This window comes from Hypanus sabinus, chromosome 8, assembly GCF_030144855.1.
Source record: "Hypanus sabinus isolate sHypSab1 chromosome 8, sHypSab1.hap1, whole genome shotgun sequence".
NCBI classification, from domain to species: domain Eukaryota; kingdom Metazoa; phylum Chordata; class Chondrichthyes; order Myliobatiformes; family Dasyatidae; genus Hypanus; species Hypanus sabinus.
This window is the reverse complement of record NC_082713.1, coordinates 55,918,411-56,062,589: the sequence shown is the minus strand read 5'-3', so window position 1 is coordinate 56,062,589 and position 144,179 is coordinate 55,918,411. Positions and strand designations below refer to the sequence as shown.

General features: G+C 41.3%; 2 protein-coding genes and 1 long non-coding RNA gene across 6 annotated transcripts; 2 read left to right on the top strand and 1 right to left on the bottom strand.

Moving 5' to 3' along the window:
- Window positions 1–26,488: 26,488 nt before the first annotated feature.
- Window positions 26,489–38,326, top strand: LOC132398166 (uncharacterized). Its single transcript, XR_009513561.1, has 2 exons — window positions 26,489–26,660; window positions 34,125–38,326. It is a non-coding gene; the product is annotated as an uncharacterized LOC132398166 (long non-coding RNA).
- A 47,025-nt stretch (window positions 38,327–85,351) lies between these two features.
- On the bottom strand, window positions 85,352–122,096 carry tmlhe (trimethyllysine hydroxylase, epsilon). 3 transcript variants are annotated; one of them, XM_059977230.1, is made up of 9 exons: window positions 121,689–122,096; window positions 119,992–120,075; window positions 117,742–117,931; window positions 115,023–115,199; window positions 114,577–114,853; window positions 105,075–105,194; window positions 94,927–95,163; window positions 92,604–92,742; window positions 85,352–86,534 (listed from the first exon to the last, which is right to left on the bottom strand). In XM_059977230.1, exons 3-9 carry the CDS (start codon window positions 117,923–117,925, stop codon window positions 86,403–86,405), a joined length of 1,266 nt encoding a protein of 421 aa, XP_059833213.1. In that variant the 5' UTR covers window positions 117,926–117,931; window positions 119,992–120,075; window positions 121,689–122,096; the 3' UTR covers window positions 85,352–86,402. The 3 variants fall into 3 exon arrangements, with proteins under 3 accessions (XP_059833213.1, XP_059833212.1, XP_059833211.1); XM_059977229.1 differs by lacking the exon at window positions 119,992–120,075 and having other exon boundaries at window positions 117,742–117,928; window positions 121,689–122,095; XM_059977228.1 differs by lacking the exon at window positions 119,992–120,075 and having other exon boundaries at window positions 121,689–122,094.
- A 5,751-nt stretch (window positions 122,097–127,847) lies between these two features.
- On the top strand, window positions 127,848–143,615 carry rraga (Ras-related GTP binding A). Of its 2 annotated transcripts, none has more exons than XM_059977226.1 (9): window positions 127,848–128,004; window positions 129,580–129,679; window positions 129,995–130,061; window positions 135,645–135,867; window positions 136,496–136,591; window positions 137,588–137,710; window positions 139,147–139,238; window positions 140,125–140,240; window positions 142,671–143,615. In XM_059977226.1, the coding sequence occupies exons 1-9, from the start codon at window positions 127,978–127,980 to the stop codon at window positions 142,766–142,768; spliced, it is 942 nt and encodes a 313-aa protein (XP_059833209.1). In that variant the 5' UTR covers window positions 127,848–127,977; the 3' UTR covers window positions 142,769–143,615. The 2 variants fall into 2 exon arrangements, with proteins under 2 accessions (XP_059833209.1, XP_059833210.1); XM_059977227.1 differs by having other exon boundaries at window positions 127,936–128,072.
- Window positions 143,616–144,179: the final 564 nt, after the last annotated feature.

Here is a 144,179-nt window from a genome sequence, read left to right as displayed (position 1 = left end):
TCTTCTTTGTTACTGTTGGGAAAGGGTTTCCTTTTGTTAACTAGCAGGAATGCTAATTTACTGATAACGAGAATGGTATTCCTTTGTAAACCAAATGGGGATTAATGTTCTTTCTTCTGAGTCTGTAAGCTTTTGTTGACGGGCTTTTGGGCAGATTGGCGCGAGGGGGTCGAGAGAGAGGACGCAATGCTCTAAGCTGGGCGAGGATCGGACCCCAAAGGGGGGTCCGAGGCCGGGAGATTCTCCGAGGGGGGGGGATGAAGCTAGATGTGCTTGGTTGACCACTCGGAGGGTCCTGAGCTGTTTGGAGAGTCGAGGAGTTCGGAGGGTCCTGAGCTGCGAGTCGAGGAGTTCGGAGGGGATCGAATGGTGGCCAGAAGACTTCAGTAATTGAGCTCCAACGGTTGTGCACGAAGTGGTTTGGACTTTGATAAGTTTGGCGCCTTTTCTTTAATTTTCTCTTCATATATACTGTATCGTTATTAATCACTTAGTTATAGTAACCTTTATAAATTGTACTCATTTAATCGCATATGGTGTACTGTCTGTTTTTGGGCGAGGCGGGGACATCACACAGCATCCACACCAGCTGATTACCCAGTTTGGTGGGGCCGAAGGCAGCTCCTCCTAGACAAGTACGAGCTGAGCGAGCCTGAGGCGACCCAGGGAGTTACATTCAAAAACATCCACATTCAAAAACTCTGCCACAAAGAGTGCCACAAAGAATGAATGACAGTTAAATGTTAGAACTGCAAAGCCTCCCCCCAACTCCCCCTCCCATGCATAAGCAGCAGCAAAGCAATGACCCCCCACCAGCAAACAAGTATCTACACCCCCCACCGAGCACTCAAGCATGCAGAAAAACATCTATAAAGACACAAGATTGCAGTACACCAAAGACTACTCATTCACCAGGTATTCGACATACCACAGGCTCTTTCTCTCATAAGGGAAAAAGAGTGAAAGGGGAGATGAAACAAAGCAACTCGCTGATTTACTGTGTTAAAAGGCCTTTGCCTCACCTTTTCTGAGCTCTGTGCCCAAAGAACTCGGGTGTCTGGGCACACAGCCAGCAGCCAGCTCATCGTTCATCTCCCATGATGCATCGGGTGGCTGCACTGGCCCTGAATCCACCCGCCTCCAGAGTCACGTAAAGCCAGCACCCTGATAGCGTGATAGTCTTCCAGGCCACATCCTTGGCATATTGAAAAGCGGCTGGTCATGAGGCCCTGAGAGCGGGTCCCATTTCCACAAATAACCAAAGTCAGCGTGTAACTCAAGGTCTTCAAGAGAACCTTCAAAAGGAAAAACAAGAGACATCAAAGATAGAAATAAGGCTATTTCTGAAGATGCAGGCAAAGGAATCATCGTAAGGCACCATTGTCCTCCTAAGCTCCAAACTGCGAACGATATTCCAGAGACAAAGTGATACAAAACTGACTCATGACTGCATCATCTAACTCATCATGATCTTGCACATGAGGACAAGAAAATGGAGAGTGTTGTGCAAACAGTTCAGCACATCATGGAAACCAGCCTCCCCGGTACAATCAGATGAACTCATGACTTCACAATCTAACTCATTACCATCTTGCACCTAACCGCAAGAAAATGCAGAGTGTTCTGGATACAGCTTAACACATCACAAAATCAGCCTCCGTTCCCTGGACTCTGTCTACAATTGTCACTGCATCAGTAGAGCAGATTCATTTCATTCACTATCAAGGTCTGTTTGCAGCATATAACTCTGAGATTCGTCTTCCCCAGATAGCAAGAAGAAAATAAAGTCACGCAACAGCAACAAGAGCAACAACTCCCCCCGACACGGAGAAAAACAGTGTGAGTTGCAAGAACGTCAAACACCAACATCACCCACACAAAAAAATGTATGAATCGCACCAAATTAAATTGCAACCAGAACAAACAGGTAAAGAGCGCAGAGTCAAAAAGACGTAATTTCAAAAAGAAAGGAGTCCAGTCCAGTTCATAAATCACAGAACTTCGGTAACATCCTCCAACGGCCCCGAGAGTGGAGACCATTTGAACGCAGTGGCGGAGCAGCGAGCGAGATAGGCTATCACACACACATACACACCCATCTTATCAGATAGCAGCTGCTGACAGGTGGCCACACACACATACCTTTTCTGGCAGAGACCCATCACAGCATGGCGAGGGGCAAGTAGTCAGTGCTGAACATTCACATTCCTTCTGCATTCGCTTCAATGTTTTAAGCTTCCTCAGTACTTTAATTGGTGATTATTGGATGCTTTAATCAGCAAAATTGAGTTGATCATGGGTTCGGGCCCCATCTCTAAGCTTTACATTGAGGTCTGTGCTTGTCTCCTGGAATTTTCTTGGAGACAGCGGAGCACTAGATCACTCAGTTGATCTCCAAACTGTAATTCGTAAGCCCTAACAGTTCCAGAAACACATTTGAGATAAGACATACAAAAAGTGGAATAAATAGTTTTGTGAACTATCTGAAGATAGCGCCTGAGGAGCCATTGTTCACTAGCATCATCTTGTTCTTACGCCAGCATAATCAAAGACCCTTCCCATCGCCAGGTATAGATGGCATACCTGTGGAAATTTACCGAGCACTTTAGGATATTCTTGGACCAGTATCGTTAGAAACATTAAATTATGCTATTGGAAATGGTGCTTTCCATAGAGATCTAAACACAGCCCTGATCACAGTTATACCTAAGCCCAGTAAGGACCCCTTGGAGTGTGCCAATCAGTGTCCATTCTCCTTGATAAATGCCGACCTCAAGATATTTTCCAAAGTCTTAGCCGGTAGACTCGAGACAATAGTTGGGAAAATAATTAGCCCAGATCAAACAGGTTTTATCAGGGGATGTCTCGCCTCTGATAATATTTGCCAGCTTTTACACATACCGAGTGCAACACATAAAATCCCGCCTTCCTGTGGCCTGCTATTTCTAGATGCTGAGAAAGCGTTTGATCACCTTGAATGGCCGTATCTTTGGAGAGTTCTAAAAGAATTTAAGTTCGGCGATAAATTTATCAATATGATTCAAACACTGTATGCTAATCCTTCAGCCTGGCTGTGTGTGGGAGGAGGTTTCTCAAAGTAATTTGACATAGGACAGGGCACACGACAAGGGGACCCTTTGTCCCCTTTAATTTTTACTGTATCTATTGAACCAACTGCTTGCACAGTTAATTAGAAACTCTCCTCAGATCGCCCCTATTACAATAGGTACAACATCACATTTGATATCACTTTACACAGACGACACATTAGTTTATATGGCAAATGTTCAACAAACTGTTGAGATTTGCCCTATGTTTTAAGAACATTGGAACAATATGGATTTCTTTCAGGATACAAAGTTAATCTGTCAAAATCAGCACTGAAGCTGATTAATACAGATAAAAGTCAGGTGTCTCTCCCTCCCCAGATTAATGTTACAAATGAGGTCCTCTACTTGGATATTAAAGTTAATAATACTTCCCTATCATCTGTGGTTAAAACAAATTACTCTTTAATTTTGAAAAAAATAGAAGATATTAATAGATGGAGACATCTGCCAGCATCAGTCCCAGCCTGTATACCGGTCATTGAAATGAACATCTTACCCCGCATTCATCTTATCAGCTCAGTGATCCCACTTGCAACTCGAGTAGGATATTGGCAAAAGCTGGACTCCTTACTACGATGCTGTATTTGGAATGGTAAACGACCCAATATAAAGTGATCAGCTCTACAATTCAAAAAGTCAGATGGGGGATTAGCATGTCCAAATTTTAAACTGTATCACTAGGCATTCGTATTAAAAAGTCTTAGCTATTGGATGGAGGAGGATAAAGTTTCATCATGGAAAAGTATAGAACAAGAGCTAGTAGCACCAATAAGGTTGAAGGACTTTCTTGTTACAGGTATGTCTACCAAAAAATGTGATTTGTATTACGGTCCAATTTTAACCCATATGCCACAAGTGTTTAGAGCAGCAGAAAAATTCCCAAAGTTTAAAAGCAAATCACCTCCGTTATGGAACAATAATCATTTTCTATCTGGGGGGAAACCATTCACTAACAGAACTTGGGATGATAAAGGTATTACTACTCTTCAAGATATTAATGGGGCAAGTATTATCTTTAGCTTTCAAGAACTAGTATCTCAATATATTGTTGGTAAACACTCTTTTTTCTTCCACTTTAGAGTAAGATCAGCTTGTAAAGCCTACGGGGTTCCCTGGGGGTCAGATTTAAAGGACCATCACATTTTAAGTTGGATACAGAGTGCTCCAAGACAGGCAGTGCCATATATCTATGATAAATTAAACTCACAGAAATATATGCTCACATCAGGAATGAAAGCCTGTGTATAGGGATATATCTGAATTGGGACAAGACTTATACTGGGATGCAATTTGGGATAACGCTGTTGGTGCTTCGAAAAACCCAAATCATCGGTATATACAATTGAAATTTTGTCATTGAGCATATCTAACACCAAGAATTAGACATCAAATGGGACTGGTCCCTGACTCATTTTGCCCCCAGGAAACCATTGGCTCTTTTATACATGTTGTAAGGGAACATCCAGGGGATTTTGGTTTGTGGGGGAAGGTTATCAGTATTCTTACAGAACTAACGGGGGTACAATTACCAATGGACCCCGCTGTACATCTTCTAAATGATGACTCCCACCTTTCCATTACAGAAAAAACACGCAAAGTCTGGCTGGCAGGCCTGACTGCAGCTAAGAAGATCGTAGTCCAGTGTTGGAAACCTCCCCATGATATTTCAAGTAGTCACTGGCTTCGGACCTTTTTGGGCATTTCTTACCTGGAATTATCATCAGCAAGAGTAAATGATGCACGACCAAAGACAATCTTAATGTGGACAAATTTGATATCTAACATAACAGATCTTCTGTTAAAATAGGAATGCTCTAGCTGTGTATGCACTACTATTCAGTTGGTTGGTGGAGGGAAGAGGGATGGGGGGGGGAGAGAGAGGGGGGAGCGGTGGAGAGGGGGGTGGGGATGAGGGTTGGGGAATGGTTGGGTTAAACAGTCAAAATGTAATTGGCAACTGGTTGTATTGAATGTAATTTGTTGGTGTTGCAATAATAATTAGTGATAAAAAAAGACCCTCCCACATTCTTTCTTAACCCCTCTCATATCTGGCTCAAGGAGAGCTTCTACCCAGTCTTTCCTTGATAATAAGACAGATACAGTTGAGACAATTAAGAAACTTTTCAAAGTTCAAAGTAGGTTTATTATCAAAGTACACGTTTGTACATATACAGTGTGTCACCAGATGCAACTCTAAGATTAATTTTGTTGAGGGCACACTCAATAAATCCAATAAACATAATTGAATCAATGACAGACTGCCCCAACAGGACAATCAGCCTGTGTGGAAAAGGCAATAAAGCACAAAAACAGACAGCAAGGAAAAACCTAATAATTATAATAAATAAATAAATAAACAATACGTTTCAGGGACTTGTGATAAAGTGACCTTGAAAGTGAGGCCATAGGTTGTGGGAACAGTTCAATGATAGGCAAGTGAAGTTGAATGGCTATCCCCGCTGGTTCAAGAGCCTGATGATTGAGGGGTATTAATTGTTCCTGAACCTGGTGGTGTGAACTGTGAAGCTCCTGTACCTTCTTCCTGATGGCAGTGGCAAGAAGAGAGCAAGACCTGGGTGGTCTTATGTAGGCACATGGATGAGAGGAAAATTGAGGGTTATGTAGGAGGGAAGAGTTAGATAGATCTTAGAGTAGATTATAGGGTTGGCATAATATCATGGTCTGAATGGCCTGTACAGCACTATGATGTTCATTGTCTATTGAAATGTCTTCTAGTATGATAAGATGGACTCTTAGCCTCACAGTCTACCTTGTTATGATATTGCACCATACTCTTTTCCTGCACTGCACTTTCTCTGTTATTATTACACTTTATTCTGTACACTATTATTGTTTTACCTTGTACCTCAATACATTGTGTAATAATGAATTAATCTGTATGAATATCATGCAAGACAAGCTTTTAACTATATCTCAGCACATGGGGCAATAATAAACCAACATCAGTTCCAATACCAAATACTGAAAGTAAAGAAAGAAGACTGAAGCTTGGTCACATGTGCTCACTGGGGGGAGGAGAGACATCAATTTTAATTTCAACATGATTATTTTGGGGCCAATGCTTCCTGTGAGCACCCCCTGTCTTTCCCCTGACGCAATGCCAAAACTGGAGAACCTTGTATTACTGGATACACAAGAGACAGGAGATTGGTGTTATAGTGTCATACAGGAGACAAACAGGCCCTTCTGCCCAATTGGTCCATGCCAAACAAGATGTCCATCTAAGGTATTCCAGATGCCTGCATTCGTCCCATGTCCGTCTAAACCTTTCCCATCCATGTTCTTGTCCAAGTGTCTTTCAAATGTAGTGGTACCCATCTCTAGCACTTCCTCTGACATCTCATTCAATATAAGCACCTTCCTCCCATGTGAAGAGCTGAACTCATGGCTTTATAATCCTCTGTAAGGTCACCTCCCTCAGCTTCCTATACAAGTGAAAGATCTGTAGTAGCCTATCCATCCTTTCCTGTAATCCAATCATCCAGTCCCAGTCCTTGTAACATCCTTGTAACTTGAGTTTAATGACCTCTTCCTATAACAGGATGACCAGAACTGTGCACAATACTCCAAACGTGGTTTCATCAATATTTTCACAAGGTTTTATTTACTTATTTTTATTTAGTGATACAGTGCAGTAATAGTCTGCCTAATCACACCCAAGCGACCAATTATCTTACTAATCCTTGGGTCTTTTAGAATCTGGAAGGAAACTTCTGCAGTCACAATGAGAAACACAACTTCCTGAGAGATAGTGGTGGAATTGAACCTGCTTTGTTGGCACTGTAATACTGTTATGCTAATTGCTAGGCTACAATGTTGTAACATGGCGTCCTGACTCCTGCCTTCAATATCCTGTCTGATGAAGGCCAGCATTCTTCACCACCTGATCTAACCCATGTTGCGACTTCAAGGAACTATGTACCTGCATCCCTTAATCTCTCTGTTCTACAGCACTCTCCACTGTCCTATCATTTAGTGTAGAAGTCCTGCCCTAGCTCGTCTTACCAAAATGCATCAATAAATTAAACTTTACATGCCACTCCTTGGCATGGGAAGTCCATTTGATCCAGATCCCATTGTCATCTTAGATAAACTTCTTCACCATATCCACAATTTTAGTATCAACTGCAAATGTGCTAACCATGCCATCTACATTCTCCTCCAAACTGATGAATGAAAGTGGACAGCACTGAGGCTCGTGGTACACCATTTGTCAGAAGTCACTCATCTGAAGAACAACTGTCTGCCTCCCCTTCTTTCCAACCTCCAAGCCAATTTTGCACACTAATTGACTAGAACATTGAACGGAACAGCACAATACAGGCCTTCCAACTCATGATGTTATGCTAACCTTTTCACCTACTCAAAGATCAATCTAATCCTTTCCAAATTTTAAATGTCCCTCATGTGTCTGCTTTTACTACCAGCCCTGGCGGGGAGTTCCATGTATTCATCACATGCTGTGTAAAACATCCTACCTTGGACTGCATTTTAAAAGTACTTCCCCTTGTATTAGCCATTGCTAACTCAGAAAAAAGGCATTGGCTGTCCACTCTATGCCTGTTACCATCTTCTACATCTCTATCAAGTCTCCTTTCATTCTGCTTTGCTCAAAGACAAATGCCCTAGCCCATTCAATTTTTCCTCATAAAATATGCTCTTTAATCCAGGCATCATCAAGGTAAACCTTCTCTGCACACTTTCTAGAACTTCCACATCTATCATAATCCCGTCTGGCTATCCCCCATCTCCCTCCTACCTCCTTGATGGTGCCTTAATTCCCATTGTCTGATCCCCATTTGCTGCTAGTTTAATCAATTACAACACACCTGGTTCCCATATAGGATAAGAACTCTGTCAGCGCAGTCATGGGTTGCCAGTTCGTTACTCGATTCTAGTGTGTGTAAACCACGTTTCCTGATCCCTTAGGACTGTTGGTTCTAAGCTCCGTTCTATTCCCTGCATATTCTAATTAAACCTTGTCTCCGAGTCAAGATTCCCCTGGTTACATGTTCCACGTTCATGACTGTGCTAGCGCCTCTTGACCCTGCCTCTATGCCTGTGTCCTGCACTTGGGTTTGTCTCCAGTCACTCCCTTGCAACAACGTCCCCTTCTAATGAGGTGACTAGATCTGAACAGAATACTCTTAAGTGGTGACTATCAGAGTTTTGTAGAGTTGCAACATTACCTCATGGCTCTTGAACTCAATCCATTGACTAAATGGACTCTAGAGCAAAAAACACGAAGCTGCTGGAGGAACTCAATGGTATCTGGCGAGCATTGTGGAACTGAGAACCAAGAGGTGCAGGTCAATAGTTCCTTGAATGGAAACATGGGTAGATATTTGGCATGCTGGCCTTCATTGATCAAAATATTGAGTACAGGAGTTGAGATGTCATATTACAGCTGTAGAAGATGTTGGTAGGACCACATTTGGAGCACTGCGTATGGTTCTGGGCATCTCACTATAGGGAGGATGCACTTGAAAAAGTGCAGTCTTGGACTGCTAGTTGTTGACACAACTTACACACTTCACTGCGTGTTTCCATGTTTCGATGTAAATGTGACAAATAAAGCTAATCTTTTCTATAGATAATTGGGGTCTTTTTTCCCACAGTGGAAATATCAAATATCAGAGGGCATGGCTTTAAGGTGAGGTGTCTTAGCGGAGATGTGCAAAGGAAGTTTTTTGTTACACAAGAAGTGGTAGGTTCAGGAACATGCTGTTGCCAGTGGAGGTGCTGGAAACCAATGATGGGAACATTTCACAGGTAATAGACAGACAGAGGTACAGGTAGGGAACAGAATACGGGCAGGTCTATTCCCTGCCGGTTATTTAGGTTAGCATCATGGTCAGCACAGATGTGATGGACCAAAGGGCCTGTTCTTATGCATCGTCTATCTCTGCAGCCATCTCACATGTACCATGGAAAGCATTACCAACTAGTATGGAGGTGCCAGGATGGGATAAAGCTGCAGAAGGTTGTAAACTCCATGAGGCACTAGCCTCCTAACCATTAGTAGCATCTTCGAAAGGTGGCATCGGTCATTAAGGACCTCCATCACTCAGGACATACCTTCATCTCATTGCTACAATCAGGGAAGAGGTAAAGGACCCTAAAGATCCACCTTCAATTGTTTACGAACAGCTTTTCCTCCTCCTCCATCAGATATAAGAATGGTCCATGAATACTGCCTCACTATTTTGCTCTCTTTTAGCCCTATTCATTTTTTTTCTTTTCACAACATATGTCAGTGATAATAAGCTTGACTCTTATTCTGATTTTGAGTGTATTTCATTCATGGTACTTGTCTGGTTCAATTTCCTACACTGTCACTGTGCGGCATGTGAAATAGCGTCATGTGGTGTGATGTTGCATGACTTTGTGGGCTGAAGGGCCTGGTCCTGTGCTTTGACATTCCCTTGTGACATGGAACAAAATCACATGACATACAACAGAGGTGTGTTGCTACAAGACATTTAGGCTTGTTGGGTATGTGACCAGTTACACAACAGTACTATAAATAAAAACACTGAGACTGCTGCTAAGTTAACAGGAGTATTTACTTACGGAACCCGAACTGAACACATATATACAGATCAATACGCACCTAATAGCGTATGCTCAATAACGTGTTACTACGACATAACATAGTCCCATATTATACAGTAGGCTATATGGTACAAGGCTCAAGGGAGTATCCACTCCACACAGCTGAGGCTACCATACCACAAAGTATAGGAGGGAATGAAGTAGAGGTGAGACAACAACTGTTTATTCCCCTCCATAGATTGAATGCAGAGCAACACACAAGATGTTGGAGAAACTCAGCAGGTCAGGAAACATTAATGAAGTCTAGATTTTCAGGTCGAGGTTCTCCATTGATGTTGCCTGACCCACTAAATTCCTCCAGCTTTTTATATGTAGGGTTGCTCAAGATTTCCAGCATCTGCAGAACCTCTTGTGTTTGTTATTTTAACCTAACATGGACCTGAGAGAGACAGACACAGTCTAATTCCCACAGTCTTTAAACATGTTTCTTTCTCCACAAAATGCTGGAGGAAATCAGCAGGCTAGGCAGTACCAATGGAAGAAGTAAATAGTCGACGTTTTCAGGCCAATACCCTTCATCAGGTTTACTGTTTACTTCTTGCATAGGTGCTGCCTGGCCTATGACCAGCAATTTGTGTGCATTACCTTGAGTTCCAGCATTTGCAGATTTTCTCTTGGATGTTGCTTTCTAACTGGTAAATCGTTTGTGGGACTGACAGCTGATTGAGTCCGTTTCAACTGGAAGTTCTCTCCATTCATGTTTCTGACATTTATTGGGAAAAATAGGAGACAAACCCATTCCACACCCTCTGGAAGAGTGGTTCTCAATGTGGGCCACATGGCCCCAGGGGCCATGACAGAGTTTGTAGAGGCCAGAAGGAAAAATAAACAGAAACAAGCCACAGGAATTTCTGAACAGGCCATGATAAGCTTACTGTTACTAAGATATTTAATTAAAAATAAATGAATATATGTAATTTAATTGGAACCCTGAATGAAATGAATTGGAAAACATGCCAATTCCATCTAACAAACTGACAGAACTTGCCAGGTTTTCCATATCAAAACCCTCATCAGAAAGAGGTTATTCTGGAAAGTCTAATATAGCCTGAGTCATAGTAATCTAATTAAAACAGCTGAGTATCGGGTACAAACTGAAGACTGGGCAGGGCTGTCTGCAGTCACACCAGTCAGTATGTAGTAGAAAGCTGGTTCTGTTGGCTGCCACTGACCCCTGTGTATTATAATACTTATCAAACGTAACGTGAAGGCTGCAGTCACTGTGGTGGGTTCATCTGCCAGAAACGGCTAAACTGTAGAGATGAGAATGCTTGAAATTTACCATTGCATCCCTGTCTATTACTACAACTTTGGTTAAATCCCTGATAGTATCACATTTTGAAAGGAAGGTCAATTATTTTTTCTTGGTGTGTATACACTCTTTATTGCTACATTGAATTTCATATGTAACAGCATTTTAAATCACATTTGTGCCATGTATCTAAGAACTGCCTAAGAAGCCAGTTTTATTTTTACATGTAGATTCAATACTGATACTTTCTCACATGAGATTATACAAGTGAGGAAATGCTTTTTGCCTGAAAGTTTAAGACAGATACCGAAGATGAAACTATCTTTGAAGAAGCCAAGAGCTATTTCTTGAAAAACAATATTCCATTGGAAAATATTATGGCTTGTGTAACTGGTGGTGCAGCTTTGATGCGAGCAAGAAACAGAGGATTCATTGCTATTTAGAAAATGCTGCACCTCGTGATTTTTGCAGACACAGTCATTCACCATCAGCATTTGGTTGCAAAAATATAGTGAGGAGATTTGGATGACCCTCTTATTGGTTGACATAAGTGAGACATAAGCCTTTTAAGTGAGAAGCAGCTCGGAGAACAAATTGTCGCTGCAGAGTCTGACATATTTTACAGTCAGATACATTTAAAAAGCTTATTAAACTAACAGTTACAAGGAGAAACTGCAGTCTCATATCATGCAAGGATGCTATTATTACCGCTTTCTTTCGAAAACTCAAACTTTTCAACAGCAGTATCATGTGTTGTCAGTTTATGCAATTTCCTTCACTGCCACTCTTAGGATAGAATTGCAAGATAATGATCTGATTGTATATCTCGATCATTTGAAACAACTGCACAATGATATAGAATTTTGGTTCAGAGATCTGCTGGAGATGCATATTCCATTTTGGGGTGAATATGAATGATATTGACACCAGATTGCATGAATGTCTTATTGAGCTGCAGAGTGATATAACAGCTCAAAAAAATTCAAACGCAGCAAGCAAAATTTCTGGATAAATAGTGAGAGCATCCTGACTGGCTGCATCACTGCCTGGTATGGGAATTGTACTTCCCTCAATCGCAGGATCCTGCAGAGAGTGGTGCGGACAGCCCAGCGCATCTGTAGTGGTGAACTTCCCATGATTCAGAACCTTTACAAAGACAGGTGTGTAAGAAGGGCCCGTAGGATCACTGGGGACCCAAGTCATCCCAACCACAATCTATTCCAGCTACCACCAAACAGGAAGCGGTACCGTGACGTAAAAGCCAGGACAGCTTCTTCCCCCAGGCCATCAGATTGATGAACTCACGCTGACTGAGTGTACTCTATATTACATTGTTCTATTTATTATAAATTACTATGATTGCACATTGCACACTTAGATGGAGATGTGACGTTAAGATGTTTACTTCTCATGCATGTGAAGGATGTAAGAAATAAAGTCAATTCAGTTCAATTCAGGTTCACAATAAGTTTACAAAGCTCTGGGAGAAAGCAAAGTTGTTTTTGATTGAACATCTCAGCTCTTATCTGGTTGAATGTGGTTTTAGTCAAGCTCTTTGTTATGTTTTTAACTTCAAAACATCAAAGTAATTCAAAGGAAGACACATGAATTTGAGCGGAGATGATTCCCATTGTCTGCTTCCTTTGAGCTTCTATAAGGTGCATGGGTGGACTTGGGGGTCACGTTCAGAGAAGATGATAAATGAAGTGGCAATTCCCTGGCACACTCGGCAAAGAATACAGGTCCAGCCACTCTCTCTTATTCATACTGGTGTCTTCCTTCTTGAGTTTGGTGAGGTCATTGATCCAGGGCCAGGTCTCCTTGGCGTCTGTGGCCACCTGGTCCAGGTCCTTCTTCCTGTCTTTAAAGATAATGGTGAAGTAGAAGTCAGTAGACATCTCTGTAGTGTACTACTGTATGCATTCTGACTAGTGACCTGGCCTCAACTCCCAGATATCGCTGTTGGGACTGTGGAGGGCTGGAGGGTGTGTAGGAGTAAAACCACTGCAGAGATCAGAACAAGAGGTTCAGGTTCAGATTCATAAACTCAAGAGATTCCACTGATGCTGGAAATCCAGAATGATAGACACAAAAGGTTATTATTTTTATTTAGAAACACAGTGCGGAACAGGCCCCTCCAACCCATCGAGCTGCACCGCCCAGCACACACACCTATTCAACACTAGCCTAATTACAGGACTATTACAATTAACCTACTCACCAGTATGTCCTTGGACCGTGGGACCACCCAGAGGAAATCCATGGAGTTACAGGAAGAACATACAAACACCTTCCAGGCAGCTCCTGATTTGAACTCTCAACTCAGATGCCCTGAGCAGCAATAGCATCACGCTAACTGCTACGCTACTGTGGCACCACAAAATGCTGGAGGGACTCAGTTGGTCAGGCAACATCTAAGCACCTATGAAGAGAAATGAAGCAGCAAGGCTTCAGGCCAAGCCCCTTTTTCAGGACAAGTCCCAATGAAGGTTCTCGGCATGAAGTATCAGCGCTTTAATCTCACCACGCAGAGCTGCCTCATCTGTAGACTCAGATCCATGTGCAACAAACGTACAGTATAATAAAAGACCGCTCTCACCACAAACATGCAACGTGTCACCCACTACCATCAAGGTAAGAAAAAGCACAAGGACAGCTTCCATCCCAATGACACAGTTCTGGTGACCTCATTATAGAAAGGAGGTGGAAGTTTTGGAGAAGGTGCAGAAGGTATTTACCAAAATGCTGCCTGGACTGTAGGGATTGTCTTAAAAAGATAGGCTTTCCGAGTTAAGGTTTTTCTCTTGGAGCAAGAAGGATGAGAGGTGATTCGATAGATGTGTCCAAGATGATAAGGGGCATAGAGTGTTTCTTGCCAGAGACATTTTTCCCAGGATGGAAATGGCTAATATGAGGGGGCATTATTTTAAGCAGATTGGAGGGAATATGGAGAGAATGTCAGAGGTAAGTTCTTTACACAGAGAATGGCGGGTGAGTGCATGGAGCCATTTAAGAAACTCCTAGACCAGTACATGAATGACGGAAACATCATGGTCTATGTGGGAAGGAAGGGTTATATTGATCTTACAGTTGGTTAAGCACAACAAAGTGGCTGTAGTGTGCTACAATGTTCTATATTATTGGACTCTTGAATGGAGCTTGTATCATAGAGATGAAGCCTTGATCACACAATCTAACTTGTCGTGACCCTGCACCTTATTGCACCTTCTCTGTATCCATATTCTATATTTTGTTATTGCTTTTCTGTTTGTACTACCTCAATATAATAATGTTTTCAAATGATCAAGTTCAAGTATTAGTTTATTGTCAATCATTTGTATACATGTATTTGGCTAAATGAAACAATGTTCCTCTAGGATCAAGCAGCAAACCACAGTACCAACTATAGTAAGAAATAAATAAATAGTGCAAAACAGAACAAAAATATTCAAATAATTTTTAGAGGTTTTCTAATTTGATGACAGGAGGTGGGCGTGGAAGCAGTTCCTAAAATGTTTACTGTGTGTCTTCAGGCTCCTGCGTTTCCTCCCTAATGGTAGTAATGAGAAGAGGTCATGTCCTGGGTGATGGTGGCCCTTAATACTCAATGCCACCTTTTTGTGGCATAACATTTTGAAAATGTCCTTGATGTTTGAGAGGCTATTGTCAATGATGGAGCTGGCTGAATTTTAAAGTTTCTGCAGTTTTTTCCAATCCTCTTCAGTGTCCATAGCAAGATGGTGATGCAACCAGTTAGAATGTTCTCCATAATACCATAAGAAATAGGAGGAGAATTAGGCCATTTGCACATTAAATCTGCTCCACATTTAAAATGTTAAAGAATTGGGAGGCTGGAGAAATCAATTAGCAGGCATGCTGGTAAGATGTGAAGGGGTTCTTATGGAGCACAAATTGTAGCACGGATCAATGGGCTGAATGGACAGCTTCAATGCTATAACTTCCATGACACGTTATTGAACGCACTGAGAAAATATTCAACTCTTTATCAGGACCCTCACCATTTAGAAATAAATAATTTAATTTTCTCAAGCCTTCACATCACTGCAGATAGTTTAAGTATCTCATCCCTTCCAGCAAATCTGAGCTGTTAATTTCTTCCGAAGTGACCTATCCTGAGCCCAGCATATAGATACAATCATAAGGAAAGCAGACCAGTGAATTTTCTTTCTTAGGAGTTTCAGGAGGTTTGGCTTGTTAACAAACGGTCTTCTACAGATGTACTACTGAAAATGTCCTGACTCGTGCCATCTTGGTCTAGTATGGTAATCTGAATGCGCAGGAATGTAAGAGGTTGCACAGAGTAGTGGACTCTGCTGAAGACACCATAAGCACATCCCTCCCTGCTATCGGTAGTATCTACAGGAGGCGCTGCCTCAGGAAGGCAAATTCCATCAACCCCATCATCTTCTTACTGCTCCCATTGTTCAGGAAGTACAAAGGCTTGAAGTTCCTCACCACCAAGTTCACAAACAGTTACTTCCCTTCCACCATTCGGTTTTTGAACAAATCGGCACAAACCTATGCTATACTGTAACAATACAATGGCCACTTTGGTAACTTTGCACAAAAAATTACTTTATTTTGTTCAAAATGTTCTTTCTTGTAAGAATTGTGCATAAGTTCTGTTTGATTTATGCTCTTCTAAATGTTATTTATCTGATGTGATATGGCCATGAAGCTGCTGCAAGTTTTCCATTGCATCTGCACATCACATGACTTTGACTTTGACATAAGGCAGCACTCAAAATTCCCTCACTTTCTCTTGAGAGAGCATAAGGCCCTCAGACATAGGAGCAGAATTTGGCCATTCAACCCATCTGCTCTGCTCCACCATTCAATCACAGCTGATTTATTTTCTCTTTTAACCCCATTCTCCTATATTCTACCAGTAACCGTTGACACCCTGACTAATCAAGAACCTAGCAACCTGCGCTTTAAATATAACCAATGACTTGGTCTCCACAGTTGTCTAAGGCAATGAATGTCACAGATTCAGCACTCTCTGGCTAAATAAATTCTTCCTCATCACTGTTCTTGTCGTGTATGTGTTTGTTTACACAACAATATTATAAATAAAAACGCTGGAAATGGGAGCTAAGTTTCTTGGTTCGTTACTGGCAGAATCCGAACTCGGCACATGCATACAGATCAATAAGCGCCTAAAAGCACATGCTCAATACGCGCCTAATAGTGCATGCAACAACGTGTTACTAAAGCATAAAGTAGTCCCTTATTTTAATGTAGCCTATACGTTACAGTTCTAAATGGCTGAATTCTCTGGTCCTAGACTCCCCAATATAGGAAACATACTCTCCATATCCACTCTCTTTACCCTTTCAATATTCAAAATGTTTCAATGAGATCCTCACTCACTTTCCTGCACTCCAGTGAGTACAGGTCCAGAGCCATCAAACACTCCTCATATGTTAAAATTTTCATTCCTGACATCATTCTCGTGCTCCTCTGGACCTTCTGCAAAGCCAGCAACTCCTTTATAAGCGAAGGGCCCCGAAGCTTCTCACAATACTCCGTGTGGTCTGACCAATGCCTTAAGTAGTCTCAGAACAAGAGGAACAGATACTCAGCAGATTAATAAGGGAGAGGATTGGTGCACAGATCAGGCATTTAGAAATATTCTATTCATCTCAAAGGATTATGTGACAATTCTGGTGAACGCTGATGCTCTGTGGCAAACAGATCAAGGTCTCAAGACAAATTGGAGATACCATGTTTATCAAAGCTGTTTTGTTATAATAAAAGATTGACTTGCAATTTTGGAACACCATTGACTCACATGCATAGTTCTGTTTTGACTATTTTCACATCATTTCCTCTCCCACATTCTAGTTAAGGTGCTGACTCCATTGTCTCATCATAGGAAGGATGTGGAGGCTATAGAGAGAATGCAGAGGAGAATTACAAGGATACTGCCTGGGCTGGAATGCATATCATATGAGGACAAGTTGAGCAAGCTGAGGTTTTCTCTTGGGGGCAATGTAGGATGAGAAGAGGCTTGATAAAGGTGTACAAGAAGATGAGGCATAGATTGAGTGGATAGCCAGAGACTTTTCTCAGAGCAGAGGTGGCTAATACAAGGGTGCATAATTCTAAGGTGATTGGAGTAAAGCATAGGGTGGATGTCCGAGGTAGGGTTTTTAACAAGGAATGGTGACTGCATGGAATGCGATGCCTGGAGTGGTAGAGGTAAATATTAATGGTCTTGGTTTATTCCTCTGCCTGACCTGCTGAAATCCTCCAGTATTTTGTGTCAGATTCACTTAACTTCCCCCCGGTTCTGCCTATCAGTCACCCACTAAGGGCAATTTACAGTGGTCAATTAACCTATAGGTCTTTAAAGTCACCAATATAATCAGGGAATCCTCCCACCCTGGTTATTCAATCTTCTCCCCATGCCTGTCAGGCAGAAGATATACGTAACAGCTCAAGAATACAAGTTCAGACCCAAGGAGAGCTTCTGTCCCACTGTTACAAGACTCCAGAAAAGACCTCACATGCAATAAAGACATACTTTTGATTTCACAATCCATATGACTTAATTTGATGCAAAACAATGGATTTCACACTATATCTCAATGTATGTGTGACAGATATACCCAGATACTATTTTATTGTGTACCTCCAGTATATGTTTGTTGTCTTCTGCTACTGCAACACTTTAAGATTCAACATGTGGTGCTTTCAGAGATTGTCTTCTGCACACCAGCATTATAACGTTTGGTTATTTGAGTTACTGCTCCCTTCTTGTCGGCTTGAACCATTCTGTCCAATCACTTCTGACCTCTCCCATGAAGAAGGCATTTTCTCTCACTGGATACTCGGTGCCCACATACCTGGGTTCCATACACAACCTGATGCAGCCACACACAAAACTGGTCATCAAGGTGAGGGTGACATTTTTGCCCCCATTGTCCAGGGACTTGTGCATGGTGGCCTGTTTGACCCGCTCTATCTTGGATTCCCAGACAAATCTCAAGACGTCTTGGGTGATTTCCAAGCTGCAGGAGTGGGGTACGGGCCACACCTGCACCAAGTACAGCAGCCCTGAGAGCACCTCACACCTGATGACCAGATTCTTGCCCGTTATCAGAAGGGAGCGCCCTCCCCACAGTCCCAGTTTCTGTTTCACCTTGGCAGTCCACTCCTGCCAGTTCTTGTTGCATGCCTCGGCCCCTCTGAACCAGATCCCCAACACCTTCACCTGATCAGACCTGATGGTGAAGGGGACACTGGAAAGGTTGGGCTAGTTCCCGAGTACCACTATGTGCCCAGGTTCTACCTGTCACCCTGGCTATGAAGGATAGGTCTGGCCCCACTCCTGCACAATGCCCCAGTCAGCCGGTCATTGCCGCCATACCTATCCTTCATAGAAAAGTTCTTCCAGGTCAACGCCTTTGACCACAGGGCCATCAGGCAGTGGTCGGCATATAATATCCTGCAGACACTGCGGGAGAAGGACGTGATGGACTCAGTGGGGTGCTTCTCTGAGCAGACCAAACAGTTCATCTGGCAAAATGCCTTATCGCCAGACCTCACCAACAGGCACCAAGACCTCGCTTGGCTGGTGGTGAGAGGGGCCCTCCCAGTCAGATCCCTCCTGTAGGCCCGGGACGTTGTCTCCACACCCAACCGCCCACGGGAGGACTGCAGTGAGGAGGAGTCAGTGACCCACCCCTTTGTACACTGTGGGTTCGCGGAGAAGGTGTGGAGGAGGATGGAAGGGCTAGTGTCATGCTTCATCTCCAGCAGAGGACTGTTCCCGGGGACAGACACGGAGACCAGCATCCGGTGCTGCTGGCAGATCATCAACTCAGTGAAAGACGCTCTTTGGTCGGCCCGAAACTTGATGGTCTACCAGCCCATGGAGATGTCCGTGAGGGAATGCTGCCGACTGGCACATTCTCGGCTGCAGGAGTACGTGCTGAGGGACGCACTCAAACTCGGTGCAGCCACCGCAAGAGCCCGATGGGGAAGGACCCAGTTTAGAGTTCTTGTCCCGCGGGAGTGGGAGGGGTCGGGTGATGGGGAGTTTACCCCTCAACAATGGTGTTTAAAGATGAACCAACATAGTGCCACGCAAGTGGCTGAAAGTGTGGAAATGTACAGAATGTAGAGGAAGTGCCTGTGAAGGATTGGAAGTCATTGAATGGTTCATTGTAAATAATTTTATTTTTGAATAAAGTATATCCCGTTTTAAAAATAAATTTCTCTCGCTGGATATTTTTTGTTACTCACATCATTCTCTGTGAACTCTGGAAACTGTTGAGCATGAAAATCCAGGAGATTGGCAGTTTCCATGATACAAAACCCACATCAGTTAATGATCATTAACTAATCAGTTAATGAGCAGGTTTATGTATGGAGTACCTAATAACGTGGCCATTGAGTGTACATTCTGTATTCTGTCATTGTTTTTCTCTTGGACTACTCCAATGTACTTATGTTTTTAAATAACCCATACGGCTGTCAAATTCAAAGTCATGCGTATTGTCATATATGAAGTACAAGTGTATGCAGGAGCAGTGAAAAACTTACAGTACATGTTAAATTTCTGCTTTAAGATCACACTACTGAAGTTGGGCAATAGCTTACTGGTAATTTGAAAGGCAAGAAATATGACTAAATACTTTATTAATAAGACTTCTTCTCCAGTAAATTGTGGTAAACTATCACCACAAACAATGAAGAGACGAACACAAGGGACGAGCCAGGTGTGTGCGATGCGAAGTTAGAGCATGCCATGGTCAAGGAGAAGTGAGGTCGAGTTGATGATGGAGTTAGAGTGAGTGAATTGGAGAGGAGTTGAAGCAGAGGAGCACATCGAGAGTGAGATGGGATCGATCTAAGCGCCAAGCCAATTTGGAACCATCGGGAATAGCCTTGCGCTGACCGATGAGGTCTAGTCCCAAAGCATTTTACTGCAGCTGAGCCCAGGTCCTAGAGAATGGCAAATCCAATGTTTGGGTGATTTAAAGGCCAGATAGACGGAAAAGGCAGGGTGTTGAGACAGGAGGCAAGGATTGGGCCAATTCCACCCACTCTTCGGCAGCGTTCACTCCTCTCTCTGCAGAACTGAGGCTATAAGACTGCTCCAGCAGCTACACACTTCATATCTGCAAGCTTCACGCCATTTGCCTCGCTGTGTGATGAAATGATACTAAGGCTATGAACCTACTGTTTCTTGCTTTTATTGTTGTGATTTCTGTTCTTCTCCCCTCTCTTTCTCTGCTGTTTTTGTTTTAAATGGGTTCTTTCAGGTTTCTTGCCTTGTGACTTCCTGTAAGCAGATGAATCTCAAGATTGTATAATTTATACATTCTTTGTTAATAAATCTACTTTGAGTCCTTTGAAACATAGCATCAGATAAGCAGCATTCACAAGAAAATGAAATTATAATCGATGTATTCAAGAACATAATTAGAACAAAAATAATCTCCATTTTAATGCCAATAGATCAATGCAAAACAAAGTTTTTCACTGTGTCTTGTCATGTGTGACAATAATAAACCAATAAGTGGGAGGAAACTAAGGTTCCCAGGATAAACATACATGATGACAATAAACATGCAAACTCCACACGGTTAGCATCGAAGGTCAGGGGCATCATGGTCATGTAGTGGTTAATGCAGAGATACTACAGCTCAGGGCATTGGTGATTGGAATTCAATTCTGATGCCATCCAAAAGGAGTTTGTATGTTCCTCCCATGTGCACATGGCTATCCTCCAGATGTTCTGGTTTCCACCCACAGTCCTATGATATACCAGTTAGGTAAATTGACCTGTGATTAGGCTAGTGTTAAATACATGGGTTGTTTGGCAGCATGGCTCATTGTCCAGAAAGGCCAGTTCCATGTTGAAGCTCTAAATAAAATATAGATAGAATGCAGGTCAGTGGTGCCTTGAGGCAACATCTCTACTGGCTTCAGCATGGTACCTGGAATCAAGGACACTATTGGTGCCATGGGCAAACATTTTTGTGAATTGTCGTTACACAGGTTCTCTTGCATACTATCTCTTCAAGACTTGCAACACTCACAGATTTGGTTTCTGGCCGACTTTCTGACCTTCTGCATGGCTTTGATATCTTCATCTTCAATGAAACTTTGTGAGGAAAACTAATAGGATACATCAGTTAGAAAGATGGGGGAATAAAGTCAAGAGTGGGGGAGGGGTTGTTATGAAATGGAAGAGGAAGGAGTCAGGACGCTGGAGCAGGGATCCAATTGCAGACCCAGTACTGTGCACGCAGTGATATTAATTGAGTAACAAATCCCAAGGTGCAAACAAAGTCAGTGTCAAAGTTCAGGCAGAGATCAAAACATCCAGAGAAATCTAAAAACCAGAATTGAGAAACAGGCAGTCTATATTCAGACAGACAGATAGACAGACTTCATTAATCCCGAGGGAAATTGGGTTTCGTTACAGTCACACCAACCAAGAATAGTGTAGAAATATAGCAATATAAAACCATAAATAATTGAATAAGTGGAAATAAGTCCAGGACCAGCCTATTGGCTCAGGGTGTCTGACACTCCACAGACCACAGGCAGGAATGACTTCCTATGACACTCAGTGTTGCATCTCAGTGGAATGAGTCTCTGGCTGAATGTACTCCTGTGCCTAACCAGTACATTATGGAGTGGATGGGAGTCATTGTCCAAGATGGCATGCAACTTGGACAGCATCCTCTTTTCAGACTCCACCGTCAGAGAGTCCAGTTCCACCCCCACAATATCACTGGCCTTGAATGAGTTTGTTGATTCTGTTGGTGTCAGCTACCCTCAGCCTGCTGCCCCAGCACACAACAGCCAACATGATAGCACTGGCCACCACAACCTCAGAGAACATCCTCAGCATCATCCAGCAGATTTTAAAGGACCTCAGTCTCCTCAGGAAGTAGAGACGGCTCTGACCCTTCTTGTAGACAGCCTCAGTGTTCTCAGACAAACAGAGTACAGATACGAATGCTGGAAAGACTCAGGAGAATTTAATGGTACAATCTGGCAACAAACAGGTGAAAGCACAGGACTGGAATACACTGAGCAATAAACAGAGAGGCAGATGATAGGTGGAGCACAGTGAGACACAGGTGGCAGCAATACAGGTAGTAATGAGAAACAGATGAGAGACAGAGTACTCAGTGATACAGGAGTAGAGCAGAGCTGCCAGAGTAGAGCAGGAGCGGGGACAGGATCAGGTACACATGGCAATACAAAACCACAAGCTGACAGCTGGGAGAAACACACAAAAACAGAGTTCAACTGGAGGTACTGACAGAAGGGGGGGGCAAGCACGTGGAGAGTGAGTGACTACTGACGTAGGAGTTAGCGGTTGGGAAATGGAAGGCAGGGGAGAGCAGTGGAGGTCAGGGCAAGGGTGTTAATGGGCAGAGGAGGGCAAGTAATTGGAATGAAAGAAGCAGAACACTAGGGCATCATACTGGTCCTTCAGTCCTCAATCTTGTGCTAATTATTTAATCTGTTTTAAGATCAATCTATCTCATCCCTCCTGTATAGCACTCCATTTTTCTATCAGCCACATTCCTACATAGGAGTTTCTTTAATGTGCTTCATGTACCTGACCTCTACCACCAGTCTGAGTGTTCCATGCACCCATCACCCTCGGTGTAAAAATCTTTCTTATTTCTTATACCCCACCCCCATACCTTCCTTTTCACACCTTATAACTACCGTTCAAAAAGGGTAAGACAAGGGTACATGAGTTAATCCTCATAATGGGATCAGAAGTGGGGAGAGTGAGCAACTTCAAGTTCCTGGGTATCATTATCTCTGAAAATCTAACCTGATCCTAACATATTGATGCAGCTATAAAGAAAGCAAAACAGTAGCTATATTTTATTAGGAGTTTGAGGAAATTTGGTTTGTCACTTAAAACACTTGAAAACCTCTATGGATGTACCGTGGAGAGCATTCTGACTGGCTGCATCACTGTCTGGTATTGGGACTTGGGGGGAGGTGCTAATTCACAGGATTGATGTAAGCTGCAGAGAGTTGTAAAATTGGTCAGCTCCATCATGGATACTAGCCTCCTTAGCATCCAAGGAGTAGTAGCTCAGAAAGGCGGTGTCCATTACGAAGGACCCCATCACCCAGGACATGCCCTGTTCTCATTACTACCATCAGGAAGCAGGTACAGAACCTGTTAAAACACAAATTGTGGTTGTTGATTAAAATATTTGATACAATTGACCAAAATAAAAACTTCAGCAACTAACACAGATTGGGGAGTGTGAGGTCACAGACATGAACGAAATTCACAAGAGGGCCACAAGTAGAGAAAGGTTGACAACCACAGCCTTATGGACATGTCAGGAAACGTGACTTGAAGGGGAGGTGAGTCCCATGTGCCTGTTGCCTTTGACCTCCTACATGGTATCGGGGTGGACTTCGGGGCCTCTGTCAGAAATGACAATGGATGATGTGGCATCCTTGGTCTCTGATTCAACTCTCCGTATGCTCCACAGATGATACTGGTCCAGCCACTATCTCTTGGTCATGCTGGGGTCTCTCTTGAGTTTGGTGAGACCGTGAACCCAGTGCCAAGCCAAATTACCATCAGTGGCCTCCAGGTCCAGGATCTTCCTCCATTAAAAACTATGGTGAAGCAGTGGTTGGTGGGCATCTCCATGGCATTCTGCTGCACACCCTCCAATTGGTAAACTGCCTCAAAGCTTGGATGTCGTAAATCAAGACTGCAGGGGGCTGTGGCTGGTGGGAGGGAGTAAGAGAGTAGAGATCAGAACAAGAGATTCAGATTCATAAACTCAAGACATTCTGCTGCTCCTGGAAATCCAGAGGAAAGTATTTTTTATTTTATAAATACAGCGTGGAACATGTCAACAAGGCACACTGCCCAGCAACCCATGTATTTAACACTAGCCTAATCACAGGGCAATTTACAATAATCAATGAACCTATTCACCAGTACGTCTTTGGACTGTGGGAGGTGGGAGGGAATCGGAGCACCCAGAGGAAACCCAAGCAGTAACAGAGAGAAGGTACAGACTGCTGACCAGTGGTGCTAGAACTGAAGTCCATACTCTGATGTCCCAAGCTGCAATAGCATCATGTTAACCACTTCGCTACCATGGCATCCTATAATTCTGGAGGGACTCAGCAGGTGAGGCGGCATTTATGGAGAGGAATAAAGAGTCAACATTTTAAGCCAAGACTCTTCATGGTGATGAGTTCTGAAATCTCAACTCTTTATTCTCTCCATACAGTGCTGCCTGACCTGCAGATTCAGACTTATGCATCAGATGTACATCAAAACATGCAGTTTAATCAAAGACCTCTTTCACTCCAAACATGCACTCTTCTCCTCTTTCCCATCAAGATTTTAAAAAAACCTGAAACGTCGACCATCTTTTCCATAGATGCTGCCTGGCCTGCTGAGTTCCTCCAGCATCTGAGCATCTGCTGAGTTCCTCCTGCTTTAATGAAAGACCTCACCAAACTAGGACAATCTCTTTGAAAGTATGAACAACCAGTCTCAAGGACAGCTTCTCTCCCACTGTTGTAATACAACTGAACAAATCCCTCGTCCAAGAGGATGGACACAACCTCACAGTCTACCTCGTCATGGCCTTGCAACTTACTGTCTGTCTGCACTGTGCTTTTAACAGTTAACACATTATTCTACATTCTGTTATTGCTTCTGCTCTGTGCTACCTCAACATACTGAATGTGATGAAATTATCTACATGGATGCAATGTAAAACAAAGATTTATCAGTTCATCTTGGCACATGTGACAATAATAAACCAATTACAGTTACTGATCTGTCTCTAGGTCTCGTCATTATGCAGAGACAACTTGTGTCGTCTTTGGATTGCCAGAGCCATTGTGCCCACATAGAACTAGACAGAAAGTCAGGACTTTGAGCTCCCACTCCTGGGAATTTCAGTTGTGCTAAAGGCTGCATTCTCTCACGTGATAGGGAGAGGAGGGGTGGATGATGGATGGGAATGGAGAAAAAGACCAGATGACTGGGCCAGCGACTACTGTGATACAGTGCAGGTTAAAGGACAGTCCTTCACTTTGTTACTGGCTAGGGCATTGCAAATGCATAGCATTCAGTGCAATTGCTTTGCAGTGCCAATGATTGCTCTCGGGTGCTTGATTCCCAAGGATTTTGTATGACTGTGTGGGTTTCTTCCAAGTGCTCTATGTCGGAAATTGATACACAGCATTGCACTTCCATGAATATTTCAATGTACATGTGATAAATAAATTTAATAAGACTATAAGATACAGCAGCAGATTTTGCATTTGTCCCATTGAATCTGCTTGCCATTTCATCATGGCTGATCCATTTCCCTCTTAGCCCCAATCTCCTGCCTTCTCATCATATCCCTTCATGCCCTGACTAATGAAGAGTATATCACCCTAAATATATGTAAAGTCTTGGCCTCCACAGGCACCTGTGGCAATGAATTCCACGGATTCACCACTCTCTAATTTTTAAAAGGATGGCCTGGATTATTTAAGAGCATAAGATATAGGTGCAAAATTAGGTGATTATGCCTGTCAACTCTGCTTCGCCATTTTATCATGGCTGATCTATTTTCCTCTCAGCCACAATGCCCTGCCTTCTCCCTGTATCCTAGTATTGAACAGCTTATCAAATGAAAAGGATTTGATTGCTCTGGGCCTGTATTCTCTAGATTGCATAAGAATGAAAGGAGATCTAATTGAAACCTATCGAATGTTGAAAGGCCTTGATAGAGTTGATTTGGAGAGGACACAGAGTGAATTTTAAAAGCTTTCTCAATCCTCTAACTTCTGGCTAACTTTTGCTCTATTATATGCCATCTTTTTGGCTTTTGTGTTGGCTTTGAATTCTCTTGTTAGCCATGGTTGTGTCATCTTACTATTAAAATACATTTTCATCTTTGGGATGTATATATCCTGTGCCTGCTGGTCTGCCGTCATTCCTGCTTGTGTTCTTTCCAATGAATTTTGGCTAACTCTTCTCTCTTGCCTCTGTAACACTGGTACATCTGACACTTTCTCTGGGAGGTAAAGAGAGACAAAGAGGGCGAGAAAGTGAGATGGCAAAAAAGATGAATTCAGCATCACTCAGGAACAGGCAAGTCAGTGTCAGTATCAAGTGAGAGTCCTTTCTCGTTACTAATACTTGCCTAATCTCACAGAAGTGAAAAGGACACTCGAAAGAAAACCCAGTGACCACTTTACCAGTCACGCCTGTCCATGTGCTCATTATTACAAATATCAGCCAATCATACGATGGCAATGCAATTCAGAAAATCATGCAGACATGATAGAGGTTTAGTTGTTGATGTCGTGTATTTAATATTTCAGTAATATTTGGTCAATATTATAAATATATTGTTAGATTAAGTATTATTGTTGGTTTAACAGCAGGTTAGAAGTGAGGTTACGTGCATTGTGACGTCATGACGCCAGCACGTGACGCGTCCGCGCGCCTGGGCGGTTGGAAGGCGGTTTTTTCCCTCGCGGTTCGGTCGAGTCTCAACGGCGACCGGGTCGACGCTGCGGTGGAATGGAAAAGGGGATGTGAGGAGTGGAAAACAACTAGAAAATGTTAATAATTACAGAGAACTACGTTCCACTCCAAGGTAGGTGATAAAGGAGTTTAAAACAATTAAATTTAACCGAGGGACTGAGGTGAATGCATTGAGTTCAGGGGAAAATATTGTTCAAACGTGATAGCGGGGACATCAATTAAAGAAAACTTGTAAAGGAACTAAAGAAAAATATTAAAGGAGGTTTGGCATTTAAGGTAGATTGAAAGCAGTGAGGAATGGAGATACGCGATGTTAATATTTCAGGGTTCATTTTTACCACAAAACGTAATACCTATAATTGAACATGAGCTTTAGTTTCAGAGCCCTTGTTCCACCACCATTTAGGTGTTATAAATTTCAGAAATATAGGCGTGTGGGGGTTGTAAAGGAAGGCAGAGATATGGTAGATGTGGAGGAGAACATTTGTATGAGCAGTGTAGTCAAGGTGAAGGTAACATGTCTTTGTGGTGGGACTCAAACGGTGTCCGATGGGCAGGGCCGGATTAACCTGTTAGTAGGCCGGCTGGTGGTGGCGTGGCATCAGCGCCGGACTTCGGAGCGAAGGCTCCCAAGTTCGAATCCAGCCGGCTCCGAACACCTGGGCTCCGTCAGGTTTCAGATGCCCTAGATTTCAGATTTTTCTTCGGCAGTTTAACGGGGGCACGACTGCGCAAGCGCGTGTAAGTCGGACCGTGAGGCAGCAGGAGTATTTAAAGAGAACAGTAGACGGAGCGGGCGATGGAGTAGAGGGAGACAGAGTAGGAAGGCTTTGTCTCCAGAGGCTGAGGACGAGCTTCACTCCAAGTGAGGTAAGGCTGGGTAAGTTCCTTTAAAAGGAGAAAGTTTCAAAAGTTGAGGCAAGTATTGGATAGGTCATGGCAGCTGAGATCGGCCCTGTGGTTTGTTCATCCTGCTGCATGTGGGAAATCAGACACTTCCAGTGTCCCTGATGACTATGTGTGCAGGAAGTGTGTCCAACTGCAGCTTCTGGCAGACCGCATTGAGTGTCTGGAGCTGCGATTGGATTCATACTGGAGCATCCGCGATGCTGGGAAAGTCGTGAATAGCACGTTCAGGAGTTGGCCACACCGCAGGTAAAGGCTACACAGGCAGAAAGGGAAGGGGTGGCCACTAGACAATGTAGCAGGAGGCAGGTAGTGCAGGAGTCCCCTGGGTCAACTCCCTCCCAAACAGATAAACTGTTTTGGATACTGTTGGGGGGGAGATGTCTCATCAGGGGAAGGCAGCAGCAGCCGAGTTCATTGCACCATGGGTGGCTCTGTGGCACAGGAGGGAAGGGAAAGGAGTGGGAGAGCTATAGTGATAGGGGATTCGATTGTAAGGGGAATAGATAGGCGTTTCTGCAGCTGCAAACAAGACTCCAGGATGGTATGTTGCCTCCCTGGTCCAAGGGTCAAGGACGTATCTGAGCGGCTGCAGGACCTTCTGGAATGGGAGGGTGAACAGCCAGTGGTCGTGGTGCACATTGGTACCAACGATATAGGTAAAAAACGGGATGAGGTCCTACAAGGTGAATTTAGGGAGTTGGGAGATAAACTAAAAAGTAGGACCACAAAGGTAATAATCTCTGGATTACTACCAGTGCCACGTGCTAGTCAGAGTAGAAATAGGAGGATATTTCAGATGAATACGTGGCTTGAAAAATGGTGCAAGGGGGAGGGATTCAAATTTCTGGGGCATTGGAACCAGTTCTGGGGGAGTTGGGACCGATATAAACAGGACGGTCTGGACCTGGGCTGGACTGGAACCAATGTCCTAGGGGGAGCGTTTGCTACTGCTGTTCAGGAGGATTTAAACTAATATGGCAGGGGGATGAGAACAAGTGCAGGGAGACAGGGGGTGTAAAATGAGGGTAGAAGCAAAAAGTGGTAAAGTGAAAAGTGGCAGGCAGGCAAATCCAGGGCAAAAAGCAAAAAGGGCCACTTTTCAACATAATTGTATAAAGGCTAAGAGTGTTGTAAAAACAAGCCTGAAGGCTTTATGTGTCAATGCGAGGAGCATTCGTAACAAGGTGGACAAATTGAATGTGCAGTTAGTTACTAATGAATATGATATTGTTGGGATCACAGACGTGGCTCCAGGGTGACCAAGGATGGGAGCTCAACATCCAGGGATATTCAGTATTCAGGAGGGATAGACAGGAAAGAAAAGGAGGTGGGGTAGCATTGCTGGTTAGAGAGGAGATTAACACAATAGAAAGGAAGGACATTAGCCTGGAGGATGTGGACTTGATATAGGTAGAGCTGCATAACACTAAGGGGCAGAAAACGGTAGTGGGAGTTGTGTACAGGCCGCCTAACAGTAGTAGTGAGGTTGGGGATGGCATTAAACAGGAAATTAGAAATGTGTGCAATAAAGGAACAGTAGTTCTAATGGGTGACTTCAATCTACAAATAGATTGGATGAACCAAATTGGTAAGGGCACTGAGGAAGAGGATTTCTTGGAATGTATGCGGGATGGTTTTCTGAACCAACATGTCGAGGAACCAACTAGAGAGCAGGCCTTTCTAGATTGGGTATTGAGCAATGAGAAAGGGTTAGTTAGCAAACTTGTCGTGCGAGGCCCCTTGGGTAAGAGTGACCATAATATGGTGGAATTCTTCATTAAGATGGAGAGTGACATAGTTAATTCAGAAACAAAGGTTCTGAACTTAAAGAAAGGTAACTTTGAAGGTATGAGATGTGAATTAGCTAAGATAGACTGGCAAATGATACTTAAAGGGTTGACGGTGGATATGTAATGGGAAGCATTTAAAGATCGCATGGATGAACTACAATTGTTCATCCCAGTTTGGCAAAAGAATAAACCAGGGAAGGTAGTGCACCCATGGCTGACAAGGGAAATTAGGGATAGTATCAAGTCCAAAGAAGAAACATATAAATTAGCAAAAAAAAACGGCACACCTGAGGACTGGGAGAAATTCAGAGACCAGCAGAGGAGGACAAAGGGCTTAATTAGGAAAGGGAAAAAAAGATTATGAGAGAAAGCTGGCTGGGAACATAAAAACTGACTGTAAAAGCTTTTATAGATACGTGAAAAGAAAAAGATTGGCCAAGACAAATGTAAGTCCATTACAGTCAGAAATGGGTGAATTGATCATGGGGAACAAGGACATGGCAGACCAGTTGAATAACTACTTTGGTTCTGTCTTCACTAAGGAGGACATAAATAATCTTCTGGAAATAGGGGACCGAGGGTCTAGTGAGATGGTGGAACTGAGGGAAATGTATGTTAGTAGGGAAGTGGTGTTAGGTAAATTGAAGGGATTAAAGACAGATAAATCCCCAGGGTCAGATGGTCTGCATCCCAGAGTGCTTAAGGATGTAGCCCAAGAAATAGTGGATGCATTAGTGATCACTTTTCAAAACTCCTTAGATTCTGGATTTGTTCCTGAGGATTGGAGGATGGCTAATGTAATCCCACTTTTTAAAAAAGGAGGAAGAGAAAAACTGGGGAATTATAGACCGGTGAGTCTGACATCAGTGGTGGGGAAAATGCTAGAGTCGGTTATCAAAGATGTGATAACAGCACATTTGGAAAGAGGTGAAATCATCGGACAAAGTCAGCATGGATTTGTGAAAGGAAAATCATGTCTGACGAATCTTATAGAATTTTTTGAAGATGTAACTAGTAGAGTGGATAGGGGAGAGGCAGTAGATGTGGTATATTTAGATTTTCAAAAGGCTTTTGACAAGGTCCCACACAGGAGATTAGTGTGCAAACTTAAAGCACACGGTATTGGGGGTATGGTATTGATGTGGATAGAGAATTGGTTGGCAGACAGGAAGCAAAGAGTGAGAGTAAACGGGACCTTTTCAGAATGGCAGGCAGTGACTAGTGGGGTACCGCAAGGCTCAGTGCTGGCACCCCAGTTGTTTACAATATATATTAATGATTTAGATGAGGAAATTAAATGCAGCATCTCTAAGTTTGCAGATGACACGAAGCTGGTATTAGGCGGTATTAGCTGTAAGGATGATGCTAAGAGGATGCAGGGTGACTTGTATAGGTTAGGTGAGTGGGCAAATTCATGGCAGATGCAATTTAATGTGGATAAATGTGAAGTTATCCACTTTGGTTGCAAGAACAGGAAAACAGATTATTTGAACGGTGGCTGATTAGGGAAAGGGGAGGTGCAACGAGACCTGGGTGTCATTGTACACCAGTCATTGAAGGTGGGCATGCAGGTACAGCAGGTGGTGAAAAAGGCAAATGATCATGTTGGCATTCATAGCAAAAGGATTTGAGTACAGGAACAGGGAGGTTCTACTGCAGTTGTACAAGGCCTTGGTGAGACCGCAACTAGAGTATTATGTACAGTTTTGGTCCCCTAATCTGATGAAAATCATTCTTGCCATAGAGGGAGTACAAAGAAGGTTTACCAGATTGATTCCTGGGATGGCAGGACTTTCATATGAAGAAAGACTGGGTCGACTAGGCTTATACTCACTGGAATTTAGAAGATTGAGGGGGATCTTATTGAAACGTATAAAATTTAAAAGGGATTGGACAAGCTAAATGCAGGAAGATTGTTTCCGATGTTGGGGAAGTCCAGAATGAGGGGTCACAGTTTAAGGATAAAGGGGAAGCCTTTTAGGACCGAGATGAGGAAAAACTGATTCACCAGAGAGTGGTGAATCTGTGGAATTCTCTGCCACAGGAAACAGTTGAGGCCGGTTCATTGGCTATATTTAAGAGGAAGTTAGATGTGGCTAAAGGGATCAGGGGGTATGGAGAGAAAGCAGGTACAGGGTTCTGAGTTGGATGATCAGCCATGATCATACTGAATGGCGGTGCAGGCTTGAAGGGCCGAATGGCCTACTCCTGACCCTATTTTCTGTTTCTGTGTTTAGACACACCGTATGCTGAGCAATCACCAAAAAGATCGGCCTGACGACTCCACCAGGAGTTAAGGGCAGCTTGATTCTGAGAACAAACTGAAACTGACAGCTCTAGCACGAAGAAATCCCAGCAACACACACAAAATTCTGGTGGAACGCAGCATCTATAGGAAGAAGTACAGTTGGCGTTTTGGGCCAAGACCCTTCCTAACTGAAAGAAAAGATAGAGATTTGAGGGGGTTGCCTTTAGCATCATTATAATCTAATGGGAATATCTAACTAATTCCAGTCGCAGTTTGTCGTGTTTACATGATACCACATGAAAGAAGGAAGCCAGCCATGTGTTTGGAAGAGAAATCAGCAGCCAGCGATGTCCTGTTTTGTTGCTCCAAGTGAATTCCGGCATTAGTGTCATTAGGAACACACAAAATGCCTGAGGAACTTAGCTGGTCAGGCAGCATCAATAGAAAGGAATGAAGAGTCGTCATTTCAAAGAAGAGATAGTAAAAGATTTGAAAGTGGGAGGGGAAGGGGAAATGCGAAATGATAGGAGAAGACCGGAGGGGGTGGGGTGAAGCTGAGAGCTGGAAACGTGATTAGCAAAAGGGATACAGAGTTGGAGAAGGGAAAGGATCATGGGACGGGAGTCCTAGGGAGAAAGAAAGGGGGAGGGGAGCACCAGGGGGAGATGGAGAACAGGCAGAATGATTGTGAGAGGGGCAGGCAGAGAAAAGAAAAGGGGGGGAAATAGATAAATAAGGGATGAGGTAAGAAGGGGAGAGGGGCATTAACGGAAGTAGAGAAATCAATCAGGTTGGAGGCTACCCAGATGGAAAATAAGGTGGTGTTCCTCCAACCTGAGTGTGGCTTCATCTTGACAGTAGAGGAGGCCATGGATAGACATAAATCAGAATGGGAATGGGACGTGGAATTAAAATGTGTGGCCAATGGGAGATCCTGCTTTCTCTGGCGGACCGAGCGTAGGTGTTCAGCAAAACGGTCACTTCGTGCATTAAGGTTAAACTGTGGGTCGATAAGGACACCATCAGTGGTGGCAATGGAAGGGGAGTTGGGAGAGACACCTCTGGAACTAAGAAGAACACAGCTTGTGTTAACATATTGTGTGAACCTGTAAAGGCATGGAGAAAATCATCCAACTAAACAGCTTTTGGATCCATGGTGGGGAAAAAGAAAAAGGAAATCACAAATTTTATATGGAGTATTGAAGGAAAGCAGAAAGGACAGGAATTAGTAATAAGGCAGTGAGTTCTACAGTGCGTTTTCCTGGGGTGACTCCATGGCTGTGTGAAGCACCAGAGGTAGCTATTATAAGACAGGAAAATGGAGAACTGACTTCAAATCAAGATATAGTTGAATATTGTGTTATTGTGATTACTTTTTTGTGGGGTGTATGTCTGTCTAGGGAGGCGTTGAACCTTTGAAGGGGCTTGTTGTGTCCATTTTGGGGCAGCTCACTCACCTTTGCTCCCTACTGGACACTCAGCTCTCGCCTGTGGCGCCAAGTAGCTGTTTGCATGTGACAGCGGCCACACCCCGGTACACCGCTTCAACAGGCAGACTAGACCAGTTGAGGGTAACCGGCATCCTCATACCCTGGTGAGATGGGGACATTTCTGTTCTAGAATGCGAAGTCAGCTCCGGTGGACTGGATGGATGAGATCTACAGTGTGATCCAGCAGCTAGGAAATTGATACTGCAATGCTCCATGGAGAGCGAAGGGCCTGACAAGGCATGGAAGTCTACTGCATCCCAGTTTGTAGTGCCTGTTCATACCACTGGACCCGGACCTCTGAGGTCAAGGAAGTGTAGCTGCACCATTGCAATGGTTTTTCTGCTTTAAAAAACTCTCCCGTAGAGGTTTTCTGTCATCGTTGGACACAATGGACAGCCATCACAGATATTTACAAATATACACAGATGCTTCAAAAATGGAAATGATGGAGTATGAGTAGGATTCATGTTGCCTGATTTTAACATTAAAAACTGGATGAGGATAAATGTTGATTTCTCAGTGTATACACGTGAAATGACAACTTTAGCAGTGGGTGGAGGACGTGAGATTGATGAGAGTTGTAAATATTATTCAAGCAGAAGAAACAGTCCAAATGATTTACTGTCAGAGGCACAACTGAACTTTATGTATTTATTTAAACTTAAAATGATGGGAATCTACATGTTTTATGTGGATTTTATTTTGGAGAGAATGACCAAGTGGATAAGTTAGCAAAGGAGGCAATTCGATGAGCAGAATTGGCATTCAAATAAATTATAGTAAAGGAGAAATGAAAAACATTAGAAGTGGAGAAAACAATGGGATGAAGAGAGGACTGGAAGATATCTTTATAATACCCAAAAAGAAGTGCATTATTTTTAATGAAGTACACAGTAATGGGAGGTGTGGATATTGTAATCAACAGAAAATAGTTGAGCATGTAATGGTGAGTAGTCCCAAGATTTAGTTGACAGACTATGGCTGCTTTTAAAGTTATCACGGAAAGAAATACAATTCAAAATTAAGAATATTGTGCAGAAAGGATCACATGTTTACTGTTTAAAATATTTTCAAAGATTTAAAGCAGTTTTAATATTAAAGATTATAAATTATACAATTTGAAATCTGTCTTCTTACAGGCAGCCACAAAGCAAGAAACCCGAATAACCCAATTAAAAATAGACCAAAAACCACTGCTCAGAGAAAGAGAAGACGAAAATACACATTGTGCGAACAGAAGCAAGCCAACCGTACCCTGAACTAGACTGAGTCCCATATCCGCTCCCAGAGCAGCTGTAGTAGGCCTAAGCCTCAAGTCTCCAGTACATCATGCAACGGGGTTGGAAACACACAGCAGCTGGATCAGTTCACAGCCTTGGCGCTGTGGAAGAAGGAATAAATATTCGCAGAACGAACAAAATCAGCCCGACCTTCGCCTCCCTACCCGACAATTAGGCTTCCAAGTCTATCTGAGCAGAAGTTTAAGTTGTCCAAGCACCGGGTAGTGCCATGTTCTAGGGCCTAGATCCTGGTGCCCTAATACGCTTGAGCACCCCAGCCTGAAGCCATTCTTGATCTCACCAAATCAGCTTGGTGCTTGGAGTGACCCAGCCTCGCACCTGGGTTAGGTGGATGGACAGTGAAACTCTTCTACATCAACTCCTTTTCAAGTTGCTCACTCCATCTCCAACAGTGACATGAACTCAGTCAACAACCCTAGCTCGGACATGTTGCATCTTGCAATGCCACAGCACGGTTCATTCCCCAAACCAGCCTTGCTTCCCGCCTGTCTCCTCACTGGCTGTGGCAGTAGGTTACAACAATTTTCTTCAGAAAAGATGTTAGAGTAATGTTTTTAGTTTGCAGATCTTGCCTTACGATCTACTAGTATGCTGTCATATGTCTTCGGTAGCATACGTTCATTGACCACTTTATTAGCAATTGTGCTTATACCTATAATCTCAAACTCCCTTATGCACCATACTGATCTATTTATACTACCATTTTCACCTTCATCTGCTTCATAAAAATTGGGATTCTGGCCTTCTGTGTTCTTAGTGAGATCAAAGGACTCCTTGTTCCAGTTTCCTGTTTTCACTGCCCTATGTTCAGGAAGTGTCAATATTGCTGGATGTGCATGTTCGCCCAAGCGTGTAATGCGCAAGGCACATGAAGGAGGTGATATTCAGGCACCATTTTCCTAATTCAGGAAACCCTTGTATTACCTCTGCATCACACTTGTCCATTTCTCTGCCTGCCTCTGCTTCCTTTCTGAGTTCCTTGTGGCTATCCCCTTTTGTGTTCTTTCCTATCCTTTGTTGCTTCCACCCCTGCCCCATGACCTCTCCACCATGAACTTTCTTTGCTTAATCCCGAGCATCTCGCCAACCAATTCCATTCTCCTATTCAGCAGTGCCTTAGTCCGCAAGCCCTTTCTGGTGAACTTCAGGTAGGCCCACCAGCTGAAGATGATGGTAGCCTACTAGTCAACAGTCCGAGGGCCACCAGTGCAGTGAGTAGGCGGGGTTCCATTGGTCCAATGTGAGGCTGCCTGCCTGTTCTGAGAGGACATGGCCACAGCTGTAAATGATACTCCAGAGTCAAGGTAATACGATATTGCCCTCTGGCAGAGAAGGGCTCAGATCTGGGGATTGAGCTGTTTCTGGGTCAGCTTCTATCTTGCAGATATCAGACCCTTGAATAGTTCCGCAGTATAATTAGATGGTCTCATTACTTCAGAACTTGCCTCATTATGATCTTGCACGTGACTACAAGAAAATGTAGAGTGTTAATGAGGACAGCTTACAACATCACAGAAAATCAGCCTCCCTCTCATGGAGTCTGTCTACAATTGTCACAGCCTCAGTTTAGCAGCCATCATAATCAAATCCTCCCCCCCCCCCCCCCCGTGACCTCTCCACCACAAACTTTCTTTGCTTAATCCCTAGCATCTCACCAACCAATTTCATTCTCCTATTCAGCAGCGCCTTTCTCTCATGTTTCTCTTCATTCAGCTTTTACTCATCTCTAGCACTATCTCCCGTGCTTCCAGTTTTCAGCCACTGGGTTTAGGTTTGGTCCAGCCTCTGGAAGGAAATGTCAGACAGCCATCTCAAGGCTGGGCCATCCAAATGCCAGATCAAGGTTTTACTTTCCTGTTCCTTTATCACCTGGTTCCATATTCCCAACTTATGAAATTTGGCTCCCAGGCTCCAGATCCAGATTCCTTGCCCCTAGCATTGAGTAACTTCCCTCAGATCCAGTGTAGCTTCATCAGGTGCAGGTTCCCTACTTCCTGATCTGATTCCCTTTGCCCTGGGTCCAATCTGTAGATTCACCACCCTCATTTTCTCCATCATGTAGTCCAAAGCATGCCATCCAGATTCCTTGCTTGTAGCATTGAGCAACTTCCTTCAGATCCAGTGTAGCTTCATCAGGTGCAGGTTCCCTACTTCCTGATCTGATTCCCTTTGCCCTGGGTCCAATCTATAGATTCACCACCCTCATTTTCTCCATCATGTAGTCCAAAGCATGCCATCCAGATTCCTTGCTCATAGCATTGAGCAACTTCCCTCAGATCCAGTGTAGCTTCATCAGGTGCAGGTTCCCTACTTCCTGATCTGATTCTCTTTGCCCTGGGTCCAATCTGTAGATTCACCACCCTCATTTTCTCCATCATGTAGTCCAAAGCATGCAGTCCAAATTCCTTGCTCATAGCATTGAGCAACTTCCCTCAGATCCAGTGTAGCTTCATCAGGTGCAGGTTCCCTACTCACTGATCTGATTCCCTTTGCCCTGGATCCAATCTGTAGATTCACCACCCTCATTTTCTCCATCATGTAGTCCAAAGCATGCAGTCCAAATTCCTTGCTCATAGCATTGAGCAACTTCCCTCAGATCCAGTGTAGCTTCATCAGGTGCAGGTTCCCTACTTCTTGATCTGATTCTCTTTGCCCTGGGTCCAATCTGTAGATTCACCACCCTCATTTTCTCCATCATGTAGTCCAAAGCATGCAGTCCAAATTCCTTGCTCATAGCATTGAGCAACTTCCCTCAGATCCAGTGTAGCTTCATCAGGTGCAGGTTCCCTACTTCCTGATCTGATTCTCTTTGCCCTGGGTCCAATCTGTAGATTCACCACCCTCATTTTCTCCATCATGTAGTCCAAAGCATGCAGTCCAAATTCCTTGCTCATAGCATTGAGCAACTTCCCTCAGATCCAGTGTAGCTTCATCAGGTGCAGGTTCCCTACTTCCTGATCTGATTCCCTTTGCCCTGGGTCCAATCTATAGATTCACCACTGTCATTCTCCACCATGTAGTCCAAAGCATGCAGTCCAGTCACCCAGCTTTGCTCAATCAGTTTGGGCTGTGATCTGCAATCTTCTAGCTGGGCCATACCGATTTTGGGCTTGGTCGCCTTAGTCAGCCAGCCCTTTCTGGTAAACTTCAGGTAGGCCCACCAGCTGAAGATGATGGTAGCCTACCAGTCAACAGTCCGAGGCCCACCAGTGTAGTGAGTAGGCGGGGTTCCATTGGTCTAATGTGAGGCTGCCTGCCTGTTCTGAGAGAACATGGCCACAGCTGTAAATGATACACCGGAGACAAGGTAATACGATATTGCCCTCTGGCAGAGAAGGGCTCAGATCTGAGGAGTGGGCTGTTTCTGGGTCAGCTTCTATCTTGCAGATATTGGACCCTTGAACAGTTCCGCAATATAATTAGAATGTCTCAACTTCAGAACTTGCCTCATTATGATCTTGCACATGACTACAAGAAAATGTAGTGTTATGAGGACAGCTTACAACATCACAGGGAATCAGCCTCCCTCTCATGGAGTCTATCTACAATTGTCACAGCCTCAGTTTAGCAGCCATCATAATCAAATGCACCCCCCATCCCACCACCCCCCGGCCTCCACTTTTTTCCTGGTCCCCTCCCCCATCGGGTACAATATAGCAAAACCTGAAAGCATTACCACCAGGCTCAAGTACAGTTTATCCCATTTTTCTTTGGCAATAGGACAGATACACAAGGGAGAATTAAATTCTTTGAAGTAAATTTATAATCAATGTATATATACTGTATGTCACCTTAAGGAACCCTGATTAATTTTTTTGTTGGCCTACTCAATAAATCCAGTAACTATTATTGAATCAATGAAGGTCTGCACCAACAGGGTGGACAGGAAACTGCAAAATACAAAAGGGAAGAAAAAGGAGAAATAATTACAAGTACTGAGAATATAAGATGTTGTGTCCTTGAAAATGCATTCATAGTGATGTACTGTACTGTACTGCTGAAGAACAATAAATTGCATGAAGTAGGTCAGTGGAAATTAACCTTATTCTGAGTACATTTCATCTGTTTTTTATGCTTCCATCTTCCTATGCAGTTGCTGTGTTGACATGTAAAAGGGTGTTGTGATGTTGCATGACATTGGGGTCCAAAGGGTCTCTTCCTGTGCAGTTCTGTTCTTTAACATTCCTCTGTGATGTATGACGGGTGGTTTGCTCCATGATAATTGGCTGCATGGGAGGTAACACTCAGCACTGTTGAGGTTACCTAACGAGTACAAGAGGGGGTGAAGTAGGGGTGAGACATGATTGATGAGGGTTTTGGTCCAAAAACCAACTGTTTACACCTCTCTGTAGACTGAATACAGAGAAATACATAAAGTATTGGAGGAACTCAGCAGGTCAGAAAACAGCTATAGTCTGGGTGTTTTGGACGTATACTCTCCATAAATGCTGCATGGTCCTCTGAATTCTTCTGGCATTTTGTATGTTGTTTTGCTCAAGATTTTCAGCATCTGTAGAATTTCTTATGTTTATTATTTTAACCTGACTCGACCCTGAGAGGGACAGATACAATGCATTCCCCCAATCTTTCAACATGCTGATTTTTAACTGGTAAATGGTTGGTGGGATTGACAGCTGATTGGTTTTGTTTCAACTAAGTTCCATCCATTCATTTTTCTGACAATAATTTGGAAAAGATAAGAGATAAACCCAGTCCACACCCTCTAGAGGAGTGGTTCTCAACGTGGGCCATGATAACTTTTCTATTTCTAAAATATATCAAAAAATATGAATGAGTACATGTGATTTAATTGGAATCCTGAATGAAATGAATGGAAAAAATATGCTGATTCCAACTCAAAAGCTGTCAGAACTTGCCAGGTTTTCCATATCAAAACCCTCATCAGAAAGGGGTTACCGTGGAAAGCCAAGCATAGCCTGTGTTATAGTAATCTAATTAGAACCATTGAGCATCAGGTACAAACGGAAGATTGGGCAGGGTTGTCTGCAGCAATGCCAGTCAGTAGGTAGGAGAAAGCTAGTTGTATTGTCTGCCACTGATAGCTGTGTATTACAATACTTATAAAACATATCACGAAGGTGCAGTTACTGCAGTTTGTCATCTGACAAACAGCAAAACTGCAGAGATGAGAACATGTGAAGTCTACCATTGCATCACTGTCCACAACAACTTCCATAGTTAGGAAAATGAATTCAGTTTTCTTGTCAAGTACATGTTCTTTATCGTCCCATAGAATTTGCATATGTAATAGTATTTGGAATCAGATTTGTGACGTATCTACAAACTGACTAAAAAGCCAGTTTTATTTTTACATGTGTATTCAATACTGATATTTTTTACGTGAAATTTTAACAGGAAATGGTTTTTGCCCAAAAGCCTAAGACATAACAAAGTTATGTTTGAAGAAGTGAAAAGCTATTTCTTGGAAAACAGTATTTCTCCGGAGAATATAATGGCTTGTGCACAACTGCCTGGACTGAAAATAGATTGAGCGAACAAGTGTTTTTCTGTTTGGAGTGAAGGAGGATGAGAGGTTATTTAATAAATGTGTAGAAGTAGGTAGGCTTAGGTATAAAGTTTATAGCCAGAGACCTTTTGGCAGGGTGGAAATGACTACTATGACAGGAGACATTACTTCAAAATGATTGGAAGAAGATGCAGGGGGGAATGTTAAGAGGTGCGTGAGTGATGGATGTGTGCATGGAACACTCTGGTGGAAAAGGCAGGTACATTAGAGGGACTAAGAAACATAGACACATGGATGAGGGATTATATTGATCTTAGAATTGGTTAAAAAATCTGCACAACAAAGTGCCTATACTGTTCTGTAATGTTCTATACTATATATAGGACTCCTGAATGGAGCTTGTATCACGGAGATGAAGGCTTGATCACACTATCTAACTTGTTGTGACCCTGCACCTTATTTTCTACTGTCACTATACTTTGTTAACATATTCTACATTGCTTTCCCTTTGTACTACCCTGATATAAGTATGTTTTCAAATGATCGTTTTAATTTATTGTCATTCAACTATACACATGTATAGAGCTAACCAATTCAACATTCCTCTGAGACCGAGGTGCAAACCACAGTTCAAGTTACAAGATAAAAATAAGTAAACAAAGTAAAAATATTGAAGCAGTGTTCTTGAGTTCTTGAAATGTTTAGAAATGAAATGGTGAAGCTATTCCTAAAAAGTTGAGTGTGTGTCTTCAGCCTCCTGCACCTCCTTCCTGATGGTAGGAATGAGAAAAGGGCATGTCTTGGGTAATGGGGGTCCTTAATAATGGATGCCATCCTTTTGAGGCATTGCGTTTTGAAGATGGCCTCTATACTGGGGAGGTTGATTTCCATGATGAAAATGGCTCCATTTACAACAGAGAACTGATTTCTGATTCTGTGCAGTGGCCCTACCTAATGAGGTGGTGATGCAACCAGTTAGAATACTCTCCATAACACCGTAAGACATAGGAGGAGAATTAGGCCATTTGCTATTGAGGTTGCTCCACAAGACCATAACATATAGGAAAAGAATTAAGCAATTTGGCCCATCAACTCTACTCCACCATTTCATCATAGAACTGTTTGATCGAAGGAAGGGTACTTACACTAACTTGAGCAAAAACTTTACTTCTGGATGACGAGAACTGACTTGCAGATTGGAAGTACAGAGGTGGAGGATCTCTATTTTAAAACATTTGATTACAAAGAGTATAGTCTCTATAATATTGAAAATGATATTAATCAGGACAATCATTTTTACCACAGCATGTATCAACAGTGCAATTACTACACTGAATAGCAGTTCAAAAGAAATGTGAATATGGATGGAACTATATCAATAATACATTTTAATAGTAGAAGCCTCTGGATCTTTTAAAAATCCAGGATTGTTTGAATCAATATCATAAGAAGTTTAATAGCTGTTTCTGAGACCTGGCTAAAGGAGCAAATTGCCATGGTTGAGATTGAAGGGTATGATTTATTTTTAATTAATAGGCTTACTAAAAGGGGAGGGGGTTGCACTATATATCAAATCATCTTACAAAAGTGAAAATGTTGAAAAAAGTGTCTTTTGCTTTAGACAAGATTATGGAATGTGTAACTGTAGAAATTAAAGTTGAGAAATCAACAAATGTAATTATAAGCTGTATATATAGAACCCCAGGATCCAACATAGATACATTTAAAGATAAGTTGATTGGGTTTTATGATAACATTAACAATAAGAAGGATGTTTTGTCTGTGGGGATTTTAATATTGACTTGTTAAATCCTCATGGACATACACAAATAACAAATTTTATCAATACAATGTTTTGCATGAGTTTATATCCTTCAATCACACAACCAAGCAGGATAACTGTAAATAATGCTACACTCATCGATAACATAATTACTGATGGGAAAATAACAGGTTTACTCATAAATGATGTTAGCAATCACCTGTCTATTTTTGTAGCTTTTGAGAGCTGCATCATGATTAATAATGAAATTAAAACTAGTAGGTTAATTCAACCTATAACAGAAGGTACCATTAAATTTCTTAGGGAGGACTTAATTAAACAAGATTGGAATACAGTTTATGTAGATGAAGCCTATGAAGCATTTGTTTCTGTAATAACTAATTTGTGTGATAAATTCTGCCCTCTAGTTAAAAAAGTTGACGAGAAGTATATTGATAAGCCTTGGTTAACAAAGGGAATACAAAATGCTTTTTAAAAGAAAAATGTATTATATAAGAAATTCTTAAAACATAGAAAAAAGGAAGCTGAAATCAAGTAAGATATATAAAAATATTAACAAGTATTATGAGATCTAGTAAAAGGAGTTATAGTAAATTATTGGAGAATAATAGTAATGATTACAATACCTGGTGAGTTTTAAATGAAATTATTAAAAAGGATAAAAGAAAAATAATTTAACCATATTACTTTAATTCAAATAATGATATGGTAATAAAGGTTACTAATTTAGTTGCAGATAGGTTTAATGCTTTCTTTGTTAATGTGGGAACCAAATTAGCTAAATCAATTACTGAACCCAGCAATAAGGATGGAATAAATAGTAATATTATCAATATAAACACTTACACTATGTTTATTAGAGCAACTGATGAAAAAGAAATAATTGATATTAAATCAAAGAGCAAGAAATTTACAGATTGGAATGGATATGATATGTATTTAATTAAAAATATCATTGCGTTGTGAAACCACTGACTCATCTGTAATCAGTCTTTGCTGGAAAATTTCCCAATAAAATGAAAATAGCCAAGGTCATTCCATTATACAAAGCTGGAGTTAACCATGTATTTTCAAACTATAGACCAGTTTCTTTGCTCTCACAGTTTTCCAAAATATTGGAAAAAAAATATTTGTATGGTTAAATGATTTTATAACAAAACATAATATACTCTGTGAACAGCAATATGGTTTCAGTAAAAAAAACACTAAAATAACATTAATAGGTTTTGTAGAAGAAATATCAAATGCTTTAGAAAAAAATTAATACACAGTGGGAATATTCCTTGATCTAAAAAAAGCTCTTGATATCATTGACCATAAACTATTAACAAAATTAGAAAGGTATGGTATTAGAGGGGTGGCACATGACTGGTTAAATAGTTATTTGGAAGACGGGTATCAATATGTACATATAAACAACTCTAATTCAAAACTTTTGAGGGTAAATTGTGTAGTTCCACAAGGTTCAGTGTTTGGTCCATTGCTGTTCATTTTGTATATAAACAATATATGTATGGTTTCTTAGACATTAAAATGTATATTATTTGCTGATGATACAACTATATTTTGTAGTGGGGAACATCTGAAACAACTTTTGGAAACTGGAGAAAGAACTAAAAATTATAAAGAAATGGTTTGATACTAACAAATTATCACTAGATCTAAATAAAACAAACAATTTTTAGGAGTGGTAATAGATAACAAATTAAGCTGGAAATCACAAATTATGTCAAAGCAAAAATGTCAAAATCTATTGCAATATTGTACAAAACGCAAGATTTCTTAAATCAGGAATCTTTGTATACATTATACTGTTCACTTATAGACTTATACATGACTTACTGTGTAGAGGTATGGGGAAATACATACAAAACAAATACAAACTCGATTTTTCTACTCCAAAAGAAAGCCATATGAATTGTAAATAAGTCAAGTCATTATGAGCCAACCAATCCACTGTTACTCAATTCAACACTTCAAAATTCAGAGATTTTGTAGATTTTTAAATACTACAAATTACGTATAAAGTAAAAAATGGACAGTTACCATGAAGTATCCAAAGATTGTTTAAAATGAGAGAAAGTCAACATGATTTGGTAGGAACATGTATATTTCAAAAACAAAGGGTAAGAACAAATGTAAAAAATCATTGTATTTCAGTCAGGGGTGAATCTATAGAACAGTTGTGAGAATTTAAAAACATGCCACTCTTGTTTAAAAAATTATTTAAAAATAATTTAATGAACAAATATAAATGATTTAAAATGAATGGGAGTAATGTAAATAAATGATACTTGGAATTGGATTTTGTGTTAAAAGATTATGAAATTGTTTGTTTTGATGTGATGATTGATGCCAAATATGTTTTTGTATAAGTAAGAGGGGTAGATGTAATAAACTAGCTTCAGCCTACACTCTTTCAGTCTGTTTTAAAGATTTTTATTATTTAATTTTGTTGTATGAAATCATCGTTGAAAATTATGCTTTTTGTTATATTTGTACTGATCAAAATAAATTTCATTCATTCATCTATTCAAATTTCACCATGGCTGATCCATTTCCCTCTCAGCCCCAAACTCCTGCCTCTACCCATATACCTCATCCCCTGATCAATCAAGAATCTATCAGCCTCTGCCCAATATATACCTAAAGACTTGGCCTCCACAGGCACTTATGGCAATGAATTCCACAGATTCGCCACTCTCTGGCTAAATAAATTCTCCCTTATCTCTATTCTAAAAAGATGCCCCTCTATTCTGAGGCTTTGTCCTCTGGTCCTAGGCTCTCCCATCATAGGGAACATCTACTCTATTTACCCTTTCAATGTTTGATAGATTTCAAAGAGATTGTCACTCATTTTTCTGAATTCCAATGAGTGCAGATTCAGAGCCATCAAAAACTGTTAACCCTTTCATTCCTGAGATCATGTTCCTCTGGGCCCTCTGCAATGCCAGCAACTCCTTTATTAGATAGGAGCCCCAAAGCTGCTCACAATACTCCCAAGTGTGGTCTGATCAATGCCTTATGTAGTGTCAGAACAAGAGGAGTAGATACTCAAATTAATAAAGGGAGAGGGTTGGTGCACAGTCAGGCATTTAGAAATGCATCTCAAAGAATTAGGTGACAATTCTGGTGAATTCCAATGCCCTGGGGCAACCAGATCAAAGACTCAAGACAAGTTATAAATATGTTTATCAAAGCTGCTTTAATCGGTTTGGATAAAGGACCGGTTTGTAATTTGGAACACCACCGACTCACATCCATAGTTCTGAGTTTGATTATTCTCAACTAATTTTCTCTCCCACCTCCTGGTTAAGCTGCTGACTCCACTGCCTCATCGTGGGAAGGATGTGGAGGCTATGGAGAGGGTGGAGATGAGAATTACAAGGATGCTGCCTGGACTAGAGCACATAACTTATGAAAGCAGGTTAAGCAAGCTGAGAATTTTCACTTTGGAGTGATGTAGCATGAAAAGAAACTTGATAAAGGTGTACAAGAGGATAAGAGCCATAGATTGAGTGGATAGCCAGGGATTTTTTCCCAAGACAGTAACGGCTACAGGCAGGTTTATGTACAGTATACCTAATAAAGTGGCCACTGCGTGTACTTTTTGTATTCTGTCACTACTTTTCCCTTGTACTACAATGTACTTATGTTTTTGAATAATCCATATGGCTGTTAAATTCAAAGTCATTTATTGTCTTATATGAAGAACAAATATGTACTGGAGCAGTGAAAAACTTACTTGTTGGGGCATCACAGGCTTATAGCATCGGATAAGCATCGTTCACAAGAAAATAAAATATACAATATATTCAAGAAAGCATAATTGATACAAAAACTATGTTCATAGCGTAAATAGATCAATGCAAAAGTAAAATTTTCACTATCTTGTCATGTGACAATCATAAACCAATATTAATAAGTGGGGAAAACTGAAGCTCCCAGGATAAATATATATAATGACAGTGAGCATGCAAACTCCACACACAGCATCAAAGGTCAGGGGGTGTGTCAGGGTAGCATTATGGTTAGTCCAAAGATACTACAGCTCAAGACATCGGTAACTGGAGTTAAATTCTGACACTATCTGTAAGGAATTTGTATGTTTTTCCCATCTGTACGTGGGTATCCTCCAGATGTCATGGCTTCCACCCACAGTCCTATGATATACCAGTTAGGTAAATTGACCTGTGATTAGGCTAGTGTTAAATACATGGGTTGTTTGGCAGCATAGCTTATTGTCCAGAAAGGCCAGTTCCATGTTGAAGCTCTAAATAAAATATAGATAGAATGCAGGTCCATGGTGCCTTGAGGCAACATCTCTACTGGCTTCAGCATGGTGCCATACCAGGAATCAAGTAATTCAACGACTGGTGTCTGAGAAATGCGCTGTCCATTATCAAGGACCTGCAGCACCCCAGGGCTTGCCCTTTTCTCACTTACCATCAGGAAGGAGGTACAGAAGCCTGAAGGCACAAACTCTGATCCAGGAACAGTTTCTTCCCCTCTGCCATCCGATTCCTAAACTGGCATTGGACCCATGAATACCACCTCACTTTTTTAATATATTATTTGTTTTTTGCATGATTTTAATCTATTCAATGTACACATACTGTAATTGATTTACTTATTAAGTATTATTTTGTTGTTTTTCTCTTCTATATTATGTATTGCATTGAACTGCTGCTGCTAAGTTAACAAATTTCATGACACATGCTGGTGATAATAAACCTGATTCTGATTCTAAACACTGATATTGTTGATACCCTGGACAAACACTTTTGTAAATTTTTGTTATGCAGGTTCTCTCGCCTAACATCTCTCCAACACTTACAGATTTGATTTCTGGCTGATTTTAGGAATCATGCCATGCTGTCTGGCAATCATCCTGGAGTTTGTAAAAGCAGGACTTCATCCATGAGATAGCTTTGATCTTCTGCTTGGCTTTGATATCTTCATCCTCAATGAAACCTTGTGAGGAAAACTAATAGGATGCATCGGTTAGAAAGATGGCAGAAGGGAAGTGGAGAGTGGGAGGAAGTATTTTGTGAATTAGAAGAGGAAGGGAGGGATAGGACAGGCAAGTGAGAAACTGGTGAGACCATAATACAAAGGAGCAGAAGTCGGCCATTCGGCCCATCGAGTCTGCTCTGCCATTTCATTATGAGCTGATCCAATCTCCCCTTTAGTCCCATTCCCCCACCTTCTCACCATAACCTTTGATGCCCTGACTACTCAGATACCTATCAATCTCTGCCTTAAATACACCCAATGACTTGGTTGAGGTAAGAGTAAATGGGAGATGGAAGGCAGGGGAGAGCAGAGGAGGGTAGGGTGTTAATGAGCAGGGGAGAACATGGAATTGTAATGAGTGAGATAGAAAACTAGACCACAATATTGTGCCAATCTTTTAACTTACTCTATGATCAATCTAACCCTTCTAAATAGCACTCCATTTTTCTATATGGGAGTTTCTTAAATGTACATAGTATATCTGACTCTACAACCATCCCTGATATGTGTGTTCCACTCACCCAACACACTCACTTTCTTACCACTTATATCTCCTGTATACTTTCCTCCATACACTTTAAAATTATTGCCCTAGTATTCATCTTTTCCACCCTGGGGAAAAGGTCTGGCTATCCACATAATCTATGCCTGCTATGGTCTCGTACATCTCTGTCAAATCACCTTTCATTCTCCTTTACTTCAAAGAGAAAAGCCCTAGCTTGCTGAACTTATCCTCATAAGACCATGTGAGGACAGGTTGAAGTAGGTCAAATACTTCAGATGGCAGAATATTGTATTAATGAAAAGACTCTTGGCAGTGTGGTGGATCAGATGGATCTTGAGATCTGAGTCCATAGGACACTCGAAAGCTGCTCTGCAAGTTGACTGTTGTGCTTAAGAAGGCAAACAGTGCATTGACCTTCATCAAACATGGGATTGAGTTCAAGAACTGAGAGGTAATGTTACAGCTATATAGGACCCTGGTCAGACCCCACTTGGACTACTGTGCTCAGTTCTAGTCACCTCACTACAGGAAGGATGTGGAAGCTATATAAAGGGTGCAGAGGAGATTTACAAGGATGTTGCGTGGATTGGGGAGCATGCCTTATGAGAATAGGTTGAGTGAACTCGGCCTTTTCTCATTGGAGTGACGGAGGATGAGAGGTGACCTGATAGAGTTGTATAAGATGATGAGAGGCATTGATCATGTGGATAGTCACAGGCTTCTTCCCAGGGCTGAAATGGCTAACAGAAGAGGGCACAGTTTTAAGCTGCTTGGACAGGTACATGGAGCTTTAAAAAAAAGAGGGCTATGAGTAACCCTAGGTAATTTCTAAAGTACATGTACAGCACAGCATTGTGGGCTGAAGGGCCTGTATTGGGCTGTAGGTTTTCTATGTTTCTTTTTTTTTCTTTTTACAATATTTTTATTCAGAAGTAAAAAAAGATTTCCAGAGTGCAACACATAGATACATCTCAACATAACTTGTGTACATTCATATATTGTAATAAAATTGATCAAAATGTTATAGCATAATACATAAAGGTATACCGCTCTGTAATCAAAAATTTAAAGATAAGTCATACATCATAAAAGACATTTTTTATATAAAAAAAGTCAACACCCTACCAACTACCAAAGAAAAAAGCTGATGGATAACAATGGATAATTAGAAAAAAAACATATTCACTTAAGAAGAGAAGATAAAAATATACATAAAAGTCTGTGCACTGTTAAACTTTATAAATTGGAAAAGTAATTTAGGAAAGGTCCCCAAATATTATAAAAAGATTGTTTCAAATTTAAGACTGAGTAGCGGATCTTTTCTAAATTTAAATAAGACATAATATCACGTAGCCATTGAAGATGTGTAGGAGGGGTAGACTCCTTCCATTTAAGCAAGATTGCCCTTCTTGCTAAAAGAGAGGTAAAAACTAAAGCCTGTAGGTTAGGAGTATTTAAAGTTATATCTTCATTTGCAATAATACCAAACAAGGCAGTAAGGGGATTTGAGTCAAATTGGACCCTAAAAAGTTCAGAGAAGGTATGAAATACTTCTCGCCAAAACTTTTCAATTGTAGGGCAAAACCAAAACATATGAATTAAAGAGGCATCAGCAGAGTTGCACTTATTACAAAGTGGAGAAACATTTGGGTAAAAACTGGAGAGCTTCTGTTTAGAAATGTAAGCTCTATGAACCACTTTAAATAGTAGAAGATAATGATGAACACAGAAAGATGATTTATTAACCCGTTTAAGAATTTTATTCCATCTATCATCAGAAATCTGACAATTTAGGTCATCCTCCCAAGCTTTTTTATTTTATCTAAAAAGTCTTGTCTAGAATCAATTAACAAGTTATAGATACTGGTAATAGAACTGTTAACAAAAGGTTTTAAATTTAAAAGATCGTCCAGTAAATTTTTATCAGGACCTATAGGAAAAGTAGCTAATTGGAAATGTAGAAAATCTTTAATTTGAAGGTATCTGTAAAAATGTGTTTTTGGGAGTGCAAATTTATTTGACAATTAGTCAAATGAAGCAAGAGATCCTGAGATAAACAGGTCCCAAAAACACTTAATACCTAGTTCATCCCAATCTTTAAAGACTTTGTCAGTCATGGAAGGGATAAAAACAATAATTAAGGAGAATGGGAGATGATAATGAAAAATTCGCTAAACCAAAAATTGAGACCAGATCCTTAAAGTTTGCTTAACTATTATGTTATCTGTTGTTTTATTTGCTGAAAAAGAGTATGATCCAAGAAGAGCGACAATAGAGGAATTTTTTACAGAATTAACTTCTAAGGAGACCCATGATGGGCAATCTTTATGATAAATATAGGACCAGAAAGTAATATTCCTTATATTGGCAGCCCAATAGTAAAACCTAAAATCGCTTTGGGCTAGTCCACCCATCTGTTTATTTCCTTGTAAGTAAACTTTACTTAAACGAGCTTGTTTATTATTCCAAATATAAGAGGTTAAAATTGAATCTAAAGAATCAAAGTATGTCTTAGGAATAAAAATAGGTAAGGCCTGAAAAAGGTATAAAAATTTAGGAAGAATCTTCATTTTAATCGAATTAATTCGGCCAATTAGGGATAAAGAAAGAGGGGACCATTTAGAAAGCGTCTTTTTCACATAATTCAATAAGGGGTTTAAGTTTTCTTTGAATAAATTCTTGAAGTTTTAGTAATTGTTACACCTAAATATGTAAATTGACTTGTAACAACTTTGAATGGAAACTTGGCATTTGATGACAATAGGTCATTTAAAGGAAATAGCTCACTTTTATGTAGGTTCAGCTTATATCCTGAAAAAGAACTAAAGTGGGAGATTAAAGAAAGAACCAAAGGTAAAGAAGTTTAAGTGTTAGAGATAAAAAGTAAAATATCATCAGCGTATAATGAAATTTTATGAGACATACCTTCCCTTAGTATACCAGAAATGTCCTTAGCTTCTCGAAGTGCTATTGCTAAGGGTTCTATAGCTAAAGCAAAAAGTAAAGGACTAAGAGGACATCCTTGTCTAGTTCCCCGCTGTAATTTAAAGAGCTTAGAAATTTGGGAGTTAGTAATAACCTGAGCGGTAGGAGACAAGTAGATTAATTTAACCCAACAAATAAAATTAGGCCCAAAATTAAACTTTTCTAAGGTCTTAAAAAGATAATTCCACTCAATCCTATCAAAGGCTTTTTCTGCATCTAAAGATAATATACACTCTGATATTTTTTGGATGGTGAATATATCACATTCAATAACTGACATATATTAAAATGTGAGTAACGATTTTTAATAAATCCTGTCTGGTCATGTGATATAATAGATGGTAGAATATTTTCAAGTCTTCGAGCTAAGATTTTGGCTAAAATTTTTGCATCAACATTTAATAAAGAAATCGATTTGTATGAAGGACATTCAGCTGGATTTTTTTTAAAGAGAAATAAAAGCTTCATAAAAAGATTGAGGGAGTTTACCTGATTTAAAGGACTCTGATAAAACAGAGGATAAATAAGGTGTAAGTAACGTAGTGAAAGTTTTATAAAACTCCCCAGGAAAGCCATCAGGTCCTGTTTAATTGTTTAAACAATTAAACAATTATTTAATTGTTTAAATAATTAAACAAGTCTAGGCAGCATTGTTTTTTCATAGAAAAGAACAGCACTGAAATGAGCCCTTTAGCCCATCTAGTCTGTGCCAAACCATTTCAACTGTCTACTCCCGTTGACCTGCACCCGGACCATAGCCCTCTATTTCCCTACCATCCATGTACTTATCCAAACTTCTCTTAAATTCTGAAATCAAGCTTGCATGCACCACTTGTGCTGGCAGCTTGTTCTACACTCTCACGGCCCTCTGAGTGAAGACATTTTCCGTCAGGTTCCCCTTAAACTTTTCACCTTTCACCCTTAACCCATGATCTCTGGTTATGGTACCACAGAACATCAGTGGGAAAAGCATGCATTTATCCTATATATACTCCTCATGATTTTGCATTCCTCTATCAAATCTTCTCTTAATGCTCTATGTTCCAAGGAATAAACCTGTTCAATCTTTCCTTATAGGTACTCCTATAAGGTACTCCTGACCCAGCAAAATCCTTGTAAATTTTCTCTGTACTCTTTCAACATTATTTATATCTTTCCTGTAGGTAGATGACCAAAACTGCACACAATATTCTAAATTCAGCCTCACCAATGTCTAGACAGCTTCAATATAACATCCCAACTCCTGTCCTGAATATTTCGATTTATGAAGGCCAATGTGCCAAAAGCTTTCTTTATGGCACTATCTACCTGTGACACCACTTCCAATGAATTAGGAACCTGTATTTCTAGATTCCTGTGTTTTACCACATAACTCAGTGCCTTACCGGGTCACTGTGTAAGATCTATCCTGGCTGGTCCTACTGAAGTACAACACCACACACTTTTCTGCCCATTTTACTAGCTGGTTCAGATCCTGTTGAAAGGCATGACAGCCTTCCCCAATCTTGGTGTCATCTGCAAATTTGCTGATCCAGTTAACCACATTTTCACCAGATTGTTCATATAGATAACAAACAACAGCAGACCCAGGACTGATCCCTGTACCACACCAGCAGTCATAGGGCTCCATCAACTACTACTCTCTAGCTTCTCCCGTAAAGTCAATGCCTACTCCAATTCACTAACTCATCATAAATGCTGAGTGTCTGATCCTTCTTGAACAACCTCCCATGCAGCAGCTTGTCGAATGGTTTGTGGAAGTCCATGTAGGCAACATCCACAGCCTTGTGTTCAATCACTTTCCTTGAAAACTATAAGATTGGTCTGACATGAGCTACCATCACAAAGCCATGCTGATGATTCTTAATCAGTCCATGTCTATCCAAGTACTTATATATCTGGCCCCTTGGAATACCTTCCAATAACGTTCCCATTACTGGTGTCAGGCTTACCAGCGTATAATGTCCTGGTTTATTTTTAGAGCCCTTCTTAGACAGTGGAACAACATTAGCTATCCTTGCTCCGTCTAGCACATCACCTGTTGCTAAGGATGATTTAAATATCTCTGCAAGGGCCCTGAAAATTACTGCACTTGCCTCCCACAGGGTATGAGGGGACACCTTCTCAGACTCTGTGAATTTATCCACCTTAATTTGCCTCTGGTCAGCCAACACCTTCTCCTCTGTAATCTGTATAGGGTCTATGAAATTGATATGAATTTGCCTCACTTCTATAGACTCTGTGTACATCTCCAAACTACCGCAAGTTGCTGCATTTTCTATTTAATGTGCAAACCTGAGTGAGCTACATCTTCTCAGGCTTCTGACCTATGATTTGGTGCTGCTTAAAGCATGGTGAATCTTCTTCTCACAATAGCTATGAGAGAGGAGGACCAACAACAGTTGTGTGAACATTGGAAGCTTTCAATTGACCTTGATGTAGGTTAGAAGGTTAGCACAACATTATAGACTGGATCAGCAAATTTGTGTGCTGTACCATGCTGTAATGTTCTATGTAAGAGTACAGAGGAGGCTCACAATAATGATTCTGGAAATGGAAGTTTAGATGTATGAGGAGACGTATGGCTCAGACAGCCAGACAGACAGACATACTTTATTGATCCCGAGGGAAATTGGGTTTCATTACAGTCACACCAACCAAGAATAGTGTAGAAATATAGCAATATAAAACCATAAATAATTAAATAATAATAAGTAAATGATGCCAAGTGGAAATAAATTTAGGACCAGCCTATTGGCTCAGAGTGTCTGACACTCCGAGCGAGGAGTTGTAAAGTTTGATGGCCACAGGTAGGAATGACTTCCTATGATGTTCAGTGTTGCATCTCAGTGGAATGAGTCTCTGGCTGAATGTACTCCTGTGCCTAACCAATACATTATGGAGTGGATGGGAGACATTGTCCAAGATGGCATGCAACTTTGACAGCATCTTCTTTTCAGACACCACCGTCAGAGAGTCCAGTTTCACCCCCACAATATCAACGGCTTTACGAATGAGTTTGTTGATTCTGTTGGTGTCTGCTATCCTCAGCCTGCTGCCTCAGGGCCTGAACTCGCTGGAGTTTCAAAGAATGAGGGGAATCTCATTAAAACTTAGCAAATATTGAAAGGCCTAGAGAGTATGGTTGTGGAGAGGATATTTCCTACAGTGGGAGACTCTAGGACCTGAGGGCACAGCCTCAGAATAGTGATATTCATAAAGAACAGACATGAGAAGGAATTTATTTCGCCAGATGGTAATGAATCTGAAATTCATATCCAGAGGCAGCTGTGGAGGCCAAGTCATTGGGTGTATTTTAAGCGGTTTGCTAGGTTACTGATTAGTGAGCTTGATGGGCTGAATGGCCTAACTATGCTTCAATGTCATGGTTTTATATTCTATGAAGGGTAAGGAGGAACTAGGAGTGAAAGGTGGCATGAAAAGGCACAGGGTAGGGATGAGAGGGGCAGAAATTGATATAGTTGTAGCAGGGTAAAAGCAGCAGAGGTGAGGGCAGGAAACTGAAATAATCTCATCATATTCAACTTAATCACACAATGACTGCTTTCAACATGTGCAAAGATGAGCTACTGGAGGAGCTTTGCAGGTCAGGTAGAATCTATCCAGCTGAGTGGTCTCGACCTGAAATTTCAGTGATTCATTTCCCTCCATGGATGCTGCCTGACTTGCTGAGTACCTTTGGTTCCATTTGTCTTCTCACTCCACATCCTAGCATCTGCTGTCCCTTTTGTCTCTGTTTAGCCGAAGACCACAGTGTATCACAGGATAACTTGTGAGGCAGGTTGCACAAGATCAATGTGATCAACAGCAGGACACAGAGCTTCCTAGCCTCGTTCTCAGGTGACACCGGGGAAATCAAGTATGAAGTGCATGAGCAGGTCAAAGCCAAGGTCACAGAATGGAGAGAGAAAGGAAAGGCCTGTAGTATAATGGGCTGAATGCCATTGTCCACATGGTAGCAATCAGTTCCCTAATGCCCGATTCTCACACTCAAATGTGAGCAAGCACCCAGATACCTGGCACCAATATCTCAGTGCTGGAACACAAGGTCCTTTTGGCTCTTCTGAGACCTCGAAGGTCCTGGTCCAGACACATAGATGCCATGGCTAACAAATCCCACCAACATTTCTCCTCCTTTAGGATGCTAAAGAATTTCAGCAAGACCCTTTTGAGCCTCACCAGTTTTTCTCAATGCGTCATACTGGAAGCATCCTATCCAGATGTACAATGAAAGTGGCTATGGAAACTGCTGTGCCCGTTTACTGCACTGAGCTGTGAGCTGTGGACACACTGAAATCCATCCATGGTTTCTGTCTACACTTCTCACTGGCTTTGTAGAGCAGCAAGCACAATGAAAGACCCCATCAATGCAGGACGATCTCTTTGAAAGTATGAACAACCAGTCTCAAGGACAGTTTCTCTCCCACTGTTGTAATACAACTGAACAAATCCCTCGTCCAAGAGGATGGACACAACCTCGTCATGGCCTTGCAACTTACTGTCTGTCTGCACTGTGCTTTTAACAGTTAACACATTATTCTACATTCTGTTATTGCTTCTGCTCTGTGCTACCTCAACATACTGAATGTGATGAAATTATCTACATGGATGCAATGTAAAACAAAGATTTATCAGTTCATCTTGGCACATGTGACAATAATAAACCAATTACAGTTACTGATCTGTCTCTAGGTCTCGTCATTATGCAGAGACAACTTGTGTCGTCTTTGGATTGCCAGAGCCATTGTGCCCACATAGAACGAGACAGAAAGTCAGGACTTTGAGCTCCCACTCCTGGGAATTTCAGTTGTGCTAAAGGCTGCATTCTCTCACGTGATGGGGAGAGGAGGGGTGGATGATGGATGGGAATGGAGAAAATAACTGGGACAGCAACTACTGTGATACAGTGCAGGTTAAAGGATAGTTCTTTGCAGTGATCAGTGCAAATGTTTCGCAGGGGCAATGATTGTAATTGGGCCAGAAACAAGAGAAAATCTGCAGATGTTGGAAATCCAAGCAACACACACAAATCACTGGAGGAACTCAGAAGGTCAGGTAGCATCTATGGAAAAGAGTAAACAGTCAACGTTTCGGGCCAAGACCCTTCAGCAGAATGGGGTGACACAATTTTCCAGTCTTCCAGAACCATTCCAGAATCTAATGATTCTTAAAAGATCATTACTAATACCTCCAGGATTTCTTCAGCCAACTCTTTCAGAACCCTGGGGTGTACACCATCTGATCAAGGAGACTTACTTGAGACCTTTCAGTTTCCCCAAGAACATTCTCCCTAGTAATGCCAACTTCACATACTTCTGAGCCCTGACAGCTCTGGAACTTCCACCAAATTGCTAGTGTCTTCCATAGTGAAAGGTGTTGCAAAGTACTTATTCAGTTCATCCGCCATTTCCTTGTCCCCCATCACAACTTAAGCACCTTTTTCAAGTGATCCGATTACAACCCTCGCCTTTTTCATTTCATGTGTATAAAGAACACGTTTCGAATAAACACACAGTGACCACCGTACTGTATTAGCTACACCTGTACACTTGCTCGTTAATGCGAACATCTAATCTTCCAATAGCGTGGCAGTAGCACAATTATTAAACAAAATGTAGACAGGATAGAGAGGTTCAGTTGTTGATGTTGTGCATTTAATATATAAGTAATATTTGTGTCATATTATAAATATATTGTTAGATTAAGTATTATTGTTGGTTTAACAGCAGGTTAGAAGTGAGGTTACGTGCATTGTGACGTCATGACGCCAGCACGTGACGCGTGCGCGCGCCTGGGCGGTTGGAAGGCGGTTTTTTCCCTCGCGGTTCGGTCGAGTCTCAACGGCGACCGGCGACTGGCTGCGGTGGAATGGAAAAGGGGATGTGAGGAGTGGAAAACAACTAGAAAATGTTAATAATTACAGAGAACTACGTTCCACTCCAAGGCAGCCGATAAAGGAAGTTTAAAATAAAATTTAAATTTAATCAAGAGGTTGAGGTAAATGGCACTGAATTCAATAGCACTGACAACAAACCTAAAGAAGGTAATAGAAGTATGGCAAAGGTTCTGTGTAATGGAGCACCGTTAGCTGTTTGTAAAAATCCGGAAGAAAGTAGAAAGAGTGTGAGGGAAAAATGTTCAGAGGTGATACGGGGAACACCAGTTAAAGAAAACATAGAACTAAAGAAGTGTATTGAAGGAGGATTGGAGACTGCGATAAAAAGATTGAAACTGAGGATTTAGAAAAGGTTGATAGCACATCTGTTATGTTAATACTTCAGGATTAAAGTTTACCAGAAACTATAACAATTAGATTCATGAGCTTTAGTTTCAGAGCCCTTGTTCCACCACCATTTAGGTGTTATAAATGTCAGAAATATAGGCGTGTGGGGGTTGTAAAGGAAGGCAGAGATATGGTAGATGTGGAGGAGAACATTTGTATGAGCAGTGTAGACATGGTGAAGGTAACATGTCTTTGTGGTGGGACTCAAACGGTGTCCGATGGGGGATGTGAAATTAGGGAAAAAAAGCAATGGAAACCCGACAAATGAGTATAATATCATATGTGGAAATGGTTAGGGTAGTAAACAGTGAGAGAAGGAAATGATTCAGATGCAAGTGCAGAACAAGATCGGTGAAGTAATTCAACATTGGTGATTAGTACAAATCCATTAGGTTAATTTAGTTAATGGTAGAGGGGTGGTTGTGCAATATAGAGAGTTTAAGAAGGATCAGTACATAGAAACTGAAGTATGGAGAATGGAAGTACAATTAAAATCTATAATCCTTTTAAAAATTAGAACTAGGTTTGCTAGAGCAAATTGGTACAGAGGGAAATAATGTGGTCTGAGGATTTTAATGCACACACCGTGTGGGGAGCAATGTGAAGCAGTGATTAAAGAGAAGAGGAAAATCTGGTACGTTCAAACGATGGAAGTGGGATAAGAGTGCATTTCAATGCAGGTAGTGAATCAGCATGTGATTTAACATTAATGGACCTTTTTCAGGAAAGTGTTTTGAAAGAAACAATAGGCAGTGATCAATGTCCTCTATTATGTAGAATCATAATAGAAACAGTGATAGATCAGGAGAGAATGCTAGAACATGGGCTATTTGAAAAGGCTGATTGGAGAAAATTTAAAGAAATAATTAGAAATTGCTGAATATTAAAATCAATCAGGATGTGAATTTTTTATGTGACAATACTGTAGAAGGGACAATGACAGCAGTAGCATTACGTATACTAGGGAAATGGAACAGAGCTAAAATGAAAATGGTAGTACCATATTGGACAAAAAGATGTGGGGTAGCAATAAGACATCATTATAGAGATTTAGTATGTTAGCAAGGATACATAATTTTCAAAAATTAATTGAGTATAAAAATCCAAGCAATAGTAAGGGAAACAAAAAAGAAAGATGAAGTAGGAATATTGGAGTAAATTTTCCGACTGCAGAAATAGAAACACCTATTGAAGGAGTCTGGAAGATGATAAGAATGAATGGGATCACCAGGGAAATTGGGATACCCAATGTTAAGCAATGGGGAGAGAGCTGCAGTATTGAATGTAAAGAAAGTAGAAATGCTAGTACATCCTTTTGTTAAAATACAGTTATGACAAATGAGTTGAAGGAAAAAGACGAGAAGAAACATTATTAGTGTACTTGGAAGCATTAGAGATGGATGGAAATTTTGAGGGTACGTTAAATGTGATGTTCACCATGACAAAATTGAATTGTGTTCCTGGAAAGGCAAAGAAAATATCCCCTAGGAAACATTGCGTATGTTATCTAATTTGAGTGAGAAAGGGAAGGTAGTTACTTAATGATATATGGGGAAAAGGAAATGTTCCTAAACCCTGAGAAGAAGCAATCATAGTTCCAATGCTCAAACCAAGAAAAAATCTTAATCCAGCAAGTTGTTGACCAATAGAATTAAGCTCACATTTATAGAAGACCCTGGAAAAATGAGTAATAAGAGATTGACATATCACATTGTAACAAGATCGGGTATTTTTAAATATTAGAGTTGGTCTAGGAGAGGAAGATGAGCCGTGGATCCAGTTTTATGTCAAGAACATTAGGTGAGGAGGGCTCAGTTGAACAGAAAAAGCATAGCAGTCTTTTATTTTGATTTGGGAACAGCATATAATGTGATGTGGTAGGAAGGATTCATCATTATGTAAATTGGGAATTAGAGGTCTCATGCTAATCAGATATTTTTAAAAAAAATGGCAGATCTATCATGGTGCAAGTAGGAAAATCTGTCAAGTAAAGAATTTGTAGAAAATGGAAGTCCTCAGGTAGGCATTGTTAATCTTATTATTTGCTATAATGATAAAATATATTTTCTAATATAAATGGTATCACTATTTGTGGATGATGGAGTTATGTGAAAAAGGGACAGAAATGACTAAGTTACAATACTGAAACTTCAGGAGACAATAGTTAAGGTGGAAGATTGGACATTAAAATGGAAATCCAGATTTTCAGCAGAGAAATCTGAAATAATGTTCTCACTAGGAAGAGGATAGAAAAACTAAAACTTTATGGTATAGAATTAGAATATGTGGATACCTTTACATTTTTACGAATTTGTTTTGATAAAAGACACATAATCAACACACATTAAGGAAATAATAACCAAAAGTAAGAAAGTGCAAAATGTTTTTATGTGTTTAATAGGAAAGGAGCTGATAGGAAATCCTTGAAAGGATAATATATTAATAAGATCAATACTGGACTATGGAAGTATGGTATATGGACCAACAGCATTACACAGCATGGTTTAAAAATTGGATATAATTCAAAATCGTGCATTAAGGTTAAACTGTGGGGCAAGAAGGACAGCACCAGTGGTGGCAATGCAGGTGGAGTTGGGAGAGACACCTCTGGAACTAAGAAGAACACAGCTTGTGTTAACATATTGTGTGAACCTGTAAAGGCATGGAGAAAATCATCCAACCAAACAGCTTTTGGATCCATAATGGGGAAAAAGGAAATCAGAAGTTTTACATGGAGTATTGAAGGAAAGCAGAAAGGACAGGAATTAGTAATAAGGCAGTGAGTTCTACAGTGCGTTTTCCTGGGGTGACTCCATGGCTGTGTGAAGCACCAGAGGAAGCTGTTAACGTGAGAGGAAAATAGAAGTGATTGTAAATAAAGATGTCGTTGAATGTTATGTTAATAATAATTATTTCTATTTGGGGTGTATGGGGTGTCCAGGGAGGGGTAGCACCTCTGGTGAAGGGGCTTGTCGTGTCCATTTTGGGGCAGCTCACTCACCTTTGGTCCCCACTGGACACTCAGCTCTCACCTGTGGCTCCAAGTAGCTGTTTGCATGTGACAGCGGCCACACCCCGGTACACCGCTTCGACAGGCGGACCAAACCAGGTGAGGGTAACCGGTGGCCTCATACCCCGGTGACATTCCACTGGCCTAGCATGTGAAGTTATCCCCAGTGAACTGGATGGATGAGATCTACAGTGTGATCCAACAGCTGGGAAAGCGATACTGCAATGCTCCATGGAGAGCGAAGGGCCTGACAAGGCATGGAAGACGTCATGGTTGTCCACTACAACCAAGGGAGACTGCTCTCTGTGTCTGCTCATACTGCTGGACCTGGACTTCTGAGGACAAGAGTGGAACAGCTTTTCCATTTTTAAAAGCTCTCCCATAGAGGTTTCCTTTCATCTGACATGAAGGACAGCCACCATGGATATTTACAAATATACACAGAAGCTTCAAAAATGGTAATAGTAATTTAAGGGTAGGATTCGTAGTGCCTGATTTTTACAATAAAATCTGGGTGAGGATAAATGATTTCTCAGTGTATACATGTGAAATGACAACTGTACTATTTGCTTAGCAATGGGTGGAGGAAGTGAAACCAGTGAGAGTTTCAAGCACATGAATCAGCAGTGTAAAAAATTTACATACAGGAGCAAGACCAGACATTATATGTGAGATAATACAAACCTTATTTAGACTTAAAATGAAGGGAATCTATATTTTATGTGGATTCCAGCATATTTTTGGTATTAGAGGGAATGAGCAAGTGGATGTTAGCAAAAGAAGCAACTCGATGAGCAGTATGGACATTCAGAGAAATTACTCTAAAGGGGAAATGAAAAATGTTATCAAAAGGGGAGAAAACAATGGGATAAAGAGAGAACTGGAAGACATCTTTATAATATCTAGAAAGAGGTGGGATCGGATGGCAAATCCAATGCCAACACGATTGTCAGGATGGTATACATGTCAGATACAGGGCTGGCGGTGGGCTATTCAACCTCCGGCATCTACAGGCTGTTACAAAGATAAAGGAGACTGTCGTCAGAGACCTCTTATTCGCTGATGATTGCACCCTCAATGCCAACACAGAGCAGAAGATTCAGTGAGAAACGGACTGCCTCTCACGAACCTGTGACAACTTTGGACTTACAATCAGCACCAAAAAGACTGAAGTTATGTACCAGCCCGCACCCGGAAAGCCCTACCAGGAACCACACATCACAGTAAAGGGACAGAAGCTACTGGCAGTCGACAGCTTTACTTATCTGGGCAGTACTCTATCACGAGCGGTGAACATAGATGCAGAGATCAGCAACAGAATTGCCAAAGCCAGTGCCGCCTTTGGGAGACTCCGTGAGAACGTATGGGAGCGGAGAGGACTCAGCCTTATCACCAAGCTGAAGGTCCACTGAGCAGTGGTTCTCACCGCCCTCCTCTGTGCCAGCGAGACATGGACTGTCTATAGCAGACACACTAAACAGCTCAACCACTTCCACTTGAGCTGCCTCTGCAGACTTCTCCACGTACGATGGCAGGACAAAGTCCCAGACACGGAGGTCCTGGAGCGGGCTAGCACCCACAGTGTCTACACCCTCCTACAGAAAGCCCAAGCCAGATTGGCTGGCCATGTTGTCAGGATGTCTGACAGTCGACTACCAAAACAGCTGCTGTATGGAGAGCTGAGCCAGGGCAAGCGCTCAGTTGGAGGGCCGAAGAATCATTTCAAAGACTGCCTCAAAGTGTTCCTCAAAGACCTCAACATCCAGTAGCTGGGAATTGCTTGCTCTGGACCGCCCAACCTGGTGGAGCAGGACCACTAAAGGAGCGTGTGCAGCAGAAATCAGACGCACCGCAGAGGCTCAGAGGAAACGTGCTTTATATAAAAGAGGTAATAGTAATATAAATATATATAAAGAGGAAAGGCTTGAGCTACTTCCACTTCCACTGCAGCACCTGCCCTCATGTGTCCCACATGTGGGCGAGCTTTCAGGGCCTGGATTAGCCTCACCAGTCACCTCCGGACCCACAGTCATAAACCCTCCACCTGACAGAAGTCGTGGTCATCTTCGACTCTGAAGGACTAACAACAACAATAATCTAGAAAGAAGTGGATGGTCAAGGAATGCGGGAAAAAATTATGAGGAGGTGATAATATTGACATTTATTGGAAACACAGGGTTAAATAGTACATTATTTTTAATGAAGAAACACAATAATTAAAGCAGTGGGTATACAATCACCAAGAGGTGGTTGAGTGTGTGATGGTGAGATTCCCAGGAACTGATTGACAAAGGACAGCTGATTTTAAAGTTATCACAGAATAAAATACAATTTAAAATGAACAATATTGTGCCGAAAGGATCACAGGTTTGCTGCTTTAAATGTATTCAAAGTGCATTTATTCAAGAATATATAAATTATACACTTTGACATTTGTCAGTTCTAAGGCAGTCACAAAGCAAGAAACTGGAATAACTCAATCAAAAATGGACCAAAAACCACTGTACGGAGAAAGAGAAAAAAAATACACATCATGCAAACAACAGAAGCAAGCCAATAGCATCCCAAACTGGATTGAATCCCTTATCCGCTGCTGGAGCAGCTGAAGTAGGCGCAAGTCTCAGTCCCCAGTACATCATGATAGAGGGGCAGAAATGCACAGCCACCAGATCTGTTCACAGCCTTGGCATTGTGGAGGAAAGTGTAAACATTTGTAGAAGAGCGAGCGAAATTGGCTTGACCCTAGCCTCCATACCCAACACTTCCAGTCTATCTGTGCTGAGTTTTTACTTGTGCAAGCACTGAGTAGTGCAATGTTCTAGGGCCTGGATCCTGACACCCTAATAGACTTGGGCCGCCCAGCCTGAAGCCATTCTCGATCTTCTCCCTGATGACAGTAATGGGAAGAGGGCAAGTCCTGGATGGTGAGGGTCCTTAATGATGGATGTTGTCTTGAGGCATCAATTTTTGAAGATGTCCTTGATGGCAGGAAGCTGGTACCTATGATGGAGCTGGCTGAGTCTATAACCCTCTGCAGTTTCTTTTGATTCTGTGTTTGAGATATGGACTGAATGTCTGATGGTCTAATTAGGACTGCGATATGAGGCAAGCACATGTAATTAGGGATAGCCAGGTGGGCACCATGGTTGGCATAGACTCATTAGGCTGAACGGCCTGTATCCATGCTCTATCAGTCTGGGACTGGGACTCACCAAACTGGCTTAGTGCTTGGAGCAATCTAACTTGGCACGTGGGTTAGGTGGACAGTTATCAAAACTCTTCTGCATCAACTCCTCTCCAAGTTGCTCTCTTCATCTCCAACAGTGATACGAACTCAGTCTATGACCCCAGCTTGGATACGTTGCACCTCACAATGCCGCAGAACAGCTCATCTCCCGAACCAGCCTCACCATGGCCAGCCTCCCCTGTCTGCGGCAATAGTTTGCTTCAAAAAAAAAAGATAGATATGATGTTTTAAGAATCATCTCTTGATAAACAATCCACCAGTAAGCTGTCGCACATCTTTGGTAGCGTACACTCATTGGGCACTTTATTGGGTACAGGAAGACACTGAGTATTCTGTATAAAATATTTGATATAGAAATTGTGACTATACATATAATCTTTCAAGCTCTCGTCACACTATACAGATCTATTTGTACTACCATTTTCACCTTCATCTGCTCCATAAGAATTGGGAATCTGGCCTTCTGGTTCTTAGTGAGATCTAAGGATTCCTTTTTCCAATTTCTTGATTTCACTGCCTTGTACTTGGGCACCAGTTTCCTAACTCTGGAAACCCTTATGCCACCTCTACATCCTGCTCGTCCACATCTCTGCCTGCCTTTGCTGGCTTTTTGAGCTCCTTGTGGCTGTTCTCTTTTGTTTTGACCTTCCCCCTCCTTGGTTGCTTTCTCCCCACCACCACTCAGCCTGCTGACCTCTCTGTCATGGATCTCCTTCACTGAATTCCTGGCCTCTCACCCACCAATTCCATTCCCCTATTCAGCGATGCCTTTCTCTCACCCATCTGTACATTTCTGGTGTCACTTGACCCACCCCCATCATTCAGCCAGCTCCTGCTGATCACTGACCATTACTTTGTCCTCACTGCTGTTTTTCCACACTTTCATCCCCAGGATTCCAGTTTTCATCTACTGGGTTCATATTTGGTCCAGCCTCCTCTGGAAGGAAATGCCTGGCAGGTGGCTCAGAGAGCCAGTTCTTGGCCTCTTGCACACCAATTCCATTCTCCTGTTCATCTACACCTTTCTCTCACCCATCTACACATTTTCACTGTCACTGATCCAAATCTGAGCGTTCCTTTGAACTCACTTCTGTTTTTTGTGCTCTCATTCCCATGATCGCAATTTTTGTCTACTGGGTTCATCTTTGGGCCAGCCACCTTTGGAAGAAAATGTCTGTCATTTCGTCCTTTCATTTTCATTCATCTGCCAGCTCCTGAGGCTTGATTCCCCACTCCTTACCTCCAGCTTCTGCTTCCATATTCCCAGCCTTTAAATTCTGGCTCCCAGTCTCCAGATCCAGATTCCCCGTCTCTAGCTCTGAGTAATTTGCCTTCAGATCCAGTCTACCCTCACCAGATGCAGGCTCCTACTTCCTGATCTGATTCCCTCTCCCCTGGATCCAGGCTTTCTACTTCCACCTCCACCGTTGTTTTCTTGTGCCTGCTATCTGGTCTCCCAGCTTTGCTCACCCAGTTTTGGGTTGTGATCTGCAATCTTCTAGTTAGGCCATACCAGTTCTGGGCTTGGTCGCCTCAGTCTGTAAGCCCTTTCTGGTGAACCTCTGGTGGGCCCAGCAGCTGAAAGCGATGGCAGCCCTATCCGTCAACATTCCGAGGACTACCAGTGCGGTGAGTAGGCTGAGTTTCATCAAATAGATATGAGGCTGCCTGCCTGTTCCGAGGGAATATAGTCATAACTGCAAATGGTACTGCAGAGACAAGGCAATACAATATTATCCTCTGGCAGAGAAGGGCACAGATCTGAGGATTGGGCTGTGTCAGGGACAGCTTCTATCTTGCAGTTATTAGACCCTTGGGCAGTCCCACAGTATAATTAGATGGTCTCATGACTTCAGAACTTGCCTCATTACAATCTTACACGTGACTACAAGAAAATGTAGTGTATTCTGGATACAGCTTAGCACATCACAGAAATCCACCTCTCTTCCATGGACTCTTTCTACAATTGTCACTGCCTCAGTAAAGCAGCCAGCATAATCAAAGGCTTCCCTCACACCCCCGTCCCCACATTCTTTATGGTCCCTTCTCCAATCTGGCTCATTATACTAAAACCCAGAAGAATTGCCACCAGGTTCAAATACAGCTTCTACCCTGAATTTCCTTGACAATGGGACAGATACAGCAGGGAGAATTAATAAATTCTTCAAAGTAAATTTATTATCAAAGTACACATATGATGCCATATACAACTCCGTGATTGATTTTCTCGCAGGCATACTCAAATCCAATAACCATAATAGAATCAATGAAAGCCAGCACCAACAGAGCAGACAACAAACTGCTAATACAAAAAGGAAGAAATAATTATTATAATAAGTAAATGCTGAGAATATAAGATATGGTGTCCTTGAAAATGTGTCCATGGTGATGACTATACTGCTGCTGAAGAACAATAAATTTCATGAAGTAGGTCAGTGAAAATTAACCTGATTCTGATTATATTTCATCCATGGGTCTTGTCTCCAGTTCCTAATGCAGTTGTTGTGTTGACATGTAAGGTGGCATCATGTGATGTTGCATGACGTTGTGGGCCAAAGGGCCTGTTCCTGTGCTGATCTGTCTGACCTTCCCCTGTGACGTACAATAGGTGGTTTGCTCCATGACATTTGGGCTCATAGATGGTCACTCAGCACTATTCAAGCTGCATAACTATGGAGTACAGGAGGGAGTAAAGAATGGATGAGACATAATTGATGAAGAGTTTCAGTCTGAAAAGCAACTGTTTATCCCCCTCAGACTGAATACAGAGCAACACATAAAATGTTGGAGGAACTCAGCAGGACAGGAAGTTTCTATGGAGTCTGGCCATTTTGGGCATGTACTCCCCATATATGCTGTCTGATCCTCCAATTTCGCTAGGATTTTGTATGTTGTGTTGCTCAAGATCTTCAGCATCTGCAGAATCTCTTGTTTATTATTTTAGCCTTGCTTGGGCCTCAGAGAGACAGACAGAATCCGGTGCCCCAGTCTTTAAATATGTTGCTTTTTAACTGGTAGATGGTTAGTGGGATTAAAATGCTGATTGGGTCTGTTTTAACTGGACTTGAGCTTAAGTTGCCTCCATTCATATTTCCGACATTGGGGAAAGGTAGGAGACAAATCCACTCCACACCCTCTAGAAGAGTGGTTCTCAATGTGGGCCATAAGCATTTGTAGAGGCCAGAAGTGGGGAAAAAACAACAAACAAGGCCACAGGAATTTCTGATATAAACAAAAAAAATGAATATATGTAATTTAGTTGGAACCTTGAATGAAATGAATAGGAAAATATACTAATTCTAACTCAAATGCTGCTAGAACTTGCTAGGTTTTGCATATTAAAACTCTCATCAGAAAGGGGTTACAGTGGAAAGTCTAGTATATAGCCCATGTCATAGTAATCTAATTAAAACAGCTGAGCATTGGGTACAAACTGAAGATTGGGCTGGGTTGTCTGCAGCAACAGCAGTCAGTATGCAGTAGAAAGCTGGTTCTGTTCACTGCTGCTGACAGCTGTGTATTACAATACGTGTAAACCATGATATGAATGCTGCAGTGACTGCAGTGGGGTCATCTGCCTGAAATGGCTAAACTGTAGAGACGAGAACACGTGAAGTCAACCATTACAGCACTGTCTAGTATGACTTCTATAGTTAGGAAAATCAATTCACTTTTCTTGAATTCGCAAATATAATAGTGTTTTAAATCGCATTTGTAACATGTATCTAAGAACTGCCCAAAACGCCAGTTTTATTTTTACATGTATATTCAATGCTGATATTTTATCAAGTGATATTTTACTAGTGAGGAAATAATTTTTGCCCGAAAGCCCAAGACAAATAACCAAAATGACAACTATGAAAAAGTGAAGAGCTATTTCTTGGAAAACAATATTCCACCAGAGAATATGATGACTTGTGCAACTGGTGGTGCTGCTTTGATGGTGGGAAGATGCAGAAGATTCATCACTCATTTTAAAATTGCTTTGCCTGATGTTTGTTACAGACACTGTCATCCACCATTGCAACCTTGCTGCAGTAATAACTGCCGTCAACTTCAAATCAAATGCACTTTAAGATCCTCTTTTTCAACAACTTTATGTAAAAGAACTAAGAAATTTCAAATGGCTACATGCATGCAGAAGTGCAATAGTTATCAAATGGTAATTGTATTTGTTACTTTGTATCATAATATCTTAGCATTTTTAAGTGAAATTCAGAAGTGGGCTACAAGCAGAGAAAGGTTGATAACCACAGCCTTATGGCCCTTTGTCAGGAAACATGACTTGGAGAGGAGGTGATTCCCATGTGCCTGTTGCCTTAAACCTCCTATATGGGATAGGGGCAGCGGTCTGAGACGAATGGTTAATGAGGACGCTTGGTCTCAGGCTCAACCCTCTGGCCTACTCCACAAGCAATAGTTGCTCAGCCACCCTCTCTTATTCGTGCTGGAGTCTCCTGAGTTTGGTGAGACCGTATATTTAGTGCCAGGCCTTCTTGGCATAAGTAGCCACCAGTTCCAGGATCTTCCTGCCATTAAAAACTATGGTGAAGCAGTGGTTGGTGGGCATCTCCATGGCATTCTGCTGCACACCCTCCAATTGGTAAACTGCCTCAAAGCTTGGATGTCGTAAATCAAGACTGCAGGGGGCTGTGGTTGGGAGGAGGGAGTAAAACAGCAGCTGAGATCAGAACAAGAGTTTCAGATTTATAAATGGATGAGATTCTGCTGTTGCTGGAAAATCCAAGTAACACACAAAATGTTATTTACTTATTTATAAAGGCAATGCAGAATGAGCCACACTGCCCAACAACCCACCTATTTAACATTAGCCTAATCACAGGGCAATTTACAATGATCAATGAACCTATTCATCAGTATGACTGTGGGAGGAAACCGGTGCACCCGGAGGAAAACCAAGCAGTAACAGGAAGAATGTACAAACTTCCCGAGGACAACCAGATCAAAGACTCAGACAAGTTGTAAATACTATGTTTGTCAAAGCTGATTAATAAAATAAAGGATTAGCTTGCAATTTCAAAACACTACCGGCTCAGATCTATAATTCTCCTGTGTTTGCCTATTTGCACCTAATCTCTCCCACTTACTGGTCAAGGTGCTGACTCCATTGTCTCATATAGGAAGGATGTGGAAGCTATCGAGGGGCACAGAGGAGATTTATGCTGCCTAGACTAGACTAGAGGATTTATGAGGATATGTTGAGTGGGCTCGGGTTTTGCTCTTTGGAACGAAGGAGGATGAGAGGAGTCTTATTAGAGATGTACAGGATGATAAGAGTTATAGATCAAGTGGATAGCCGGAGATTTTTTCCCAAGATGGAAATGGATAATATAAGTGAATAATTTTAAGGCAATAGGAGGAAAGTATAAGGTGAATTTTAGAGGTAGTATTTTGTTCAGATAGAGCAGTGAGTGCATGAAACACACTGCCAGGAGTGCAGTAGAGGCAGATTAACTGGGGACATTTAAGAGATCTCTCCCACCATTTGCCTCTAAGCTTCTTACTTCTTCCCCTTCCCACATCCATCCACCTTCCCCTTCATCTGGTTTACTTATCACCTGTCAGCCCGTACACCCCCTCTACCTTATTCTGTCTTTTGACCCCTTGCCATCCAGATGAAGGAACTTGACCTGAAACTTCAACTATTTATTCCTCTCCATAGGCATTCTCTGACTTGCTGAGTTCATCCAGTGTAACTCTTCTCTTCACAGTTTCATTTCAACTTCTCCCCATATTTTACCCCTCACCTATCCACTAAGGGCAATTTGCAGTGGCCAGCTAACTTATAGGCCTTTAAAGCCAATAACATAATCAGGGAATCCACCACCTCAGTTATTCTCTTTTACCCACTCCTGTCAGGCAGAAGATACAGCAGCTCAAGAATACAAGAACAGACCCAAGGACAACTTCTGTCCCATTGTTATAAGACTCCTGAAATGACCTCTCATGCAATAAAGACATACCTTTGATCTCACAATCCATCTGTCTTGATCTGACGCACAATGATGGAATTCACCGTATGTACCTCCAGTACCCTAATAAAATGGCTACTGAGAATATGTTTGTGGTCTTCTATTACTGCAGTTGATCCACTTAAAGATCCAACCTGTTGTATATTCAGAGATGCTCTTCTGCCGCCACTATTGTAACCTGTAGGGTTTTTTTGTTACTGTCACTTTTTTGACAGCTTGAAATAGTCTTCCATTCTCCTCTGACCACTCATTAACTGCTGTTCACTGGATGTTTTTTGTTTCACACAGCATTCTCTAAGCTTGAGAGACTGATGTGTGTTAAAATCCCCAGAGATCAGCAGTTTCTGAGATACTCAAACCACTCTATCTGCAACAATAAGAGTGCGAAAGGTTTAAAAAGAAGGCAGCCATATCCAGCGGGCAGCAGACTGAGAGACATTAGAGTGGTAGGGCTTTGGCTCAACAGGCTTAGGTGGTAACGAGGTGAGGTAGGAAGTATGTGTGCGAGGTCAGTTTTCTGTGTGCAGTGCCAGATGTGGGGTGTCCTGGAGTCTCCTAGCCTCCTGGACGGCCATATCTGCATCAGGTGTGTTGAGCTGCAGCTCCTAAGGGACCGTGTTAGAGAACTGGAAATGCAGCTCTTCGCCTGGTCAGGGAGAGCAAGGAGGTGACAGAGAGGAGTTACAGGCAGGTGGTCACACCAGGGCCACAGGAGACGGACAAGTGGGTCACAGTCAGGAGGGGAAAGGGGAAGAGTCAGATACTAGAGAATACCCCTGTGGCTGTACCCCTTGACAATAAGTACTGTTTGACTACTGTTGGGGGGGGGGGCGGAGACAGCCTACCTGGGAGAAGTGGCAGTGGCTACTCCTCTGGCCCTGTGGCTCAGAAGGGTAGGGAAAGGAAGAGGAAGGCAGTAGTGATGGGGGACACTATAGTTAGGGGGTCAGACAGGTGATTCTGTGGATGCAGGAAAGAAACTCGGATGGTAGTTTGCCTCCCAGGTGCCAGGGTCCAGGATGTTTCTGATTGTGTCCACGATATCCTGCAGTGGGAGGGAGAACAGCCAGAGGTTGTGGTACATATTGGTACCAATGACATATGTAGGAAAAGGGAAAAGGTTTTGAAAAAAGACTACAGGGAGTTAAGAAGGAAGTTAAGAAGCAGGACTGCAAAGGTAGTAATATCGAGATTACTGCCTGTGCCATGCGGCAGTGAGAGTGGGAGTAGAATGAGGTGGAGGATACATGTGTGGCTGAGGGATTGGAGCAGGGGACAGGGATTCAGATTTCTAGATCATTAGGACCTCTTTTGGGGCAGGCGTGACCTGTACAAAAAGGATGGGTTGCACTTGAATCCCAGGGGGACCAATATCCTGGCAGGGAGGTTTGCTCAGCCTACTGGGGAGAGTTTAAACTAGAATTTTTGAAGGATGGGAACCGAACTGAAGGGACTGTGGAAGTGGAGGTTAGCTCATAAATAGAGAAAGCTTGTAGACAGTGCGAGAGGGAGGATAGGCAGGTGATGGAGAAGGGACATGCTTAGACCAAAGGCTTGAGATATGTCTCTTTTAATGCAAGGAATGTTGTAAACAAAGTGGATGAGCTTAGAATGTGCATGAGTACTTGGAGATGTGATGTGGTGGCCATTACAGTGACTTGGATGGCTCAGGGACAGGATTAGTTACTTAAAGTGCCAGGTTTTAGATGTTTCAGAAAGGACAGAGAGGGAGGCAAAAGAGGTGGGGGCATGGCACTGTTGATCAAAGATCATGTCACAGCTGTAGAAAAGGTGGACTCCATGGGGGGATTGTCTACGGAGTGTCTGTAGGTGGAGGTTAGGAACAGGAAGGGGTCAGTAACTTTACTGGATGTTTTTTATAGGCTGCCCAATAGTAGTAGGGATATTGAGGAGCAGATAGGGAAACAGATCCAAGAAAGGTGTAATAATAACAGTTGTCGTGATGGGAGATTTTAATTTCCCAAATATAGATTGGCACCTCCCTAGAGTGAGGGGTTTAGATGGGGTGGAGTTTGTTAGGTGCGTTCAGGAAGGTTTCTTGACACAATATGTAGATAAACCTACAAGAGGAGAGGCTGTACTTGATTTGGTATTGGGAAATGAACCTGGTCAGGTGTCATCTCTCAGTGGGAGAGCATTTTGGAGATAGTGATAATAATTCTTTCTCCTTTACAATAGCATTGGAGAACGGTAGGAACAGACAAGTTATAAAAGTGTTTAATTGGAGTAAGGGGAATTATGAGGCTATCAGGAAGGAAATTGGAGGCTTAAATTGGAAACGTTCTCAGGCATAAATACGGAAGAAATGTGGCAAATATTCAGGGGATATTTGTGTGGAGTTCTGCATAGGTACATTCCAGTGAGATGGGGAAGTTATGATAAGAGTACAGGAACTGTGGTGTACAAAGGCTGTAATAAATCTAGTTCAGAAGAGAAGAAGCATTTTTCCATTTCAACAAAATGCTTCTGCTCCTAATCCAATACAATGGTTTTCTCAGGTGATGTTGTGTCTTAGTTTGGAGAAAATCAGAAGTTGAACTTTTGATCCTCGATTTGATTTTGAGAAAAGGTGGGGTTCATTCGCCCGCTACTATCATCTGATTTGACTTAATTAATATGGTTTCCTTCCAATTTTTCTTTAACTAGATTTGAGTTGGCAGATTGATGTTTTTTTTTGGAAGCTTATATGATGTATATCTCCGAGGTTGTGCTCCCAATGTTTTTTTTTCTTTGTTTTTTCAGTTAGTAGGGGTTCTTTTTTCCTTCTTTTCTTTCAAAAAAATATTCTTAACACTTTATTTTTCTTACTATTATTGATATATTGCTTAGCTTTATTAATTAGTTATTTGCTAATTTAATTCTTTATTGTATATAATGACATTGACTAAATGTATCTTTTTTGTTAATCTTCAATAATAATGAAAAAAGATTTAAAAATGAAAATGAAGAAGAAAAGCTTACAAAAGGTTCAGTGAGCTAGCTAATGTTAGAGATCTAGAAGATTATAAGGCTACTAGGAAGGAGCTTAAGAAGGAAATTAGGAGAGCCAGAAGGGGCCATGAGAAGGCCTTGGTGGACAGAATTAAGGAAAACCCCAAGGCATTCTACAAATATATGAAGAGCAAGAGGATAAGGCGAGAAAGAATAGGACCTATCAAGTGTGACAGTGGGAAAGTGTGTATGGAACTGGAGGAGATAGCAGAAGTACTTAATGAATACTTTACTTCAGTATTCACTATGGAAAAGGATCTTAGTGATTGTTGTGATGACTTGCAGCAGACTGAAAAGCTTGAGCATGTAGATATTAAGAAAGAGGATGTGCTGGAGTTTTGGAGAGCATCAAGTTGGATAAGTCTCCGGGATTGGACGAAATGTACCCCAGGCTACTGTGGGAGGTGAGGGAGGAGATTGTTGAGCCTCTGGCGATGATCTTTGCATCATCAATGGGGATGGGAGGGGTTCTGGAGGATTGGAGGGTTGCGGATGTTGTTGCTTTGTTCAAGAAAGGGAGTAGAGATAGCCCAGGAAATTATAGACCAGTGAGTCTTACCTCAGTGGTTGGTAAGTTGATGACGAAGATTCTGAGAAGCAGGATTTATGAACATTTGGAGAGGGATGATATGATTAGGAGTAGTCAGAATGGCTTTGTCAAAGCCAGGTCGTGCCTTATGAACCTGATTGAACTTTTTGAGGATGTGACTAAACACATTATGAAGGAAGAGCAGAAGCTGTAGTGTATATGGATTTCAGCAAGGCATTTGATAAGGTACCTCATGCAAGGCTTATTGAGAAAGTAAGGGGGCATGGGATCCAAGGGGACATTGCTTTATCAATCCAGAACTAGCTTGCCCGCAGAAGGCAAAGAGTGGTTGTAGACGGGTCATATTCTGCATGGAAGTTGGTCACCAGTGGTGTGCCTCGGGGATCTGTTCTGGGACCCTTACTCTTCATGATTTTTATAAATGACCTGGATGAGGAAGTGGAGGGATGGTTTAGTAAGTTTGCTGATGACAATAAGGTTGGACGTGTTGTGGATAGTGTGGAGGGCTGTCAGAAGTTATAGCGGGACTTTGAGAGAATGCAAAACGGGCTGAGAAGTGGCAGATGGAGTTCAACCCAGATAAGTGTGAAGTGGTTCATTTTGGTAGGTCAAATATGATGGCAGAATATAGTATTAATGGTAAGACTCTTGGCACTTTGGAGGATCAGAGGGATCTTGGGGTCCAAGTCCATCAGACACTCAAAGCTGCTGCGCAGGTTGACTCTGGTTAAGAAGGCATATGGTGCATTGGCCTTCATCAATGGTGGTATTGAATTTAGGAGTCGAGAGGTAATGTTGCAGCTATATAGGACCATGGTCAGACCCCACTTGGAGTATTGTGCTCAGTTCAGGTTGCCTCACTACAGGAAGGATATGGAAGCCATAGAAAGGGTGCAGAGGAGATTTACAAGAATGTTGCCTGGGTTGGGGAGCAGGCCTTATGAGAATAGGTTGAGTGAACTTGGCCTTTTCTCCTTGGAGTGAAGGAGGTTGAGAGGTGACCTGATAGAGGTGTACAAGATGATAAGAGGCATTGATCATGTGGATAGTCAGGCTTTTTCCCAGGGCTGAAATGGTTGCCACAAGAGGACACAGGTTTAAGGTGCTGGGGAGTAGGTACAGAGGAAATATCAGGGGTAAGTTTTTTTACTCAGAGAATGGTGAGTGTGTGGAGTGGGCTGCCTGCAACGATGATGGAGGCAGATACAATAGGGTCTTTTAAGAGACTCTTAGATAGGTACATGGAGCTTAGTAAAATAGCAGACTATTGGCTAGCCTAGTAATTTCTGAGGTAGGGTCATGTTCCACACAACTTAGTGGGCCGACTGGCCTGTATTGTGCTGTAGGTTTTGTATGTTTCTATTCCATGGTCAAAGTCACTTAGATCACATTTCAATAGTTCCATTTAATGTGCATGCAATATACATCCTGAAATTCTTGTTCTTCACAGACATTTATGAAAACCGAAGAGTACCCCAAAGAATGAGTGACAGTTAAAACATTAGAACCCTAAAGCCCCCATACTCCCCCTCCCACTCACAAGCAGCGGCAAAGCAATGGCTCTGCACCCACTTCCACTAAATGTCATCAGCACCTTCCACCCACCAACATACAATAGCAAAGCCCCCAATATAGACCATGATCAGCAATACAACAAAAACTAATCGTTCACACAATTCGACATGCCACAGGCTCTTTCTCCCAAACAAAGGGAAAAAATGTGTGATCTTTCACAGTGAGAGGGGAGAGATAACAAAACAATGCGCCGATTCACAGTGTTAAAATTCTGTCTTGCCACTGCCCCCACCCCACAAGTTCTCCATGCAGAGAATCAGCAACAATCTCTCACACAGCAATGAGAGAGAGAGAGAGCAGGATTTTCCGAGTGCAGAGCTGCCAACAGCTGACTGTTCCTGATGTCTCCTTCCCTCCCATGATGCTTCAGTATGTGGCACTGGTTTAGAATCAGCCCATCCACAGGGTCACAAAACCTCTGAACCCGAAGGCATGCTTGTCTTCTAAGCCTTGGCCTTGGGATATAAAAACTGACTGACCATGAGCTGCTGGGAGTGGGTCCCACCACTGCAAAGAACTGAAGTTCAACTGCAACTCCAGGTGAGGGCCTTCAACAGAACTCTGTCCACCTGAAAAGGAAAAGGAGAGACAGCAAAGCTAGAAATTAAGCTATTTTTGTAGATGAACATGAAAGAGTCACAATTTAGCACCATTGTAACTCCACCTCTCAACACTGATGTTTGGTCTCAACAGCAGCTGAACTTCTTGACCATGTCTGCATGCTGTTATGCATTGGGTTTCTGCCTCATGCTTGGCTATCAGTCATTTGCTTAACTATTTATTTATTTATTGAGATACAATGTGGAATAGGCCCTTCAAGCCCCATTGCTCAGCAATCCCCCAATTAACCTACCAACTGGTATGTGTGTATATTATACATTCTGTTATTGTTTTTCCTTTGTACTACCTCAACTAACCTAATCCCTTCTGCGTACTGCCCATATCTCTCCATTTTCTGCACATGCATCTACCTACCAAAGAGCCTTTTAGAACACCTCTATTATACAGTAATTGCTGTCCCTGATGTTCCGTTCTGGTAGCCCCACGCTCTCTATGTAAAGGAATGGCCTCTTCTCATCTTAAATGCATGCTCTCTAGTCCATTGTCCAGATTTCTGGAGCATCCGTTGATCATCAAATCAACTAAATTTGTCCCAGAGGTTCCAGCCATTGGTTTTCTGCCATGATCCCTGCTAGTGTTCCCTTCTAATCAACTTTGACCAGTTCCTCTCTCATGACTTTAAAATTATAAGAAACTCCTTTTTACCCGGCATCTCTAGAAACTCGTCTAGTTAGCCCTCTAACTAGTCAATGGACAGTGGTGAGAAAACCACCTTACTCAAACTCTCTATATCTAGGGTCAATATGACTTGAGTCCCACCAGACCGGAAAGCCGGGATGTTTTGACCACCCGCACCCCAATCTGAGTGAATACTGTGTAAATACTGACCCCATGCAATTAACCGTCAGCAAGAAATAACAGATCATACACTGCATGCAATTATAAAGAAAACATATTTACAAATTTCAGCTTTATTGAACAGTTAACAGGAAAAAGAAAACAAATAATAAAAAACGGCCCTTTACAGTTAACCCAGTCCAAAGGTGCATACAAGTTGGAGCTCATCTTCAAGTTGTCTTGAATTCACACACTGGACCCATGGTCTGTGTGAAAGCACACACCACCCTCTGAATGCCGTTTGAAATCCACCTTGAACAAACTGGCTCCCCCCATGGGTCCTTCCTCCTTGAAGCTATTCATCTGCACAAAGCAACAAGGACAGCATCCTCAGCCATCTTCACACCTGTCTTCCTCAGCTCCCAACCCACATCAGAGTCTTTCACAAAAACCTCTCTGCCCAGCGTTCTCTAGTACCTTCTCTCAATTCCACCATCCTGATTGGTTGACACAAGTTCAATCAATTGGTTGAACAACATAGCTCCTTAGCTTTAGCTCAAACACAAACATGCTAAAAACAGAACAGACAGAACTGCTAAAATGAAATATCTACAGCAGGGGTTGGTAACCTTTTTGCCTCTGTGGGCCAGATTGCATATTAATGAGCAGACTGTGGGCCAGATAAATGCCATAAAAAACTTGAAATATGGAAATTATCAATTTAAATACATCTAGTTACGTTTGGCCTCAAATTAATGAATAACGCATGCTAGAAAATCATTTGTGCTTAAGGTTGCCTACCCCGGATCTACAGTATAGTGGTAAAAATCTTAACCAGGATGAATAAAATATAAAATATATTATTTATACTTTGAATAATGTATCCTATTTAGAGCTGGTGATAAGGTTTTATTTTTCATATATTTAACATAATAAGTTAACCTATTAAAACATAAATATCAGGGTCTGTTAGAGTAAAAAATGATCTAGTGCTTTCCTGGTGATATGATGAATAAACTCATCTTGGGACTCCAGCTGGGTACTGGTATCGATTTTAACCCCTATTTTGATGACAAATTCTGCCACCTTCATCAGGGATGATGCCTAGACATACCTAGTTTGGTGGTACACTTAGACCTTGCTTAACGCTGAGGTGGGAGATGTGGAGTTCCTCGGAGATGAGGCGCTATGTAAATGAGCGCTATGTGGGGTCATTATAACAATACGTAAATGGACATGTGTGCCTGATAAAAACAATCAAATCCAAGATATATGATATTTTATGTATACACAGTAATTTGTGGAGTAACAAACTTGCAAATAGGCCTAACCTGTACATCAGTGAAGCAGCAACACAAATTTTTACATTGCTGCAACACATTGCAGCAGCAGCAGAGGGAAGCGGCTGGTGGTTACATCTTAGAGGAGGGACCAGACTGTGGATCCTCCTCTTTTGGTTTCTTCTTCAAATAAGTGTCGAAATTTGACTGCCTTTTCTTAAGTTTCCTCTCATGAAGCAGTTCTTGGTAGCAGGAAATCATGTCGAGAACACCTCTCTTTGCCTTATTGCTTTGCTCTCAGTCAGGGGTAGTCCATGATTTGTGCGAACATGATGATGCTAGTGCTTAGGAATCTTGTGCTGAGGTTGTGTGCTGTTCAGTGTCCTCGGATTCACCCAGGATGCATTGCTCCACCAATTCTCAAAGCTCTTAGTTATTAAGGCTCTCACCATGAGAATGCAGTAACTCTTCAACATCACCATCATTAACATCCTCTAATCCTGCTTCATTGTGGACAGTTCAACAATGTTTTAGATGATTGGTTCTGCCTGATCTCCTAGGATGTCATTACATGCTTCTGGCAATAGCTTCTTCCACACTCCATTCATGCAGTTTGATGTTACATCATCCCCTGCTGCTTTGATATTTACAGCTTTGATAATGTTGTAGTGTTTTTCCAAAACAGCCTCATGGATTGTTTGTCTTGAGGCTTTTGTTTCCTGTACAAGTTGCTTGAATGGCGATGAAGATAATGGGCTTTAAAATTTGATATTACTCCTTGATCCATTGGTTGGAGTAATGTAGAGGTGTTGGATGGAAGATAAACCACTTCTATAGGAATGCAGTTCTGAAGTGTGTCAAGATTCTTAGGGTGGTCTGGGGCATTATCAAGTACCAAGAGTGCTTTAGGTTCAAGGTCATGCTCCTCACAATACTGCTTCACTGCTGGACAAAAATGTGAAAGAAACCAATTTTGGAAAACATCACCCAAGCTTTAGTGTTTGATTTCCAAATCACTGGTAGATTTGACTTTAAAATGCCTTTCATTGCTAATGGTGTTTCAGAATGAAACATAATCATAGGCTTTAACTTAAAGTTGCCTTTAGCATTGTCTCCTAGCAAGAGAGTAAGCCGGTCCTTTCCAGCATGTTTCTCTTCTCAGGGGATGAAAACACAAGAAGAGCTTCTTTTCCAAAACAGGCTAGTTTCATCTGCATTGAAGTCAAGCTTGGGAGGATAATTGTCCTTTTCAATTACGACCTTCAGTGTTGCAGGAAAATCCCGGGCTGTCTTGCTGTCTATTAGCTGCTTCACCTGAGATACATATGCTATAGAGGTTATTTCGCTGTTTAAATCTATCAAACCAACCTCTGCTTCCTGGGAATGTTACCGACGTATCTTCTTCTTCTTGAATATGATTGCAGCTGTTTCTTGCCTTTTCCATTATTATCAACTGGCTTAGGGACATGTTTTGTTGTGTTTGGTCAACCACCCATATTTGTAATCTATTTTTTCAAGCAAATGGCTCCTTGAACGAGTCACCTTCATTGATGATAACTTTGAGGTCATCGTTGCAGCATTTTTCTTGTCTGCTTTTTTAATAATTGTTTTTTAATAATAGTCAATTTCAAAAGAGGCACCAACATCAACCAGCTTCCATATGCCATATAACTTGCAGTTTCACAAACATGCTAATACTTTTCCTAGACATCTTAAATGTACTACGCGCACTGGAAGTTGTAGGCTGTCTTCCAGACATTATGGGTGAAAAAAATGGAATAAATGGGCAAAGGAGCAAGAACGTTTACACACACGGGGAAGGCAGAGTGTGAGCGAATGCGTGATTGGCTGTGAGTGGCTCAGAGCATATGTAAAGCACTCTCATTGGCTGATTGAATGTTTATTTGGTGGCTGCTCTTGAGAAGTTTTAAGAGCTGTGTAGAATTAATTTTTTGTCATTTTTTAAAAATTGCAATTAATAATTAAATAACCACTTTGTAATGAATTAGCACTATGCAGGATCTGGGGGTGGGTGTGTATGTGTGTGTGTGTGTGTATATATATATATATTTTTATATATACACACACACACACACACACACACAAACTCTGTCGTCCATCCCTCCTGATTGGTTAGTCCTCTTCCAATCAGGTTTCTGCTGTCTCACCTTGGTTACAGTCAAATTTTAGTTCTTACTTAGAGTGAGACCGGCATCTTTGTTAAAGTTCTTTTCCTCTAGTTTTATTTCAATGACTTTCTTCACCAGGTGGTCCCAAAACCCATTGGTGTGGCAAAGTGGTTTCCTGCCTTCAAAGTCAATCCTATGGCCATTACGAATACAGTGCTCTGCTACCACCAATTTCTCTTTTAGAGTAATTAGTACAGTTGACCAAAATAATTTTAGCAACTATCAGAAACTATGGAGAGTGGGGCCACAGAAGTAAATACAAGTCATAAGATGGCCACAAGCAGAAAAAGATTGACAGCCATTGATGTAGACCAATTGATTATGGCATCATCTGATATGCTGTTGTTTATTTCCTCAATTACTAATTTTTAAATGACCTTCAAGTGAATAATACACACTTCACTTGCAACATTTTTTTTCTAATTTACTTACAAAAATAGCATTAATTTCAGGGAGAAATGATTCCTTGATTCCACTAAATTGCTGAGTTATTACAATGTAAGTTTTGCTGGAAGTGTTTGCTTGTGAGACGCTCATCAATCTCATGGATGTGACTGGACCAAAGACTGCTGCCAGACTAGAATCTTCATTCACGTAAACAGTATTTGACCCTTACAGGTTGCTGGCAGGTTTCCCTGTGTGTTATGTATTGAACATAATGTGAGATGACTTACAAGCAAAATAAACAGCTGCACACTTGTTCCTCACCTCTCCATCTCTCTTATGTGCTATTCCCAGCCACCCTGCTTCCCAGTACCAGTGAGGTTAGTCCAGTGAGGGGAGTAGTACATGTTACAGTGGAGATTAATAAACAGGGAAAAAAATTCCAGTGTGCATTGTTGAAAGTAATTATCCAGCTCTTCTGGGCTGCTCATGGTTGGAGAAGCTCAAACTCAACTGACATGAAGTGCTCTTGATTGGTGGGAGCACTGGTCATCAAGATGTGTTTAGGAAATCTCTAGAAGTACTCAATGGAGAACTGAGCAGTATGAAAAGGATCACTGTTAAGCCCAACCCAGCACCCAACTGCTTGAAGGCAAGACCTGTCCCATATGCTCTCAAATCAAAGGAAAGGCTGAACTGCTAACACTGGCCCATAGTAAGGAATTGGAACCAGTCTGTAAATGAATGGGCAACTTCAGTGGTTGCTGTGCTAATCAGCAATGGGTCTTTAGGGCTTTGTGTAACTATTAACTCTGTTCTTATGGCTGAACCTTAGCCTCTTTCCGTCATTGAGAACCTTTTTGCAGGATTAGCCAGAGGACAGACATTTTGCATGATTGACTTGTGTCAACCATACTTGCAGATGTATGTGGTGCCAGACTCACAGGACACATTGACCATAGTGACTCACTTTGGAATGTTCAGGTACTGAAGGCTTCCGTTTGGCATCACCTCAGTTCCTGCATTTTTTCAGTGAGCAATGCACCAGATCCTTAGTGGATTGACAGGAGTGCAATGCTATTTGGATGCTTACTTATTAACGGGGAAAATGAGCATTAACATCTAGAAAACTTAGAATCTACACTACAAAGACTCAAGGAATAAGTGGAGGGTCCAGGTAGACAAGTGCAAGTTCTTTCAACTTTTGATAGAATTATTTAGGCCGTGTGATCAATAATTCAGGGCTTCACAAGGCTCCAAAGGTGAAAGGTGAAAAGGTGGCTCCATTACCACAGAATGCAAGTTAATTAATCAGAATCAGGTTTATTGTCACTGGCATGTGTCATGAAATTTGTTAACTGAGCAGCAGCAGTTCAATGCAATACATAATATAGAAGACAAATAGTAATCATAAATAAGTAAAACAATTACAGTATATGTATATTGAATAGATAAAAAAATGTGCAAAAACCAGAAATAATATATATTAAAAAAGTGAGGTGGTGTTCAAGGGTTGAATCTCCATTTAGGAATTGGATGGCAGAGGGGAAGCTGTTCCTGAACCACTGAGTGTGTACCTTCAGGCTTTTGTACCTTCTACCTGATGGTAACAACGAAAAAAGGGCACGCCCTGGGTGCTAGAGTTCCTTAATAGTAGATGCTGTCTTTCTGAGAATCTGCTCATTGAAGATGGCCTGGGTAATTTGTAGGCTAGTACCCAAGATGAAGCCAAATAAATTTACACTCTCTGCAGCTTCTTTCGGTCCTGTGCAGTAGCGCCCCCCCCCCCCCCCACATATCAGACAGTGCTGCAGCCTGTCAGAGTGCTCTCCACAGAACATCTATATAAGTTTTTGAGTGTATTTGTTAACATACCAAATCTCTTCATACTCCTAATGAAGTATAGTTGCTGTCTTGCCTTCTTTAGAACTGCATCGATATGTTGGGACCAGGTTAGGTCCTCAGAGATCTTGACACCCAGGTACTTGAAACTCCACTTCTGATCCCTCCATGAGGATTGGTATGTGTTCTTTCATCTTACCCTTCCTGAAGTCCTCAATCAGCTCTTTCGTCTTACTGATGTTGAGTGCCAAGTTGTTGGTGCAACACCACTCCACTAGTTGGCATATCTTGCTCCTGTATGCCCTCTCATCACCATCTGAAATTCTACCAACAATGGTTGTACCATCAGCAAATTTATAGATGGTAATCAATCTATGCTGAGCCACACAGTCATGGGTATAGAGGGAGTAGAGCAGTGGGCTAAGCACACACTGGATACAATAGATGATCCGAGTAGATTCACAGATGAAATGTTGCCTAACCTGGAAGGACTGTTTGGGGCCCTGAATGGATGTGAATGGGCAGGTGTAGCACTTTGGCTGCTTGCAGGTGTAAATTACAGAATGGAGATTAGTAGGGAGAGAAAAAATGGACAAGGGAATCATAGAGGGAATAATCCCTGTGGAAATTGGGGGTGGGGTGTTGTAAGGTACAGATGTGTGGTGGTAGGATCCCTTTGTGAAGACTCATTCACTTCAACTCATCATTGCCCATACTGTTGGCGTACATAGCATCACCCTGTGGTGTGGGGGCAGTTATTTGATACTTCATGCAGTTGAGTGAACAACAGCCAAATGCTTTTGCATCAAAGACATTAAGTAAAGCAGAAAGCTACTGTGCCCAGATGGAGCAGGAAGCACTTGCAATTGTGTTTGGAGTTAAGAAATTCCATCGATTCCTCTTTGGTTGACTATTTACATGACTCACAGATCATCACCCCTTGACATAAATTTTTGGTCCATATGTGGACATTCCTTCCCTGACTGCTTAGTCGAATGCAATGTTGGGCTCTGTTACCATCTGCACATCAGGGTGATAAAAAGTACAGGAGGTCAAAGCACCATTCGAATGCTGATGGACTATCCAGACTTCCTTAGCTGCTACAGCTCTAGTCACTGGAGCAAGTCAGGAAGCATACGTATACTGACCCTGTTCTATCTGAAGTGGTGGACATGCCAAACAGGATGTTTACAATGGGGCAACGTAGCAGTGAAGAACTATGTTCCATCTTTAGCTGTTTTGGGCTTCCTCAACAGCTTGTAAGTGACAATGGCCTACAACTACTGTCGGAAGAGTTCAAGGCATTTATGGAAACAAATGATATTCAATACATTGAGCTGACACCATATCATCCAGCTACTAATGGCCTTCTGAAAAAATAAGCCTTCAAGACTTCAGTTGGAAGTGGATTCCTCAACCAGCATCTTACTACTTTCTTGCTGACATACTGGAACACACCTCACGCCACCACCAAAATGGCTCCACCCACTTCACTGATGACAAAACAGCTTCACAACTGGCTTCACCTGCTCAGACCCCCCCCCCAAAAAAAAACAAAGACTCTGATAAGTGAACAGAAAACCCAAGCAGGAAGATGAGCCAAAGTGAAGTACAACAGGAGAGAGAGAGTACTTGCCCAAAACTACATCTTTAGATCAAAGTGGATATCTGTGATGGTGGTGGCACACACTTGTCCTGCGTCATACACAGCAGAAACTAGTAACCACAACATCCGAACAAGGCATGATGATCGGCTGTTGCCCACTTCTGAGGCTACTGAAAACCAACACAAACAACCAATCCAGATCCATTTGTAGAAATGGGGCAGAATTCTGAGATGACGACTACAGAATCCGTTGCAGTCAAGATCAAATAACACAGCTGCTGCTCCTGATCAACTGCTTTCTGAAGTGCCCCTACTGACAATGCTTACCCAAGCCAAGATTTATACATACTCCACCGAGGCAAACTACTTTGCCATCATCTCCAGATTGTTGGTACCCTCACAAGAACAGGTGGCCCCAGATTGTATCTTCAGTTTAGTGACTAAATCTCAGAATAATCTCCTGGGTTATGTCTGGAATTGAAGCAGACTACCCTCTTTCCTAGCATAGAAAAAAAAGTATTTTTGTTGCTTGTTGAATTTGATGATTATTCCATTGAATGTTAATAATTCAGCAGCTGGTCTGTGCTTGGAGGGGGGAAAGACCTTTAAAATAAAGGGGGAGTGGTATGTCGTGTTCATATATATCTTGATCTTTACAGGTTGCTATCAAGTTTCAATGTGTTATGTACTGAATACAATTTGAGAGAACATTCTGGGTAGATGACTGATCGGCAAAATAAACAGCTGCATATTTGCTCACTTCTCAGTCTCTCGTGTGTTATTCACAGCCACTCAGCTTCCTAGTTCTACAAACACAACAAATACATATCTTGACCCTGTTGAAATTCAACTAATTTGGCGTGCACAACCCCATCTGCCCCAGAACCAGCCTAAAAATGCCAGAAATTGAAAGCAATTAGGTTCTGTAAACCCATTTGTTGTTGAGTGCTATTGAGTCGTCTTTGACTCAGGGCGACCCCATGGATAGTTTAGTTGTCCTTAGGGTTTTCGTGGCAAGATACAGAAGTAGATTGCCAAGCCTTTCTTCCACGCAGATACTGCAGCTGCCCAGATTGAGAGCCAGCCAGTTTCGAACTCAGGACCATCCACCTCAAAGTCCAGTGCTGATGACACTACACTGGCTGGCACCAACTGTTTAGCAACATCGATTTATGCCATTTTTATTTTTGTAATCAGTGGCACATAATACTAATAATAATCCAGAGATGTTCACTTTCTGAAGGACTCATCAAACGTCATAATTTGCCTATAGCAGTGGTCCCCGGTGGTTGAGGACTACTGGCCTATAGAATCTTAATCATTCTACTTGACTTTAGAACCAATATGGATCATAATCCACAACCCTTCAGTAATGTACCGGTAAAATTTCTTGCACCAGATAAATGGCCTACTTGACCAAGACATCAGGGAGGCATATTACCCTGCAATCACATCGGCACCTATGAAACCTCACGTTTCCTAGCAACTCTAATGAATGTAGCAGAGAAATCATTTCTACATGCCAACCTTTACAACTAATGTTCTAGTGGTAGATGAGGGAGAAAATGTGAAACAAGAAAAATAAAATTCTAGAGTTTAAGAGCTGATGCATATAAAAAGTAAACTGGTAGAGAGAATTGGGAATAATTAAATGGCAAAAAGCCATTTCACAGTAAGATGACATTCTGAAAATCAGGATAATATAAAAGGGTTGAGCATGGGAGGAATTTGTGGCGCAAAAGGTTACATCACACAGGAATCCAATGACCAGCAGGGATGCACTTCAAGGACTTAGATATTCAAACGTTTTTTTATTGTCTAAAATCGCCTAGATTTCAAAACTATGCCTTTGGAATGAAAGCTAGCCAATATCACTCTACAGCTCAAGACGTAGACCAGTTATCACACCACAATGTCCAAGACTGTGATGACCAACTGATGAAGTTCTTCTCTCTCTTACTCCTAATAAAGGGTAAAGTGTAAAACAATTGGCTAAGAGTGTCAGACTCATACAGCGTGGAACAGGCTGTTGCGCCCAACTGATCCACAACACCCCATCCAAGGTTGTCCCTTCTAAACATTGCCAATCTACTTACCTGTCCAACTGTCTTAACAGTTTTTATCTTACTTGCCTCAACTAATTTATCCAGTAGCTGATTACACAGATACCCACCCTTTTCGTAAGAAGTTGCCCCTCAGGTTCCTCTTAAATATTTCCTCTCACCTTAAACTAATGCTTCCTAATTCTTTATACACCAACTCTGGGAAAAAGACTGAGTACATGTTTCCTATCTATAGCCTTCATGATTTTATATACCTCTATAACTCACCTCTTAACACTCCTACACCGTAAGGAATGAAGTTATAGCCTGTCCAACCTCTCCCTATGACTCAGTCTCTCATGTCCTGGCAGCATCCCCTTGTACTCTTTACAGTTTAATACGATCTTTCCTACAGTAGGGCAACCAAACGAAGAACACTCCAAGTATGGCCTCACCAGTGCCCTAATACATCTGCTCTATGACCTCACAATTTTTTATACTCAGTGCCTTAAGTTACATGAGCCAGTATGCCAAAACCCTTCTTCACCAGCCTGTCCACCTGTGACTCCACTTTCTGGCAACCACATACTTGTACTCCAAAGTCCCCCTATTCTTATGACACTTTTGATAAAACCAAAATCTTTTGAATTAAAAAGCATATGAATATCTACACCAGAAAAGGAGCTCAAGATGTTGATTAGTGTGCCATTTTCTGGTATTAATTTCTACTTCCTTTCCATAATTATTAAAAAGCAATTTAGGACCTTCTCCCTAGACTCTTTCTTGCTGACATTTTAAATCACATCAGTATCCAATAATGCACTCCCCAGCATTTAAAACTTTAAAAAGATGCAAATACAATAACCTTTTCTGGGTTTAATTTAATACTACAGAAGTTTGACTGTATACATTCTGAAATCATGTTTTTAAATGGCTGAAAGCTCTTTTGAATAATTGAAAACAGAGCATTCATAAATCTCCTTATAACAATCAATCAAAAACATCAAAGGTGCAAAAGATGCCTTTGGAAAACAAAATCAAAATGTCAAATGGAATTAATGGATACATAGGAAAATCATTAAAAATCACTCACTTCTTAGTTTCCTGTACTTAGTCCTAACTTGTCCAGTCTCTCCCTATGACTCAGTCCCTCAAGTGCTCCACAGCCAGAAAAATCTAGGAAAGTAGGAAAACCTGCACTGACAGAATAAATTCATCTTAATATAGCCAAAGCTCCCCGTCAATATTTCTGAACTGCACCTACAGTAAGGAAGAAACAGGGCAGCACAGCAAACTTAAATAGCAATATGTGAATTACCAGTTTCTGGATTGGGTGATGGTGATTTAGAAATAGATATTGCACAGGACAATACTCCTTTCCCTCCAGATAGGCTACCTCCAGATAGGGTCTCTGTTTGAAAGATTAAATCCTTGACTACAAACACTACTTTAGTGCTGACTGTGATGATTTGTCTCAGTCACGAGTACTCTTCACTTAACCACAGATATAATTTATGAAGACATCTTTCCTTATGTGCAAACCAAATCACACAAGACCTTTCCTTTTCTCCCCAACGCTAAAAGTTTCTTAAACAATTCGTTCTCTGCAGTTGTGTTCTACTTCATGTGAACATCTGGAAGCCAAGTTTTCTTACTGAGTGGGCTAGACGAAGAAGCTATGGTTGAAAGGTGACAAACAGCCAAGCACCAAATCTTACAAATGCAAGTGGTATTAATTGTGCAATGAAGATAAAATACAAGTTTATTGGAAAAATAGTTCAATCAATGCAATAATTCAATCAATTTCAGTAACTTAGTAAGAGTACATGCTTCATTAATTGCATCTAAAAATCATCAAGGAGCCAGAATTCTTGCCCCATAATTTGTCTTCAAGTTGAATAGCATTTTTAAATCTGGATGCCAAGGAATCTTGCAGTATTCAGCACATCATCTCTCATCAGATAACATCCACATAGTTGTCGGTAGCCAGTGAATGCATCACGTCCATGCAAGACTCTCCAGTTATCTATAAATAGAACCTGTAATGGATACGAGTGGTCATATTATCATTACCATTTTAGCCCACGTGAAATAGTTTTGACTTTCATACAAAGAACATCTATTACCAAAAGTGTAGCTCTCCCCCCCCCCACCCCATTCCAGAACATTTTCAGATCCCAAATAGCATACAGATCATTTGCACATTCTTTAATTAATCAACTGCACAAGTTTGGAATATACAGTTGTTATGTCCGCAGCCCCCTCCTTTGTAAGAATCGCAAAAGAGCACTAGTTGAGGGGGGGTCAGTAGACCCAGGAAATGGGAGAGAGAGACGTGCCGAATGCCTCGTACCACAGCGATGCAAAATAACGCGACATTGACCACTGTCTCCTGGAGACCACGTTTGTGGATTGGGGACTATGCTACATGCAAGCCCTCGGGCAAAGTGGGCTGGTTGAGAGAGAGATTGCATCATCCCAACCTGATTGACATCTGAGACCCCGTGAGGAAGTATAAAAGAGGGTCTGGGGGGAACAACCCCTTTAGACGCACCAGAAGAAACGCTAACGATCCCGTAGTAGCGGGAAGCCATTTGAAGGAAGTCGCATGCGTTCGATTCCGTGGCTGGAATCGGTGACTGGAACCACGGAAACCAGCTTTTAGCTAACAACGGGGAAGCCCGCTCCCCTGATTCAACGGATTCGCTTCATAAAAGACCCGAGCAAGTTTCTTTTCTCACCAATCTCTCTCTCTCTCTCCCAACAGGTGAAAACCCAGCGTTCCCCAAAAGGCTGAAGCCTGCAGGAACTGAGTGACTTTTATATTTCCATCGGACAATATATTATCCCCTAGACAAACGATCGAGCTGTTTCTTATTGATGGTTATTATTAGACCCGCGCTTTTAGATTGAGTAGTGACAACGTATATTATCTGAATGTTTGTATTAATCTTATTTTTGTGCCCCTTCATAAATAAAGACTTTTAAAAATAGTACCATCAGACTTCAACGGACCTCTATCTTTGCTGGTAAGTGATCCAGTTATGGGATTTCATAACAGTTGGGGGTTCGTCCGGGATTTGACACCAAATTGGAGGGCCAGTGAATCGGGCTTGTAGGTCCAAAACTTGGATCTGGTTACGCGGGTAGCCAGACGGGAAACCAGCAAAGATGGACGTGGGTGAATTTATAGAAAACCCAACTCTGGAGGCGCTGGAGGTGGCCTCCAAATTGGACTTGATAAAATTGGCGAAGGAGTTAAACTTCACAGGGGTGAGGTTGTCAATGAAAAAGAGGGAGGTGTGAAGGGCAATAACTCAGTATTATATTGGGAAGAATATGTTTACAGCTGAGGTATTGGAAAATATCCCTGAAAAGGTACCAGCTGGTGGGGCGGCTCAGTTAGAGTTGGAGAAATTAAGGTGGGAACATGAAATTAAGTTAAAACAGCTGGAAGCAGCCGAGAGGGAGAAGCAAAGGGCCGAGAAGGAGAAGGAGGCAGAGAGACAGAGGAAACATGACTTGGAGATGGAGAAGTTAAGACAAGAGCAACGAAGTCAGGGGTCGGACCGAGAGGAGTGGTTTGATGTCAGTCGGGCGTTGAAGTTAGTACCCCCGTTCGAGGAGACGGATGTTGATAGTTATTTCTTGCTTTTTGAAAAGGTGGCAGGGAATCAGAAGTGGCCCAGAGAGCAGTGGGTGGCGTTGTTACAAAGTGTGTTAAGAGGGAAGGCCCAGCGGGCATATGCGGCGTTGTCCACGGAGGAGGACGGGGAAGAGAAGTATGACCAAGTAAAGGCGGCCATTCTCCGGGGTTACAAGCTAGTAGCTGAAGCATATAGACAAAAGTTCAGAAATTTACGAAAAGGGTGTAATCTGACGTATACCGAGTTTGCCTATGAGAAGGGTGTGCTTCGTTGGTGCACCGCGGAAAAAGTAGACGAGGATTATGGGCGTCTTAGGGAGTTACTTTTGATTGAGGAATTTAAAGGTTGTGTTTTGGAGGACATCCGGATGTACTTGAATGAGAAGCCGAATAAGTCCATTTCAGAATTTGCTAGGTTCACGGATGAATATGCCCTAACCCACAAGACAAAGTTTTCCTCGAATAAAAGTTCCCAGAGAGACCGTGGGAACGATCGAGAAAATCCGACAAGTAAGGCAGAGGTCCCACCGGGAGCTAGCGGTAAGGTTGAGGGGGAAAGGCAAGATGGCCAGAGGTTTCCGGGCTTGACCTGTTTTAATTGTGGAAAGGGAGGGCATATTGCATCTCGATGCTTTGCTCCGAGGAAAGAGATAGGAAAAGGGAAAGCCGCAGTCCCTATCAGGTGTGCCGTGGTAATCAGTAAATCGATAAGAGAGCCCCGGGTCTGAGACTTGTCTGACACACGGAACTATGTCTTTGAGGAAGGGGAAACCACCAATTCCCGTACGAATCTGGAGAGACACGGGGGCTGAGCTGTCGTTGATCAGCAGTAAGGTACTAGAATTTGGTCGAAAAACGGGCATGATAGCGGTGAAGGGAATCTGTAAAAAGATAGAAATGGTGCCTTTACATGAGGTCATTATGGATTGAGAGCTGGTGTCTGGACCCGTTGAAATAGGGGTGCCATCAGAGTTCCTGAGAACTGACGCGGATGTCCTTCTCGGTAACAATTTAGCAGGTGGTAAGGTTTGGGCAGCCATGATGCCGACCCGCCGACCGGCGAGTGTGGTGGCCCCGCCCCTAGAGTCCCAGATCTATCCCACATGCACGGTCACTCGCAGCCTGTTGAGAAAGGCAGCTGAGAACAAGAGCAGTTTAAATCGGGCCAGTTTTGATTTGGCCGAAACGTTTCTACCGACCCTGTACCAGGAGGGTTTCGAGGGTGGTAAAATGAAGAGTAGTAAAGGGAAAGAGGGTAAGGGAGCGGAGATAGATCTGCCTTTAGCGAGGAGAAAGGTCCTAGAGGCAGAAAGTAAAGATGAGGAACCGATAGAGCGGTTAAGAGGTCCAGAGTTGGACATGGATGATCTGTCTGGTTTGGCAGAACTGTTTGAGGAAGTTGAAACTTTAAAGGTGTTCCCGATAATGAAATGAGGGCAGCCCTAGATGAAAAGGGTGCCCTTACCTCGAAGAAATCTGCTGGGTTGGCAGATGAGGTTGTTTCAGCCCGCGGGGTTGAGTTTACTCCAGAAGGGAGTTGCCCAGAGAGTACCTGGGAGAAACGGGGGAACTTAGAATTTAAAAAGGGTACGGGTATTGAAAGCCTGGAAGAGGCTAATGTCCCATTTGAGTGTGTCCAAGATGGGGATGCACGTGGTACTGAACCTAGTAACGGAGCTCAGAAGAAGTCTGAGGTATTTGATTCAGTAGAACGGGGCGGCCGTCCTTGTGGGTCAGATAGACTTGGTTCAGTGGAAAAAGAGTTAACCTTGATAACCGTGGGAAGTGTGAGTTCCCAGGTGTTTGTGCTCGAAGGTGTGTTCAAAGTTAATGCAGAATTTAAGAATGGGGAAATGAGGATTATTATTGAAGGAAACACAAAGTCTGTAGTTCCCAAGTCGAATGAAGAAATTTTAATCCTGGCAGATCGCTTACAGAGTGAGCCAGGAGATAGCGGGGCCCCCCACTCTATTGTTATGCCAGGATGGGGTGTGAAGAGGCCGAATTCGAAATGCTATTTAAACGAAGAGTTCGAATTAAAAACCAATAGCCTGAAGGGTCCTGACGAAAGGGCTAGCCACCTGGGTAAAATTAAAGAACTGGGTGGAAATGGTCTAAGTTTGGGACACAGTATTGATAAAGTAGCCCCTATGAAAGAGGCGGGCGGGAGTTTACCACGCCAAATTACTCAAGTTCCCCACGGGGGGGGACTCACTGGAAAAGAGGCGATGGTTAATGGGGATGCCATTTTAAACAGCAAAGCAGGTTGAACAGGTTTGCGCCAACGCCTGTGAATAATAAAGACAGCCCCCTTGGAAACCTGCCGGTTAAGTAAAACGACCGAAACAATTAGTATTCGCATAAACTTTTGTAGATGCACATAAGCGAAGATCACAACTCCTTAGTTTTGTTGCTGGGGAAAAAAAAAGGTGGTTATTAAGTTGAAGTCTGATGCTACGAGACTTTAGTAAGGTACAAGATGTTACAATATTAAAGGGAATGCCACTGTAATCGTTAACCGTTTGGATGTTGAAATAAATGTATACCTGTGTTGCTCTGTAGTGAAAAGAAAAGCTTGTGTATTGTGTTAGATTCTAAAATCCTGTAAGACTCTGTACGAATCCGGTTTTAACCGCTGGTAAAAAACACCTTTAAGGGGAGAGGTGTTATGTCCGCAGCCCCCTCTCTATCTTTGCTGGTAAGTGATCCAGTTACGGGATTTCGTAACACAGTATCATGCAAAAGTCATAGGCACATGTTAAAAACATTCTGTAAAGCCCCGATGCTTTCAAAATCAATGAAAGGAAAAGTTTCTAGATTTCAAAAAATACTAGAAAGAGCAGAATCAGTAAAATAAAACTAAATCAAATCAATAGTTGGTGTGACCACCCTTTGCCTTTATAACTGCAATTTTCTTTATGACACTGTTGTGCAGTTTTATAAGAAATCGGCTGGTAGGTTATTCCAAGCATCTTACAGAAATTGCCACAATTCTTCTACAAACTTTGGTTTGCTCACTGATTCTACCTCTCCAGGTAATCCCAGGCAACCTCGATGATGTTGAAGTCAGGTCACTCTGGAAATAATACCATCTATTGCAGATCTGCTGAAGATAGTTCTTTATGACCTTAGTTATGTGTTTGTGTCATTATCCTGCTGCAGAATGAAGTTGGAACTGTCAGACGCCTTTTCCTGATGGGATTGCATGATGGATGAGAATCTACTTGTACTTCCTCAGCATTGAGGATTCCATTAATTCTGACCAGATCACTAACTCCATCTGCAGCAATACAGCCCCAAACCTGCAGGGGACCTTTGTCATGCTTCATTGTTGGCAACAAACACTCATCCATATAGTGCTCTCCAGCTCTTCTATGGACAAAATGCCAACCTGTTTAAGCCAAAAATTTCAAATTTAGGTTTGTTAGTTCAGAGTACTGGCTGCCATTGTTCAGCACCCCTGTCCTTGTGTTTTTGTGCATAGGTAAATCTCTTGGTTTTGTTTCCCACTGCGGAGGAATGGCTGTTTGGCAACAACTCTTCCATGAAGACCACTTCTGACAAAACCCCTCTGGACTGAAGAGGAGTTACTTGGGTTCTAGTGGTTTCTGTGAATTCGGAGCTGATAGCAATGCTAGACTTCTGCCAATTTAGAAGGGACTTCAGTTTGATGTATCTCTCATCTGCTGCATTCCATTTCTGTTTCTGACCACTGCATTTCTGGTCTTCAACTTTCCCCTTTTTTGTGTGTTTCTTTGGAAGAGTTTGGATAGCACATCATGAAACTCTTGTCTGCTGTGAAATTTCTGCTTGGGAGAGAGCTTGGTGATGTAGGAATACCACCTTTTGTCTTGTTTCTCACTCTTGCCATGGTGTAAGAATTGATGGTTTGAAGGTTAAACTGCCACACCCTCACCTTTTAGTTTGGTTGTCCTTTGCTCAGTTTGATTCCTTCTACACCTGTTTCTGTTGCAGTTAATCAGTTTAGTTCATTCAACTCATTATGTCATTGATTATTAGCATCCTGTCTGTTATCCAATCACAAACACGAGAATGAGGCTAGATACCTATAAAAAAATCAAGCTTTTTATTTGATTACTTAATACATATTACCTTCTTTAACAAACTTTTTAAAATTCTCTAACATTTAATTTTTTGGAAAATGGATGTTTGAAAATCTAAAATGTACTATTTTCTATTGACACCCTAATGCAGGAGACAAAAATAAACATCTAAAACAAAATTTATATAAAACATCTTGGGTGCCCAAGACTTTTGCACAGCACTGTATTTCCCTCTCCATATCAAACCCCACAATTCCCTGTCCTCAACCCAATGCAGGATACATGAAGAACATATTCTCCACTACACATCTTCTATAGGTGTGTGCTGGAGAATGAGAATGGCAGTAAATTATTGCAATATTTAAACAATTTGGAACAGATTGACTTTGTTTCCTTACCTTTCCAGGCTTTAGCTTCACCCATACTTCATTCTCTGGCTTCCTGAGTTCTGTAGTAAGGGCTCTGTGTGCAATGTACCATTGGTGGACTACATCATGAGGCACTGTGCTAATAATGGCTCTATCATAATTGTTATATCTGTAGAAAAGTTAGTTTAGAATAACATTCCAATTATTAGGGAACAAATTACTGCAGACTACAAAGTTTTTTCTGGTGCAAATTTGAGAACAATAAATGAAAGAGATTTAAAACCGTAAAGAAAACTTTACCATGAGGAATAAAACAAGAGGGTGTAGGATCACTACAAGAATTAACAATTGAAACAGACCATAAAACATTTAAAGGGTATTACACCTGAGTGAAATGACACAATCTAGGATGTTCATGCATTTGGGATTACCACACAAGATAAGCACCAATCTTACTTTGCAAGTGATAGCTAATTTCCTTGTTGTAATTTCTCCAAAACTAAAAAGTTTAGCTCAATCCAGTACAGCACTAAAATGCACAACCAAAAATATTTCATGTTCCATGAATCTTCCACTTAACAAACAAGGGCACTGAAAACTACTTAAATAGGATAAAAGCATGAACCACAAAAGTTAGCATTCTATCACCGGATAAGATAGTCATGAGCTGCCTTCATACACTGCTGCAGTTTGTATGAAGGTATTCAGTACCACCAAAGTTGAGATCCATTTAGGTTTTGACCCAGTAAACATGAAGGAATCATGACTGATGCAGAGCATGGTGTGACTTTGTATGGGGTCCTCATCCACTTCCATAGAAGGCCATGGGTTTGGGCAAGATTTGGGTGCCATAAAGTCATGACAAGTTGAAGTATGTTCACCAGACGGTGCATACCCCAGTCATAACTGGTCTAGACTGCTACAATTGCAAACAGGGTTCTATGGTGGAGTTGGTCATAGTAGTGGAAGGAGGAAGTGCAGGAAATGGGAACTCAAAGCTATTCTTGTTGATCCCAATTTGAAAATAAACAGGTATCAAGTTTAGTTAAAATGGTATAACCTTTAGGCAAATATGTGGCCGAAATTCATCATTTATACAACTAAACAAAAGGTTAAAAATTTGGGCAAAGCAGCTGGAAAATGGAAATTCGTGGGGGAGGGAACAGAAAAGAAAATTTAATTTGTTTTCAGTCTGAATTGAAAGCTGCTTTTAGCTCACCTTGGCTCAATCTACAGCGGTCACAAGTTATGTTCTCTCTAAACTGTATGAGTACACACGTTTTTCAATCAGCGCACAAAGGAAATTAATGTGCGCACAAAAGATTGGTTACCTAAAGTAATGTAGTAATTAATAATTATACTTATTGAAAATAATCTTTTAGCTAAATGTTTCTGTTAACTAGTCGGGTTTTCAAATACTACAATGCACGTCACTAATTTACATCACCTCACTTTTCCTGTTCCGGTTTATACAGCTGCATCACGGCGGCAGCCATCTTTGGCATACAGAGTTCATATCATACAGTTTACAAAGATCGTTTTCAAATCCTGGAGATAGCTTACTAAGTTTTTATTGAAAAAAATATCGATTCACTATGTCGATTTCAAAAGAAGCGAAGGGCGTGAAGTGAAAAAGAACTGCAAATTTGCTTTAAAGTTGAATGGCTTAACAAAATAGTAGAACCTGCTACACCAAAAGCACATGAGGTCATGAACATTCAGCTATGAGAAATATTTATGTATGATTTGGAAACTGGAGTTATGTTTGTATTGTCGTGATGCACAAGTTGTCTGTGAGCAAAGTTTTAGTCCAATGAATCAACTCAAAAACAAGCTGAGAAACCGTTTAGGTGAATGTCATTTGGATATGTTAATGAGAATGAAAAGCTATCAATTGGATGGAAGTTCTATTAGTCTAGATAGAGTTTACCAAGAATGGGTAAATGCCAAAGACAGGTGAGAAAAAAAATAACTTGAGTGACTTAAATATGTATGTTACTTTGTTGTTATCCTGTACAGTTTTATGTCAAATATTTTGTAAACCTACATAAACTGTGCCATGTCTGCATTCAGTGTGCACATACTTTTGTCACAGGAAAAAATATTTGCACAACATAAGATTTTTGCACACACTGACTATTAAAAATTAGAGGGAACATTGGTCACAAGAAAGTTAATGCCATCATATGATAAAGGAATGATGCCAAATTTACCAATCTAAAAACTCTTGAGCAGCTAACTTGCAGTTCTCCAGATGGATAGACAGTATTGATGCCTTAAGGATCATCTTTGGGCAGTCTGTTTATTCTACCAGAGAAATAACAAGATCAACATATTTGATGATTGCTCTCACCTTATCAAATACAATTCATTATTCCATGGATAAACATTCAGAATTGGTCCAATTCCAATCATGTGATTGTGACATTGTCCTACATTCTCTATGTATTCATGCTTGATTGGCACCTTAGTGAGTAAATCAAAGTTATCAGGACTTTGTTTCCGTACATTTTCTGCAGCATTAAAACCATCTTCCAACAGAGTTCTTCCGCCAGTTCCATCATGCCTCAGACAGTGAAACAACTGTACTCTTGTATTTAAAAAAAATAACAGAATTAGATAAAGCACATTCATTTTCATTCATTAGCAGATGATTAACTAAAGTCCCTTCAGCTTCCAGAAGAGTGTAAATTAGAACTAAGTATACTAAGCAGAAGAACAGTCCTTAATCTAATATCCTATGCATTACAGACTAAAATTAAACGTATAGTTTTAAATTTCAGAATTCAATATCATTCAATAACTACATTATATTTTAACTGAAGTTACATCTTGAGATTAAGCAAAACATTGGCAAATAATCAGATAAATATTTGGGTTATCCTATCCTAATTTCATTCATTCACATCTTTCACGCTCCTTAAAGGATATACATGTAACACCTTAGTTAAGAATTTTACTGCTATGCTGTAGGTTAGTGGTCACCAACCTTTTAAAGCCCAAGGATCCCCTACCTCGGCCTTAGTGAAAGGCAACATCGATCCCAAATCGATTAGTTACATGCATGCTCACTGGGCAGAAAGGGCCGGAAGTAAAACCCTGCAACCCGGAAGTAGAAATAAAGTATGTACACCAAGGGCCACCAACCGGCCCGGGGGGGGGGGGGGGGGGGGGGGGGTGTTGGTATTAATCACAACCAGAGTACAGCGATACTGAAGGAGGTTCCTTGTGTCCAGTCTATTCCGCAATTTAGTTTTGTGGTTCTCAGCACTTGCTTCTGTCCCGCTTGCTCACGTTTTTTTTCTGCTCAAAAAACTCAACGGGTTTGTCTTTAAGTGCAGGATGCTTGGACTCAGGGTACCGAAGCAGTTTTGAGGGCTTCATTGCCTCGTTAGACAGCTTCTGGACCCGAACTCCAGCCTCCCGCCCGCCCGCCGCCAGGTGCGGCTACTCGTAGTTGGGGTGAGAGGACAAGGTCAGGGCCAGAGGTCCCCGTGCCAGTCGCAGTCCGGAGAGTGACGGAGCGAGGAGTGTGACGGGCGTGTGCCCACTCCCCTTGTAGGATCTATCAACCAACAAAAGTTTGGCTCGAGGGATGACTTTCAGTAGGTCACAGTGAGGTAGCTGCTCTGCTACTCACGAAACCCTGAGCCCAAATTAGGTCGTCTGCGAATATTTTAGCACCAGGTTCCCCACAAACATTCGGTGTGCTAAACAGGTTAAGAGGTGGTGCCCATCTGTCCGCACTCCAGGCCAGTAGCACTGGCCACTTCTCACTGGCCGCACAAGGCGGCCGGTTACCCGAGGCCAACCAGTGATCCCTGGCATGAGGGTATCACTGTGTTTAGGTGACTGATGACCTCACATGGGTAATGACCTCGTGTGGGTAATGACTTCACATACATAATGACTTCGCGTGGGTTCAAGTTCAACAGTGAGTGTGACAGGGAATGAGGAAAAGTTCAGCTGACTCATATTGTTTCCTCGCGGCCCGGTGGTTGGGGATCACTGAAGTACACTGTGTAGTGTGTGGCGGGGGAGCTACACACATGCGCACTGGGCAGAAAGAACAGAACTAAAACCCTGCAACCCAGAAACAACCTCTCAACAGTATTTGTGTATTTATTTTTCTTTTTTTTTCGGGATCTACTGGGAAATTCTCAAAGATCGACCAGTTGATCATGATTGATAGGCTGGCGACCACTACTGTAAGTGTTTCATTTTACCAGTTCTGTAAGAGCAGTCTGTTCTACTTCTACCATGTTTGGATTTGAGCTAAAGGAGCTATGTTGCTCAGCTTAGGAATGTTGTGTTACCCAATCAGGATGCTGGAATTGGGAGAAAGTTCTACAGCACGCTGGGTGAAGAGGTTTTTGTGACCAACACTGATGTGGGTTTAGGTCTTTTTGGCAGGAGTTGGGAGAAAACAGGAGGGAAGATGGCAGAGGATGCCATCCCTGTTGTACAAGGTGCTTGATGCAGATGAATGGCTTCAAATAGGAAGGACCAATACTCCCATGGGGGAGCCTGTTTATTCACGATGGATTTCAAGCGACATTCGGAAGGTGGTACATGCTTTAATACAGACCATGGTTCCAGCATGTCAGCTAAAGACAACTTCACGATGAGCTCCAAGTTGTGTGTACATTTGGATTGGGTTAATTGTAATGGGACTTTAAAATTTATTTCCATTTCTTTTTCTTACTGACTGTTTGATAAAGTTGACATTTGTAAATATACTTTGTTTATAATTGTATGCAGTGTACGATTTGTTAGTTCTTGCTGACATTCATTTGTGTGGGGTCAGCAGTTACACAGTATTCATATAGATCGGGGTTTGGGTGGGCGAGACATCCCAAATTCCCAGTTTTGGTGGGACTCAAGTCACATTGCCAAGATGTATGGAATTTGGAAAGATGATTTCCTACCACTGAGACTACGTCCACACTACACCAGATAAATCCGTAACCGAAGCTTTTTCTCTTCGTTTTTACCCTTTGTCCACACTAAAACAGCGTTTGCATCCCCCAAAACCGGGGCTTTTCAGAAACGCTCTCCAAAGTGGGTATTTTTGAAAATGCCGGATTGGCCAGATCAGTGTGGATGGGGTAACCGGACTCTTCTGAAAATGCTGTCAGACGGCAGCGCACTATTTCATTGTTTTCTTGAACGCAACCAAACAATTTCAGAACAGACGGCAACGAAACTGACGCCAGAAGAGTTAGAAATGTACTCACCAAATACTTTGACCCATAACTTACTGAATAAATAAGTAAACACGAGGAAATCTGCAGATGCTGGAAATTCAAACAACACACACAAAATGCTGGTGGAACACAGCAGGCCAGGCAGCATCTATAGGGAGAAGCGCTGTCAATGTTTCGGGCCGAGACCCTTTGTCAGGACTAACTGAAAGGAAAGATAGTAAGAGATTTGAAAGTAGTGGGGGGAGTGGGAAATGCGAAATGATAGGAGAAGACCGGAGGGGGTGGGATGAAGCTAACAGCTGGAAAGGTGATTGGCGAAAGTGATACAGAGCTGGAGAAGGGAAAGGATCATGGGATGGGTGGCCTTAGGAGAAAGAAATGAGTGGGGGGGAAAGCACCAGAGGGAGATTCAGAACAGGCAAACAACTAAATATATCAGGGATGGGGTAAGAAGGGGAGGAGGGGCATTAACGGAAGTTAGAGAAGTCAATGTTCATGCCATCAGGTTGGAGGCTACCCAGCCGGTATTTAAGGTGTTGTTCCTCCAACCTGAGTGTGGCTTCATCTTGACAGTAGAGGAGGCCATGGATAGACATATCAGAATGGGAATGGGACGTGGAATTAAAATGTGTTGCCACAGGGAGATCCTGCTTTTTCTGGCGGACTGAGCATAGGTGTTCAGCGAAACGGTCTCCCAGTCTGCGTCAGGTCTCACCAATATATAAAAGGCCACACCAGGAGCACCGGTTGCAGTATACCACACCAGCCGACTCACAGGTGAAGTGTCAGTTATGCCTGCCTTTTTGTTGGCTTTGTGGAATAGTCCATGTTCCGTCTATACCGGTATCCATTCCCCTCTTTTCCTTCGCTACATCGACAACTGCATTGGCGCTGCCTCTTGCACGCATGCTGAGCTCGTCAACTTCATTAACTTTGCCTCCAACTTTCACCCTGCCCTCAAATTTACCTGGTCCATTTCCGACACCTCCCTCCCCTTTCTTGATCCTTCTGTCTCCATCTCTGGAGACAGCCTATCTACTGATATCTACTATATGCCTACAGACTCTCACAGCTATCTGGACTATTCCACTTCCCACCCTGTCTCTTGCAAAAAGGCTATCCCCTTCTCACAATTCCTCCGTCTCTGCCACATCTGCTCTCAGGATGAGGCTTTTCATTCCAGGATGAAGGAGATGTCTTCCTTTTTTAAACAAAGGGGCTTCCCTTTGTCCACCATCAACTCTGCTCTCAAACGCATCTCTCCCATTTCCCGCACATCTGCCCTCACCCCATCCACCCGCCACCCCACTCGGGATAGGGTTCCCCTTGTCCTTAACTACCACCCCACCAGCCTCCAGGTCCAACATATAATTCTCCGTAACTTCTGCCGCCTTCAATGGGATCCCACTACCAAACACATTTTTCCCTCCCCCCTTCTGCTTTTCGCAGGGATTGCTCCCTACGCGACTCCCTTGTCTACTCGCCCCCCCCCCCCCATCCCTTCCCACCAATCTCCCTCCTGGCACTTATCCTTGTAAATGGAACAATTGCTACACCTGCCCTTACACTTCCTCCCTCACCACCATTCAGAGCTCCAGACGGTTCTTCCAGGTGACGCGACACTTCACCTGTGAGTCGGCTGGTGTGGTATACTGCGTCCAGTGCTCCCGGTGTGACCTTTTATATATCGGTGAGACCCGACGCAGACTGGGAGACCATTTTGTGGAACACCTACACTCGGTCCGCCAGAAAAAGCAGGATCTCTCAGTGGCCACACATTTTAATTCCACATCCCATTCCCATTCTGATATGTCTATCCATGGCCTCCTCTATTGTCAAAATGAATCCAAACTCAGGTTGGAGGAACAACAGCTTATATACCGGCTGGGTAGCCTCCAACCTGATGGCATGAACATTGACTTCTCTAACTTCCATTAATGCCCCTCCTCCTCTTCTTACCCCATCCCTGACATATTTAGTTGTTTGCCTGTTCTCCATCTCCTTCTGGTGCTTTCCCCACCAACTCCTTTCTTTCTCCTGAGGCCTCCCGTCCCATGATCCTTTCCCTTCTCCAGCTCTGTAACTTTCGCCAATCACCATTCCAGCTCTTAGCTTCATCCCACCCCCTCCGGTCTTCTCCTATCATTTTGCATTTCCCCCTCCCCCCACTACTTTCAAATCTCTTACTATCTTTCCTTTCGGTTAGTCCTGACGAAGGGTCTCGGCCCGAAACGTCGATAGCACTTCTCCTTATAGATGCTGCCTATCCTGCTGTGTTCCACCAGCATTTTGTGTGTGTTGTTTGAATAAATAAGTATACTCACTTTGCTCTGTTTTCTGTCTTTGCTCGTATGAAGGTGGTTTACCTACTTAAGCAAGTACTTCTCTGACAATAGATGTCTAATAGCCTAATGTAACATTGTATGGAAATACAAGATAACACTGATGCAGACATGTTTTATATAGTTAACAAGGTGCTTTATTAATGCAACAGAGTTTGTCGGTTTTTCAATGTTCGTCGTCAGCAGGGTCAATCTGTCTGTGAACTCCCTGTCGGTTGCCTCCATACACTCCAGTATTTGTTTTTTTTAACTTTTAAGTTCTCCTGCGCGAAAGCCAACAGCTGTTCGTCGTTTTAAGTTTTTCTAGTCTGTAACTACACAAATGCGCACTTTTACGGCGAGATTCAACATCAAACATGTCGCTTGTTTTCAGTAGATGTACCCTGCGCATGCACAGGAGGAGGAGATTCACCGAAATCTCTGTTTCAGTGTGGAAAGAGATATTTTTAAAAATGCATAGTGTGGGCGCCTATCGTTTTTATGCGAAACTGGCGTTTTCAAAATTATCCAGTCTAGTGTGGATGTAGCCTCAGTCCGGTGGCCGTTAGCAAGGGGCTAATGAGCCACATCTCAGAGACATAGGGTAAAAAGGAGTTTCATACATTTCTCACTGTTCTCCAGTGCTTTGTTCAAACTATTCACTCTGACAAGTTTTAAACATTTATTCAACAATAAAGCATATCAAGTTTTTTTTTAGCAGGTTCAGTTAACAGTGATCAGACTATCAAATGCTAATAATACTTCCCTTCCTACCTCTTTGGAGGCCATTCAAGATCAGTAAAATTATAGAGGGAAACCATATCTGAAATATATCTGTTGTGTATGAGGCCTGGTTACACAACAATGCTATTAATAAAACCACTGGAGACGGGATCTAAGTTTCATGGTTCTTTACTGGCAGAAATCCGAACTCAACACACACGTACAGATCAATACGCACCTAATAGCACATTCAATGACGTTACTAAAACATAAAGTAGTCCCTTATTATACAGTAAGCTATGGTACACTACTCCCCTTTAATTTTAATAGTGCATCAACTTTTTTTATTATGCTAAACAAATTATGTTTACCCTGAACATACGAACGCCTAACATTGTTTACTTAACAGCTTAATCATATCAAATTATAACAAAGTAATGTAACAATATTAAATTATAACAAGCCTGTTTTTTTAAACTTTTGGTCTAAGACCGATTTATAACTCAAGTCCCCGGGGGGGGGGGGGGGTGTCTTCTCTAGATTGTCTGGCACTGAAACAAATAGGTCTTCACTCTATTGTCTGGAATAAATTAAACAATCCACAAATTGGCAGGTTCCAGCCATAAACAGTAGTCACCTCCATCTTGCAAAGGTGACAAAAGCAAAGTGAAATCCGTGAAAAGATGAATATTATTCTTAAAAAATATGTACAATCATCAAAACTGAGATGGTATTGCAAAGTGTCTTCAAATAGTGTGTTCTTCAGTCTGTCAATAAACTTGTTTGTTTTAATACAGATTTCCATATAAAAGTCATGAAAATTTGACCTCTGAGCATAGGGAGTTAAGGAGATGTGCGCCTCCAGCTTGCTAAGAGTTCTAGGCAGCAGATCGCCTCCATATAATGAAGACTCCTCTGTGCAGCTGTCCTAGATATATACGCATCTTTGTGCTATCATTTGTCTTCCTTACCCATATCTCAGTTGTTCCAACTGAGCTAATTACACAGCCAATCTTCGTATTCTCCTTAGATTCCAAATAGATAGCCTGACCTTCATGATACCATCTCTTATCGTAATATAATTTTCCATCTTCTATTCGTGCTTCATATTTTTGTGCTGTTGAGTCAGCAGAAGTGCTAGGAAAATGCTCAGGAGAAGACAGAGATGCTGGTCTTTTTGGAGATTGAAATTTATTGAGAGTTTACAGATCTTCCATCATCTGTTAACAAGTAATTTTAACTGCGCATGTGCAGGTTTTCATCTTTTGTCTGTAATTGGAACAGGGTCATTAGGTCTCCTCCTTAGTTTCCTACTTATTATTGGCTTTACCTCCATAGAATCTCCTGTGAGTTCCATTGTTAGCCTCTCATTCTCAATCATCTTTATCTTCTAAATCAATCTTTTTATCTTCAAATTCCTTCACTGCTGCTCTCTTCACTTTAATATAATTCCTTTCTTCTTGTTCTGTCTCCAGTTGCAGAAAAAGCTCTGCATTTCGTATTCTTTCCTTGTATTGTTGATCTAGTTTCTTCATCCTTTTCTGATACTCCTGCAAAGTGCCTTCTTGTAACTGCTGTAGCTGTTTTGAGAGATGTCAATTTCTCCTGGTACATCTGCTCTTTTACTTCCAGGTAGTCTTCGTTATCCTGCTTATTGGCAATATCTGTCTCACCTGCATCCTCTATATCTTCATCTGAGTCATGGCCATGGATACTGCAGTCATCCTCATCATCGATGCTGTCTAGCTCCTCGTTGTTTTAATAGTTGACAATGGGTGAGAGGAGAACTGCGGATATCTTCCCCACTGAGCTGCCCTCCTTTGCTGACATATCTAGTGCCTTGATGGTGTGCCAATCCAACTGGATTTTCCTGAGCCATTCACATCCCAGCAACAGTGGTTCTTCATTTTTCAGTACATTGAGGTTCAGCTGCTGTGTTTTGTCTCCGTAGGCCACTGTCACTTTAATTTCACCTTTGGGATGCACTTTCTGTTCTGTGTAAGTCTTTAGCAGTAGTTTAGTTTGTTCAGAGGTTATGTGAGAAAACAGTTGTTTGCAGTTGCGTACGGAGATCACTGTTAAAGCTGAGCCTGTGTCCAACTCCATTTTCAGTCTCACACCTGCCACTTGTGGAGTGATCCTTATTAATTGATCATCTATCTCTTTCACGCTATGAAGTTGCAGACAAGACACTTTTGTCTGAATCGTTTTCATCAACTTTCTTCCATTTTGTGTACGTTGTTGTATTTTCCTTTCTGGGGTTTCTTGTTGCACTGTATTTTGTCTTTTTTCTGCTGTTTACTAGCTTTGCATACTCTGCCAGTGTGGCCCCGTTTGCCGCAGTTTCTGCATTCTTTGTCTTTAAACCAACACAGTCATCAGGGTCATGTGACACGTTCCCACAATGGTAACATTTCTGTTCAGTGACATTTTATTCGTAGCATATTCCAGGATTTGTTTTTTGTATCTGTGAAGCACCCTGTGCTGCTGTTTTCCGTTGATATTGCAATGTTTAGTGCCTTCTCTAATGTAAGGTCTTTTTCACATAGGAAATTCTTCTGTGTGGTTTCACAGTGCATGCCACACACTATCCTGTCCCTCAATGCAGTCGAAAGACCAGCTCCAAATTGACAATGTTCTGATAATTTGTACAATATTCAGAAATGCTTTCATTTTGGCTCTGATTCCATTTGTGAAATTTAAATCTTTCAGCAATGACTAGTGGTTTGGGGTTTAAATGCTGTTGGAGAGTGTCTACTCTTTGCTTCAACATTTTGTCAGCTGGTTTTTCAGGAGTTAACAACCTCCATAGCAGCCCATATGTTTTTGCTCCCATAACACTGAGTAAAAGCTGATTCATACTTGTGTGTATGGGCTACGCCGCAACCTATTCTGTAGCCCTGATTTTCACTTCTGTGTCACTCTACTCCATAGCGAGCATGCGTTGGTGTGTGCCAAAACGCTAGTTGGCGGTGGGGTTTCTATGCCACTGTCTTGAGATTGTTTGTGAGAGACATGGATGAGGAAATGCATTTCAAATATTTTTGCATGTCGGCAGGTAAATTTGATGATTTGGTTATCTGTTTCGCATCGGTGTACAGACATGGCGGAGAAGAAGCAACCAGAAATGCGTACGAGGAAATGCGATGCTACCAAGCTGACCAATCACAGTTGTTGCGGTCTGCGTCGCTGCGACACGTGAGTTGATTTTTTGGGGAGGTGCACATCATCCTACAGGGTAGGGTACACACTACCTACGCCATAGATGCTATGCACAAGTATAAGTCAGCCTTAAGAAGCTGGCTGTCTTTTCATCATTAACACCGTTAGCGTCACAATATAACTCCACTCTTTCAATGTAAGTTGCCCAGTCTTCAATGCCACTATCAAGTGCTGTAATGGTTCCAATCATCACCATCTATGTTACGTTAATTTTGCCTGTTTTCCCCTTGTTTTCTTTTTGACTCACATGTCCTTTTTGCTAATGCCACGAGTGCACTCCATCTAGATGTGTGTGTCACTCCTTTTTATCTCCCTTCTGGGGCAGGCAGACCCTCAGCCCCTGGGGGTCAGCGCCGGCTGTGGTCTCGCCTGGATGTGCTGCTTCCCCGACTGTGTCTCGGTCTCCCGACGTTTCCTACCGCAGCTGTGCTCCCGCTTCCTTTGGACTCGTGGCCATTCTCTGCCTCCTTCTCCTGCTCCTTGGCTCGATCCTTGTGCTCTTCTTCCGAATGTCATTATCAACTAAAACCCGGCATTCTGATAAGATGTAGGTTCATTAACCTCGTCGCCAATTTGTTGTGTATGTGGCCTGGTTACACAACAATGCTATTAATAAAAATGTTGGAGACAGGAGCTAAGTTTAATGGTTCTTACTGGCAGAAATCCGAACTCGACACATGTACAGATCAATATGCGCCTAATAGCACATGCAATGATGTGTTACTAAAACAAAGTAGACCCTTATTATATTGTAGACTATACAGTACAGTATACATTTATCTTGAAAGAAGAAACATACTGTGTGAATCTACTGGAATTTAATATGGAATCAAGAAACAAAATTTCACATTTTACATAGAAATAGAAAAATTCAACAGCCAATTAGAACCTTTTTTTAGTAGTCACTTCCTTTAAGCCTTGATAGTTGGATTGATAATTGAAAAATACAGCATAACAGCTGTCTCCAATTTTAGTACTGGGTGACAAAAGCATTTATCATTTTTTTAAAAATCAAGTAAAACACATACCCACAAGGTTCCTGAAAATAAGTCGTGTCTATATGCCGATCAAGTGCCATTTTTGTGTAAGCAGTGTCACCACGCGAGAAGTCAGAAGTAAACTCCCACATGCGGCCATAAATGGTCTCCCTAGAGCGAGAAAGTTACAGCTATGCTCAACATATTGAAAGAAAATTTAATATTAAGTTCTAATGAAAAATTTTAAAATCTAAGTATTTCAATTTTTCAGCATTTGCACAAAAAGCAAAACTGCTGGAATTACTCATGAGATATTTATGTTTAAGACCATTGACCTACCAGATCACAGAAAACAAGACCTCCTCCTTCTGCCTGCAGATGCACCTCCCTGCCTCCAGTTTAGCATTTTTGTTAAGTCCACAGCCCAGAGAACAGATAATCAAAAAGATGGTCTAACAGTATAATGAAGTCATAGAGAAAAACCAACTAGATTTTAATTGCATAATCATGACTATTAATACTATAGAAGTAACTGATTAAAACAAATGGTATTCGGAAATTACTTGCACAGCCAAGACGTGCTACGTTCAGTTCAAGCTGTGTGAGAATATGATGCTGTTTCAAAGTTTCCAAGACAACCATGTTACAGGAGATAATAACAACTGCTCAAACTCAAGATGTGGGGCGAGAAACATCTGGACTCATTGCAGGACATCTGAGAAGCTTGAGAATTTCTTGTTCCAGGTAGTGCTTGATATGCAAGGAACACAGGAGGTTATTAAATCTATAACTAATATATTAGATAGTCACACAGCATATGTACCATGATGATACAGATGATAAGATTAGAAAGCAGACAGTGTAGGAATCCTTCAGAATATTAATACATCAACAATCTTGGCACTGATTCATTGGAGGGCAATTGGATCTTGAAACACAAGTTGGGGAACACACATGGCACTACAGGCTAAGTGGCTGAACTATGAAGTATAAAATTTCAAAAGTACTCTTCGGCAATCCAACTCAGAAAGATCAAGAATTACGGTGTAAAAAAAATTGACAGGGTGGCAAATAATTTCAAGAGTAGCATGTTCAAGCACAGCACAGTGAAAGAAATTGATCTTTAGATTATTCCCCATGTCCGATGTCAAAGCAGATATGGAGTGAAGATGAATAGATTATCAGGTAGTCAGGGAAAAGATTCAAGGATGCGTTTTAAGGCTTCCTTTCAGATATTCAACACAACTACCAACTCCTAGAAATCATGGCACAAAGTAGGTTCAGGATGAAATCAAAAAACTAGAGTCCATGTATTTAGAGTATTGCTTGACAGAGTAGTCCCTTCCCACCCCCACTCCCTCTCCCAAGTTGCTCCATCCATCCAACCATCACCCACTACATCTTTTGAAGTGTCAGCCATTTCAAAATTGGCCTCTTAGCATCCACAGAACCAATAAAATCAGTATGCCACTCATTCTTAATCTTGCAGGATCAATTAACAATTCCTAATGTCAAAGCTCTGGAGCATAGGAGTAAAATAAAAAGGTACAATAGTTCATATGCAAGCTGGATAAAATGCAGAAGATCTTTCAATTCCTTGGGCAGTAGAACCAGGCTTTGGAATGGAAGGATTTGTTCAGATTGAATAGTTGCACCTCAGAATTCCCATCGGAAAGTTTAAATTATTTGGCAGAGAACAGTACCAGTAGGTGCACAGGGGAGCTTCTTAAAAAAAACAAATATCATTCAGAAATAGGATGATTAGAGAAACACAGGAGTCACACAAGACAGTTTCAAACGCATAGGAGATGCAAGCACAAAATCCCAGAGTGAATTATATGTGCCATGACAGGATGGACAGCAGTGGTGGCAATATTGGTTACAAAGTATACTTGCACTGCAAGGGGCGATGTCAGTTAAGGACAAATAATGAATTTCCAAATTGATAAAGGTACTTTTAATCCTTTATTACAAAAGCAGCAAAGATGAATGATCTTATAGTGATAAAAACAAAACTAAATTAGCAATAAAAACACAAAATGCTGGCAGAACTCAGCAGGCCAGACAGCATCTATGGGAGGAGGGAGTGACGACGTGTCGGGCCGAAACCCTTCATCAGGAGTGAAGTAACATGGGATGGTGGAGAGGGGATAAGAAATGGGGGGAGGGATGAAGTAGAGAGCTGGGAAGTGATAGGTTGGAGGGAAATGGGCTGGGGGAAGGTGGAGAATTTTGGGAAATAAAACAAAGAGAGGTAGGGCTGGGGGGAGATTATAGTGAGGGGGAAAAAAGAGAGAGAAAGAGAACCAGACTAAAATAACAGATAGGGATGGGGGTAAGGGGTATCAAGGGAGGTCTGTGTGCCACTAGATTAGCAATATAGCAATCTTAAGCGTTCTAATTAGTGATATCAGAATTACTGTACTTTAGGTCTTTAACCAAAGTTAGCAATCTAGTTCGTGTTCCATAATGGTCAACAAAAACAAACATCATTCCTCATGGTTTAATCCATTAAACAACCAAGGCCAAGTGGGAGTACATAACTATACTCATTTACTTTCACCACACCCCACCCATGTGACAGATTACCAGAATAAATGTGCCACAAAATAAATAGGGACAGAAAATAGGTACAGTGGCATGCAAAAGTTTGGGCACCCCTGTCAAAATTTCTGTTACTGTGAATAGTTAAGTGAGTAGAAGATGAATTGATCTCCAAAAGTCATAAAGTTAAAGATGAAACATTCTTTTCAACATTTTAAGTAAGATTAGTATATTATTGTTGTACAATTTTAAAGTGAAAAAAGCAAAGGAGCACCATGCAAAAGTTTGGGCACCCCAAGATATTTCAGCTCTCAGAAAACTTTTACCAAGGTCTCAGACCTTAGCTAGCTTGTTAGGGCTATGTGGCTTGTTCACAGTCATCATTAGGAAAGGCCAGGTGATGCAAATATCAAAGCTTTATAAATACACAGACTCCTCAAACCTTGTCCCAACAATCAGCAGCCACGGGCTCCTCTAAGCAGCTGCCTAGCACTCTGAAAATTAAAATAAATGATGCCCACAAAGCAGGAGAAGGCTACAAGAAGATAGCAAAGCGTTTTCAGGTAGCCAGTTCTTCAGTTCGTAATGTAATTAAGAAATGGCAGTTAACAGGAACGGTGGATGTCAAATTGAGGTCTGGAAGACAAAACTTTCCGAGAAAACTGCTCGTAGGATTGCTAGAAAGGCAAATCAAAACTCCTGTTTGACTGCAAAAGACCTTCAGGAAGATTTAGCAGACTCTGGAGTGGTGGTGCACTGTTCTATTGTGCAGCAACACCTGCACAAATATGACCTTCATGGAAGAGTCATCAGAAGAAAACCTTTTCTGCATCCTCACCACAAAATTCAGCATCAGAAGTTTGCAAGGGAACATCTAAACAAGTCTGATGCATTTTGGAAACAAGTCCCGTGGACTGATGAAGTTAAAATAGAACTTTTTGGCTGCAATGAGCAAAAGTATGTTTGGAGAAAAAAGGGTGCAGAATTTCATGAAAAGAACACCCCTCCAACTGTTAAAAGGGCGGGGGGGGGTTTGGATCGATCATACTTTGGGCTTGTGTTGCAGCCAGTGGCACTGGGAACATTTCACTGATAGAGCAGAGAATGCCAGCAAATACCAGCAAATTCTGGAAGCAAACATCACACTGTCTGTAAAAATGCTGAAGATGAAAAGAGGATGGCATTTACAACAGGATAATGATCCTAAACACACCTCAAAATTTCTCAATGGCCTACCTCAGGAGGTGCAAGCTGAAGGTTTTGCCATGGCCCTCAGTCTCCTGATCTAAACATCATTGAAAATCTGTGGATATACCTCAAAATAACAGCGTGTGCAAGATGACCCAAGAACTTCACAGAACTAGAAGCCCTTTGCAAGAAAGAATGGGCAAAAATCCCCCAAACAAGAATTGGAAGACTCTTAGCTGGCTACAGGAAGTGTTATACAAGCTGTGATACTTGTCAAAGAGGATGTCACTAAGTACTGACCATGCAGGGTGCCCAAACTTTTAATTTGGGACTTGTTTCTCTTTTGTTATTTTGGAACTGTAAAAGATGGAAATAAAAAAGTAATCTTGCTTAAAATATTAAAGAAATTGTCATCTTTAACTTTATGCCTTTTGGAAATCAGGTCACCTTTTACTCGCTTAGCTATCCACAGTAACAGAAATTTTGACCAGAAGTGCCCAAACTTTTGCATGCTACTGTACATACTCCTACCATGTGGATCTTCAAATTACCCATCTGTGACTGGAAAACAACATAATAAACAAGGCAAAGAGGTACCATATTCATTCCTTGTATCCAAACACATGTACAAGGGGGCTTCAATGTTTTCAGCAACTCAAATACAATGGATTCTGGTTAATTGGTCCATCAGTTAATCAGGGAAGTCACTTATTTGGAACAACTCTTATAGAACCAAAATCTAATTGAGAAAGTAGCCGAGACTCCCTTTGTTTATGTGGGACACTATGCCGCTTAATTGGGACAGAAGATTGTTGCCAAACAGTTTCTATCCAGTGTCATCTACACTGTGCTCAGAGCAAACTGTTTTTAAGATGGAGTCAGCTGCACACATCTGTGTTGAAAAAGCAGTGATTTTTGTTACTGATAGTTGGTAAGAAATAAGCATTAAGACAACTTAGAATTGCAAACATCCCACCCTGCAAAAAGTAATTTCAGGGAAGAAGCACCCCCCCCCCACCCCCCGCTCAACCACCAAGGGTGTATGTATACAGGACATTTCATTATGAAAGAACAATTTATTTGATCATATATTGAAACTATATATGTAGGGCTCTCAGTACCAGTAATTGTGGTGTTAACTGTTCAGGCTAACAAAATGGCTTCTCTGTATTGTTATAATGAAATGGCATCTCTGTAATGGGTTTCTGTGCCTGGAATGTTTGGGTTATGACTGCAGTTAAGGGGGAGGGGCAACTAACCAATGGAGAATTGTTATGCTATCTGGTATGCGTAAGCTGAGCGGGAATTCGCGGTCTCTTTCAGGAGGCGAGCGAGGAGGACGGACGTGTGAGGAACGGACAGTGGTTCCAGAGTGACGGATACTGGACGTCAACGGTTTAGGTTGTGGCCGAAGGATCAGGAGGTCGTTGTGGATGGAACCGGAGGCGTGAGCTCCAACGTATTAAAATATTATGTGCACAAACTGATAAACTTACTGATTTGGCACCTTTAGGTTATCTGTTTCTACTAACCCATCACTAAGGAATAACTATAAAGTTGCAATTATTTCTTTGCCTTTGGTGTATTGTCTGATATTTGTGTTGCACGCGTGTACTGGGGGGGCATCACACTGTATTTACACCTAAGTATTGCACTATTGGCAGGGCGATGGCGGTTCACCCTAGGCGAACGGGGGTAAATTGGGGGCACGGATGCTACATATATATTCCTTGTTGAGTATTTTGTTGGCAGTCTCAATGCTAATGCAAATAGTTTTTCTATTTCTTTTGCAAACTTTCCTTGTACCGTGATGTGGCTTGCTTGGCAGATTTGAGCATTTTGCCGGAAGTTTCAACCTCACAGTAGTCTGTGTCAACGAATTTGTTAATTTTGCAAGACATCAGATTCACAAGTGTTTTGTGAGACAGCTGACTTCAGAATTCTGTCTTAATGTGACGCACCATGCTGAATGCCCTTTCTACATCACAATTAGAGTTTGGCAGCACCAGAAGCAGCTTCATCAACTGGCAGAGCTCTTTGAATCGCAACTGCCCTGCGCTCACAGATTTTACTTTGGACAGCCTCCCTCAGAACTCAGCAACTGGCAAACTTTTGTAGTTTGGCACCAGTCCTTCAAGGTTAGTTGAGATATAATCCAGGATTTCCAAGTGGAGCTGTTCTCTTGCATCTGCCTTGATTACATTTGGAAATCTCTCTGCCAAAGTCAAAATCTGCTCTGGATTCACCTCATCTTGGCTCTCTGTATTGACCACTGACAAGATTTTTCGAGATTTGGTCTCTCATTGGGAACTTCTCCAAGATTTTTTGAAAGCTCCTGACACAGACTGCTCTGGCATCTTTGAAGAACTGCTTTGTCTTGTAAGGGGGATCTCTTGTGCTTCCTCACTTAGTAACTACCTCCTTGCCAGGTACCCAGTAAAAAGCTCTTCATCTGGGCGGTGAATTTCATGGTTGCTCACATCTATCTCCTGAATGTTCTGTTCTCTCAATACCTTTGGCTCAATAAATCTGCTTGCTATGTCATGCAGGTGCTCTTCTACACTCTGATCCAACTTAAGAGGATAGGGACCTTGTTTTGAAAAATCAAACTAAATTTGTCAAAACATTGTGTGACATTATGGAGAAAGTATGTGTATATTTTCATTTGGGGGTCTTTCAGCCCTTTCTGAATATGTGATGACTTCTGATTCTCACTCTTTGACTCAAAATATGAAATAAAGGCTAGCCATTGGTGGAGCAGATGGTCCAAACCTTTTCCTAAAGAAAGCCAGCGTACAGGACAATGCTTTCGTACTCTCTGCTGGGCAACATTGCCGAACTCTTGAAACTGTTTTGGGTCTCCTCTTTGTTTGGAACTTTTCTCAATAGAGTAGCTCCTCAGCAGCTAGCCAGCAAGTTTAGATAACGTTAGCTATGCCAATGAATGAATAATACCTGTTACACTTACCGTAATATGTCTTTTACAGTCATTTAACCCACCATGGGCAATAGAAAAGTCACTGTTGCAAATAGTGCAGCGAGCAACACTGTCACTATTTTTGACCCCTGTTAGGCAGTGGTACACTTTAGTGCAGTCTGGGGTGAAGTACATTTTAAATTCTCTTTTTTTTGGAACACTCTGCCATGGTGCTGCAGGACACTAAACTAAACTGATGGACAATGAAAGAGAGAGGTCGAATGTAAAGCCCGTCCACAGAGAAAACTGATAGGTCTACTTAGCACAAAGAGAGACCAATCAGGATGCTCTCTCTGTCACCCTCTCGCTATGTCTGTCACTCACTATGTCTGTCTGTCTCCCCCCACCCCCCCCATTCACTCTAAAAAAAAATCGATTTCTGGGATATTGTATATAATTTGCGGGCGTCAGGGAGGCGCTATCAATATGCGGGAGATTCCCGGAACTTCCGGGAGAGGTGGATGTCTGGAATTGTTTTGTTCACTATAGTTTCATGTATTTAGGCTTGGAAATGCCAGAAATGGCCAGGTGTGAAACTGAACCAAATTTCACTACTTCAGGTTAAAAACTACAAAGAATTTGAAGATATATCGACAATCATCTTGAATGTTACAATGTAAATGAAGAGTTGGAGGATGCAAATGTCAAAAGCTTTGTATGAAGACAATTCATTATCTGTGCTAGGTGTATATACTGATTTTGTTCATTTACAGTCATCTAAAAGAACTCAGCAGTGTGTTTGTTGTCTGTCCTATCCGACAATGACAGTGTAACCTGTGCAGGAGTGTTTGTAAAGCAAAGTTGTTTCACTGGAACAGATCCACTCTCAACCTTGGACATCTGGGTCCAGTAGTATGAATAGTCATCACAAACTGGGGTCTTCCTTGTTTGCATTGGACAACCATGACTTCTCCTGTACCTCATCATACACTTTGCTCTCCCTGAAACATCGCAGAACCACCTTCCTGGCCGCTGGATCTTACTGTTGATCTCACCTGCCCAGTCAGCTAGAGGTGACTCACACACAAATCCAGAGTTGCAGTCCTATGTTGAATTTAACACTGACTGGTACTCCGCTGGTGCTAAACTCTGCTGTGCCTTTGGACTCATCCATGGTACAAGCATGTTCCTTTCTCACTGGGGTACGAGGCCACCGGCTACCCTCACCTGGTTTAGTCCTCCTGTCAAAACGCTGTACCAAGGTGTGGCTGCTGTTATATGCAAACAGCTACTTGGAGCCAAAGGAGAGAGCCTGGTGACCAGAAGGGACCAAAGGTGAGGAGCTGCCCCAAAATGGTCACAACAAGCCCCTTCAGAGGTGTTATCCCACTCCAGACACCCATACACAGCAGCGTACACTGAATAAGTTACTCCATCAAAAACTAATACACACTTTTATAGTACTGTAATAGCACTGGTAGTTGGCTCCTTAAGGTTGTTGTAGGCCTAGGTGATAGCAGGGAAAAGCTCCGAATACCTAGTAAATGCCCCAAAAGCTGTGCAGCTCCAACAGCCTCTAACCAAGTCCTGCTCCTGGCCTTCATGTGCGGTTTAGCTACTAAGCCTGCCAGAACAGTTTCTACTGACAGCAGAAGGGGCAAAGGGGGATTACTGGCAACCTAAAACCAATCGCTTCCAGCAAATGGGGCTTGTCAGCTGTGGTTGGCAGCTCATTAAGAAGGAAAACACTGATCTCAAACATCTGCTCCCTTGCAGTTATACCAACTCATGGGGGGAGGATTTGGAAGTAAACACCGAGTAAAAATCCAGAGTTGCAGTCCTACATTGAATTTAACGCTGACTGGTACTCTGCTGTGCCTTTGGAATCATCCATAGAGAGAGAGTGCTCCGTGGGCAACGGCTTGTTCTCCATATTGTCCTTCCCTGGCATGCTCATCGCAGACGCAACATCCACGGTAGACTCCAACCAACAAGCCTACTTCCGAGCATTGGTAGTGTTCTAATTTGCTCTGTACTTCATTAACATACAGAATGTTGCTGAATTAATTGGTAGTTTGTCTTTTTTTAAATATAAACCTTTTTACTTCCATGAGACTTCCAGCTAATTGGGGGATTATTCATGGAGCTACCCACCTCTCTACTGTTTAATAATGATACAATTAATTAAAAATAATTTTTCTTGTATGTTAGTTTTAAATTAGAAACTTGTATCTTACAACCAGTTGCTATATTTTTCTGTTCAATCTTTTGAGTTACCTGTTCCTTTAGCCATATTTATGCTCATTAAGGTCCTAGAAATGTTTTCTCCCTTTTCAACATCAGTCTTTTCAGGAGTTTGTGCATCAATGAATTGAACTGAATTGAATTGACTTTATTTCTTACATTCTTCACATACATGAGGAGTAAAAATCTTAAATTGCTGGCAACACTCAAGATAGTCAAGCAATATCTAGAAAGAGATGGTTGATGTTTAATGTCAAAAGCCCTTTGGTGAAAATTTTTGGGGTAAGTGAAGGGAAACAAGTTTATTTTAATTTGTAGAGAGGATTGGTTTAGTCAAGAGGCAAGGATTATCAGGAACACAGTAGATAAAAATATTGAGAGGAGTTATGATTCCAAGGTGTGATCTTCAATTTCTGCAAATTATGATTTATTGGTTATGTACTTAGGATCTCCCAAAATACTTTGTGGATAGCAAAAATCGTAACTAGACACAAATAGGATACAATATCAACATGGATGTCATTTGTGGGGATGACTCCAATCACCACATATCCTCAAATCATAACTAATTACTGTTTGTACTGTGATCATCCTGGGGACTTGCCAAGCTTCAAAAACATGCCAAAAAAAATCAAAACCATTGATATGAATAAATGTTACCTGATCAAGCCAACACGCAAAGCTACAGCTTCTGTTGCCTCAATGCTCACAGGAACTTCTTCAATAAAACAGACTCCATAAAGCAGGAAGGTCTCCAAGAAATGTTTTAGTTCCTCATCAGATTCCATCACAGAATTATAAGTAATATAAGGCATTTGTGCTTCTTTATAAACAGCAGCATTCCAAAGAATGCGCTTTTGAACAGTCTGTTTCTGGGCTTCAAATGAATGTTTTACCAACCATGACAACCCATACTTGGTCATATGATTATCTGGCCCTACAAGTGAAACAAGAAATATGTCAAATTAGTTAAATGCATGAAGTTACTGTATTATAAAGTACTGAGAATTTCAAGTTAAATTCATTCCAGAGAGAGGATGAAGCCTTTCCAGTAATGAAAAAATATATAACTGAAAGGAAAATCATGTACTGAAAGAACAACTCACAAGTTATGTAGATAGTAGCATTATCTGAACGTATGTTTATTGGCTTGATAGCCAAATCCACTTGGGCTGTATCTAGGCTCCGTTGATTGGTTTTTGAGTTGAAACATGATGCAGAGCGGCAATGATCCCGGAGCCAGACATAATCAAAATGCATCACCAAATCAGAATACTTCAATTCTGTAAGAGTAATAATAGGATTAACTCTAATTATCTTTCTACACCACCCACCTAGGTAGACTCATTCAGATACCAGTTAAATAAATGCAGATATTATGCAAATGTCTCACTTTACAGTTTTACTCACAGCAAGACTTGGCAAGTTTAGAATGCCATTGCCTCTTACAAAGCAAAACCAAGCAGCATAAATGTCACCAAAGGTCTCACTTGCAGACAAGCTCACTGCCTTTTATGCTCACTTTGACTGAAAGAACATGGAGGTACCTTGGTGAACCCTCACAGCCCTCAACAACCCTGTAATCTCAGCCCCTAAGGTAAACATGAGAGCACAAGGGTGAACCTATAGAAGGCACCGGGCCCAGATGCATACCTGGCCAAGTACTAAAGACCAATGCCACTGAGGACATGTTTACAGGTATCTTCAACCTTGCTTCAGCAATCTGAGGTACCCACCACTTCAGGAAGGCATCAATTACACCAGTGCCCAGGAAGAACATGGTAGCTTGCCTCAATGATTATCATCCAGTTGCACTCACATTCACTGATAATTTGGTCCTAAAGTACAACTCCTGCCTGAGGAGCAGCCCAGATCCATTCCAAACTGCCTACTAACACAACAGATAAACAACAGATGCCATTTCATTGACCTTTCACTCAGCTGACAATAAAGGTGCATAGATCAAGATTCTCTTCATTGACAACAGCTCAGCATTCAACACTATCCTCTAAGTTCCAAGGCCTGGCCTCAGTACCGCCCTATGCAAATGGATCTTCAATTTCCTCACTAGCTGACACCAGGCAATATGGATTGGCAACATCTCCTCCATGCTCACCATAAGCACAGACGAAGGGTCTCGGCCCAAAACATTGACTGCTTGTTTCCATGGATGCTGCTCGACCTGCTGAGTTCCTCCAGTGTGTTGTACGTGTAACATTTCCTTCACGATCCCCATCAGCACAGGTACACCAGAAGGCTGTGTGCTTAGCTCCCTGCTCTACTCATTTTGTACTTATGACTGTGAAGCCAAGTACAACTCCAGTGCCATTTAAATTTACTGACAACACCACGGTTGTGGGCCGAATCAAAGGTGATATAGGTTGGAGATTGAAAATCTGGCTGAATCGTGCCACAAAAACCTCTCACTCAATGTCAGCAAGACCAAGGAGCTGATTATTGCCTTCAGGAGGAGGAATCCAGAGGCCCATGAGCTAGGCCTCAGGGGATCAGAGATGAAGAGGGTCAATAACTTTAAATTCCCTGGCGCTATCATTTCAAAGGATCTGTCCTGGGTCCAGCATGCAAGTGCAATTACAAAGAAAAGCATGGCATTATTTCTGCTTTCATAGAAGTCTGAAAATATTTGCTATGTCATCCAAAACTTCAACAAACTTCTATAGATGCACGGTGGAGAGTCCATTGACTGGTTGCATCATGGCCTGATATGGAAACACCAATATCCTTGAATGGAAAAGTCTATATAAGATAGTGGATACAGCCCAATCCATCACGAAATAACCACTGAGTACATTTACAAGGAATGTTGTGGCAGGAAAGCAGCATCCATCAGGAAGGAGGTACAGGAGCCTTAGGTCCACACCACCAGGTCAAGAACAGTTATACTCCTCAACCATCAGGCTCCTGAACCAGAGTGGATAACAAGTTCAAGTTCATTCTTGCCTGACTATACATATATACGTATAATCAAACACCATTCATCTGGACTATGGTGCATCCACCAAACATGTCAGAGTACACAAAACAAAATATTACCATAAAGTTAATAAAATAAATTCAAAACGCATGCAGAGTGTAACACAGATAAACAGTAAGTAGCTCACTATCTTAGTGATGAGCCCTCGGTGGCAACAGGCTACTCGATGGTGTCACAGTCGGAGGGAAGAAGCTGTTACCCCGTCTGGGCATCCTAGTCCTAATGCTTACCCCAACACTAAGCTGATTCCACAACCTATGGACTCACTTTCAAGAACTCTATAACTCATGCTCTCGTTATTTATTAAATCTTTTTTTTTGTATTTGGACAATTTGTTGTCTTTTGCACATTGGTTGTTTGCCCATCTGTGTGTAGCTTTTCATTTACTCTACCGTGTTTCACTGTATTTACTGCAAATGCCCACAAGAAAATGAACATGAGGATAGTACAGTGACCTATGCATTTTGAATATAGCAAAGTGAAGGGGAGGTGAAAAGGGGCTAAAGGACAGGTAAAGAGAAAGACAACAATGGCAGTTTAGATAAAATGCAGGACATCGTTACCACTCAAATAACTAAAAAAACAAGCAGATCTGGAACTCTCTGCCTGGACGGTTAGTAGAATGAATTAAATTGGGGCCTTTAAAAGGGGAAAGAGAATAAAAACTAAATTACCAAGTTCTATGAAAAGTACAAAAGGAAAAGTGGAATTGTTACAGATCAGAGGGAAATACAGTTCCAAAAAAAAAGGTATTTTAGAAAATCTGATCAAGAACCATCTGTATTAATTCTTTCATCCAATCTTAAGTAAAGTGACTTTTGGTATCTTACCCAAGTGTTTGTCATGCATCAACCATGAACAGTTCAAAGAGTCTGAAACACCATGATGACACCATCGTACAGTTATTGAAGGTAAAAGCTGCTTTATATAATTTTGCCATGGTCTCCATCCTTGAACATCAGTCTTCAGATGCCGTACACTGACACCCAGACGCAGTAAGTGGTTTAAAGACATTTCCTGCTGTGAGAATGGGTTCGAAGCAGAGAGAAGAAGAAAAAGAAGTTTACTTTAGAATTTTCTACTCCAAAAGTACATAGTGTTAGCAAAACGCACATTCAGAGATTGGACCAGGGAATGCAAGTCTTTTAAGTGGTGATTTGTTCACATGTCAAGAGGAATATAGGCAAGTTTTCCTATTGCTTTGAGTGTTTAGGATTACGTGACAGGCCAAAATTCATGCTGGGCCTTTTAGGGAATGATGTTTGGGAATTTCTGCAAAGCAACTGGAACTCTTTCACAGCTTTTGGATCATCTGGTAATTTTTAAGTCAACATGAAAACAAAAGGAAAAAAAGTAAAATCATATTAGAGTACCCCCCAACGTATTACAATAAGAAATAAATGGCCTAGTCTAAATTAAGGGTTTACTGAAGGAATATTGTTGGGCAGTAATAAGTGCAAATATTCAGAACCTAAACACATCATGTGTAAAATTTAACATTTAAATAATATTCAAGTGAAGAAAATGTTAATTGAAATATGCTTGCTTGAACCCGAAATCAATGTGCCCAAGATCAATATTTACCTTCCAAATCAAAAAACTATTTTTCATCTCTGTCCTGTTTGTATTGCCCCTTCTCCTTGCTCCACATTAGCAGCGAACTCTTCAGCCATTGTTACTAACCATAGGAATCTATTTCTAAATCTTTGCCTTGCTCCATTTATTACTTTCAGAAGCCCCTACACAACAGTTCACCTATTCCTTCAGTCCCTCATGTTCTTCACCTTCTCTTCCCCCATCTCCTGATCTTTATTGGGAATTATTTTGTGATACTTTGCCTTGTCAAGAATGCAATCAAAATGATCGCAATACAATTTATGACATTACCAGATTTCAAAGCCTTTGTTCAATGTAACTGAGCTGTAATGGAAAGCACTCAGTGAAATCTAACTTTATGTTCTCTGCAGTATCACCTTTTACTTACATTTAAAAACATCAGTGTGGAGGAACAAACAGCTGATGATAAGCTGCAATTCATAGCTGTATTTAATACATGTTCAAAAAACTAAAGCACAATTATACAGAACTTCAGACTAATAACCCAGAAAATATGCACTAAATTTCCCAAGTGGCCCATGAGATTAACAATCCAAGTGTTGTTAAAACGAGAAATGCAAAGTTGATGTTGATGAAATGTGGTAGTTATACACCATGGTAGATGCCTGGAACACACCACCAGGGGAAATGGTAGAAGCAGGTATGATAATAACATCTGAGGCATGGTGGTGGTTGTTCCTCTCCACACCCTGTGCCACATCAGGCAGCAACCTTGCCGCTTCTTTAGTGTTTGTCTGTTTTTCCACAAGGCTGAGTTGCTAGCTCATTGCTGAACCCAGCACAGATGGAAAGTGCGCAAGAACCCGGCGGGATTCGAACCTGGGACCACTTGCCTTGAAGTCCAGTGCTGATGCCACTACACCACTGGCCGACGAAGATGCATGAACAGACAGTGAATAGAGAGGGCTTCACAATCTAGGGTCCACAGACCCCTCTGTCCATGGCATAACAAAGGTCGGGAACCCCTGCAATAGAATTATTTGTAGGCCAATGGGATTTATTCAATTTGGCATCCGTCAGGGGGAGATGTGACGGGCCAATGAGCCTGCTCCAGTGCTGTACTTTTCAATCCATCTTCAATGAAAAATGTATCTTTCATATGATCTTAACCAGTCTGCTTTGAAAAAAGCTAGCCTTGTTTTGCAAACTGTCATTCCATGCCCTAGCAATTGACTTTTCACAACCCTCTTGAATGCCTGAACATTCTGTTACAATGAAACCATTAAAAATTATGGATTTTGCAACTAAATTCACTATGCAGACTGCAACTGTTTAATACAAGCCTCAGCCTCAGTTTTGGTCACCTTTGGATGGGCGAAAGCATTAAACTTGTCAGCATTGTCATATACTGTTACATTACCTTGTATTCTAAGGCAAAACAAAAACTTTTGTACATAGCTACCAAGCAGCTACTACTCTTGGTAGCATTTATCAAAATGAATTTGTTGGGTCTTAGTACTTACTTGAGGAGACTGAGAATTGGGTGGACCACCTAATGAAGCTGTTTATGGCACAGTCATTATGTGGTAACTGATTGTTGCCAAAATCTATTATCAGGAGAACAAAATCTAATATCAGGAGAACCATCTAGGCATATCTTTAAGCATGAAATACAAATCTGCTTATTAAACTAATTGATTGTAATTAGAATGTATTGCACATTTGTTTAATCAAGACATTTATTTAACCAAGACATTTGGTTGTCTTGTTTCCAGTTGAGCTTGTATCAGAAGCAAATGAATTACTCAAGCAACAAACATGAAATGCTGGAGAAATTCGCCCTACCCCCTCACCATTTCCCATACCCTTTCCCTCTCTAATCTTATCTCCTTGCCCCCTCCTTCCATGGCCTTCTGTCTCTTTCACCAATCAACCCCAGCTCCCTACTTCATCCCTCCCCCTTCAGGTTTCATCTATCACCTTGTGTTTCTCACTCCCCTCCCCCTACCTTTTAAATCTACTCCTCAGCTCCCCCCCCCCCCCCCCAGTCCTGCCAAAAGGTGGATTACAGTATACTTTTTTCCTAGATGCTGCCTGGCTTTATGAGTTCCTCCAGCACTTTGTGTGTGTTGCTCCGATGTCCAGTATCTGCATATTTTCTCGTTTGCAATTGAATTACTCGTAACTTTAAATCCAACCAGACTAAAATAACAAACCTAGATGATAATTATTTAAAAAATCGGAAGTTTTAGAATTCTTAGGCAACGCTACTGCAAAATCCTCACCCACAAGGCCCTTGATGGTTATAATAAATGTCTGTCTTGTTCAGGTTACTTTAAATTGCAACATTTCCCCACATGAAGAATGCCAATTGATGAAGATATTACTCAGCATTTAACACAAAATCAAGTAAGAAGGCAGTTATGCAATAAAAACTTAAGTTCCTTCGACTCAGCAGCATATTCAGTAAAAACTGTCCATTGAAAGTACAGATAACAAAAAAGTGCTGACATAACGAATTACTCGCTGCTAAATAATATCCAATACTGTACTAATTAATCAGTAAGATCAAACAAAAACAAACTCCCCACATCCTAGCCACGAGCCACCTAGTGTGTACTGAAGCTATTTCAATGCAGTAACATCAGATTTTTGTTTTGACTGGCACATTTCATTGGACATTTCTCTATACGGAAGAGATTGCCTGCATTTATTTAATTAGAATCAAACAAAATTACGCACGGCAACAAGTAGATATCTGTGGTGTTTAAAGTACATAGTATGTTCGATTTTTTTAAAGTAGGGTTCAGTTCATTAAAATGTCCACAAAAGGAGCTGTGTTAAAACGAGTAAAATTATATTTTTAATAGCGGCCTTCTGTTCGACGACAGCTGCAAAGTCCATCCGCAGATCAACTTCGTCCTGTGCCAAATTTTCTCTCCGACGTGGTGATATTTGTTACCTTCTCAAACAAAGCATTTAAAGCTGAGCTGCGATCGATACTTGCAGAAAAATATACAAGCTCCACTCTTCAAAGTCAATCATGTGCGTCTTGCCCAGAACGACTGTTCCCTCAATGGAGAGAAATACAAGCACAATGCGGCGGCGATGTGTACTAGGAGCAGGGGACGGGGTCTGCAGCCTACTCACTAAGCTGCCCGACATTTTGCATTAAAATTTTAAATATCTCAAAATAATCATATTTATTGCACCCACTTACCGTCAGTAACCTCTCCCCAACGCCAGACTATCTGCAACAACTAACATAAAGACGACGAAGAACAACCATCCCCCACGATTATATACAGCCATCGCCGCCGTCAGGGTCCCTGCCCACTCATCACACAATCAGTCAATCAAACACCATCTCTTCCAGCCCGTCTATGTGGCGTTTTCTTTTCGGAGCGGAGTTCACTTTACAGCAGACCACCATTTAATTTTAATAAAATGTATATTCCCCGATTTTGCACATCGGAAAATACGCGAACCAAATAAAGCAATCCCTCTATAAAATGAAAGTCAGAGACTGTAGATGCTGGAAATACGGCAAAATCTTTCCGATAGTCTTCGACCTAAAAGATTGACTTTTCCACCTGATCTGCTGAGTGTTTCCAGCATTTTCTGTTTTTGTTAAAAATAATCCTTCTGTCATGCTCCATAAAGTCTAATTCCTGCAAAGCAGCAATTTACGGTTCCTCCCACTTTCTTTCTCCAGACTCGAAGAGTTGCCGTGGGGATCCGCACGGGCCCCGACTATGTCTGCCTTTTTGGTGGATATGTAGAACAATTACACATTCCAACTCTTCCTCCGCTACATTGACCACTGTATTGGAACTGTTTCATGTAACCATGCTGAGCTCGTCAATTTCATTAACTTTGCCTCTAACTTCCACCTGTCCTTAAATTCTTTTTCTTCATGTGCCTGGGCGAGCGTGGCTCTCCGCGTTGAACGGACATCTCGCACATTTAAATCGGTTGGTTCTTTCACAGTGTCCATATATTTTCTTCTTTACCTTCCTCTTCCACGTTTTCCAGGCATATGGCCCTGTAATGTAAGGCATTCTATTTCTCCCTTTCATAGAAAACCTAGAGCGCAATACAGGCCCCTCTGATGACATGGCCCAAGAATTTAAGTTTCCTGTCATTTAATGTTTTCATTAAAGATCTTTTTGTATGGACACGTTGGAGTTATGTCTCATTAGTTACCCTATCTCTATATGATATTTTCAACATTCTTCTAAGAAACCACATTTCTGTTGCTTCTAAGTTTCTTTGGAGTTGGTGTTACAGTCCCTGTTTCAGAAGCATACAGCAAGATTGACCAGATATAACATTTTAGTAGCCTAAGCCTTGTTGTCATAGAAATGTGTCTGTTGGTAAAGATGGGTTCCATTTTTTGAAAGCTGGTTTTGGCAATGGCAATTCTTGTTTTTAATTCACTTGACCCATTTCTGATACTTTTCTCCCCTTTTTCAATCTTTCTGGAGACAAACTGTCGATCAACATCTTTATAAGTCTACCACAGTTATCTCCACCATACCGCATAACACCCTGTCTCCTGTAAAAACGCTATTCCTTTTTCTCACAAACAAGAGAAAATCTGCAGGCGCTGGAAACCCAAGCAACACACACACACAATGCTGGAGGAACTCAGCAGGCCAGGCAGCGTCTATGGTAAAAAGTATAGTTGCCATTTCCAGTCAACACCCTTCAGCAGGACTTTCCCCTTTTCTCCATTCCTTTGTCTCTGCCACATCTGTTCCCAGGATGCAGCTTTCCACACCAGGATATCAGGGATGTCCTCCTATTCAAAGAAAGGGGGCTCCCTTTATCCACCATTGTTGCTGTGCTCATCCATTTCCCGGATATCCACACTCACCCCACCGTCCCACCACCTCAACTCAGTTCATCTTGTCCTTACCTAGCACCCTTATGAGGCTCTGCATCTAACACATCAGCCTCCGCAACTTCGCCAACTCCAAAGTGATCCTACCACCAAACACATCTTTACCTCCCTTGTCCACTTGACCCTCTCCACAATTCTCCCTCTGCATTTCTTCCTGCAAGCATCTAAAGTGCTTTGCCAGCCCACCCACCTTCTCCCTCACCTCCATCCAGGGCCCCAAACATTCCTATGGAAAAGAGTACAGTCAATGTTTCTGGCCAAGCACCTTCATCAGGACTGAAAAATCTTTTTTCTCCCAGCCCTGGTGAAGGGTCACGGCCCGAAACGTTAAGTGTACTCTTTTCCATAGATGCTGCCTGGCCTGCTGAGTTCCTCCAGCATGTTGTGTGTATTCCTTGGATTTCCAGCTTCCACGGATTTTTTCTTCTTTGCGACTGGACAGCAAACAATAGACAGTAGGTGCAGGAGTAGGCCATTCGGCCCTTCTAGCCAGAACCGCCATTCACTGAGATCATGGCTGATCATACACAATCAGTACCCTGTTCCCGCCCTCTCCCCATATCTCTTGACCCCGCTATCTATAAGAGCTCTAACTAATTCTCTCTTGAAAGCATCCAGAGACTTGGCCTCCACTGCCTTCTGGGGCAGAACATTCCACATATCCACCACTCTCTGGGTGAAAAAGTTTTTCTGCATCTCTGTTCTAAGTGGCCTACCCCTTATTCTTAAACTGTGGCCTCTAGTTCTGGACTCACCCATCAGCGGGAACATGCTTCCTGCCTCCAGTGTGTCCAATCCCTTAATAATCTTATATGTTTCAATCAGATCCCCTCTCATCCTTCTAAATTCCAGTGTCTCCAAGCCCAGTTGCTCCAATCTTTCAACATATGACAGTCCTGCCATTCCAGGAATTAACCTTGTGAACCTACGCTGCACTCCCTCAATAGCAAGAATGTCCTTCCTCAAATTTGGAGACCAAAACTGCACACAATACTCCAGGTGGGGTCTCACCAGGGCCCTATACAGCTGCAGAAGGACCTCTTTACTCCTATACTCAATTCCTCTTGTTATAAAAGCCAGCATGCCATTAGCTTTCTTCAATGCCTGCTGTACCTGCATACTTGCTTTCATTGACTGATGTAGAAGAACACCTAGATCTCATTGTACTTCCCCTTTTCCTAACTTGACTCCATTTAGATAGTAGTCTGCCTTCTTGTTCTTGCCACCAAAGTGGATAACCTCACATTTATCCACATTAAATTGCATCTGCCATACATTTGCCCACTCACCTAGCCTGTCCAAGTCACCCTGCATTCTCATAACATCCTCCTGACATTTCACACTGCCACCCAGCTTTGTGTTGTTGGCAAATTTGCTAATGTTACTTTTAATCCCTTCATCTAAATCATTAATGTATATTGTAAACAGCTGCAGTCCCAGCACTGAACCTTGCGGTACCCCACTGGTCACAGCCTGTCATTCCAAAAGGGACCCGTTAATCGCTACTCTGTTTCCTATCAGCCAGCCAATTTTCAATCCATGTCAGTACTCTGCCTCCAATACCATGTGCCCTAATTTTGCCCACAAATCTCCTATGTGGGACTTTATCAAAAGCTTTCTGAAAGTCCAGGTACACTACATCCACTGGCTCTCCCTTGTCTATTTTCATAGTTACACCCTCAAAAATCTCCAGAAGATTAGTCAAGCATGATTTTCCCTTCATAAATCCATGCTGACTCGGACTGATCCTTCTACTGCTATCCAAATGTGTTGTAATTTCCTCTTTTATAATTGACTCCAGCATTTTTCCCACTACAGACGAGTGGCTAACTGGTCTATAATTCCTTTCCAGGTGAGGCAACAAATCATCTGTGAATCTGCTGGGCCATCTATTGTGTCTGGCACTCCCATGCAGCCTCCTCTACATTGATGAAGCATGTAGTAATTTGGGGGATCACTTCATTGAGCACCTCTGCTCCATCCCAAACTTCCTGGTGTGAAACATTTTATACCTGTTCCTGTTCTGACATGTCAGTCCATGCCCTCTTCCTGTGTCAAGATGAGGCCAACCTCAGGGTGGAGGGGCAACACCTTATATTCCATCTGGGTAGCCTCCAACCTGATGGATTTCTCCCTCTGGTAAAAAATTCCCTCCCCATGCTTCTTTTTCTTTTCCCCACTCTGCCCTCTTACCTCTTCTCACCTGCCTATCAATTCTCCAAGGTCCACTCCTCATTCCCTTTCTCTCAGGTCCCTTCCTCCTTCCCTTTCTCCTATGGTCCACTTTCCTCACCTATCAGATTCCTTCCTCTCCTCTTCCCTACTCACCTGGCTTCGCCCATCACCTTAGCTATCTCCTTCGTCTCCCCTCCCCCACCATTTAACTCTGGCATCATCCCCCTTTCTTTTCAGTCTTGAAGAAGGTCTCAGCCCAGAATGCTGACTTCATTTCCATAGATGCTACCTGACATGCTGAGTTCCTCTAGCGTGTGTGTGTTGCTTTGGCTTTCCAGCGTCTGCAGGATTTCTCCTGTTTATAATTTACTTTCACTTCTTAGGATGTTGTATTTCCATCTGTTGGTGTGGTTTCTACATTTGAGAGACCAAACGGAGAATCTTCGGGATCTCTCTTCCCCTTCCCCACCCCCAATCCAGGACATAAACCAGAAGCAAGGGGGCTGTCAATATAATACATTCTGATGAAGGGTCTCAGCCCAAAATGTCGACTGTACTTTTTTCCATAGATGCTGCCTGACCTGTTGAGTTCCTCCAGCATTTTGTGTGTGTTGCTTTGGATTTCCAGCATCTGCAGACTTTCTCATGTCTGAGATGACACATCCTAACCTGGAATCAGTATGATAGAGCTATGGGTTAACAATGTAAATATGGTCTATCTTCATCAGGGTCATTTGTGCAGGGTGAAGGGGATATTAATATACTTTAGCAATATTACATTAATCCCATCTTTGTCCTCCCCACATTCTCATCAATTCTCCTCAGGTTCTACAACACCCCCACAAAGAAGGGGCAATTTACAACAGATAATTAATTAACCTATGGATGTTTGGGATGTGGGAGGAAACTGGAGCCCCTGGAGAAAACCTATGCAGTTAGTGACCCATCTTTAAGATGAGATGAGAAGGAATTTCCTTGTTCAGAAGATCTTGGCTCTTTGTAACTTTCTGGCACAGAGAATTGTGGAGGGGGAGATTGACAGGCATTTAGAGTCATAGTTACACATCAGGGCAACTTGCCCTTCAACCCAACCCCGCCATGTTGACCAAGATGCTTCCATGAGCCTTCATGAGAACCATATGCCTCTAAACTTTTCCTACCCAAGAACCTGTCCCAATGTATTTCAGATACTATAATTAATCAAGGACTGAAGATGATGGCTTCGGCAAAGGGTTCTATGTAGCACACGAACAAGACGGGAGAGAGGGCAGCCCTGCCTGACTCCAGACCTGATGGGGAAGCTGTCTGTTTCCCACCCATTGACCTGGACTGCGCTACAGATGTCTGTGTAGAGCAGTTTGATCCAATTCCGGATTCCCTTCCCAAATCCCATTTTGGAGAGTACATCTGCCATGTACGTGTGCGATATCCTGTCGAAGGCTTTCTCCTGGTTCAAGCTGACCAGGCAGGCATCCACCCCCTGTCCTGCAGGTAGGTGATGGTGTCCCTCAGCAGCAAGAGGCTGTCTGAGATCTTCCTGCTCGGTACAGCACAGGTTTGGTCCTGGTGGATCACCTGCTCCAGTGCAGACTTGACCCTGTTGGCGATAGCATTGGACAGGATCTTGTAGTCCACATTCAGGAGTGAGATGGGCCTCCAATTTCTAATGTCTTCCCTCTCCCCCTTCTGCTTGTAGATGAGGGTGATGATGCCCTTCCTCATGGATTCTGACATGAGCAGGAGCATAGCTACACTTCCAGCAGGTCGGGGCCCATCCGGTTCCACAAAGCCGAATACAACTCGACCGGTTCCGCATACCATCCACCGTGGGTGAAAATCTCTCCCTTAGGTTCCCCCCTCACCTCAAACCTGTGCTTTGTTTTAGATTCCTCCACCCCTAAAAACTTCTGTGACCTTCTACTTATCTATAGGCCCCGAGATTTTGAAGGATCCGTCCTACTCTTACCCCAGGATACATAATGCACCGCAATATGAATTAGCAGTCTAATTTTAAGTATGCATACATTTTAAAATATAATTTGAACTTCTTAATAACATCAAACTTATCATTTACATGTACAACCCTGAGATTAATTTTCTAACTATAACGCGCTTGTTAACTCTTTGTTGTTAACCTCTGCTTGGAGATTTGCCTGGTTAAAACAATTTCTTTCACACATTTGAACTTCTGTCGGCGTCTCCGGAACTCGGGCGGTGACTGGAGCGCCGCGGACGGTTTGCGACAGTATCGCAAAGAACTCCTTGGGAGAAGGGAGCAGCGACGCCGTAAAGTGGTCACCATGTAAATGACGCAGGCGAAGCGCGTGACTGTGGCCTGTTGTGTTCCAGAAGCTCCACGGCTGTGACCTAGAGGCGGACACAATACGGGCAAAGCTTGGGGTAAATCTGCAACTCCAGTAGGCGGGGGATGCCAAGTACAGCCATGAAGAAAAAGGTAATAGCGGCAATAGGTTACTTGGAGGGTAAAGTGGCGTTCGCCGGACAACGGAATGACGGTAATGGGTAACTAAACCCCTTTTACATCTTCTCCCTTCCTATGGGGGGGGGGGGGGGGGGAGGTTAACCTCTCCTTGTGGCACTTTTCTGGAAGTCAACATGCCCTCTGCAGGGTTGTCCCAAATAGGGCACTTCCAGAAACTTCCTCCTCATTTGCGATTTACCATCAAGACAGCGTGTCCCCTCTCTAAAACCCCTATCCATGTTTTTGCCACATTATGGTTGCACTTCTTTAATGCCCTCCCTGCATCTCATTTCCTTTGCCTCCAGCTACACACCACCCAGACTATTTTAGTCCATGACTAATCATATCAAGGTTTGCATCCATGTTAAGTTTTGTGAGTTGCAGAGGGTAGTCTGTTGAATTCTTTAATCAAACTGAAAACTCTATCTTTGCCGTTCTCCCTCTTTTAGTGATTCCTATTTGCTGCATGACACTGCAACTACCTTCAATTATAAACTTGGATTTTTTTCTTAATGATAACTATTTCAGTCAACACTTTTTAATATCAGAATGAAGTTATCTGCTCAGTAATTTCTATTTGTGACTGAGAATTTTGGGAGCAAGTGCAGATGGATTCCACTTGGCAATTGTTTGCTTGTATTTGAGATTTCTCTTCTGGATAAAGTACTGGGCTGTGACATTGTGGATATGTCACTTCAGTTAATTGTCCAGTTATGTATCCCCATAATATTAAAGAGTGGAATGGCACCGGCAAAATTAAATGTTCCCAAAATGAATTGGGTAGATTCAAGCTCCACAATTCTGTCACATCCATGCTTGAGTGACTTTATTGCATTGCTGCAACATTTTTACAGCTGCCTAAGATTGCACCTGCCGCAGTCCTCTGTTCCTTGAACCAGATTTTATCTATGGTTTGATGATAATGGAAGATGAGGGCTATGCCTAGTCATAAAGTTGTAGGCTGTGTGCTATAGCATTCTCTTGTGGCTGAAGAATCACCGATGACACATGGGTATCCAATATTCAGATAGCTATTGTTGGATTTAACACAATTGTTATCTGAGAGTCGTGGTCAGCAAATGCATTGTTCAGTGAAGATTATTTGATTCTGCCTGACTACCAGTGGTATTCAACCTCTCCTGAGAAATCCCAGGCCAGACTCTTTGGATCATGTGGTAAGTCACACTTCGCTGTACACACATTGATAGCATTAAAGCTCTTCAAAAACTAGTTTGCTCAGCCTCACTGGCAGGGCTTTCTATCTGATTGTCCTGATTTGCCATCATTTCATTCACAAGTTTTTGTTGAATCGTTAGTAAATTTATGAATCTTTTTGCTGTGAAGAAAAATGTCATTCTCTGCACAGCAATACACTGTACTAATGGATATATTTTGGGCAGTAGATACTGCAACTGTCTCAGTCTTGGTGACCTTACACCAAGGTTGGGTTGTGCTGCTGTTGACCCCGTTCAAAGATGATAGGTATCTAAAAACAAATTGGACTCTGATCCTTGGTTCTCCTATTTAATGCTACTGTTCTTTCACTAGGTGCTGTTGATGGGAAAGAGTGGGTCTGGTAAGACCAGCATGAGATCCATTATTTTTGCAAACTACATTGCCAGGGACACAAGACGCCTTGCAGCTACAAGTAAGTACATGTAGTTTGATCAAACTACATTTGATCATTATCAGCCTTCATGGTCAAATGCTATTGTAATACATTTCAGTATGTAAAATAATTGCTAGAGAAAATGAAGTTAATACCCCATAATATTTAGATTGTTATTTGCCTTAATTTGTTTTCTACATATATTACAATGCTGATGTGAAAACTTGTGCCAATGACATTGGAAATACATTAACGTTAAGCCATAAAGCGCTATATCAACGGTTTCTTGGGTAATGTAACATTGGTACCCCTTTGTAGATTCTAAAGTACATTTTTTTTTAATTCTCTCCACAGTTGATGTGGAGCATTCACATGTCCGGTTCCTGGGAAACCTGGTCCTGAATCTATGGGACTGTGGTGGGTAGGTGTCATTATGCAATTGCTGATAAAATTTAATCCACTATTCTTTGTTCACAACTGCTATCCCACCTCTAGAACAAAATTTTTTTCTGCAGTTTTAATAGAAAATATGTGGAACTACTTTCAACCCTGGGTTAAAATAATGAAAAAAAGGTACCTACTGGAATAGGAATCTGCTGCAGTACTCATTTAGCAAAGTCTTTCCTGCTGACAAAGTAAGTTTCTTCTTGCAAGTAACCAATCTAAGCAAAGAAAGTACAAATTTTACAATATATGAATGTGGTGGATACGTCTCAGAAGGATGCAACTTGCCTAATATTTATTCTAAGGAATTAAGAAGTCTGAAAATAATGTTTCTGATTTCCTGAAGAAATTCTTAATCTCTTTTTGTTGTGGCAATCCAGTTAAGTACAGTGTCTTGTCAAAGTATTAAGTCCTTAGCCCTTTATCACAGAAATGAGTGTTCCAACCAGGAATTCTGATCAGTTTAATTAAGAATTTCTTTTTGTGAATTGCATGCTCCCTTTGGCACAGTAGAGCACCAAAAAAAAACCCAGAGATCTGTAAAGCATGAAATACAAAATATTCAAAAACTGTAATGTCAGAAGTATTTATCCCCCTCTGCTTGGTTGAACCGCCTCTCGCAGCCGTTGTAGCCAGTTGTCTTTTTTTGATGTCTCTTTTAGTTTTACACAATGTGATGGAGTGATTTACCCATTCTTGCAAAATTGCTGAAGCTGTGCTGGGTTAGTTGGGGAGTGGCAATGGACAGCAATCTTGAGGTCTTGCCAAAGATGTTCGGTTGGGTTAAGGTAAGGACTCTGCCTGGGGCACTCAAGGACATCAATTTTCTTCATTTGAAGGCACTCCATGGTTGCTCTAGCAGTGTGCATTGGGTTGTTGTCCCGTTACAAGAAAAACTTCCTTCCCAGTGTAAGCTTTCTGGCAGAGGCTAGCAGGTTTTTAATCTAGGATCTCTCTGTATCATGCTATGGCAGGGGTCCTCAACCTTTTTTATGCCACGGACCCCTACCATTAACCGAAGAGTCTGTGGCAGCATTTATTTTCCAATCAATTCTGACCCGATTTCCAGTCCCTGCTGCTGAAAAGCATCTCCATAGGAAAGGTTTCCAACCTAGGGTCCACAGACTCCTCAGTTAATGGTAAGGGTCCATGGAATAAAAATGGTTGAGAACTCCTACCATAGCATGGTACTACCTCAACCATACTTTACAGTAGGGATGGTGTTACCTGGCTGATGCACAGAATTAGATTGGTGTCACACCTACTGCTTAGTGTTGAGGTCAGTAAGTTCCAGTTTAGTCTCACCTGACCACAAGACCTTCTACCAAATCTTTGCAGTATCTTCTAAGAGAGATTTTGAGAAGTCATTACAGGTGAGGATATGTTTATTTTTAAAGCTAGGGATTTCTTCCTTGCCATTCTTCCATAAATACCCTTTTTGTCTAAGGCCTTGAGATTGTGGAGCCATGAACTTGCAGACACTGATTTCTGCAGCTCCCTCAGAGTCACTGTTGGCGTCACAGTAGCCTCTCTTACAAGTGCCATTCTTCTCCGGTGACTAAGTTTAGAGAGGCAACCTGACCTAGGCAGAGTGGCTGTTGTTTAATTTTTTTCCCACATTTCCATTATGGACTGTATTAAGCTCCAAGGTATGTTCAGTGCTTTTGAAATGGTCTTGTACCCTTTCCAGATTTGTACTTCTCTACTATCATTTTCCTGATTTGTCTTGAATGCTTATGTTCTTCATTCTGGTTTTGTCTGTTGAAAATCTACCTTACTGTTTCCTCTGTATTCTTATTATGAATTCATTGAAAACAGATGATCCTTCAGGTTTCTACATCAAATTGTGTGAATTGGTAAGGTAATATATTGCTACTAAGGAAAGTTAGCATTACAATTACAGAAGGGCATGGATTTTTTTAGCCTCAATTTTAGTTTTTAATTTTTAGTAAATTGACAGGTTTTGGAATTTTTCTTTTGATTTGACATAATGTTTTGTAGATTAGCTCAATTCTGCTTCAATATATTTTAAATTCAGAAAATGAGACAGTAGAATGAAAATAGTCGTGGGGGCACAATGCTTTTTCTAGGCATTGTATGGGATCTGGTTTATCTTTTCAATGTCATTTTGTCTTTGTTCTAACAGTACAAAAATATTTTGTTCATTGCTCACTTAATAAACATTTTATTTGGGATTGATTTTTAAACTCTAATGTGACCCTAATGTTATGATCTTTAGTTATTGTCTATTGTCACTTGTGGTAGTCATATAGGGCAGTAATGGGGTCTATAACCCAACTCGTTCATACTAATCAAGTTGACTGCTTCCTCTAGTCAAACTTCCCCATATTTGGCCCATATCCCTTAAACTTCTCCTATTCATTGTAATTGCAGCCACTTGACCACTTCTGCTGGTAATTCATTCAATGTATCCACCACCCTCTAAGTGGAAAAAGTTGCTTCTCAGATAGGTTTGTGAGGAGAAATAGATTTAAAACATATGCCCTGTAATATTAGACTCCCTTGTCCTGGGATTAAACTAATCATTCATCTTACCTATGGCCCTTAGGATTTAATAAACCTCTAAGGTCACCTGCCTACCCTCCAGGGAATAAATTTGCAGTCTAATTCTGTTTCTTGTTATAACACAAGCCCTTCAGTACCTCATGAATGTTTTCTGTGCCCTTTCCAGCTTAATGATATCCTTCACCGTGGCAAACAGCATCGCACACAATATTCCAAGCGCAGTCCCACCAACATCCTGTGCAGTTGTAACATGACATGCAACTCCTGTATTCATTGCTCTAACCAGTGAAGGCAAACGTGCCATATACCTTCTTCACTTTATCTGTGTTTCTACTTTCAGGAAACTGTGTACCTATATCCCTTGGTCGCTCTGTTATGCAATAAGTTTTCCAGAGCCTTCCAACTTATTGTGTAAATATAACTCTGGTTTAACTTGCCAAAGTACACCATCTCACACTAAGTTAAATTCTATTTGCCCTTCTCTGGCCCACTTCCCAAGTTTACTTGTATCCACTTGTAAGTTGAGATTGCCATCTTCACTGTCCACTATGTTGGTGTCATCCACAAATTTATTTACCATGTCAACAACATTGTCGTCTAAGTCATTACTATAGGTGATAAATGATAGTGGTTGCAATACTGATCCAGGTGAAAACTTCTGGTCACTGGCTTGTCCCTCACAGCCCTTCTTAAATAAAAGCACAGCATTAGACCTCCTCCAGACTTCAGTTCCTCACCTGTGGCTAAGCAAGATACAAATGCTGTGGATTCTGGTTAATTGGGATACATTGGGATCAGTACATTTTGGCCTAATTAAGTGGCTGCCCTAATTAGAAGTTTCGTGGAAATAGTAAAAAAAAAGTCAAACTATTGTTTAACTGGGTAACAATTTGTGTATGTAAATGTAATGCAGAAGGAATTAAAACATTACCAATACCTCTTTTGTACTATAAAACTGTATTAGTTCCTGATAGTTATTGACAGGAATTAATCTGATGTGTTCTTATGATTGACTGTAAATGAACAAAATCGACACCTAAACGCAGATAATAGACTGCCTTTATGCAATGCTTTAGATGATTGCTTCTTACCAATCTGCATTATCATTGTAACCCTCAAAAATATTGTAGATACCTTTGAGCTCTTCGTAATTCCTAACTTGTTAAAGTAGTGAAATTGTTTCATTTTCACTCCCAACCATTTTTGGCATCCTAAGCCCAAATCCTTGAAACATCAGTGAGCAAAACAGTTCTGAATTGTCTTACTGCTTATTTCTTGCAAACTGGCCGTGATAAAACTCACTGCTTTTTGAACGCGTGCAACTGATGGTATTTAAAAACTGATGGCTCTGGAGGATCAGAGGGATCTTGGGGTCTGAGTCCATATGACACTCAAAGCTGCTTTGCAGGTTGATTCTGTGGTTAAGAAAGCATATGGTGCATTGGCCTTTATCAATTGTGGGATTGAGTTTAGGAGCCGAGAGGTAATGTTGCAGCTATATAGGACCCTGGTCAGACCCCATTTGGAGTACTGTGCTTACTTCTGGTCACCTCACTATAGGAATGAAGTGGAAACTGTAGAAAGGATGCAGAGGAGAATGACAAGGATGTTACCTGGATTGGGGAGCATGCTTTATGAGACTAGTTTGAGTGAACTCAGCATTTTCTCCTTGGAGCAATGGAGTATGTGAGGTGACCTGATAGATGTGTAAAAGATGATAGGCATTGATCGTGTGGATAGTCAGAGTCTTTTTTCCCAGGGCTGAAATGGCTAGCACGAGAGAACACAGTTTTAAGGTGCTTGGAAGTAGGTACAAAGGAGATGTCAGGGGTTAAGTTTTTTTTTACGCAGAGTGGTGAGTGCGTGGAATGGGCTGCTGGTGATGGAGGTGGATACTATAGGGTCTTTTAAGAGACTCCTGGATAGGTACATGGTGCTCAGAAAAACAGAGGGCTGTGGGTAACCCTAGGTAATTTCTAAAGTAAGGGCATGTTTGGCACAACTTTGTGGGCTGAAGGGCCTGTATTGTGCTGTAGGTTTTTATGTTTCTAAGCAGAGTGTAATGTCTAATGACTGACACTAGTTAGAAACTGTTTGGTAACATTCTCCTGCCCCAATTAAACAGCATAGACTCAAATAAGCAAAGAGAATCCAGCTATTTTCTTGAATTAGTTTTTGTTCTTTAAGAGTTGTGCCAAATAAATTGCTGCTCAATTAACCAAAATTCACTGTGTCTCTACCAAGGCCCCTGCAGTTGCTTCTCTACTTTAGCACGAGTGATCATCAAGCCCTGGGGACTTGTGCACCTTAATATACTTAAAGACTGCCTCATCTCTTTTGTATTGTGGGTATGTTCTTAGGCACCGTTGTCCGTATCTATTAATTCTTGGCTTCCATAACCACTTCCACAGTAAATACAGACAATTTTATCCCTCCCATTATGTTATAATGGAATCATATAATATTGAAATCATGCATTCTCGCCAATATACAGGAAATCTCTGGGTTACACGTATGTTCTATTCTTCAGGGTAGTCCATCAATCAACTTTTCTGCAAGTCACAATTTTCTATTACCTATATTGTATCACTAAACTTGATATAATTTCTCCATCAAATGTTCACCCTGACACTATCCATAAATTTATGGAATACGTGCAGTCATTAATGAACACACAAAACTTTTAATTCAGATAACATTGTAAAAATGCTTTAAAAATGTATGGGTGAATTTGTGTGAAGTTGGATTTCTATTAAGTAAAGCCACTTGCACCCTGAGGAGCCCACATTTCTCTAGTTTTTTGTGTTGTAAGGTCTTTCTTCCTTCTTTGTACCATTCCACTACTATAAAATCATGATAAGATTTGGCATCAAAGTGATAACAATATTATTTGGAGGTGGAGATGCACCATATAATAATACTGGTTAGATTGGAATATTTAAAGAACTTTTCAACTAGGAAGGGTAGATATGGGAATTATTTTATCTTGGACTGTTATGATGTTGTTTGACTCATAATCATGTTTAAATCCTAGCCAAGATACGTTCATGGAAAACTACTTTACAAGTCAGCGGGACAACATATTCCGTAATGTGGAAGTTCTCATTTACGTCTTTGATGTTGAAAGTCGGGAATTGGAGAAAGATATGCATTACTACCAGTCGTGCCTGGAAGCAATTCTTCAAAACTCTCCTGATGCCAAAATTTTTTGTCTTGTCCACAAGATGGATCTTGTGCAAGAGGATCAGCGTGACTTGGTGAGCTAGCTGGCTAATTTAACATGTTGCTGAAGTAGAGCAATCATTTTGGAAATGGATTAATTGCAGAACAGAGTAACCTAAAAGTTAGATCTTTGGTTCTTGGGTTTTGATTTTCTTATAAGCTGTGGGTATGGTCACATAGCTCAATGTTCAGTAAATTAATAAAAATAGAATTTGGGCTCTTACATATAATTCGATGTCATATTGTTGCTCATCTGAAATTGTGTTCCAAGTTAACTGTTAGAAAGCTGAAAAAACTGAATATATAGTACTGTACTTGAATGGGAGTTATGTGAAATGGATTTTGATTTCTGAAATCTTTGTGATACCCTCAGCTTTGCCATCAAAAGTAACAGCCCATAGTGACAAAATTTCTAATGAATTAACTCCATGCCAGTTTAAAATTTTTATTTATCATTGGTAAACCTATTTGAACACTGACTTGTGGCATTGTTTATGCCAGTTTCTAGATGAGTACAAAGTACTCATTTGACACAGAACTGAAATTCAGAACGGAGCACTTCAGTTTACGGCCTAACACAGATATAATAGGAATAATTGCTAACTTCTGTATAAAGGCTGAATTTGTTTTCTTGAGTCTAATCTCTCTGGATATAATTTATAGATTTTTAAGGAACGTGAAGATGATCTGAGGCGCTTGTCACGTCCTCTAGAGTGCACATGCTTTCGGACCTCCATCTGGGATGAGACTTTGTATAAAGTAAGCTAGTTGAAGTGGTGATAGCTTTTCTGATGTTATAGATTTTAAGAAAGTTGTATGTGTGATCTTTTATAGAATCTCATCTTTCATTTGTGCATGATATTTTATTGCATTGCCCCCTATAAATTTTTTGAAGTTGGACAAATTCAAATCAATTTTTAATGTAATAAGACTTTACAAAAACCTTAAAGAAAAGATTAGAGGTGACCTGATATTTTCTTAAAATTCAATTTAATGCACGTAGTTTTCTTTTACTTAGCTTCCCATTCATCGTCTGTGTAGAGATAGGTAGCATAGATGCAATGAAACTGAATAATCACATGAAATGAGAAGAACAATGGTATATAAATACTAGCCTTTATTTCAGATGAAATCAGTGTGGTGCTTTGGGAAAAGATTAAAAGAATAACCTAGTTGAAACCAATTATCCTTGCATTGAGCATCGTATAGTTCACCACTCTGATACTGTGAAAGCTTGTGCAGCTGAACTCTAAAATATATTGGATGGAACCCTCATGTGTTCGGACTTCTGTAACAGAAGTTCTGAGAGATGCCTACTTCTTTGGAAGAAATAAGAAAATAATCTTGCATTTGAGAGGAAAGGAAATTTTAACATCTGAAATTTTTGATTGCCTGAATACTTTTTGAAGTTGGCCACAGTGCTGGTAGTGATGTCATATTTAGCCTGAGCTCCTGTCAAGGAGAAATGATCTTTGGCCTCATTGCCACTCTGTGGAGATGCTTCTGTATGGTTATCTTGTAGGGATTTAGTTTGATGTGACAGATGTCCTGCCAATTGTGCCATCTTTTGGAATAACCAGGAGCTGGGTTAACACTTATAACTGCATAGCATTGCAAAAATTAATGTTTGAAGTTTGACACCTTTTCTACCAGGAAGGTAGATAATTTTTAATGACATGTCAAAAACTGTTTTTCTCAATGCACAAAATGTCATTTTTGGTATTTTCTAATGCTTTTGAGATGCACTTCTCCTAGGCATGGTCAAGCATCGTGTACCAGCTGATCCCTAATGTACAACAACTAGAAACCAACTTGAGGAACTTTGCTCAGATTATTGAAGCTGATGAGGTGCTATTGTTTGAAAGGGCTACATTCCTAGTAAGTGCTCTAGATTCTTTCTTGTCTCTTTGTGGTGTTAATTTGTGTGGATCCTCATGAGATGATTGCTTCCATACATCCTGCCTCCATGATTATTCTTAACGTACGTGCCTAAAGGAGGAATATCTGTGGAGTATTTGATTGAAAAAAGTAGCTGAAGTTGGATTTCAACTCTCTGCCATAGTCTAGGCCTTTGGATATTTGGCCCAGTAATGTAGTTGCTCACTTTCTTGCGCATTGTAGTAAATGTACTGTTTTTGTGAGATTGTTAATTTGAGTTTTCCTTCTTGTCACTATTAAAAAGTGACAATTCAGACAGGTTTAATATCACTGGTATATGTTGAGAAATTTGTTGTCTTTGTGGCAGCAGTACAATGCAATACATAATAGAAGAAAAAAACTAAGTTACAGAAATATATATTAAATAGTTAAATAAGTAGTGCAGAAAGAGAAAAAGTAGGGAAGTGATCTTCATTTGAAGATGAATTCCTGAGTACAGTCCAGTCCCTGTAAGTCCTCTTGTGCTTTCCTTGTCTAATTCAATACAAATTTCTTTTTTTCTTTTTTAAAAAGGTTAAGCTTTAAGCTAATGCAACAATTTTTTTTCTGACTAGCTGCCCAATCTGTACAGAGGTCCTGATTTAGTGTTGATCATTTAAAATATTTTTAATGTCTAAGGGGATCTGTTTATTTGGGAAATCTATCGCTGTATGATATGTTAGATTAAATAGTGTTTGCTATATAAATTATTCCTAATATGTCCTGGTATTGTTCATTAAGATTGGCATTTCTAGAGAATGCGAGTCTTTGTAAGAGAGTCGTGGAGGTTGGTGCAGTCTAAAATTGGTAAGGGTTTTCTGTATCTTGGTTGAATATTGAGTTCAACTGCATTTTATTTGGGTTCAGAAGTTTCGGTCTGTTTAGTTTGACTTACATAAATGTAATGACTGCACTTAAATTTTGAGAATTGGGATGATTTAACTATAAAAATTTTTATTTTGTTAAGGAATTCTTACATTTTGTTGCTTCTGACAAAGCTGCATGTACAACCTCTGAGGCCTAATGCAAGAATCTAAATTGGGTTAAACTATCTCTGTACCTTCTAAGAGTGGATCTTGTCTTCAGTCCTCTTTGCTTAAAAATCTTTTTTGTTTATTTAGAAAATCTTTTTTTTCCCCTTCCCATACACTATATTTGGGTATTATATGACAAGAGTGGGAAATATTTTTTTTATTATGCACCAAATATTTAAATGCAATCTCAGATTTAGGGCACTCCTTTCTCAGTTCTACTGTTACATTGTTTATACTTTTCTCCATTATTGCAAGCTGTGTGCTATTGGTATATCCGGTACAGTGTTCTGTTTCAATGGAACATTTTAATCTTGATCTTTTGTCCTTTTACAGTGACTGCTCACAATAACTTCTCTTTTTCAGGTGATATCCCACTATCAATGTAAAGAACAGAGGGATGCACACAGATTTGAAAAAATCAGTAATATCATTAAACAATTTAAGCTAAGCTGCAGGTAAACTTTCGAAGAACAAAATTTTTATTTGTGTTCACCAAAATGAGAACAAGAAATCAAGTGCAGTTTGCTTTAGAACAGTATTTGAGGTATAGTGTAGACAAGGAACTGAAGGAAGCTTCCTTGGAATGCCGTCTGAGTAGCATTTCTAATTTCATCAGTTTTTTTTTGTCTTTGCCAAGTTAAAAGTGATTTTTGGGTTTCCCTACTTTTAAATCTTTTTATTGATTTTAAACAAACATAAATGAAACATTGAGTACAAAGAGCTTGAGAGTACATAATTAATAGGTTAAGGTATAAATACAAATAGTTGATAATCCATATATAATAACCTCCCAAACTCATAGTGGTTACAGAAAATGGAAAAAAAATAAGAACCCCCCCCCCCAAAAAAAAACCTAACCAACATGGGACATTGCATTATATCAAATATACACAGCAGTGTCAATAACTCCACACCTCTATCCAAATAATTAAAGATGGTAAGAATAAGGTTTAGGAAAAGTCAGTTTAACTCGTATGAAAATGTTGAATAAATGGTCTCCAAGTTTCAAATTTAACTGAGGGGTCGAAGACAACACTAGTAGGTTTCTCTCCTTTTAAGTACTGTTTGTAATCTCTGATTTAATAGATACCAAAAAACTGGTATAGATTGTGTTTCGGACTGACTAGAACAGGGACTCCTCAACCTTTGTTTTATGTCATGGACCTTTACCATTAGGTGTTTGTGGACCCAAGGTTGGGAACTCCTGGTACAGCCTTTGCCTTGTTTAGACTTTGTTCAGGATTTGCTGACCACAAAAGCACAGTACACTTTATAATGATTATAGGATTCACTGGTCTTGGTTTTCACCATTAAGTGTTTATTATTCTGCTCACTTTGTAGTAAACTGGCAGCATCTTTCCAAAGTATGGAAGTTAGAAACTCCAATTTTGCAGCATTCATTGATGTCTTTACATCCAACACCTATGTGATGGTAATCATGTCAGATCCATCTATACGTAAGTAACCCGGAACTCCTCTCACTTTCTCAATTTGTTCCTTATACTGGTGGCTGTCTATCATGATGTTCTTTAGTTATGGTAAATTACACATTCCAGAATTTTATGTAACCTGTCTTGACAGATTACTGCACACTAACTCTGAAATGAGAGATCACTATAAGGCAAGGAAAACGTAATCACAATCAGGTTTAATTTCACCAGCATGTCATTAAATGTGTTGTGGCAGCATTACAATGCAATACATAATAGAGAAAAACCATTAAGTAAATATATGTATTCAATAGTTAAATAAGTAGTGCAAAAATAGAATTAAAATTGTGTGTTTAATGTCCATTCAGAAATATGCTGGCAGAGGGGAAGTAACTGTTCCTGAATCTTTAAATGAATCAGGCTTCCATACTTCCTTCCTGATGGTAGTAATGAGAACAGGGCATGTCCTGGGTGGTGGGGATCTTTAATGATGGATGCCAACTTTTTGAGGCATCACTCCTTAAATATGTCCTGGATACTACGAAGGCTAGTGCCCATGATGGAGCTGACTAATTTTACAATACTGTGCAGCTTATTTCGATCCTGTGCAGTATCTCTCTTCTCTCCCCCCCCCCCCCCCCCAATATGAGGTGGTGATGAGGTCAGTTGATAGGTATACTCTTTAGTAACTTAATAGGTATATTTTTAGTTGCCCATGCTTGCTTGGCACTTATTTGCCTACAATAAGTTTTTTATTAACTACTGAGATGATGAAAGTACATTTTTGTATCCAAAGTGCATATTTGAGGCAGATTGTGGATTTTAGTAATAGTGTCAGAAGGCTGAGGTTGAATAAGATGACTACCAAGCAGGGAGATTTGACTAAATAGCAACAAGAACAGGAGAATTTATTGTCCTGAACTTCTGTAGATGGATGTGTATTTTTTAAAATAACAGATACAAAAATGTCATAATGCCATCTCCTAAGAGTTATAAGATACACTTTTGCTTTGTGTATTTTCTTTCATTATAACTCATTTATTTAAAACCTGTTAACATTTGGAGAACACATCCAACACTTTTCAAATGGCAATTTATTTAATTTGATTCCTTCATGCTTTTAACATTAGAACTATTATTTTATCTCATTCTTCATTGTATCACTATTATCCAGCCATAAGACAATTTGATAGAGGACTCTGAGTGAGGCAGCATCTGTGGAGAGGCCTGCCTGACCTGCTGAGGTTCCTCCATCAGCTTGTACTTTTGCTCCAGATTTCAGTGTCTGTTGTCTCGTCTCCATAATTATCCTGCCTTTTTTTTTTACATTAACCTAACCTATCAAAATTAAGTGATAGTGCCACAAGTAATTCAGTGTTTTTGTAGCAATCCAAGATAACATATACACATTGTGCATGTTTTCCTTTAGAAACTGAGAAATTGTTCTCATGAGAATGGATTAAAATTAAATAATTGCTGTAATTATCCATATTATTTGTGTGACAATTACTAATGGGACAATAAACCTTTTGAATGTATCTTTCATGAACCTATTCCATTAGATACAGCCCTACTGAAACAGTGCTGTTCTGGAAATGATGGTGGGTAAAAGTGGTATTGTATAATGTATCCCAGCCTGTTTCCATTGGGAACCTTTGATAGCAAATCCGAGTTTGGAAGCTTTTAGAAACATAGAAAATAGGTGCAGGAGTAGGCCATTTGGCCCTTCAAGCCTGCACCGCCATTCAGTATGATCATGGCTGATCTTCCAACTCAGAACCCTGTACCTGCTTTCTCTCTATACCCTCGATCCCTTTAGCCGCAAGGGCCATATCTAACTTACTCTTAAATATAGCCAATGAACCGGCCTCAACTGTTAACTGTGGCAGAGAATTCCACAGATTCACCACGCTCTGTTTGAAGAAGTTTTTCCTCATCTCGGTCCTAAAAGGCTTCCCCTTTATCCTTAAACTGTGACCCCTCGTTCTGGACTTCCCCAACATCGGAAACAATCTTCCTGCATCTAGCCTGTCCAATCCCTTTAGAATTTTACACGTTTCAATAAGATCCCCCCTCAATCTTCTAAATTCCAGTGAATGTAAGCCTAGTCGATCCAGTCTTTCTTCATTTGAAAGTCCTGCCATCCCAGGAGTCAATCTGGTGAACCTTCTCTGTACTCCCTCTACGGCAAGAATGTCTTTCCTCAGATTAGGGGACCAAAACTGCACACAATATTCTAGGTGCGGTTGCACCAAGGCCTTGTACAACTGCAGTAGAACCTCCCTGCTCCTGTACTCAAATCCTTTTGCTATGAATGCCAACATACCATGGGGCTATCTGGGATATAGCTTCATCCTGCTGTAGCTTCTACTTTTCATTTCATGTATTGCATATTTATTTGTTTATGCAATTTAACTTGCAGTGTTTCTTTACATTTTGACAATTGTTTTCTTTCAGCTTCTGCAGCTACACTTATCAATATTCGTAATGCCCGGAAACACTTTGAAAAGCTGGAGAGAGTGGATGGTCCTAAACATAGCCTTTTGGTTCGCTGAAGGGCATCCTTATTATGGATTAGATATCAAATGGGTGTATAGTAACTTGATATTTCCTGATATAATTCTTTATATCGTGTCTGTTTTTGAGTAACTTGCTGCAGTTGTCACATTTTTTGTGACTTTAAACATCTTGCCATGTAATTTGTGTCATTTCTAAATGCAACAGGTCCTGTTCATTCCAGACACTGCTTCAGTGCTCTCACTATTTTTTTAAAAAAAAGTTTATCTGGTTCCATCTTGATGATACTTCATGCAGGATCAGCAACATTTTGAAAAGTGCTCTGGTGATTATGTAATTTCAAGATATGTCTTTGAATTCTGCATGCAAAATATGCCTCGTCTCTCTTTCTGACCTGTTTTCTTTATCCCCGGTGAAAGGGAAGTTAAGCATATTGTATGTGTCTGTGATGAAAACTTCCATATTTGTGATATGACTTTATAGATACAAAGATAATCAATTCAGTAATATTCATAGTGAGAGTGCTGAAACAAATGCCAGTTACTTTCTTCTGTTTGCACCCCTCTGAAGTTTTTGTTTGTAAAATGTCATTTAATGTGCTGTATACTTTTTTTAAAAAAAGTATGTTTTTTGTAAAACCTGAATTATGGGTGGTCTGTTGCATCGTTGAATTCTCTATATTCACAGTTGTACTGGTTTGGGATGAGCTGATGAGACTTCCCATCTTCCTCTTCATACTCCTACAGCGGCAGAGATTTAAAAAAATTGTAATTCTAACGACTACACTTGCACAGTCCTCATCTTGATGTGGCATCAATTCTCTGCCTTTCCTGTGTGTTTTTTTTAAAAAAAATAGTATTTAATAAAATCTATTTCAAAGTCAAATTGTGTGTGAACTATATTAGAATTGCTCTCCACTATTCAATTTGTCACTTGCTTTTTCCAAAGCTTTTAATTGATTAATGTCTTGCACCTTTTCATAAACAATTTTAATGTTTTGCTCCTGATTTGTTTTAAATGTCAGAATTAACAGATTATTTGACCTATGGATTCATATTGTGTTTGGTGGAGTCCATTGCATTCTTTCTCATCCACTGCAGCTTAATTTAAAAGGGAAAACATGATACATACACTATTTAAATTATTTCATCAGTAAGAGTGAATATATGAACTTGCACAGATTTTTAAGTTTTTGTTAATACTGATTACTATTATTTAAAATAATAAATCTGGATTGGTGAGAATGCTATTTTGCAGGCAACCTTTAAATTTAATTATGAGATGGTTTTGAAATTCTCAAACTACATTTCCTACCAACAAAAATTTAAGAATTTTTTAAATATATAAGCACTGAGAATATTTGGCATAGTTTCAAATTTAAGTTAATGTGGTATCACTTTCTAAAAGTTGCAAGGGACTTTCAACCAGCGGTATTTGGGGGATTTTCAA

Coding starts and splice junctions, on each gene's coding strand:
- tmlhe (XM_059977230.1), bottom strand. CDS start 117,925: ATGTCTTTAAACCACTTACTGCGTCTGGGTGTCAGTGTACGGCATCTG. Junction 95,164..105,074: donor TATTTTCAGGAACCTTGTGG/GTATGTGTTTTA, acceptor TTTAAATACAAG/AGTACAGTTGTTTCACTGTC. Junction 92,743..94,926: donor AATGAATTGTATTTGATAAG/GTGAGAGCAATC, acceptor ACTTTTCTACAG/ATATAACAATTATGATAGAG.
- rraga (XM_059977226.1), top strand. CDS start 127,978: ATGCCAAGTACAGCCATGAAGAAAAAG. Junction 130,062..135,644: donor AATCTATGGGACTGTGGTGG/GTAGGTGTCATT, acceptor TTTAAATCCTAG/CCAAGATACGTTCATGGAAA. Junction 139,239..140,124: donor CAATTTAAGCTAAGCTGCAG/GTAAACTTTCGA, acceptor CTCACTTTGTAG/TAAACTGGCAGCATCTTTCC.